Raw genomic sequence first — 114,545 nt, 5'->3', positions numbered from 1 at the left:
AATTTATTTTTGCAGATTCTTACAACATTATAAAAATAGAAAACACTGCACCGATTTTAAATACTTTTTGCAATGGCTATCCATTAGAGGAAAGAGATTTCAAAGAAGTTTTAACCTCTATAGCATTCTTCTTGACGAATTGACAAATCACTTTTATAATCGAAGTCACAAATTTTATTCAGCTGACATACTAAGTATCTATATTTTCTAATTTTATTTGTAGTTATTGTCATATTTACTTTTTATTGTTTCAAAAAACGATGTAATGATGAATAATACGAAATTATAATGACTTACAAAATGGTACAGATGTGCCTCCGTGGCATAACCTTCATAATGATGGTATTCGGTTTCTTCTGTAATACAGAGAGTCAAGAGTTAAATTCAGCAAATCAATTCATAATGTCTGGAATATATGGCGGATACATTGTGATTACACTAGGATTACTTATAGACGCTGGATTATATATGGATACGGACAGATTCGTAGAATGTTTATTTCTAAGTACCGGTATTGTTTTGAACTTTTTGTGCGCTATCTTGGTCTTTGTTGAATTTTACACTGAAACTTCATACATAAATCAAGCAATGAATAAAGGTTTGGTCTCTATTTTAAGCGCAATTCTTTATTTCATCGACATGGTTCTTACTAATTTTTAAAATTTAATTATAATATTTTTTTTATATAATTAAACATGAGGAACTGTCTGAACTTGAATATTATTTAAAATCAGAAATCATCAAATCGAAATCATAAAAACAATCTAGTCTAATTCATATTTTAATAGGCTTTCTACCTTTTGCAAAATTCAGTAATTAATAACGTATGTCAAACGTGCACCAAGTACGTAGGTGCCTATCCAAGAAGTACTCGAACTGATAATATAAATAAACAAATTATTCTATCACTCCTGTCAACTTCAAGTTTCCTAGTTTGAATTGGTATTAGTTACATATCATCATCATATCAGCCATTAAGTACCCACTGCTAAACATAGAACAATGCTCTAGTGGCGGCTACTACTATTATACACTCGACTGCTAGTTGTCAAGTGCAACTATCAGCTCACTTGTGCGATAAACTGTCGCACAAGAGCGAACCCCGGTGCATATGGGCCCGCACCCGCTATCCGCGGGTTAAACGTGAGCTCAACTGCCTAACTACAGAACGGTCGGGATGCTCGACTAACGAAATTCCTCCTGGGAAGGCATCATCTCAGGCGTCGGAGAAAACAACGTCATTTTATATATTTTTTTATTCATTTTTATATATACTTTATAACGGAATACTCCGGATCGGCCACTTCCCCGACGAGTGGAAGTTAGGTTAGGTTATATATTAGGATCATAGCCCTCCTGAATCCCAGGAAAGACATAAGACTTCCAGCTAATTATCGGTCGATAACACTGCTCCCGCACGTAGCCAAGGCCTTCGGACCGCGGGCTTCTCCGCCGACTCTACCCGCATCTCACACCGCGATTAGAAAAATCTAGATTCTGGAGCGGCCATTATACTACGCTCCAGCTTATACACGTGTTGCACCGCTTGGCCGTCGACATAACCGCGATCAATACGCAATCGATGTATTTCTCGATATTGAGAAAGCGTTCAACCACGTATACAAACTACGGCCTAGTATACAAACTATTGGTGCATACTAATATGCATTTCAGGCAGACTTTCTTGTTAATTTATACTTATTATATTTATTTATACTTTCATATTAATTTTTATTTAAATATTGTAGGAAATTTAAAAAAGATTATATTTGTCTTTAACAGTTTTTTTTTATCTCTAATAGTATTCATAGAAAAATAAAAAATCGTGTTTATGAACACGTTAAAGGACGAAGTGAGGAGACGGAGGAGATAGTATCGAGCAGAATTATATTCAACAGGGTAAAATTACCTTAGAAACTACTGGTGGCAAAGTTTAACAAAATGCGTTAGAAGCCCATTTATCCGAATTTGCCACTAGTCGAATGCGTACCAGTACGCCATCTATGGTGTTAAAATAATACCTGCATATATTTGTTCTCTGTGGAAATATGACAACAACGACAGTGACACTGACAATACCAAATTGACAAATAATTGTGACAGACGACGTATATGAAGTCAATATAAAAACAATAAGTGAATGTTCAGTGTATCTGCCATTCCTTTTTTATAATTTAGTTTCGTTGATTGTTCTAATATTTAAGACTTGCACTTATTTCTGATGACAAATAACACGGAACTGTAACATAGAAAAAAATATGAGTTTACATAAAGCAAGGTAATTTATTTTAAATATAAGACTCCCAAATTTAATGTATGTTACTTATCCTGCAATAATTTGCATTGTTTTGTACTGTTATATCTGAGCTTGACAACGCCCCATAAGATATTTATTAATATATAATATAATTTTCTGTTGATACATCCAAAATAGGTACTTTTTTGGTAGTTCCTGTATATATCTATCTATGTAAATATATATATGTATATATTTATGCTACTTTCACTCAACTTTGTATTTAAAAACATTAGCTATTTTCTGTAAATCTCTCAACTTTCGGTGTTTTAAAGTAATAAATGCAACCAGCAATTCATTTTGTTTCACAACTATTTCTACTTTAAAGCAAAAAAATATCTCTTAAGTACATCCCACAATAGTTTTCCACATAACTATTTCCAATTAATTGTATCTTGTAGTTTACTTTTTATACAAACTAATTAAATTTTTTGTTGTAGAATCAAAGCATTTGAAGAAATACTTGATCAAGAAGTAATAGACATTGTTCAACTAAGAAAACTTGCATTTAATGGTAAGCATTATATAGAAAGACATAATAATTACATATTTCCAATATACTGTTTTCTTTTTTTGTACTAATTTTCTCTTGTATATTTCATAATAATTGTTTGGTTATGTTGTGAATATTGTATTAAACTTTTTATGTATTTTTTATCTGCATTTGAGTATGTCGGCACATTATTTAAGTATAACATGACATATCAAAATAATAAGGGTCATTGAAGCAGAGGATACTTTTATTCCAGAACGTCCATAGTAAAAACTACAAAATACTATGAATAAAATATTTAGTACTCATAGGATGCATACAGTATGGTTTCAGAAGAGTTTTTTTTTTTTTATATTGTGAAATGATCTCTCTGCCGAAGTTTTTCCTAAAGACTACAGTACAGGGTTTTTTAAAGTGGTGTATTAAAATTTCTTCAGAATCAACAGTACACAAACAAGACACTCCTACCATTTACCATTAGATGAGCTGTATACTTGATTGCATAAAAAAAAATATTTCCTAAAAACAGTGAATAAATTTTATTTATGATACTTAGAATGAGAAAGAATGTGATGGTTGACCTGATGGTAACTGTCACCTTTAGACATAAACAGCGCAGTAGATATCCCAGGATACAGTGTGATATCCATGGTATCTCAAGCATTGCATGTATGAGGACTGTGGTGTTATACCTCTATATCCTATAATTTCACTGCCCTTAAAAAAAAGACATATCCCTACAGACTAAACTGCTTCACAATAGAAACAGGGATGGTACAGAATTAACCATGTAAGCAATGTTGATTCAAAGTCTCTTTGGTGAGATAAAATTGGGTCTTTTTTTATCTAAAACGATTTGCTTATAAATTGGTTGCATAGAAATTATCAAAATTGATTCAGTAGTTTAATTTTTTAATCAAAATAACTGATTTTGCCACAATTGAAGTCAGCTCTTTTTGTAGGACACTATTTTTAATTATTTAGATACATTTCTTAATTACTAATTATTTATAATAGCAAGGAAATTAATTGATGTAAAAATTTGTGCTTCATGTTTTAAAAAGATATTTCACTTGATTTCTGGATAAATAACAATACAATGTAAAATTTTTGTTTACTTAAAACATCAAACTTATGACTTTGATATAATTTCTTCTCAAGGCTTATAATTTGACCTCAACTTTTAAAGCCTCCTATATTATTATATTTATAATTACTTTTAATGAACTACATTAACTTTATACTTCAAACAGGCATCCCGGATGATAAAGGGCTACGTTCTCTTGTGTGGAAAATTTTACTACACTATTTACCACATGAGAAAAGTGCACGAGATGCAACACTTGTCAAGAAGAGGCAACTTTACAAACAATTTATTGGTAACATTATTTTAAAATAAATAAATAAAAATGTTTAAAACCCTTAATAATTTTAATGGTACGCATATTGATTAGCATCTTACATTACACCATACATACAAAAACCAGTTTAATCGCATATCAAATGTAATAGTTACCATTTTTCATCCATGATTATTTTATTTAACATTTCAAATTATATAAAAACATATTTTTTGGTGACTCATATGTCAAATTTAATAATAGGTAACTATTTTTAAGCTAGGTACCTTGGTGAATAGGCAGAGAGAAACGTTTTAATCTATATATAACCTAGTCGGACCAGGTTCACGTGTTTAATAACAAAACCTTTGTTTATTATACAACACTATAATGTTTCATAATATTATGTATTTTGTAATAATATCTTTTCTTACTTTCTTATTAATCATTAAACTATTATAGGGTTTTGATCTTTTAGTTTAACTACTCTCATTGCATTGAATTGTGGTTTAACTGCTTAGTTATTAAACCATTACAAATATATTACATTCTAAAAATGTGTAATTTATTAATCCTATTAAAATAATTTACATGTAAATGTTGTAGAGAATTTAAAGAAATTTATTGACAGTTTTCTACTGTATAACAATGTTTATTGTAAAAAATTTTAAAAATCCAAGTTAGAGACACATTTATAGGTAACGGGTGTAGTAAGGGGCGTAGAAGATGGCACAGAGCAAAATCTTTCGAGTTAATAATCCCAGTTAAATAAAAAATACCAAAATGTTTCACAAAATACCGTTAGAACTTTATTTGTTCCGATCTTTCTAGTGGTCTAAAATCATTGTGCATCTACGGCTAGTGATAATTAAAACCTTTTATTTTTTAGATGAAATTATAGTATCGCCAGGTGGTCCAAGTGACCACCCGCTGAACATCAGTCCCGATAGTTCATGGAGTACTTACTTCAAAGATAATGAGGTGTTGCTGCAAATCGATAAAGATGTCCGGAGATTGTGCCCTGATATATCATTCTTTCAATCTGCTACAGAATTCCCTTGTCCAGAGGTATTGTTTCATTCCACAATCGAGTTATTCACAACTACTAAAAGACACTTAGATTAACGTATTCAGCATAGAAAGCAGAGTTCATAGAATTTTTCTTCTATTTAATTAAAAAGAGCCAGTAGACCAATCTGTCGAGTTACTGAATAGTGAAATGTGTATATTTTGCATAGATGCCTCCATCTCATCGACTTCTGCCATAATCAGAGCAATATATGCATTGTTATGTTTTTGTCTGAAGGATAAAATAGGTAGTTTAATAAAGTAGCCACAAAATGAGACTTCCCTATGGTTGACTGGGAGAGGATGCTTTTAGCATTAAGTCCACCATGTAAACATATATGTACTAATGAATAAATAAATAAAAAAATCACATTAGTGCACGCGTTATAAGAAGTCATACTCCAATCTACATTCAAGATATAACAGATGCGAATGATTTAATTGATGTGACATCAAACGTATATATATATATATATATATATATATATATATATATATATATATATATAGATTAATTAAATTGTTTGACTAGATATTACTGGGAATTGCACCCGGCGCACTAATTCGATATCCTATATCTCAGTACTGTAAATAAACACTGCGGTTTTCCTAAAGTACTTGATATAGTTCTTGACATAGATTTTCTTACAATGTATTGGTGAACTAGATATCTAATATAGAATAATAATTTACAGATCGTTAATAGTAATGGCGTTAAACGATTACATAAGCGGGTTGAACAATCCGTATTGAAATACTCAACTTTGGAGCGAAGGGGACTTGGTGTTGCTAAGGTAATATAATAAACACATATCGACTTACCGAGTGCTGAGTTCAATTAGAACATAACGAGGTCGCGATATAAAATGTCGTTTCACCTACATATAAGTATAGAACATTAGAAGTCATAGCAATAAAACCAACTAAACTACTAAATGACAGATTAAATAATTGCTACAAAATCATAAGAAAAAAAAATTGTCTCCACTTTGTGTATTTATTCATAATAATATAATTATACTGTAGTAGATACCAATACTGAAATAATTACATTCTACTAATATTATAAATATAAAAATTTGTAAAGATGTCTCAATGTCTAGATTTTTTAATGTTTGATACTCATTATACTCCAAATATCGAATGGGCAAACCATGACTTTAGATGCTTTTTAACGTAATTATCTCCAATTTATTGTAGAATATAGAAACAATTCTATTTCAGTTGAGCAACGAAATCAAACGTTCAGACAGCATGTCTAGCGGGGACTACGCGCCGTTGAACGAAGGCTGCGAAGCGCACTGGGAGGTCGTCGAGCGAATGCTGTTCCTGTATGCAAAACTAAACCCCGGCCAGGGTTATGTACAGGGCATGAATGAAATCATCGGGCCGATATATCACACATTCGCCATAGACTCTGATAAAGAATTCCGAAGTATGTAAAAACAACTAATTTTGAGTTACAAATATACTTTTTATACAGCACCTTTATACAGAAAGAACCATAAAAATACTATGTATGGTCTCTTTACTAAATCTCTTGTTTCTTTCATACCTCGTCTCATACATGCAAGTCGGTTCCAAGTAACAAAATTTTTCAAATTATCCTTACTGGCCTATAGAAACAATGAAATGATATTATTAATACATTTTATTTAAAATTAGTCATCTATCTTGATATTTTATAATTACGAAAAACTAATGTAAGAAAAGAAAAACTTGAAATAAAAACCTATACCAGCTGTTTGTCCTATGTGGTCCTCCTCCTGTGGTTAATCCTCCTCTAAGCAGAGATTTTGTAGATATGCTTTAAAAGGCCTAAACTTCTAACCTCCTTAGTCATTAAAACATCAAATTATTTGGCTATGGACCTGCTGTCTCTATTTCTTTTAAACTAAATTCACAATTTGAAAAAAGTGGCAAAACAGTGCAATAGCTTTTTAGGTTTTAATTTTTATGAGTAAGGACGTAAATATATAACGTATGGTTTTATTTCTTTTCTACATAATACTTAAGAGGCTTGCAATAAAGATAAAGATAATAGATTATTTTTATGAAATTTCATATAGTAATAATATTTATTCCCTCATTACATTATTTGGGATCGGTCGGCGCTGTTAAAATATTCATCTAGCTACAATTCAATTTCTTTAAAGTAAACATAATTTCACAGTACACACAACGGCGTCAGTAATCCTAATCTTCGTTTGCAGAGCATGCAGAGGCAGACTGTTTCTTCTGCTTCACAAATTTGATGTCAGAGATTCGTGATTTCTTCATACGCACTTTAGACGAAACTGAAAGCGGTATCAATTATATGATGGGCAAACTGTGTGAATGTGTCAAAAAAAACGATACGGCCGTATGGAATCAGCTGGAAACTCAAGAGTTACGACCCCAATATTATAGTTTCAGGTATATTAAATCTTTTTTTATCGTTGTAATTGTATTAATATTAAATAGACATGATTCACAATTTTTAGTATGAATACATTTTGTGACAATCAAACAAGTTGTTATTGTACTTGTATTTTAAAAAACCAAACATAATGCTCAATTCAAAAACTCAATATCTGTAGACTTAAGCCAATTATGAACAATTTGTCTCTAAACCAACCCCCACCAAAAATCGAAAGCATGATCTTTTTTATGTAATGCAATCCTCTCCACCACAGCGCTATTTATTACGGTAATATACTATTATTATTTTAAACTGATATACTGCCCAAAATCGGTGCCCAAGCCAATATAGTCTCTATACCAGTATCTTTTATTTTAGGTGGCTAACACTGCTGCTCTCTCAAGAATTTTCACTGCCTGATGTCGAGAGAATTTGGGATTCTTTGTTTGCTGATAATCAGCGTTTTAATTTTCTCATATATATATGCTGTGCCATGATTCTGTAAGTATACTTTTTAAGTGCATATAATATATATTTTTATAGGATATTATAACTTCTGTCATCTAGTCATAATAATAACAATGCATTAAAATTTTTATTTTTCTAATATTGACTACGAGAGATTGCTATATAGTAGCATTAAGACCACTTTATACAAAATAAACAACTTGGTACTCCAAATTTCATAATGAAATGAATTTAATATACTGAATTGACATAATTAGGAAACATTGCTGTGATACGTTCATTTAATAAAGTAACTAATTTTATTATTATTACATTACACCACATTTTATCACAATCCATCCAGTCGTTTTTGCGTGATGTGTGCACAGATAAATTAAATTTTAAAAAAATATTATGTATTATAAATTATATATATACATACATACGACTATATATAGTTTTTCTTTTCTGCGCAGATTAGTAAGGGATAACTTGCTGAATGGTGACTTTGCATCAAATGTCAAGTTACTCCAAAATTTTCCACCGATGGACGTGTCATTAATTCTCAATAAAGCCGTAGAGATATCTAACAGATAATCTTACTATACTCTTAAAAGAACACTGGGCAACAAAATTTGAACTTTATCGCGCCACACGAACTTCACTTATATTTTTTACTATGATGGGTGACTGTTAGTGAAAATATGTAATTAAAAAATTATTGGCCAAGAATTTTATTTTATATATATAATTTAAATATTTAAAAAAAAATTGTGATTCTGATACAAAAAAAAAAGCAAAAACGTTCTATTATGAAATTCGAATTTAAGATTTGCTGGCATATTTAGTTTCTGGTTGGTCCCTTTTTATCGTCTAGCGGTATTCGGCCAAACATCCTTGGGTTCCATTTGCCCTTATAACGTTTTTCCATCTCTGAAATGTGCTAATGGAACCTTTTTACTTGCTCATCACTCACAGCACCTAAAATCTCAATAAAAATATCTAGAGCCTAAAGAACTAATCTTGAGTGACATGTTGCAACCTAAGGCTTGATAAGCCAATAACAGCTCACTAACAAACTTTCTGTAGTTGTCACTCTTATGGTTACCTAGAAAAGAATCTACTTTCTTAAAATATATCCATGCTCGCTTTTCCAGGCCATTCATTTTTTCTTCAAACACTGGATCTATTATTAACTCCCTGATTTGAGGTCTAACGAAAATACCCTTTTATTTGATCTTCGCATTACTTATTCTAGGAAATTTTTCTTTTAATTTGCCCTTTAAATATAGCCCTGATCTGAATGAATCTGAAGTCCAAGTAATAGGGCAACAATTTTGAAATTCCCAGATTTTAAAAGAATATGTACTATATTTGAGTTTTTCAAGTAAAAACCTTGTGTTTTTCTTGAAATTATTACCTTTTATATCTATAAGATAGAAATAGCAATCCGAAACGTGATATCTTGATTCGATCTAAATCATGGGTACCGCAAACGGAATATGGCGGCGACCTTTTTTCCAATCGGTTAAATTCTTAACACAAGTTATGCAACAAATATGAGGGGCCCAAGGTTTATCTTATTGAACCACAAAGAAACCAAAACACTGGCAATTACTCTCCAACACAAGTATAGTAAAATTTGGTCTTTGATTTTTGAAAGTTAATATACCACAAATATAAAAAAAATAATTAGGATCATTATTATACTTTCTCGACATATTTACACAATCTCAACAATTACTTATAGATAATGCTTACTAACACATCACAAAAAAATCTGAAGCCAGTCGAAACAAAACTACTGCAATTTATTAATGGATAGATAGATGGCTAAAACAGTATTAGCTATCAGAGTTCGTGTGGCATGATTAGTGTTGACCAGTGAAATACAAATACATTTTGTATTTTTATCTACATTTTGTAATAAGATTTTTATGAATTTGTATAGATTTTATATAGAAATCTTTATGTATTTTAGTATCTTATACAAATATAATCATCTTTTGAAACTTTTATCTCTATGTATAAGTTTATATAAATTATGATTTTACGAATTTAATTAATTTGATATATGTGTAAAGAGCGTTCATATTTTAGCTTACCTACCTAATGTATTATAACGCCAATTTTCAATAACAATTTAACATATTTCAATATTTCTAATTAATTATATTTAAAAAGTGCTATGATAGTAAACTTAAACTATAATCATAGAATACGTGTCAAATAAAACTACGGCCAAATATTACATCTTTATTTCAAAATTTCAAATACTTTATTGCCACCAAAATCCAAATATTCATTGACAGTTTAATAAGAATATTATTGCTTGTTTGACGTGTTAGTTCGTTTTATACTTGAATAAGCTAAAATACAAACGCTCTTAAATAAAATATATGTATATTCTAATTTTAATTAAATATTAACGATAAATTTCTCAATGATTAGACGTTTACGCGATCATTATTAGTTGTATGCCATTATTTAGTTTCGAAATAAATCTGAATGTTAATTTTAAAGTCTCGCATTGTTTACACATATTTTAAATACATTATCAGGACTTAACGCGATAAAACCTTTTCAGGCAAATAGTACTTACATACCGTCTTTATTGCCAACGTTTTTTTACCTGCAAAGGTTTTTCATCGCGTTAAGTCCCGATAGTGTATATAAAAATCTAAATGTGTTCTTTATATTCGAATTTAAAGTCTGACTTTAGGGCATTCCTTTATGATTTTCAAAAATATTGTATAATATAAATGGCCTAGTATATAGAAGTGTTAACTCCCATAATACGCAATTCAATTATTGTTAATTAATCATAAATAAGTGTTGCGTGAAGCAGTATCTAAAATATATAATTAAAATGTACAAACTTGCACATGTATGAAAAGCAGTTATTAAGTTCTTTGTTTAATAATATCTTAGTATATACAAATCCCATGCCACGGTGTATATTCACTCTGAAATCGTTGAACGATTATAATCAAATATTGTAAATGTGTATAATTTTCTTTTTCAGCTTGAGGGATTGTATATTTTTTAACTGAATGTGGCGGTAAAATATTTGCCGGATTAGCTAATATATATGTATTAATTATAGTTATATATATATATATATATATATATATATATATATATATATATATATATATATATATATATATATATATATATATATATATATACATAATCGTTCTATAACTTGTGTAATATGATTACGGAGAAATCTTTATTTTATGGTACAATTATTATGAAAAATGTACAAATCTTTTTACATATATTTAATTTCTTTTCCCTGAATGCTCTGTAATTGTATTATCATAGTTGACTATTAATAAATAGAATTGTAAGAATAATATATAATAAGGCGTTCACAAGACTTAATAACAATTTTAGGCAATTTTTTACGACTTCCAATAATATTATTAAAAATTAATAAATTTTTGATAATATTATGTATGAAAATATCCATAAAACCCATAAAATATAAATATGATATCGCTTACATTTTATGACATTAGCATTTTTTTAATTTTTGTTAATTATGAATAAACAGCACTGGTAAATTAATGTCGCCCACTCTTAGTCTCGTTAATCGAAAAAGAATCTCGTATTTTGTATTTAAAGGTAGTAGACGACTCGTACACATAATATTTAATAAAACTATTTTGTTAATTTTTTTACTAATTAACGAAAGTCAGAATTATATTTTCTTTGTTGTGTCAATATTTGTTACCATACAAATGCACGTTTGTAATATTATGGCTAAATTTTGATAATACAGTTAAAAAAGTTAATGGGTAATAAATGAAGACTTGCTTATTTTTTTACTAAAAATAACAACTGAAATATTAAAATTGAATAGGATACTATTTTTGAGTTACTTAATAACTATTTCTCTGTTTGGGAATTGCCATTTTATTTTATTATTAAAATAGATATATTGTTTAGTGTAAGGAACATTATTGTGTTTATATTTTCTTTGATTGATATGTAGCTATTTTTTATAATGCAATTTATTTCAATTACTAATTCCTGATTGTAATCGTAATGAGATGATATTTATTAGCTACCAGTATGCAGACTGTAGATATTAGAAGGAATACGCAGTACAACAAGGTTACCACAGAAAATTACAATCTGTACTTATTCAGATGTTTCGACTACCGGAGTCAATGGTAATATGTGAAAAAGTTATAGTAAATAAGTTGCAATAAAAAATAATGTAATTTGTCCAAATCAAAGCAATAGATAAATATAAAATAATTATAACTACGATTTCTTTGTAACTTACCCAATAAGTCTGTTATAAATACAATAATTTTCATAATAATATCTATATAATTTGATATTTTAATATATGATTGACTTTTTAATGTTTTTTTTTTTATATTTCCTACTCTAATTCGGAAAGTATGTCCCTATCACACAGTAATGTAATACATACTTAAAAAATATGAGGAATTGTGATAGCTCTAATAATAAAAATTTAGTAATGTACATTCCATTCTATCATGACAGATGAAATTCAGAAATTGTTATTGTTTCAAAAACAGGCAGATGTTTAGAAGGATTATCGTTTATTTAAATACAAATATTGTTCTCCAAAAAATAGCCATTTAAATCATGATAAAACGAACAGGGGACGACCCGCACTAGAGCAAAGCCTGTCAGTGTCAAAAAGACGGTAAGGTTGAAAAAATGGACAAGCAAGGAGACAGATTTTGTTTTCTTTCTTGAATATACGATTATCAAAATGTAACTTCACAAAAATAAAAATACAATTGGAATGATTTCGTTTTAAATACTGATTTCGTATAGCCCTACCCTAACTATTTGGCCATAAGATACTTTATACTCTGCTTGTATAAAATCAGATGCTAACGCATTCTACCGCATAAAAATGAAAACATGTAGCCATTTTGGCTCTCATGATACTCCAGTAACCATAGCTCCAGTAATTATACCATATATTATTATACCTTATAGATTTAGATAATGAGGGAGAGGAAACATTAGAAATGGGGACGTTAATCCTCATTACTGGATACCCTGTCATGTCGACCTCCACGTAGTCCTCCATCCAGGAAACCATCGTCAATAATTCTTGAATTTGTCACAATGGGCCGATCAGTTAGGCCTTGTTTCATACCCACCTATCACCACTCGTTGGTTCCCGCCAGCATATACCGATGTTACCATTTCATTATCATCCATTAAGAACTATTCAGATTATGAGGTCAGTGCGATTGTAAATATGAATAATTTTATATTGGATGTTATTATTAACAGGATCAGTTACGATTATCTTTGTGCCGGTGTTAAATTGTTTATAGATAACAATATAGAGAAAGTGTTAACGAATGTTTTCGCCTTGATGAGTATTTTTTTTTTCTACTTTTATCTACTAAGTGTTGATTAAAATTCCATTAAATATCGGCTGAGTAGTTTTTGTTAACAAGTTCACATCTATACATAAATAAATGTAATCCTTGTCAAACATAAATGAAGATTTTATTTTCTGTACATAGAAGTACCTACCTCGTCTGCGTAAGTCCTTAGTTCCAGTATAAAAGAAATTGTTCTGAAAATGAATATAATGCCGCTCCTACTACGTTGGATTCTAATATACATGGCGAAACGTGGACATGTCGGGTGTTACGTTCGCCACAACAGCAGCAGTCAACAAACGCTTCTGATTATCCCATTAGGAATTAGAATATTTATTTTTTAGGAATAGCAACAACAAGCCGCTCGCCTTTAAAGATTTAATATAAATAATTACATTATAATTGATTTGTACATATTCATTGATTGACAATAATAGAAAGTAAATATTTTATACAAATATAATGTCATTTTAGTTTGTATTACACATACAGCTAACACATTAATATTGGAAATAAGAATTTACGCCACAATTATTTTGTAATATTATATTGTGTCGAAGTATATTTTTCCTATTTTTTTTTTTAATCAAATGAAGCATAATCTTCCACCGACTGGTGGCTACGATTTAAAATATAGAACCTTAATGCCAGTATTTTACTTATAAATAAAAGACTTTATTAAGGAACATACTTTAGCTTCAATATGAATCTTAAAATGGTGTTTACAACTTTCTTTTAATTATTATACATACATAATTATTATAAACTTTACATAATTACATATAACTTTAGGAGCAATAAAAATATGGAATCAATAGTATTACTGCCTCAAGAAATACCAAAAATTGAAGCAGACAAATTATGTATTGACTTAATAATTCTCGCATTATTTTAGCTAGCACCTAATTGTATAGAAAATGATGGACCCGTAATCATGAAAATACCATATTATTATTGCTCTGATTTTATATAATAAATAGGAATTATTATGACCAAAATTTTGTGCCCAAAATCAACACACTAAAAATACTTGATATAATAAAAATAAAATTAGAAAAGTAACGTTAGACATTAACAAGCGCTATGAGTTATAGAAATATAAAAGAATGTATAATGAGATTAAAATTGTTTCATGATGATCGAATAAGAGAGTTAAACCATATCATTTCGAAATAAGAGTATTATAAAGCGAAACTGCGGTTTAACTTTCTCTATACGGATATTGGATGTTTATCTATCTAGACCACTAATTTATATTTAATAGGGATTTTAGTGTTGAACAAATATTGTAAAAGTAAACTTTTATGATGCATTTTTTTTATATTCTTATCAAAAAAGTTATCTAATAGATATATTTTATACAAGCTTAGTATGTCTGAACGAGTTTTATAACTGTTCAAAAAGAAAATTTTTAAACAGATTTATTTGTGATGTTTTCGTAATATTTATCAAATAAAGTTATAATTAACTTTGATCTATATTCTATTAGGATCTTAATATTTGAACAAGTTTCGTGATCCTGATCATTATATTAGATTTTGTAACGGTTTGGAAAATACATTTTAAAAATGTATTTTAATTGTGATGAAATTTTATTATGTGCGTAATTTAATAACCACAAGACGTACATTATCCTTTAAATGTTTTAATAGCTATTAATAATGTAATGTCTGTAACGGAATGGACGCTTCATCATTTATATATTTCATAAAGGCCTAATATCCTAGTGCACGACTATATTGTTTGTTGTTAGTGCTTACACGGAATCAACATAGCCACAAAAAACGCACTAGCAATGACTTGAGACTAAAAGCAGAGATGCAGATTTTGTGAACTTTTTACTCACAGAAATTCTACGGCAAGCCACGCTGTACTTGGACATGTAATTGGAACTACACTAGTAATTAGTATATTTAGCCTTTTTCACACTGTACAATGATAAACATTTAGAAAATCTTTTAAAGACTACTACTATTCCATTCCATCTTCCTGTTCACTAAATCCCTCGTTTAATATGACATTCAAGTCTATAGAATATTTTAAGGTAAATAGTCGTGTCACTCACATAACGCTGTTACAAATATAAAACCTAAATAATTATTCAAAAATAATTTACTTGTTAATAATAACAAAATTTATAAATCGGATATCTAACTACGCTCTGTCTAATTTCCTATCTACCTTATGAATGCTATTCTTCAGAAGGGAACATCTATCTCTTAACACTTTACACATATGACCATTATGATCATTCTGTAATCATAAAATCACTTCTATTATCATTAGCTGCATGCCTTCACAAATATAACATAACCATTATATTATCTGTGAATTATGTATGTAATAGCAGCACAATATATTATCATAATAGTTGAATTCAAGAAATAGTCCATATGTAGGTATTTAAAACAATTTATTTAACTGTATCTCAATATAATATAGAAATAATTTTGTAGACCGCTTAAAATGCTTAGTAGCATTTTAAAGCGCACAAAACTATGGATCTGCTTATTTTTATACAATATCTCATGCTAGTGCCTATTGTTACCAATCAGTTTCACATAATGCGAATTAATTATAACCATACTGCCCTTACTTACAATTTATATCGAACCCAAACAGTCTTATATTTATTTTAATAAAAATCCAGTAGGCGCTATTAAATAAATTTGCCACGTGAACCGACCGGTAACAATATCTAGATGTTGTGTGTATGCACTACCTACTGGACGCAAGCGTGAAATTATGTAGACACTACATGTAAAACTAACAACAGTAGTAACATTTATTTAGTTATAAATCTATTTTATTCTGTGGGACCACTCTCACGACGAAATTGGTCATAACAATAAATTATAAAAACACTCATGCAGTACATGCATATTTTAAAAGTAGCAATCTAGAGAGAATAATATAATTACATTCTAATATGTAATTATCAAAAAAATATTTATCCAATATCATATTCGAAAGCAGTTCCACAGATCATAATAGGTACATGTCTGATATCTCCCATTGGTAGGTTAGCCATTCTCTATGGATTAATATAATACTTTTTTTCATAAATTAAGATATAAAAATATACGTTTAAATTATGCATCATTAAATATTACTCAACATAGACTCAACTCTAAAGTAACAGGTTTCAAATGAATTATTAAGTGATATAAAAATTATGCCATTATTTCGAATGAGCAGAATTATGCTTTGTTTAATTTTAGTCACAATAATTATACATTTTACTTGATATAAAACAGCTTATCTTAACTCTCTCACTTGCTGCCAAGCTCTATGTTGATGCCGGTTCAATCTTCTTGAGATTCTTATAATATGAATTATCAAGAAATATTTTTTTTTTTTTATTTAATCAACATCACATAAAAGTACGCTTCCGCGCTTATCAAGTCCTAGAAAACTTTATAGCCTGAAGTACCATGACGTGCAAAACATATCTCTCTTTCAGACTAGCTAGATAATAAATACTTTAAGTTTGTACCCTATAAAACGTTCAATAAAAACTTAGCACATAAAATTATCAAAAACAATCTTATTATAACAGATAAAATAACTGCCATCTATGTTAATAAGATGCCGGGAAAAGGCTCAAACAGAAATGTATAAATAGGAGTACACAAAATGGTCTAGACGCGAAATGCATAAATGTAGGCATTCCATACCGTCATATAAAGTTAGATTTTGTATACCTACTCGATTCATAAACATAGGACACGTTGAAAATGAAATAGCACCGAGTATACACCATAGTTGGGAGTATGCTGGTTTGATGACAGCGTGTTACCGGTGTAAGCAGAGAGGAGATCCACATGGGGGAGTTACTGGATAACGCAACATTTGCACTTGGGCTTCTTCTTGATGGTGACGTGCTCGGGCTGCTGCGGCTCCTGCGGTGGTGAGCGCTGCACCTCAACTTGTCCCGGGCGCTGGTCCACAACCGCCGCACCGTTTTTAGTGCCGTTCATAGCCTTCGGAGTAGTTTGCTGCGCTGGACTCGCCACTTTGGTCTGAGGCGAACCTGGAGCTGCTGCCTGTACGGTAAATAACATTCAATTGTTTCGAGTACATTTCAAATAACAAGTATTCTCATGTATGTATTACTGTCAACAGAATAACAATTAAAGTACATTCATCATTTAGCAAACGTAATAAACTGAATGTAATAAATTCAATCGTGTATCGATTTTTTACAAGAGATACTATACGTTAACTATGTATGTAATCACTTTTATGTACTATGCTACAAATTTTAAACTTTTCAATAGATAATAATTAGATATTAATTTTAACTTACTTATATACTTTGATATTTCTTTATATATATGTAAGTGTATTTTTTAAACTTATTCTTTTTTTATTTAGTTTGATAAATAGAACCTAATTCAATAGAATGTTTCCTTGTCAATTTTTACTTTATTGCTGACATTTTCTGTTTTTGGCCTTTTTAGTTACTGGCATAGATTATTGTTTACATGTCATTAATCTTAAGTAGTATCATAGAAATAATTCAATTTCATATAACTTTATGCGTTCTCTGATTATTTCAACACAACATCCAAAATTTCAAGACACTTTTACCGCCTTATTTATAAAAACGTCCAACAAGCCTATTTAAGATGTAAGTGTTTTATCTTTTTCTTTTACGTTAAATTGTGAATTTTATAAGACAATTTACAAAATATTCTAATAAATAAAAAAAAATTATAAAATCATCTTATTTCAAATTTATAAATTGAGATCATTTTGTAATACACAATATAACGGATACTAACGTTAACGTTATTCGCATGGGATTTCTCCTCCTTTTCCTCGCATACGGGCAGCTGCGGCACGATAGGCGGTGTCGGTGTGATTGGCTTGCCGCCTTTGATTAGCGACACAATCTCGTCGGCTTCACGGCTCAGATCGCCGTCCGGGCGAAACGGGTTATCCCACCCGCTCTCCGTGCTGTGACAAAATATAAAAAAAAAATCTATTAGCACGTCAACTGCCTGAACATCCCTATTATATTGTCCAAAACTTCAACTAGCACAAATGGTTCATATCAAACAGCATCAGCAGATTTTGCGCTGTGAATCAAAACAGATAACAGATAGATCTCAAATCAAATTTAGGTTTCGCTTAATAATACAGGTATAGCAGTAAAATTACATAATGAGATATCACTTCACGAACGACAACGTATAAGAATACTATTATCATGATAATAGTATTGTTTCCCGTGATTTCCTTGGTCCAACTCCAAATTTTGCATTAAAAATTAAACGTGATCAAAATCGAATAAGAATTTTGTCCTGATTATATTACAAAAAAGGAAAATTTTAATATTTTTACGAGATTTTTATTGTACACACAAATAAAGAAATAATCAATAATTTTATGGCTATATTTGTGACTGATTTATTTGCGTTGCCATTCCTGAGGACTGAGGTGTTATGCCTCTGTACTCTGTAAATTCATTGCCAAATCACTATAAATTTATTTGGAATAAATCAAAAATAAAAGTTTTTCTAAAAAAATTATTCGTCTTCTTTTCATCTTTAAGAACAACAATTGGCCATCAACCTATGATTTGACGACGCGATGGAAAAAATTTGTAACCAATAATTTTTTATTCTTTACAAGCGAGAATTTGCTTGAGAAAAATTGAAGTTAATATCATACCTTCCACGTGCCCAGAACTTTGTTAAAGAGCAATAAAAACAAAAGCCTTAAGTGCTTTTTCCGCTCGTTCCGACTGCCGGGTACCGGGCTATGAAGTACCTTTTCACAAAATATAATTACCATAGCCAACGTTGAATTTACGAAAACTATCATTATATGAGCATACACTTTACCCCTTTGTGCCCCACAACGAACCTGTGGAAAAGCACTTACGGTAATCTATGTTCGCTAAACAAGGATTGCATAACATCATCATCATTTAATACTGACTGGAATGAAGCCAATATTTATCACGCATTAGCTATTACGTATTACTAATATAAAAATTGAGCGATACCATTTATAGGAGGCAGTTTCTAACGGCAAACCATACTAATACCGGATGCCGTCTGGTTGATCATGTTTTCAATCAATACGCTTGTTTGCTTACAGACAGATATAAATACAGTCATTTAATGTCATAATGACTTTTGCTAGTAACTATACAATATGGTTAAAAATCAACGAAATAAAACATGCAAATACTAAATTCCTTTATCTAACAATTACTAATAAAATCTATAGCGATAATTAAAATGATAAAAATCTTAAGAGTTAATCCAATTTTATAACTTCATTACATTCATTAGCTTTTTATTAATTTTAAAATGCCTACAGAATGTACCTTTATTTTTACAAATAGATTTCAAACACCTAAACTATACTTATACATCATATAGACAGGTGTATAAAGTGTTCATTTAGGTATAGTTCTAATATTATAAACTTAGTTTTAGTTAATGATTAGTAGATATAGTAGATTAGTAAATAATTGTTTAGAAAATCAACCAAGTACATGTTTTATTCGAAGAAACTCTAAGTCAGGTCGATAAGAGGTTGAGCATTTATAAAAATCTCTTCATCCATAGATAAAGAATTATACATACGGTCTATTTTGAACAATTTGTTTGGTTCCACTTAATCCATAATTAACAAAACAAATTGTCCACGAAACGTTGTGGAAAGGTCAAACAACTTTTTTCAACAAGAAAGTAACAGACCTACCTAGCACAATAAAACCTATAACACTGTATCAAGGTTTACTTGAAGAAACTTAAATATTGGCGATTTGTGTTTTAAAACAATATAGCGTTAAAGCTTGGGTTTTTTATTAACACGTTATTAAAAAATAAAAAGGTATGCATATTTTTAATGTACACGTAATATTATGTAATATAAATAATAATATGTGCCGCTGGACAATTGACATAGGGCTATTTAATCTCAATTTAAGCAAATCATGCACTATGGCCATAGACAATCGATAGATAACAACTAACTAACTAGACCAACCGATTACAAATTGCATACAGTAACATTTTGATAAGATGTAATAACAGACCTAAATATAGCATGCTAAATATCCACATATAATACCTACCAAAACTGAGTGACAAGATTTTATGACTCTATATGAGATACCTACTTATGACTAATCGCCGAGCAACTATCCTACTGGATTGTTCTGTATATCAGAACGGAAAACACCACAATGTATGCAATGTACTGAATAATCAATGCTCATCATTGTAATTGTACGTTTTGTAAAGATTTTATGGCGGTCTATAAAAGGCCAACGAGATTCGCCCGTTAAGCAATGTCGTCACTACTCTTTGCTCTTTGATTAACTTTACCACAAAAGAAATAAATTTATTTGTTAGATACAAATACAATACACGCATAACAACAAAAATAGATAAACATACACAAAAAAAGGAAAGAGCATAAGAAAAGTAACACAGACTGATATCGTGTGTGTAGCACAGTGACACAAAATGGTCACAATTCATTTAATTGCTTTGCCATCAAAAGGGCAAATCACAAATTTTCTGTTGTTATGTTGTAAGCAAAAGCCGGCCGCGAAATTCCACGGTAAAAATATGTGTGTTAATACAAGTATTTGCAATTAATATTAGGCGCACTAGTACCAAGCTACAACAGGCACACTCAATTTTATCATTATAAGAAGTCAATCGCCTAAACATTATCAAATACATCGGTTGTCGATAGTGATAATTTCAAGTGCATATGAAAGTAATACTTACTTACGCAACGATCAAAATGTATTTCGTCCTTCATTGAAAAAAAATCACTAGTGCGTACATAATCGCTTAGTTTCATACTGCCCAACCGCACTATCTACCTCATACGTTTAAAGGTTACAATGTATTTTACACTGTGAAATATATGTATACTCCACAAAATGGAAAAAAATCTGTTTTAACCGTAGTAATTTATTACCCTGACGTGGAGGTTTCTTAATCAATACCTACATTACACACAAGGTTTGACGCTGTACCGAATGTAAAATAAATATCGTGAGGGATTAATTTACCGGAGCGTAACTGAGTAAGAGCGGAAAAGGATTGTTAATAATAAAGTCTAGCAGCTCCATTGATATACCCTATCAGGCCGACCTAGAAACTTTAAAACTATGATGATTAATTCGTGTCGAATTTTTTACGATGGAACAACTGATCTGCTTTCATCCTCACCTATCACCTCTCACTGCTACTTCGCCAGAGTATACCGATAGCGCAGATGGGGTTATCATTTCATTTTCAGCTATAAAAAATGGTAAATAAATCCCATTCCATCATATTTCCAAAAAAGTTTATGTGGTGGACGAATGCCCTGGTTACAGAATACACACTTATTTCATTTTAAAAAATTATAGAGTTCAAAAAAAAATAATAAATAGCTATATAAAAGAAATAAACGTACAAAATATTTTTTATATTATTTCCTATATCTACATTTATATATCAGAAAACAAATTGCATAACAATAAGACAGTTCGCCCGGTCGGCAGGAAACAATAACCACGTTGACCATACATAGCGTTCGGTGGATAATAGTGAATAACATAATCACGATAGAAAGGGGTAACGGCTTAATACTTCATGAGGAGCGACTTTCTTATTATGGTAGCTATATCTACATTCGGCCAATTCAGTATTGAATGCCAATTGTTAATAACCTATAACCACTAAGACTGTTGTATTTGAAAATTTTGCTATTTTACATATTATAGGTATTGCTATATTTTTAATATTAACTTCAATTTTAACAAAAATATAGGTCTGTACAGTACAAGGATATTTCTGTAGAATAAAGAAAATGACAGAATTGGCGAATATAATGGGTAACATTTGATTATATACGCAAAAAATAGAGTCGAATTTAAAACTTCCTTTTTAAAGCGATTGAAAATAAATGCAAAACTTTAACAAATACGAAGGCCGGGGTGCATGATAGAAATACGATCACAAAACACTAGCCACGCGTATTACGCATATTTATCCACTTGACACGTGAAGGCCAAGTTTTTGATGGAAATAGTCATGTTTATTTAATGGCTAATCCAACAGTTTTTTTATCCGTAGAAACCGAGCGTGCTATTTCTACACATTCTTAATATAAATTTGTAAGTTTACCTGATCTGTCTGTTATACATCGCGTGGTCTGCCATGTCAGCGTTGGCTGCAGCAGAGAGCAAAGCTGCGTAGAGAACGTGGGAGTCCGATAGCGTTCCGGGCGGCGGAGATAAGCACTGCGGCCGCGCTCCTTGGTAGAAAGACACGCGCACTTTTGAACGCTCCGAACTGAAAGTGCAAAATTATAACATACATTTATTTATACGGAATTAAATAAACAAAATCATGTTATCAATAATAGGGTAGTCAAAATCTTTTATCGACTTTGTGATGAAAGTAACATTCGAAATGCCAATATTTCGCTAAGCATATTAAAATATATACGTACTCATTATATTTAATAAGTACTTAAAATATTGGTAAGATTATCTTTAAGTCAATATCGTCCAGCAAAATATTCAATCGCAAGAATTTCTCCAATTGTATACAAAAGTTATGTATGCAATAGTAGTATTTTGTGCCGTAATTAATTACAGTAATAGTAGTACTGACATTAATGTATTATTACTAATTAGACATAATACGAGTACATTAATATCTGTAACAAATTACAGTAAGCAGTATATGACCTAGTAAATAACCACCTACCTATTATAATGGATTCATATCAGTACTTAATTTTTATACCCAGTGGATGTCCAAAATTAACCTAAGTATGTTAGGAAGAAGATTGCCAATATTGGGGTATAATTGCCACATTGCTAGCAAATGCCCTATCAGGTCGACTTCTACGCGGTTCCCCCTGTAAACTATGGTGGTTACTTCTTGTTGAATTCGTCAGGATGTATCAACTGACTTGTTTTTATCCTTACCTATCATCTTTCACTAGAGCCCCGTCAACGTATATCAAGAACACAGACGGGGTTTCTATTCTCTTATCACCCATTAAAAAAAAAAAACATTATTAACAACCCTTCTCTTCCCAAAATACTTCTGTTTTTGTCACGTGGCCTATGGCATGTTCCATAAAAGATATTACAATACATGAAGGGCGAAATAACTTCCTAATGTTATCTCCCATATTAACACGTAATAGTTAATATAAAAAAGATATAGTAACTAGTTAAGATCAAAGAATTTATCATGTAAATCTGAAGTACACCCGTTTACTATCAACGAATGTGTTTCACATTCCACTAACCTCCCTCATAGCATGGCGATCGTGACTATGGAGTGACCATGGAACTATAAATATGGATCAAGGAATACTTTCACCACGAATATCGGAACAAATATTGAGAATGTAAGAAAACTTTTACCGTCAAAAGGGGGCTAAATGGATGTATAAAGTTACCGGATCAGATTTTTTAAATTGAAGATTCCAATAGTCGAGGCCTGTCTACAAATCATGTTGATATGAATAATTAATGTATTTCTTCTCCTGCTCATGAGGATTGTGTTAAATAGTTACTATTAAACAGATCTTGGAATTTATTAATTATATTTAAGAACTATTTAATAATACTGAGTAATTAAGAAATCCAAGTAATAAAGAAATTGTCAAAACCACTGAAATATAAATATTTGAAATATTTTTCTATTGTCCCCACATTTCATAAAATGTCTGTTTTAAAATACCGCTATATTACTATTAGCAGTTATTAATCATAATGACATTTTGATGAAGTAGTTGATAGAGAGAATAGATTTTTATAAAAATACTTTAAGATTATCATTGATCATCCCACATAAATAAAATTTATTTTAAAAATTACATTATCTGATGGCGCTAAGATAAAATTAAAACCAACTTATGACACCGCTGATAAATTGACAGAGGACATAAAAATGATTATTATTAAAAAAGTAATATCTGTATCTTGTTCCAATTACAAAAATGTAAGCAACATCAATAATGTTTATAATTTGAGAATGAAATAGAAAGATTCTTTATTGATTTGACAATTACTCAGATTAGAGACCTTAATGTCGACATTTATTATTAATAATATAGAATTAGCGTTAGCAATGTAATAAGGAGGATTTTGCCAGTAGTTGCCACGCTTGACGGGCGGTTGGCAACCGCAGTTAGGCTTTGGTGATGTTTGACGAGGGACGCTGCTGCCAATCCCTCGACTATTTCTTACTTCCCTCTTCAGGAAAGGAAGAGGTAGCTCATTCTATGCCAGGAGTACTGAGCGACTTTTAATGCTACATACGACATTTCATTGCTGATGAATTAAAAAATTGCAATTAGGCAATTCGCATGCAGGTTAAATGACAACATATGTATAACTTGTAGCGAAATCTCACTTATCGGTAAAACTATTATATTAAAGATAGAATATGAATAATTTATTTCAAAACCTTCCCAAACATCTTTTAATTTCAATTCAGATAAATTTATTAATAAAAGAAATAATAATGCAAAATACTATGAGCATAATAGAAAACAAGGTCAAGCGCAAAGTAATATACGCGATCAGTAAATTCGAGTAATTCATAGTATTTATTAATAGTAAGGAATGTCGTACAATTAAGAATGAATTCAGTCGAAGCATCAGCTGATAATGAAAATAACAAGAAAAAGTTTTCGAAGAATCTGTGTTTTATGAATATTAATTTATTAAACAAGAATATATCCTTGTTTAGACAATATTGTTTAATAGGAGATTCAGGCACATCAATATCAGTATTAAAATACAACTGATTATAGTTTGTCAATTATTAAGGTTTATAAAGGTGTTATAGTAAAATTCTACATATTTAGAAAGAATTATACATATTTAGAAAGAATTCTACATATTAAAATTTCCAAGGATTAAGGTTTCCTAAAGGAATTTAAAGGTACTATTCATAACGAATCGGGTTGCTTGCACAAGCACCACAAACCTATTAGTAGAATTCGTTTAACCTTTGATAGGAAAAAGGAATATGTAAATTATAATACTCTTTGGAATAAAAAGAAAATTGAAGCTATTTAGAAGTATTCTGTGCCTAAGTCAGCAGATGATGTCAAGTAATTTATTGCACCCGTAAATAATTAGCGTAAATATGTATAGAATTTTTCTTCTATTGTTTATCAAATGAGTCGTTTATGTAAAAAGAATGTTGTTTTTAAATAAACAAAGGAGAGTCAGGAGTCAGTCGATTTTTTAAATAATAATTAGGGAGTCTCCCTGTATTAAATTATTTCTCTTTGTACTAATTTTTCAAAAAAAAAAATACTTCTAAGCTCTAGACATAAGTTTTCAGAACCACAATTGGAGGAGTATTATAAAATGGTAATAATAAGCTAAGTAGCTTATACAAACAGACAATTAAGATAGAAAGTTTAAATTTTAACAAATAATTTTTTGTTGTGAATGTTACTGTGATGTTTATTTTAGTAAATATGTTAATACTTTCAGAAAGAGGAGATAAATATACCATAACACTCTACTTTTTCAGGGAGGGAGGGATGTGATATGGAAACGTGACACATGTCAAAATGCATAGAATGTTAAATAACTTCCTATTGTTATATCTCATATTAGCACGAAATGGTTAATATAAATGGATAATGTAACTAGTTAATAGATAGAGTATTAATCTGATATACAATTATCCTACTTTTATTTTCACCTATTATCACCCACCGGTCGCCCCCTCCTGCCCCGCCAGCGTATACCGAAAGCGCAAACGGAATTACCATTCCATTATCATCCATTAGAAAACCCTATACCCTATCACGTCGTCCTCCACGCGGTTCCCCCTGGAAACTATCGTGGTTAATTCTTGTAAAATTCAGCACAAAGAACTAACTGACCTATCCTATATACACCTATCATCTCTCACTGATGCCCCGCCGGCGTATACCAATAGCGCAGGCGGGGTTACACTCTCTCAGATCCCCTCCATACGGCCCCCCTGGAAACCATCATGATTAATTCTAAATGAATTTGTCATGATGGAGAACATGACCTGCTTTTATCCTCTCCTATTATCCTTTACTGGTATTCCAAAAGCATATACAGATAGCGCAAGTGTGGTTACCATTCCATTATAACCCATAAAAAATCCTAGATATATTAGACGTTTAAGAAAAGAACTCCCCTGAATTAATAAAAAGTTTATAAAAGTTTCAATTTAGCATCATTATCATATCAGCCATTTATTGTCCACTGCCAAACATAGGCCTCCATAACAGGGACTTCGCCCGTAGTCGCCACGTTTGTCAGGCAGGTTGGCAACCTTAGTCAGGTTTTGGTAAAGTTTTAAGAGGGACGCTGCTGCCCATCCCTCGACTATTGGTTTCCCTTCGTCGCCTTTTATGACAACCTCAGAGAAGGAAGAGACGACCCTTTAGAAATCAATAACCAATTTAGAATGCAAGAATTTTTTTTTTGTCGTTACTGCTGTACCATTGATCTCTCAAATGGTACTTAATACAATGAGGTAAATTGGAATAATAATTATTTGTACAAATGTTTCAATGTTTTCTTTTTAAATAACAACGATAATAATTAGCGATAATTTACGGGCGTGAAAATGATAATTTTTCCATCTCAAAATCATCATTAGCATATGAAATAAGAGAATATGGAGTCTATTTAGTATACTTAAACAAAGTACCTCATAGGATAAACATTGTATTTTTGTAAATGGAATAACTGAGGGCCCCCTGATGAAAAGTGGTAACCGACACGTCGTCGATCGGCAAGAATAGCATCAAAAAAATATACTGGAATATACAGATGGGCAAAGCACCGGGTTTAAACCCGGTGCTTTGGTAAAAACCCAATAAACACCCATAAACTCCCATAATCACCCAAAAAAATAGGTTTTTACGTATTTTTTTGAAAATATGTAAGTAATACCAATAAATTATTTTTATAAATTGTATTGATCAATTCTACAATATTAAATAAAACGTTAACTAAAAATATTTCAGGAAATTTTAAAAATCTATATATAATAAAATGAAAGTAATTAATTTTCAGTGTTTTCATGTTGCAGTTGATCAACATGTTGGCCTTTTGCTTCCCGTAGATACTTTAAAATTTCTTCATAACACCTCGTTCGCACACATGGCCGTATATATTTAAATTCTTGAGCCACTAACAGTCCGAAATACTCATTTCTTTTATCCTCTTCTCCATAAATTAAGCATTTAGAACAGTTTGTTTCTTCTTTCAGTAAATTTTCTTTTACTTTATCCTCGTTTTTTTTCTTTGTTGCGACGACGCTGGGTAAATCATCTGGACACTGGGTCTCACTATCGCCAAATATATTTGGAGATCGGCTTCGGCTACGGCTTGGCAGACATTTTTTTCTTTCTACAATTTTAAATTAAATTTATTAGAATAAATGCTTCGAACACACGCGATCTAAGTACCTTTTGTGTTTATTATACCTTACCTACCTAGGTATAAAAAGAGTACTTACGTAGATTTTCTTTTATTAACTGTTTTATACGAAGATCTTGATCTCTCAAATTAGCATCCATTTTACTTCCAGTGATTATCAACTAAATTAATAATCCACAAAGTATTAAATAACGTTTTTATGAAATATTTAGCACAAAAACAATACCCTTTAAATATCGATCGTCAGTAACTGTGGCTGACTTACCTATATTCTAGCAAGCAGGACTGCCAGATGTGAAGGGGAAATCCCCAATAAATTGTTGCATGTGACTGATGATGTGAGCATGTTCGTTTCATAATAAAAATGTTGCCAGGTAACCAAAAAGTCGTATGTTTTTGTGCGAATTACGATCATAATCTTTACGATCGTACATTAAAAAATAGACAAATAATAGTATGAGTACGATTTAAATCGTATATCTGTCAACCCTGCTAGCAAGACAGCGACAAAATCACGTTGCATAAAAATGTAGCCCAAGCTTATATCTTATGAAATATACGGAAGAGATACGGACTTAGAAAAAACAGAAATGTTGTTCTTTGTGGAAGTCATTGATGAAATTCTATGTATTTTAGCCCGCAAACTTTCTTCAAACAAAAACAGCGCCATCTAGTATCGAGTTCTGTAATTATCTCTTTGTTTATGGATTTGAAGTAAGACCGCCACGCATGCAATACATTATGACTGGGGATTCCCCTATTCGTCGACGCTGAATATGAGGCGACGACAATCACTGTCAAACGTGTTCACTATTACTCTGACTCTGGTAACGTGACTTCCTGGTAACGTGTTAGGTAGGAAAAGCAGTAAAAAAGTGCATATTAAGGGAGCAGATTTGAAATAATATTTATACTTAACAAGAAATAATTAAAGGTAAGTGGATTTTTGAATGATACAATTATATCATGATCACTTAACAATTTTAACTTAAAATTAGATGTATTATTACAAGCTTTTATTTAGCTTGCGTTATGTAAATAAAAGTATGTAGGTATGTTCGTATGTTGATGCAATTATCCTCAATCCTCAACCGACTGGGATAAAATTTTCCATACACGTTTATTTTGGATGATAGTGCATAGTTAGCTGAGAGTCGTCATTGGATAATAATGGTGGATAGCCTAAGATGTGTACTAGATATTTATTTTTAACATAATATGCGTAAGTACCTAATCGAATTAAAGAAGTTGCTGAGAAAAATACAGAACAATACGATAATAAACTAGCGTCTGCGTTTAATCCTCCGAGGAGATGTAATTTTACAAAGGTTTTTTGTATTTATTTATTTTTTTTAATAAATTTATTGTAAATAACAAGAAATAATCATTGTAAAAAAATAGGCACTCTATTGTTGAATTTTCGTCAGACCAACTAATCATCGTTCATTTTTTTAGGTTCAATGGGGAGACCTAAAGATTTACGCATATGGGAGCACTACCGTACTTTACCAAACAAGTCTGTTTCTTGCAAGCTTTGTAATAAGGTCTACAAATTCAGTAATGCTGCCAAAATGCTTCAACATCTTATCACTTGTCCAAAATCTCCAGAAACATTAAAAGACTCTATGAAACTTATAAAAGATAGCTCGTCCAAAACCAAAATGTCTGGACTGTCAGAGATAGAGACAAATGATTCTTTTATAAGCCCCTCGTCGTCTGCTAACACTACAATAAATGCTGAGTTTCAAGACACCGATGATCATATAAAAACAGAATTAGCGAGAGCTATATTTGTAACAGGGACGCCATTATCGATGGTGCAACATCCTTTATGGATACAATTTTTCGAAAAATTGCAACCAAAATTTAAAATACCTTCACGTAAAGCTTTAGCGACAAAATACTTAGATAAAATATATAGAGAAATGCGTTTTGAGTTAAATGAGGAACTAAATGCTTGTAGTTACTTACACCTTCAGTGCGATGGCTGGTCTAATTTAAGAAATGAAGGAATAATAAACTTTCTTATATCAAAACCTCAACCTGCATACGTTAAAAGTTTGAATACAGAAAGTAATCCTCACACTAGTGAATACCTTAGCCAAGAAGTTGAAAAAGTAATGAAAGTGTATGGAGCAAATAAGTTTCTTGTACTTATTGGCGATAACGCTAGAAATATACAAAAGGCATTCGAATTAACAAAACTCAAATATCCACATGTTGTTCCTCTCGGTTGCTGTGCACATATCCTTAACTTGTTGTGCCAAGATATTGTAAAGATACAAGAAGTAACTGTGTTTATTATGCAAGCCATAAATATAATAAAAACTGTTAAAAGGAGTCAACGATTAAGTTCCTTGTTGATAAAATCAAGGCAGGGTGAAGATTCTACACAAACACTAAAATTGCCTTGTGCTACAAGATGGGGAAGTCATGTTACTTCGTTAAAAAGTTTGAAAGCAAATAAGATAGCTTTGCAAATATTAACAGTTAGAGAAGATGTGGTAATTTCAAGAGATATTAAAGATTTAATTCTAAGTGATGATTTCTGGACGAAGACAGGGGAATGTATAAGTATTTTGGAACCAGTCACTGAAAGCATATTTTACTTAGAGAGCGACCAGAATCGTTTGCATCGCACATACATTACATTTAGAGATGTACAAGCTAAGATACGTTTTGCATTAAATGAGATTTCGACATTGAGCGAAGAAAGCAAACAGCAGATTCTAACATCAGTATCTTCAAGATGCAATATGGCAATGAGGCCAATACATTTTGCAGCATATATTCTAGACCCCAGGACTCTAGGAGTCGAACTTACTCAAGAGGAAGAACTTAAGGGTATGGAGTTTATCTACAATTTAAGCCAACACTTAAGTTTGTCAAATGTAATGGCAGATTTGGCGTGTTATAAAGCTAAAGAAAACTTTTGGGCCAGAGGATTTGTATGGAGCTCATTAGATAGCATTGAGCCCCTAATATGGTGGAAAGGTATTTGTGGTTCCACTGAGTTAAGCAAAGTAGCGATTCGTATTCTATCAGCTCCCTGTACTTCGGCAGCCACTGAGCGTTCCTTTAGTATCCAAGGCTACATACATAATAACAAAAGAAATCGACTTACAACTGAAAGAACTGAAAAAATTTCATTCATTTGTTATAACTGGAATCTTAAACATAAAGCTGAATGCGAGGACATTCAGTTTAATGAAGAAAATACCTTAGAAGCTTTCATTGAGCAAGTAAATGAACATAACAGTTTAGACGAAATAGAGCCTATCGAACCTATACAATTCATCGCTTGTAATAACTCTGAATCTGACAGTGATTGACTGTAGTTTTACATTTTACTTTCATCTCTTTCTTAATAAACTCAAAATCAAATTAAAAGTTTTTTATTCTGTAGGCTGCATAATAATATTGTCTATGTCCAGTATAGTGGACGTCTTGCGGCTGAGATGACGATGATGAAGTACAAAATCATAAACACCCAAAAATTTGGGTGTTTATGGGGTTTAAACCCAATAAACCCAAAACACCCGGTTTTTACCCACCAGACTTTAAACCCACCCAGGTGGATTGCCCATCTCTACTGGAATAGCCGTGGCTTATGAGTTGCCATTCCTAAAAATTATGATCTTATACCTCAGCACCCTGTAATTCCATTGCCGTGTCTCAGTCTTCAAATGGCAGAAATACGAGTCGGACAGAGGTACTAATGATGACTTTTGTAGTCTCCCTCAGGTATTGTACGTAAAAATCAAGATTAAAATGAAAACCAACAAAAAGAAAAAGATCAAAATTAATTAGGAATTGTTAACGATATCGCATAATACATATTGTATTTTTATCTTTTCTATGTGTCTATATATACACAAAAGATAAAAATACAATAGCATAATGAAATCCTAGTTAGTTCAAGCAACCAGACAATGAGTGAGTTCATAAAAACTACTCTAAAATATTATTTGCATACAGATGTAAATCTTAGCGCTCAGCATTACAATAATAGATAGGTGTGTTAGATATCGAAAAATATGATAATTTTAACTAATACGTATGTGCATATTTCGCTCAGCAGTAACATCTAGATCCAAGATACATTTCCAACGTTATTGTCATGTATAACACTTCACCTACATGTGTAACTTGAAGGTGATTCAATGCTAGCTCCTCTTTTATTAGTAGATGACTATATTCATCGCCTACGCGTTGTTTAGTTCTCATCATAAATATCTTGTTAGCATTTTAAATTGATAAATAAGCATAACATATGCAACATAATATAGAAGTACATAATAAAAAAAAAGAAACCTACCAATTTTGATATAATAAAAAGGCATAATATATGTTACCTTTTTATTAATAAATCAAAATAAAATACAAAAAGCTTATTGTATATTGCAAAATGCATATTCACAGTAGTAAGAAATATATTTCAGCATAATTAATTTCAAATGTTGCCATGTGGTCCCCTCATTGAATGAGCCATCCCTTCCTTTCCTGTGGACTAGGAAAAATGGTTGTGGGATGTGCAACAGCTTATGAGCTCTTAAAACATCACCAAAGCCTAACTGCAGTTGCCAACATGTCTGCCAAGCAGGATAACTACTGACTAACTCCCCCTTATTGTGGAGATCCATGTTCAGCAGTAGACAGTTAACAGCTGATATGGTATAGTAATTTTAAACTTGCTCAGTTTCTTTGCATGATAGACCGACAAAAGTGCAAAGTGACCAACAAACGTGCAAAGTGACTGACATAGCCTGAAGGATAAGAAAGCGGATGTGGCAATGGGCTGGTCAAAGCTCCAAGAACTCATCGCTGATGAAAAATAAATATTCTTGAATGGCAACTCTGTACAGGCAAATGCAGTATCAATCTAGAAAGTGACTTCAAATGCTGTGAAAAGTGCAGATGGCTTTGGGATCATTCCTTGTGACAGTCTAAGGGAAAACCTATGTTCAGCAGTGGACATTTAACAACTAATATAATAATAATAATAAAAAATAATAATAATAATATTTATTTATGATGTGCTCAAAAAACATATACCAAATAATATAAAAAATACACAAAAAATAAATTATGAAGTGTATATTTGAGAAAATAGAGCAACACCCACATACCATAAAGACTTATTGTCACCAATCATCGCGAATAACAAACTTAGTAAAAATCTGATGTCAGTGTAGCTCCTTTAACGAGACATGATTCAACAACTGAGCAAAAATAGACAAATAACATCGCATAGCATAATTGACATGGTTCCAAGGTCACAAACATTGTTGGATAGCTTCATAACAGATGTGTTGAGTAAATAATGGTTTCAACAATGGAGTCAGATTGAACAAACATGCACAAATTAATTACTAATACTTTTGTTATAACAGTACTGATACAAGTAATAAATACAATTATCATTAAAAGTATATTTTTAATAATAAAATAGCATGATAATCATAGCATGCTTTCTAAAAGTACTAACTTTAATTATTGTTTTAAATTATACTTTTGATCATTATTTCAAATTATACATACATACATATCTGTCACGCCTGTCTCCCATTAGGGTAGGCAGAAACAATAGAACGCCAAATGCTTCGATTCAAACAAACCTCTTTCGCTTCTTCAAATTATACTTTTAATCATTATTAAAAATGATACTTTTAATGTCTAAAACAAAATAGAATATTATTCTTTACACTTCCTCAATTTTACAGGAATGCAAAAATACAATTGAAAATGAATTTATGACATTGTAATGACCATGATGATATTAAAACAAATAATTACAGATGTGTGCGTAACAATTGAAACAGATTTAATTTATATAAACATGCAATAAATAACAAGGCAGAGCATTTTATACTTGGTGATTGTGAATGTAATTTTTAAGATTTGCTGTGCATGAAAAATATAATTGAAAATTAGAATCAATTGAACACCTTATGTATATCTATTTTATAGGTGGTTAAAGATCAAACACTTTGTTTAATTATGCTCATTGTACCAAATGATCTCAATTCAGATCAGCAAATGGCCATTCTGTCACTTAATTGATTGTCATTACATAGGTTTTGTATTTATTGGGAGCAATGTAGGTCACCTCACTGCAGCCAGTTATGTAATTGGTTAGACAGGTTTCTGCAATACAACAGGGGGACCAATTGAGGTTAAAAGAATGTTTAAAGCACTCATACATAAGCCAAAATCTGTATAACCATTACAGCAGTAACAGTTACACAAACAATATTATATGGAATGTAGTTTGGTAAATATTACTTCATTTTTAACTGTTTTAATAATTAATATATTTATTATTAAATTATAAAAAACTTTTTAATATAAAAAAGTTCTAACTACTTATAATTTGTGTATTTAGTTTTTTTTTTTTTTGCCTTTCATTTTGAATTATTCGAATCAGTTGCCTTGTATCAGTTATATTGAATATACCTATTTTATGAGAGATCTGTAAAACTTATGATTAGAAAAAACAACAGTGCATACATGGTGAATTTTCAATGGAGTGGAAAATAAAGAAATGTAACATACTACACATGTTAGAGATGTTTTAAAAAAACATGTAATATTATAAGAAATATAATTTGTTTTAAAATTAGCTTAAATAATTATTTATTTTTATTCAATTTAGACAAAAAAATTAATCAAAACTATTTAATGCACTTAAACCTACTTATACTCCATGTACTTGTATTTGTAAATACAGGATTTATTCAATATGTAAGTACAGAAATAATATTTATTTATAGGATAGTATCATAATTTTATAAATAAATGTATTGGTTAAATTTATGATTAGCTGTACCATTCATTCACATGAATAATGCCAATATTTTTTTTTCTAATTATGACACTATTTATAATACAGGAAAATTATAAGGATGATCCTCGAATGACCTCGATAAAGATCGCCGGGCGGGCCACAGCACAGGGGCAGGGCGGGTCCTCAATTGGGAAAACCGATCACTGATAGTGACATTATAAATAGAGCTTTTAAAACGTTTGCCAATGTATGTTTACTACATATGCGTGCTGAGTAATGACCTTGTACTCCCGAGTGCTGGATGGAACCGAAAGTCGTTTTATGTTTATAAATCAGACTTCGTGACGTCATGGTGACCGAATTCTCTGCACAATTATTGCAAATTTATTTGACAAACAGCTACTGATAGATGTGTGAATGCTACAATAAAATCGAACTATATACAGTTTCATTGTAAATGCCAAGGATTCGCGGAACAAAACCCGGGAGGAATCCGCGAGAACAACCAATTCGCAACACAACAAGTATGACGTGATTACTGTAAATAACATACGTACCTTATAAATAATCACCGTTTACGTTTATCACTGTACACTGATCAATTATTGGCCTTTCACTATTAAAAATTATTAACAAAAGACTGAAGAAATTAAAAACATCAACGCAGTTCACATAGGGTTTGGCTCATTCGACCGATTCGACGCTACACAACAGTGTTTCCCACTAAAACATCGATCTCGGAAGTCGCGCTCGCCCGTAGCGAATGGAGCACAGCGAAGCACGCAGCGTTATTCGTGCCCGCCTAGTGATGTCACCGCGTTCACGATTGGCGATAACGTACTAACAACAATCTGCGACTATATTCACATCAGTAAATTATACTGGTATCTCTAGACTGCCTCACAAATAACGTTATTTTAATGTTATTGCCTGACATAATCCTTTTTAACGAAAAATTATTAATACGATAAAACAAGAACATAATAGAAATTAATTATAGAAGATAAGAAAAATATTATTATTATGCATATTTTTTATTAATTTAAAGACATAGAAGGAACCAATGGCACTCGATGTATACATGTTACGCCTATTTATTTTCCATTGGGGTAAGCACAAACGATGAAATGCGTTATGCACGAATTTAAAAAAAAAAACCTCTTCACTTCTTTCACATTCAGTAATTCAATCGTACATAATCAAAATTCTTGTATTTAACTTGTTCCTTTTTTAGCACGTCACCTATTTGGTCAATATACAAACATCACAAGCAAGGCTCCTACTGATATCTTTTCTCATTCATGCTCAATATAATATCACTTTCTTAATCTTTTCTTCAACCTATGTTCTTCAAACTATAAGTCCAATCCAAAACTAAATAACAATTCCGTTTTAATATTTTTCTACTACTTTTTCAATATGTAATCAATAACTAGGATTGGGAGTTAATAATTTTTTTTTAAGTAGGTAGCATTCACAGACAGCATTCAAGACTCAATAGCTGAATGTTTGTTAAAAAAATTAATTATTTTTAGAAATTTGTGGTCAATATTTTGAAATCCCAAAAAAATGTAAATACCTAACCATTTATCGATTGAATTACTATTAAAAATAGGGCCGTCTATTGTCGATGTCAACAGAGTAATAACAAAATATACTCAACGTTATTTGATAACGTTGCCGGATAACTGTTATTCATCATATTATAATAACGTTATTTAACTGTTTTTATGTGTTTATAAATATTATTAAAAGTAATATTTTCAAATATTATTTATTATCTTCAGAGCAAAATGAAACAATAATAAAGAAAATGGTATAAAAATAGTAGAATTTCGTGGATTTATCGGATACTTTATAATAGGGTTAAGGATAAATTGAAGACAAGCATCGATCTTCTTGTATGCCGATTTTATTATGAACTGTCTCATTCTCATTACCACAGGCGTCCGTGACCACACCAGAATTGTCTGTCATTTATTGACTTAATTATGTCCGTAGAAAAGTCTATAACTAAAATTTTTTAATTAAATTATTAAATCTATTAAGGAGTAAAGAAAATACTTATTTTAATATCAATATGTACCCCTATACAAGGATATTATATACCTATGACTGTTAGAATTCCTTCTGTGGTGTAACTATGGGACGATTACTGGAACGCAGTCGTCCCAGATAGCTAAAAGGATCAAATCTCGTCAAATCGAGTTAGTATCGGATTTTTTTAACCGGTTAATCCACACTAGATACTAATAATTCAGTTCTTAAAATAAATATTTCAGTGTAATATTAAATTAATATTTTAATTTTAGAGATAGGAATATGATAGAGTCAGATTTCTGCATATTAAAGAAGCGCAAATAGTTAACGATAACCAAAAATTGCGCTGCTTTTTTTTGTTAATCTTTGTTTGTATCATATTCATACTTTGTCCTCGTATTTATAAAAATTAAAACCTACAAACCTATTTTAATTATTAGACTATTTTATCACTTATTATCCAATTGGAAATTTAGCACAAAAGAAAAAGACAAAACGCTGAAATGTTTAGCATTCTTATGAATAAGGGGAGAAAAACTATTAGGGAACAAATGTTTGTGCTGCCTCTGTAGAGTGATTTAGGAACTAAAGTTATTATTATAAATTTCTTTTGCGACTTTATTCTGACCAAACATTGAAGAAATCCAAATTAGCGTATTTAAGATTATTTTCTACAGGAAGCATGGCCTCTTAAAGGAACTTTATGTATTCTCAGACATGTCTATGCATAATTTAAAACTCTGCTCACAGTCTGGGGCGGGCACTAGACATTTCAAGGGTAGGTACGCCACCCTTTAATATAATAATGTAACGCCTATGATTCCAAATCGTGCTTATTAAAAAAGTGCATTTAACTAGCGACTAGGAAGCAATCGTGCTACATAATACCATTTACCTTACAATTATCATATAATTTGCCGTTATAGGAAATTACCCCTGGTGTGTGACATAATTTCAATAGATAAGCACATAAAAAGCATTTCCAAACATTAAATACTTTATCAGCGAGAACCAAACAAATAGAAACTAAATGAAACAATGAAATAAATTAATGTGAGAATATCCAAGTTTAGAAATAATAGATCCCCTACATTGATAACGCAGTACGGAAAGCGTACACATCCAGATAGGTGCCCTATTAACTATTACGTAAAGAAAATAAAGAGGGGAGATACTCTCGCCTCTCTGTGCTATTTATCGATTCCGGAGGTAGAGGGAGGCGTTTAGATTAAGTATGCAATGCATTATAATAATATGTACATAGGCACTTATGTATTCTATGCATTATAAACTTTACAGTCGTTGGCTACGAATTATTTTTATTATATAACTGATTTAAAAAAATAGGCAATGAAGAAATAACACATGTTTTATAGTTACCTAATTATTTCATATGCGTGTTACGCGATTATTCTTTCACATTTACTACATATGATATGTGAGTATTTTTTAAATTGGATCCGGGAATCGAACCGACCAAATAACACCATTAAAAACTAACTAAGTAAAAACTAGCCAACTAATTACAATGATTGAAACGATCAATCGTAGATCAATTAATTTTAAATAACTTGTAAATAGTATGAGTCAGTAACTTAAAAAAAAGAAAACTAAAAATTCCTATAATATACGAGTAAGTTAGGTACTTTGCCATCAATATGTAACTTCATAACCTTTGAGCATGTATGCATTAATAAATGATGCATACTCTGATGTATCTTATATATGTATGTTTCTAAGCTCTATGTAATCAACCTTATTCCTACTACCCGTCCTTTTGAATTCTCTCCAAATCTTTCTATTGAAAGTTCGGCATTAAACAAAGCATTGAAGGAATTCGCATATGAAAGTGGCAATAATGAAAATCAATAATGACATACTCTAAATTAATTAAACGTACTCGTCTTCGACGGGGGTGTAAGGGAACGCTGTCTCCTGCACCTTAGGCGGCGGACTGCTCTCCGGCTCTTCCTGTAGGGGACTCTCGTATATCAGAGTCTCTACCATCGATCCCTTTGAACTGCCAAATGACACCCTGTACAGAAAAAAGAAAACAATTAGTGACAGTCAAACCAAATAGCGTCTCTTTAAACAGGGATGGCTATGTGTGATGACGCAAGTACAATCCCAGAGCATTCAAGTCTGACCCGTATTCGTTCTTACGACTGTCCGTTTGGAATATATTCAATGTGATTTCGATTTGATTCCGATTGCGTAAAAAGTAAACCTGCTGTTTGTAAGCAGTTGCCGTAGCCTGTATTGCCAAATCATAATAGCCTTCTATGTATGACATACCTGCTTAGGTACTGTCCTAACGTTATAGCGTGATGCAGGTGTCAGGATATTAAATCTATAGTAAAATGCAATGTATTTTGATTGTGATATCAGTTACAATTTTTACATTTTGACTTCGATTCGAAAAATATCACTCAATACAATTCTTTCTATAAAACTGCCAAAAATCTTAGCAGTCACTCGTACAATGCTTCAACGCACAGATAGAGTGTTTTTTTAAGTAAAACGGGTAAGAGTGAGTTGAACTCGAGCACAGTGTTCAGTGCTTAAAATAGTTTTTTGTTTGTTATGTTCACTTATTAGTTAGGTGTAGAAAAATTGATTACTATGTTTCTTGTATAAATTTGATATGAATGAAATACCGTTTTAATCTTGTATGTTTTTATACTATTATTTAACAAAACATATTGTATTATTATTACTTTTAAACAATGAGAACTTGATTTTCTTAATATTCCGTTTAGAATATAAATTTGTACCTGCTATGTACATTTCTAATTATTTATCAGTAAAGCAAATAATTGTATACGCTATTAGCTAGCAATCTGCAAAGAAGCTAAAAGGAGGTGCGCCCTGTCACGGACAAAGTGTCTATCGAAACAAATTTAAAAAACAAAGTGACCAAGCGTCTTTAATTTCAAATAGTTAAACATCTGTGCGTTTTTAAAAGACATAGGTTTCGTTTTTGACTTTGAAAAGAGAATCCTAAAACGCAAATAGGTTACACGGTCAGTGCGCAGACCGTTTTTGGAATTTCCACACAATCAATATTTTAATCTAGAATTTCACCGTCCTAATATAAGTTCTAGCATTCTAGAATATTCTCAGTACCTACCTACCAAAACTTATTAACATACTTTTTTATACGTACATATAGTACGAGTATTACCTACACGTGTCTATTATTATTTAACTAGGTATTGGTAAATATACATACACCTAATTTTATCTATAAATAAACTATGTGAATTGCTAATTTATTTTTCATCATAAATAAAATTATAGAGATGTGAATAGAACTTATATACCACTGGTTCAAATTATAATATGACAATGACATTATTATCATTAATTTGTTAATTATCTGTGTTTATTACTTATCTACTATTACTTAGTGACAGCAAAAATGGGATTCTATTTATTTAGAATACCTATTTTTTTAATGTGTTGAACTTTTGAAAAGCGAATCCAATATACAGTGCATAAGATAATATACATAAGTTACATAAGATAACCTTCTCGGTGCAGTAATTGTGAGCAGTTCTGCGTAAATGAGATGGCGGTTCTATTCCCAGTCGAATAATTTAGGTAATTAATGTTTTTTTTTTTTTTACTCCTTATTTTTTAATCGAGAGGACCACTTGCCTGCTATATTTTCTAATCTTCTTTCATTCACTTAAAACATGATGAATCAGGGAGTAAATAAAGACTGTAGAATATAATATATTAATGTAAATTTAATAAATTTACGATTCCACCCTTTTTAACTATTTCATTGCAATTCATATGTTTGTATTGAAAATTTTTTATTTATAGTTATAATGTAAGTTTATTGTATTTATTGTATTGATATAAAGAGACATGCAACCATGCTCACTAAAATACTTCATCAGAGGCTTCATCTATATATATATATATATATATATATATATATATATATATATATATATATATATATATATATATATATATATATATATATATATTAATTTTATTATGTACTCGTAACTTACACCTACTTTTTGTATTTTTATGTAATATCAATATGCAATTACCACAATAAAAAGACAGAATGAAAACATTTATTGTCATAAATAATATACTCGTAATAGGTAGTTACTGCTTCGGAGCAAATCCGAACGAACACAAGCCGACCTTCACATAAGCGTATATAATTTTGTTCTGCAATTGAATTGTTATAATCAGTCATAACATTGAACTTGTAGTTAGATTAGAGGAAAGAGTTTTATTGCATTATCGCAGAATCCGATTATCGGGCGAAATCAAGTGTTGTTACGTAATGACTACCATAGATTTGAAGACAACAGGAAATTATTACAGTACTATCTATATAACCAAGTATATTATATTATGTTACCTACGCGAAATTCAGTATTTCTATTTGCAGGAATTAAAAAAAAATTGAGTGGCTGTCTACACTTCTCAGAATCCTAGAGAATTTCACCTCTTTACCTTCTTACCTTAAACAATTACCAATAAACAAATTAAATTCGATAGATACAAACATATAAAAAAAAATATTACTAGAATGTAGAAGGTCTACTTTATATTTTAGAGGTATGGACCGTATGGATAGCAGTGTCCCTCTTAAATATCAATCAGTAAACTGCGGTTGCTAACACGCCTGCCAAGCGTGGCAACTACTGGCAAACCCCCTTTATATAGTCCTATATTCAGTAATAGACAGTTTACGGCTAATATGATGATGATTTTGACAGCAGATGATGATCCTATATTATTAAATTTTATTTAAAAAACTAATTGGTGCCGAGTTAAAATTAAAACAAATTTATAACACCGTTTATAAATTGACCGACAATATTAATCAATGGTTCTTACTGAAATAGTCAATGTCTGTATCTTATCCCAATTACAAAAATGTAAGCAAGGTAATAAGATCAATTGTATGTGTAGAGTAATTGTGATTTAGCCAAGTAGTTTTATTTTTTAATCGAACTCTTTCAAAATGAGCTGGCAAGATTATGTTGATAAACAGTTAATGGCATCAAGATGTGTTACAAAAGCAGCGATTGCCGGTCACGATGGCAATGTCTGGGCCAAGTCAGAAGGCTTCGAAATATCAAAAGATGAGGTTGGAAAGATAGTGGCCGGATTTGAGAATGAATCACTCCTAACGAGTGGCGGCGTGACGATAGCTGGCACGCGGTACATCTACCTCAGTGGCACAGAACGCATCATACGCGCAAAACTCGGCAAGGTCGGCGTACACTGCATGAAGACACAACAAGCCGTCGTAATTTCGCTTTATGAAGAGCCCATCCAACCCCAGCAAGCCGCATCTGTAGTTGAGAAGTTAGGAGACTATTTAATTACCTGTGGTTATTAGAGATCCAAGCGCGCCGTGATCTAAGAATACTATAAGATAATATTTTTTCCACAGGGAAATAAGTAACTGCATTTTGTATATTCTATAAAGTGATAAGGAACGTTCATTTGTTTTGATAATTGATAAATTATGGCGACATCAGTGTCTGATGCGTTTAGTAACTGTGTGCAGATACAATTACTTTGCGGATTCTGGACTCTTTTTATACGCTCACCGCTTCCACAGAGTAATTGATACTGTAAATGGATTAAAATTGTATTTTAAAAATTTGCTTTTATCGACCAGTAAAGCATAATCCAGCTTTGCAAGCGGGTCCCAAAGCATGATGTATAGAGATTTTTTTTAACTTTCTTTTCAAGCATCCTGATACTGATTACTTCACATTCATCTTGCGTAATGAAAAACTATACAACGTTGTTTTGAAAAATATTTTATAAATCGTCAGTAATATCTATGTAGACGAGTTTGCCCGCGTACAGATGCCTGACAAGAAATTATAATAACCGTGTAATGAAATTACTGTAACAATATTATACAACTTTATATATATATTATATAAATATATATAATTACAAATAAGCATTTGTGTAAGGGCTTGTTATGAATGAAAGACACTGTAACCCAAGTATTACAATTTTAATTTAAAATCTCTAGTCCCACTGGAACCATCGTGTGAGTAATATTCAATGAATACAACAGTGTGAAGCAAGCGGGACGATGTGAGCTCCTGTGACCCCAGTCTGTTTGCCATACTAGCGCGGGCGCGTGGTCCTTGGCCACCAGGGCCACTCGTCCCTCATTGCAAACTTCTGCTAATATGCTTTTTTTTATTGCGTCGCATTTATAATGTTTTGTAGTGAAACAATAAACATTTGCATTCTGTTTTATATCTATTAGCTGCAGAAACTAGAAGCGCTCAATTACCCTGTATCCTCAAACAAGGCTTGCAGTAAACGAAGGGTGCATATTGTTTATATTTTGATATTACTACTATAGCTTTGTACATTGTTTCTGATAAGCGATGGGAACTGTGTCTATCTAATAATAAAATGATTTGTATTATAAAAAAAAAAAAATTTTAGAACTTGGGAATAAAATAGAATAATTTGTATTAATTTAACAATTTATAACGACATTTTATTGCTAATTTTAAAAACAATTGCAACTAGGCAATTCACATACGGGTTAAATAAAAATAGTCTATTTATGTAATTTTGTTTTTTATATAGTTTATCGTGAAATCTCACATATACGAGTACATGAAGCTATTATGTTGAAGGAAGAATTTATTCCGAAGCCTTCTCAGACGTCTTTTAATTTTAATTCAAATAAATTTATTAATAAAAGAAATGATAATACAAAATACTATGACTATAATAGAAAACAAGGTCAAACGCAAAGTAATATGAGCGGTCAACAAAATCGAGTTATGCATAGTAAGTAAAGTCGTACAATTAATAATGAATTACGACGAAGCATCAGCTGATAATAAAAACAACAAGAAAAATCTTTAAAAAATTGGTGTCTTAAAAATACGGATATAAGGATTTTAACCTTCAATAAAATAATATTTTTTAAACTAGAATACATTCTTGTTTTGACAATATAATTTAATAACATATTTAGACATATCAATATTGTTATTGAAATACAATTGGTTGTAGAGTTTTCCAGTTATTCAGATTTATAAATATAATATTATGATAAAAGGATATTTCTTTACTCAAATCTTCAATTTAATTATGTGCATTTTCGACAAAAATTCTATGAATTTAAAGAGAATGCAAATCCCGTGATATATTGGATGAAGATTTCTTAAAAGAATTCAAGGGTATTATTAATTACAGATTGGATTACTTGAGTATTAAGCCGCACAAGCTTATTGGTAGAATACATATACCCTTCGAGAAGGGAAAGGAAAATGTAAATTATATTACTATTTTGAATAAAAATAAAATTGATGCGTTTTATAAATATCCTGAGCCTAAGTCAGCAAATAAAGTCAAGAAGTTTATTTGTACATTTGTAAATAATTATCGTAAATAATATGTAAAGAATTTTTCTTCTATCGTTTATCAAATGAGTCGTTTATATAGAATGTTGTTTTTAAATAAACAAGCGAATGTCCGGAGTCATTGAATTTGTTAAAAAGAATAATTAGCAACCCTCTGTATTAGAATGTGCAAATTTTTAAAAAGATATACTTTTAAACTTTTTAACTTTACACAGTAGTTTTGGAAAAGATAATGAAGTGGTATTGCGGAATAAGCCAGTAACTTATGCAAGTAGATAATTAAATAAAACAGAAATAAAATATCTTACAATTTAGAAAGAGATGCAAACCACCGTGTGGGTTATAAAGAATTTTAGGCCCTATTGTTTTTATAAAAAAATTTATCATTCAAACAGATCCTAAACCGCTAGATTATTTATTTAGTAACATAGAACCGAATAATAGACTGACTTGGATAGTGTTTGTAAGAATACGACTTTGATATTGAACACATAAGTGATTCCGTAATATTCTATAGGGAAGCTATTCTATCCTAGTATAATAATACTTATTACCTATATTACCTAAACATTATCTCACATATCCTTATAAACCAGGATATCCTGCCTTAATTAGTTAGATCCAGTATCAAGATACCGTAACAGAGAAAATCGTGTCATAATCTGTTCATCGACAAGAAGTACATACCTATCGAACTACAGGATTTAGAGTGCCATTGTTCATGAATCCCGCCATCGCCTATCGGTACCCGTCGAGATAAAATCCAACATTATTAGATATTTCATTGAACACAAAGCCAACTACGCGTTCTGACACGCGCCCACTGACATTTCCTTGACAGTGACAATGTCTTGTTTGTTTTGGCGGAGGCGAAATTTGTAAATGGAGGTCGTTCCTCCCAACGACACCACGTATCATTGAGAACAATAAAAATAAATATTATAATTAATTTTGCACTTTTTTTTAAAAAACGAATAGTCTACCTGACCATAGTACTTTAAAATGTTGCAAATAAAATATTGTGCGACTGTTTGATATAACCTTTTCGGAGCAAATAAGTTCCACGCAAATATAAATGTCACTGAATGATTTAACCATTAGTAATGTGTTATTTTTAATTCCTCTTTAAAGTGAGATCACGGTCTGTTTTAGTTTCGTCTACATCCACTCGTTTGTTTATGTTTTCTTAGCAGGTCATCACACATATCTATAGGTTTGTAAATTATCATTATTCAAATTTTATTACTTTTAAATAAGTATTCGTACGTAAGCAATATGCGTGATATAAATTATGAAAGTGGATGATGTGCGTGATATAAGAATAGTAGTAATTTCCACTCCATTCCGTACTCTCTACCTATCTTATAAGTCGGTAATTTCACAAATTATGTCATATAATCACATCAGTCAACAAATCCACAATTAAAGATCCATTATGATATAAGGAAACAAATAATAAATATTTGAGGCCGTAATACAATCTACAGCACTCGATTCCAAATAGATTATTAAATATTCAAATAGATAAAATTAGAAATGTTCATGTTCTACTTATAAACCTAATTAAAAATAGAACTTGGACCTCATTTACATTACCTGAGTGCCAAAAATGATGACAAATAATTTACAAATATCTTGCTAAAAACGGTTTAGCAAGATATTTGTACATTATTTGTCATCATTTTTGTTATTTAACTTAACGAGCCTAATATATTCACTCATTTACTAAAAAGGTATCTTAATTTAAAACCAAATCTGAGTATCTAATTTACGGAATCCGCCTACAAATTTACACAAAACTGTCTTGAACTATTATAATAATATCACATTATTATAATTAATAGAAGGTTTATTATTGAATTTGATACTATCCTTTTTGTAGTAATTTTTATAGGTAACTTACCTGTGACAATATAAACAAACAGATAGCCCTATTATTATTACCATGAAAAATACCCACTTTCAGTCAATTAGTAGGTATTACACCGGATTCCATTTCCGGTGACCACACTCGCTCCTCGCACAACTAGGTCAAGGTTTCTTGATCCATTTAGTTTAATAATTTAAGCTGTGTCAAACAATAATGTCGCATTTTGATAAGTCCCATAGTTATACACATATATCGCTTAATATCTAATGCAGGGGTTCCCAAACTTAATTTTGTCTACTGACCACTTTGAGAATAAATTATTTTTTAGCGCCCCCATTTTTTCGCCTACTTAAAAACCACTGTTACTTAAAATTAAATTAATCAATTATTGTGTAAATTGTGTAAATTAATAATTTTTTTCTGGGTCTCTTACCGCCCCCCTTTAGGCCAGCAGCGCTCACAAGGTGGCGTTATCGCCCACTTCGGAAAAGGCTGATCTAATCCATAACGTTTTACAAATCTCATTATAGTGATAGCTGATAATAAAAAATAATCGTCAGTCTGTAATTGATTTTTCATTGATTTATTTGTTCATTTACTTCTTTAATTATAGACCGTAATCATTGTGGTTATATTTATTTGATATTGAACTTTTATAATTTAACAAAATTACGGAAAAACCAAAATTTTTCCGTAATTTTGTTGTGTTCACTTGATATTTATTAATAGACGTTATGATATTTTATTATAAACTAGCTTTTGCCCGCTACTTAAACGCAAGTATTTTAAAAAGAGGAAAACCCATAAAATATGCCAATTTTAGCTAAGATGTAAATCATACACCAGATTTTTATTTATAACTTCAGGAACATAACTGTGAAAACTGCATCTAATTTGGTGCAGTAGCTTTTTACCTGAACAAACAGAGACAGACAGACAAAATTTCTAAAACATTGCTTTGACTTCTATTGCACCCTTTGCGGGCGAAAGGGCTACAGTCCTGGTGCTAATATGGAAACACGATGTCTTTAGAAAGGTATTATATAAAAAACTTTTTAATAAAATGCGATAAAAAAACTAAAAGGTGCACCGAGCTCTCTTCACATGAAGTTTTCTTAAATATCTCCCATTTACAGATATCGTAGTACAATTTTATGACATTGGTAAGATTTATGACCACAACTAGCAATCCGCCCCATTTTCACTTGAGAGCAAATTATGATATCTGAACATACAAAGATTCTTAAAAAAATGTGTAAATAACAGTGAAACTCGTATCAAAATCTGTTACGTGGTTCAGAAGAAGTAAGCGGAGAAACAGACAGAGGCGTACAGTGACTTCGTTTTATACTATTTATAGATTACTTACTATCTCGAGTATACCTACCATAATAAATGTCAAGGTTTAATGGTTTAAAACAGAACATTATACTTACGAGGTCACACTTTTACGGATATAACTAAAAGATCAAGTGAAAGTACGTCATGTTAAGTATAATGTAACTATTTAGGTATATTTTTAATTCATAATATTTTTCTTTCCCTACTCTTAATTACATACTTTAAAATTTTATTGAAAAAATTGAGGTGAGATAGTATTTTAAAATTTAATTTAACGCCACGAAATTGTAATAATAGAATCGTTTGCAATTTGTTGGTTTTATTTGTAGATAATAGGTAATATACGAGGTCTGTCCGGAAAGTTCGTATAAAAGTGTTCTGGAATGCGAGAAAGAGGAGTGGGGAGGCCAGGTAAGCGCAGGACCCCTTCCTTATGTCCCTAACAATGCTTCAGTTCTGGTCTGACCGCCGTGCGGTGCGAACTGGCTTGTCACGCCATCTGTGAAGTTACCTCTTAACGAAACCCCGTCGGCACGGAGCCCGCTTCCGTTGAAGAGCAGCGCGTCGTAATCAAGTTTCTCTCGAAACTCGGCAAGAATGGCCGTGAAAGCAAAGAGTGGAAGACATCCGGGGAACCACGAACAAAAAAATCAAGAAAATCCCGCTCAAATGTCAAGACAATGTTGATTGTTTTTTTCGATGTTCGGGGGATTGTCCATCAAGAATTCGTCCCTCCAGGCCAGACAGTTGATGGAAAATTCTACGTCGATGTGCTCAGACGCCTCAAAGCTCGTGTGGCACGAGTTCGTCCAGAATTGGCGCGAGAGGGGCGTTGGATTCTTCACCACGACAATGCCCCTGCCCACACCTCTCTTGTTGTCCGTGAGTTTTTGAGTAAAAATTCCATTACGGTGACCGAACACCCCCCCTATTCGCCGGATTTGGCCCCGTGTGACTTCTTCTTGTTCCCAAAAACCAAATTGGTACTTCGGGGGCGGCATTTGGGGGACATAAATGAGATAAAAAAAGCTACGACGGGGCAGCTGAGAAACCTACAACCAGAGGACTTTCAAGGAGCCTTCTCACAGTGGAAACGGCGTTGGCACAAGTGCATTATGTCACAGGGGGAGTACTTTGAAGGGGATAAAATTGATTTACCTGAATATTTGTAAAATAAAATTTTTAAAAAACTTTTATACGTACTTTCCGGACAAACCTCGTAGATTAGGTACAGAAAAACACATGATCAAGTCTTCTATAATTTACCAACACCACAAAAAAAATCACAGCAGGATTTCCCTGTTATAAAAGCGAATACGAAAATCATGTTGGAAAGACCGTTAAAAATATACTTATATAAATCTTTTAAATTGGAAAGTGGTTACCTTTACCCATAGACATCAATAGTGTCATCGGTATCACAGAATGTATTTTACTCAGTATCATGGTGCCGCTTGGACGTCACAACACTTATTTGATTCATGTGTTGTCATTCCTAACAACTAATATATCTCCATATCTTGTAATTTTACTACCATATTCCAGCCCTTAAATCAGAACACATATAATGTAAACATAGCTGTTTAACCCCAGAAATGCGAATGTAGAGTTACCGAGGCAGGCAACTTTTATACAATGTCTCCTTCTAAAATTTAATGAAAAGAACAATGGAAATTAAATCAGTTATTTTCAAAATTCCTTAAGAACGGCAACACTGTGGAGTACAGTAAATATCCGTGTATCCAGTGTTGTTTACGCCTATAGGTGAAGGTTACCATTTTCCTTTAAGTGAGGAGTAAGCTTGTTTACCTTTCCAAGTTCGATAAATACATGGATCGTTTTCAGTTATTAATCTATCATTCGGACTGTACGGGCATAGCCATGGGTTATCTTAGTATCTGTATATAAATGTCAAACGATATCTTCGTCTATATCTGTTGTTAGATACGATACAATTTGATTGATATTTTGAATGAATCAGCAGATTCGACTTGTATGACAAACGCGAGGTCGTTCGTCGTTTCCTATTTTCATAATACTCGTAACATCACATTCGTTATTATATAACACATTTATTAATGGCAGTTGTTCATGCAAAACATATTTAAACCTGTACAATATTTTATACGTACGCATAAAGAATGAAATGAAAATTTCGTTCATGGATGAAAATATTATAAAATGTTTACTTTTTTGCTTACATAAAAATACAAATACAATACGCTATTCCGAAATTAGTTATTTTTTTTTTAATATAAGGCTCAAGTTATATTCGTATATTTATAGACAAAAAATGTTTCTTATATTTATACATATTTTTAATAAAAATATGTTTTTTTTATATTTAAAAACATGTAAAAGCAATATGATGCTAAAGTAGCGTAGATTAAAGAGATAAAAAGCTTAAATTAAAGCATAATGTAAGAATGAATGAATAAAAGTCTCAGACATAGGTATATGTCCATGACTTAAGGACCTGATAGAATAAATACTGCAACTGACTAAGCCGAGTCAGGGACCCATACTAATTCCGGATTCTGTACTTATGTTTATAATCTAATTATAGGCTTGTAGTTTTTGTTTCTATTTATTTACTTTGTTTATAGGTATATATTCAATATTCTTTGTGTATGTTCTTATTAATGATTTCGCCTCATATAAAAATGCCTAACAATGGGGTCGACTCTTAGGTGTAATTTCTCTAAACCAACCTTTAAAGTTAAATTTTCAATTTGATATCACAGCTAAATCTTTATTGTAAGGACCAATATGAACTACCTAAAGTCAGAGCTATTATAATTTTAGTTTGTAAGTCCTAAAAATAGTAATCGTAAAATTATCATATTAAAATACTAGGTTAAGAGATAAATTTACAGAAATGACACCTCAGAATCAGCCCTAATATCGTAAAATACGTAAGAGTACCTACGGCTATTTTTAAAAACCCTGCAGTTACACAGGTGTCGTACAGATCCTGTGTGTAATCTGTTAGAAATAATTGACACGCGACCGGCACCGTGTCACGTTGCGATACCAACGTGCCTACAGCGAGTACACAGGAGAGAACTCGTGTTAACAACTAGTGATAACATTTCAGATTAAAAAATAAAATTCTACCAATTTCCATAAAACCATTTGGTATTTTTTTTAATGGACTACCAGAAAGTGTCGTACTAATCCTTAGTAGTCGGATTCGATTGAGCTAATTATTCGGATTATTCGAATGATTTTCAAATCATTTAACTATTAATTAAGGTGCATCTTCAATTTTACTACGTACCCTTCAATTTCAAATATGCATATTTTTGGTACCTATATATAGGCGTGTTACATACCCGTTGTCATATTGGATTCAATAAAAACCAGTCAAGTGATAAAAAAATATTAAGCAAAATTTTTTCGTGATGTAACAAATTTACAGTTTTTAGATTTTTCCTTTTACTTGTGCTGTACGAGATTATGTCTTGTCTTTCATGATTTACGGGAAGTAAAATAAGATCTACGGAAAGTATCCTAAAGGTTTCGATTTCCCTACAAATGTCAAAGTATATGCAATATACATTGCTGCAATGACTTAAAAATTTATTTTTTCTGCGCTTTAATATTTGATATTAATATTTGTTATTTGATATTAATTTCAGCTCGATACGTTCTTTAAAAAAAGGGTCTTGACAAACAAATAACAAAGTGATCCTATAAGAGTTCTTTATTTTCTTTGATTTCCATATTTTTTTATATTGAGTTAAAGAACCCTAAAAAGTGCAATAAAGAATATATATAAAAAATGGGATCAACAAAATATGATCAAACCAAACAGTCAATTACGTAGCTATGTTAAATTCACCACAACTTCACTAATAGTTAACTACATATATCCCCTCTGAAACTATCCCATCTGAGATTGCAATGGTAATTATGTTTTTTCTATATTTCTGAACTGTTCGTACTAAATCGATCATGCGTCGTGGCTGAGCGATTTGTGTGAAGGATCATTTCTTTTTGTATTCCGATCTTTGACCTTCAATTGGAGAAAGTTGTTCAGTTTGATGAAGACTGTCGCTGGATTTCGGATTGTTATAGACCTTTCTATCAGTCTCTACAAATTTTTACCTGCGTCTTCGTTCGCGTAATTAAGATATGTTCACTGATGGGGATAAAAATAGCATTATGTCTTTATCCATCCCATATAGTACATGTATATCAAATTTCATAGTAATTAAGCCGTTATGGCGCCAAGAGGAAAACAACTAAACAAACTCACTTTCATATTTATAATATTAGTAAGATATGCCTAGTTGTTAGGGGTGTAACAAATAGGTCTTATAATTCATTGAAAATTAACATTAATATGATAAATATTGTTTTTCTACAGAAAACAAGGCAGTTAAAATCGTCACAAGATTAAAACGGATTCATACGAGAGTAAACTCTATCAATTTTAAAAATAATTATAAAAGTCGGTTTATAATTGATAACGCAAGAAATCAGTCGAATATAGAATCTTTTTGAAGTCATTTATAAATAGAAACAAAATTATAATATTATGACCCAAGGTTATTAACAGAATTAACCCAACCAAGAACCGAACCCGAGGCCTCTAAACTACGTACATAATGGAGTATCACACATCTGTGCTGGTGACTCAGTGAACCGTGATCCTCAATAGAGCCGTAATACAACTATTAGTGCTATAATTGGTAGACACTGTAATTGGTAGCGTCAGCTACTTCACTTTTTCAACCGACTTCAAAAAGGAGGAGGCTCTCAATTTGGTTTTATTTTTTATATTTATTAAATTTAAATGAAATGACTTGGAAAATTCTCTCTTTTTATCTGAAAGGATAAGTCGGTCTCATAGAAATTTTATTAAAATTGGTTCATGAGATTAATTTTTTAATTAAAATAACTGCTCTTGCCACAATTGAAGTCTTTTTTTATTATGGAATACTATCTTAAAAAATATTATCTTCGTTACATTAAGATTAGTCAATTTTAAACTACTAAACCCTCTCGCATATTGAATTATCTAGTTAAATTTAATTGGCAATATAAGCATGTCACAATTTGTGACCATTACAAAGTACCTATGCCTATTTAAATACACTCCAAGTTGACAATAGAAATGGAAATAAAAATATTGAAATTTTATTGTTAATTATAAAATTATTTTATTAGTTAAACTAAATATGTTTCTGAAAAACAACCCATACCTATTAACTCAACCGGTGGGCCCAGTGTGTCATGAGATACAGTAATATTTTGACAATGGATAAGAATTTCGTGTTAACCGATGTTTCTTTGAGAAAAATGATCAATTTAATTTCTAGAAGACTTCCTTAAATGTATAAAGCACTATTTTTCTGTTTGTACACTAACTGTGTCTGTATTTAGATAATAGTCAACATCACTTAAGTACATGTCGTGATGTTTTATTTCATAAAGGTCTAATCTATCCATTGGTTTATACATTCGCTACTCACGATTCAGGCGTTGGTAATCAATCCGAAAATGTTCTAGCTGTATTATTAAAGCACTGATAGACTTTCTAATTGACCTACTTTTGATTTTCTAAGGTGGTAGGTAGTTAGTATAGTCACGTAAAGTTCTACTGAACCATACCGTAGCTGGTAGGGAACTACTTAGCATTCGTGATAAGGTCTGCCCTAGTTTAACTATAACTGACACTAGCGTCTCTGAACGTTGCCTTACCCATGTCATAAATGACATTATAGCCGTACAACCATATTGCGGCATTTAGCTGCACTATACAGCATTTTTTAATACCAGCCCTAAATACTGCATACAATAACTGTTTCTTACTATATAGTTAATAATTGGTAACTTATTACCTTACTAATACTATGTTAAGTAAGATCTAGATAATCTAAATAAACTGGCTAAGAGCATGTCGGACACGCACGAATAAAGTTCACATCGAAATGTGTCTTCCCAGGCCATCCAGTCCCACAGAAAAAAATATCAAGAATCTGTGAACCTAAGAAATAGATCCTAATAAAATTGGCATTTCATTCCATCCTAATAATATTAAAAATATGAAAGTTAGTAAAGATGTTTGACGTTTATATGTTTGTTACTCAAACACGTTTAAGCGTAACTGAATAAAAAACTGTTGAGCTAACCAAATTTAGATAAAATTGTATGCACGGATAGACTGAATCCTAAATTAACATATAAGATCCTTTAATTACTAATTCAAGTGAAAGAAGTCACGAGAAATAACCAGCTTCACATAATTTGCTATCCATTCGTTATCCGAAACTGTTACCGATACCACAAGTAACATAATACAATACTAGTGCTAATACCAAATAAATTTAATTAGTAAATAGTAACTGATCAATTTGATTTCAGAACGACATAAAAATGGCAAAGGAATGTGTTCCGAAGTTTGATCCGAACACAGAAGCATTTCAAATGCGCGCACAATGGAAAAAAGTGGACATATGCCGGAAACAGTGGTTTGAGCAGTGGAGTTGGCTTCTGGATGAGAGAAAGTAATTTAAAACAACCTGATTCTAGAATTTTATGTCTAATAATAATTAAATATGAAATAATAATAATATATCAGAATTGAATAAGTAAGAATCAGAGGAATTTTGCATTTCGTACATGCTAGCTTTAGATAGAACCATGCATGGTATAAAAAATTAAAAAGACCCAATCGAACAAACTTACTGAAATTCCCTTGGACAATAATCCAATGATTATGACCGTTAACAAACCTATTTTAATATTTCTATATTTTAATATAAAATAAATCCATAATTGTTGACCTTTCCTATGAAAAATTTCTAATTCTTGAGATTCTATAAACTCCTGTGGAAAATATACTCAGGTAAATTTATGATACTTAGATATTCTTTCTGTTTTCATAGAAAAATCGTAAATATATTTCTTAAAACTCAAATTACATAAATATCTCAGTGAAAACGCTTCGTCCCATAATGACATGGTTAAAAAAGCAAAATTCTTTTAATGTGTAAATATTAGGCATAAAGAACTAAAAATATTATCATCAATCAACAAACTCTCAATAAAGCGCGATCCTTTCCATCATCCCGATTTGTTTGCCCAAACGAAACTTACGGTATAAACTTTGGAGAAGAGTGCTTGTACCATCAAAAGGCGCCTCATTATTGGACCTAATAATATAACGCCGGATATTGAAAATTTCCGTCACGCATGCTTTCAAAGTCACTCCAATATTTATTTAGATGTCTATTTACTATACATTGCATTAAAAAATGTAGCCAAATACGAGCATAGCATTATAACGTCGTGCTTCCATTCATTTCTCTTATATATTTACAAACATATTGATGTTCTTTTTTATATATCTATAGTGGATTACGATTAGGTACTTTAGCGAGTTCCACCTATAGACTGTCTTTATAAAACCTACTTAATTATTTTTTATATAAAAATAAAGATATTAGTCTTTAAAAATGTAAAATGTCAGCTGTAAAAATGGTAGCAAAATTAGTGGTGAATGATGTTTAAAAGGAAATACAGTAAAATCCCTTTTATTCGAATCGAATTTGTCCGAAATCCACTTTATCCGAACAATTTTTTCGAATTTTTTTCTTAAACCTCTTTATATCTGTATTTTATCAACTACGTCAATTCAGCGGCTCAGGAGTAGGCAATAAAATTAAAACTCCTATTTTTCTCCTGCTTTTTCTGTAAGAACGCAAAATAAACGATCTTTTTATTCAGCATTTAAAATCTTTGAATTTTCTATCATACTTTGGCACCTTTTTAACATATTAAGGTTTTTTTTTGTCAAAAATATGTAAATTTATTTACAACCTTATCCCATATCAATAGAATTCTACGTATGCACGTTTTACGATAAAATTTCACGGTATTGACATAATTCGGGGTACTTCGATTTATCTGAAATTTTCGTTACCCGAACCGGCCGCGGTCTCGATCATTTCGGATAAATTGGACTTTATTATATTTAAAAATTGACACTCAAACCCTGGAAATATGAAATTTTACCCTATAAATAAATATAAATTAAGTAGCTGATTAAAGATTTCACGCACATAATAACTATTACTTTACCTGAAAAACCTATTCGTATAAAGTAGCCATAATTATTACATTTAAATACATATTATTTTCTTTGATGTTTTATTTTGTTGAAATTATCTATTGTAGACGTTGACATAAATAACGTAATGACAAATATAAATACTCATTATTTAATAGTTACGTCGCGTTAACACTTTCGATAAATCTAAGTACTTATCTTGAAAGTGTAGCAATACCTAATTAGTAAGCAAGAATATTACCCAATTATGCAAAAACATTGATATTTGAGGACAAATACAAATACGAGCTTGCATTCAGTAAAAGACCTTCAAATTCTATTGCAATATGAATTTTACTGCCCTATGAACAGCATTATTATATAATAAAATTTCGTGAGCAATTAAGTCATCTTTCCTTCCTCCTATTAAAATATATCTCAACCGCAGTAGCATTCCAGTCTGGTCACAGCATCAAAGTAACCAAAAGCATAAATTCGTCACGCAAATTAAATTTATCGTGAACGCTAACATTTCATGCGAAACAAATGTCAAACACGATCGTTCCTTGTTCACGATCGTCGTCGCATTTGACCGCTAAAATCACCATAGAAAATTGTATGGACTTATACTTTCGTACAAGTATAAAAAATCTTTAATTGGACAAGAGTTATAGAAAGTAGCAGTTATATAAATTGTATCCAAAAATATAAATATATAGCTGTAATTCATTAGTAACGACACAAAATAAATTGTTTATTGCTACCGCGAATAGATGGGTTTCTCTTTAAGTTTACGACAAACCCCATACAATAACGATATCAGCTCGCCTGTTATCGACCGCTCAATTATGTTACCTTGAGAAAGAAAACCATGTTATTACCACTGGCGCTATCCATTTTCAGGCGAACACTTGCCGAGTCGAACGCGATTCGTCAAGAAGTTGCTGATATTCCTCAAGTTATAGGCAAATTGGAAACAACAAAAAGTCTTAAACCGGTGCCTGTGACATCAACAGGAATTATTGGATGGCTCTCTACCAAGTTCGTAAAACTAATTAAGAGTACTTACTATATAATTTCGCTCTGTTTAAAATTAAATACATTCCTATAGCAGTATAGATTTAATTTTAAACATACAAGTAAAAACATGGCAACTCGTATTACATTCCACAAGTAACACAGATGTTCAAAGGGGTTATTCATAAGCACCAACATAAGAGGTTAGTCTCAGTCTCTATGAAAGGTGTGCTATAAAAAGGGCTTTTAAGTTCCTTGAAAACATGTCCCACATCACAGAAAGGATGGTTTTATCTTATTCCTCTCACATTACACGGTCAGTTCTATCATAATACCTACGTCATATCATAAGGTACTCGTGATGATACTGTTTACATATACCTAATACGCAAGCTTTGAACTATTGCCAATTTAAACTGCTATCTTTTACTCATAATAAATACATGCGTCTTCGCCTACATAGAACCCATTATCTCTCGTTCTAATAGATATTTAAAAACATCCATTCATAGTAGATAGATATATTCCATAGAACCTTTGTACAAAATTTCGAACTTCTTACCCAATCTGTCAGTAGACTTTTTTCTCTTATTGTACAATTTTTTATTCCACTGGACATATTATACAGTGTCATCTAGACCTAAATATGGTATAGATACTAGAACAACTGATAAACAGTTTTGTAAATACATACATATATATTATAGTAACATGATCATTACAGTCATAGGAGTACTCATGAATACAAATGTTTGTATTGTACGGAAATAGAACCCGTGACCATCGAAAGGAAAGGCGGTGTGTTAAACCCAGATTGCCATATAATATGTAACTTACTAATTTGTTTTTAAGTCCGTAATCAGTCGAGCAACAAATTATATGCAAATATGTTTACGAACTTGCGCATTTACAATAAATAGGTAGTAATAATACTAAATCATTGTCATAACAGTCATACTCTAAATTTAAATGTCACAGTCACATGATAAGTTATCGTTTGTCTTCTGACATAACTATTGTTGCAAAAACGCCTGTCTAATTTCACACAGAGGTCAACGAGTCCACGTGTAATCAGTAATGAGTACTTAAAGACAATACATAAATAGTAATTATGTATAACTTTGCTCTACAGACCCGACTGTCAACTTGAAATATATACTTCATGGCTCTCAAAAATACCAGTCAGGCTTCCTAATTCCTGGGATAATAAAGACTACGTGAGCACAAAGTGAATTACAATTTTTAAGTCATTTTTATTATCAAATTTTAATTAAACATCTTTAATTCTACTTCTGTTATTTTCTGCTAATTGTATAGTTTATTGACCATTGTATACTTAAAAATATACTTAAAAATAAATGTACCAAAAACGATAATTTTTTTTATTTAAGCTTTGGAAAAATTTCGTGATCTAACTATAAGGAAGTAAATCGTTTCCTAGTTCTTGAAAGTTTTGGTCTTGAAAGTTCAGCACTTTATTTAATATCTGAATAATTATAATTCAAGGTGATCTCATAATCGCCACGTTTATATTTTTTTGCAATTAAAATATAATTAGTAGTAAAATATATGAATCAACACAGCTTCATTGTATGCAAAAAACTTCAGGCGTAAGAATGATTCTGATGAAAAAAAATAAATGAGACACAATCACTCCATTAACCTTGCACTTGTATTATAGCAAAGTAGGCAACGAAAATCTAGGAGCATAACTTATTTTTACTATTGAATGTGATACTGTGAATAATATTTATTAAATATAATGATAGCATATCTCAGAAAACAAAAAAAATTGTAAATGGGCCCCGTAAAAATCTAATTCAGATCTTCATTTACGAAAAACAATATTATTTATTACTTTTGTAGTAATAAACCTATTTATGTAACTACAAACTCTCTGGTTGATAGTTTAAAAATCAAGGTCGGATACGGGGTTGTAATGGTATCATCTAATAGGTATGTCAATTTACTTTAGTGTTGCGAGTGAATCTGAAAATTGCAAACAATTTACAAACCTTTAACTGTGCGTCATTACAAGTAAATTGCTTACACAATTAGCAAACATTGTTACGATTGTTACCCCAGAGAATAATGTTTAGTTCATTTGGTATTGTTGTGTACGCCAGACAAAACATCAGTTCTCCATTATATTCAAAATTTAAATTGCAAATATATTCAGTTTTTGATTGAAATAAATTTAACGAATGCAAAAATGTAATATACAATTCAAGTTAAACATAACGATCCCTATTGTTTTTCATATTAATATTAAATGCTATATCATTATCATAATATCAATAATAAGAGACAACCAGAATATTGCTCCCTTACTAAGAAAAGAAAAGATAGTTCTTTCATTGTAAGATAAAATCCAAAACAAGTAATTTCGATGAAGAATCAATTTGATCGATATTGTCAAAAAAGATTAACAGATTGAAGTGAACTCATAACTTACGGGTTTATTGGAGTTGGAGTAAACATTCTTGAGAATAGATATGGAAAAGGGTGAAAAGAACTGCTATCTGTGATGAAGCAAACCAAAAAACATTTCAGAGAGTGACGACACCTATGTATGGCTTAAAGATTTTTAATGTTAAGCAACCAAATCGAAATTCGAATCCTATCGAAATGAGGTTTTAGAAGTTTAATTTGCAACGTAAATAGTACAAAAATATTTTACGAGCACAGTCTTTTTACAATTTTGTGATTATAACGATAAAACTAAGGAAATATAATGTTGCACATATAAATTATTAAAAAACAATTTTAGTGATTAATCATTGTAAAGAGAGAACTCTCTTTCAATTACAATTATATAGCTCAAGCTGTTTTGGGCGAAAATTTTCTAAAATACAAATAAGTAATTTGGAACCCCAGAATGGACATAGGGTATGCAAAGAAATTACTGCTTCAGTGGAGCAGCGATAAGACACGCTAGATTGCGTAAGTTATGTCCCAATTTGGTGAATTGGCTCGTATTTTGGTGTACTGCGTTATATCCCCGAATGTTCGGTGTCTTATAAGCAGTAAACACGAGAAAAATCTTCAAACATATACTGCTTTTTTAGTTACAAACACTTTTATATCATCACTTAGAAATCTATGGAAATAGCTACCGATCGCTCAAACAGTAAGTTATCCGTAAACATAAAAAAAAATCCTAAGAATAATGTATTATCCTTCGAGCACATTTCTCATCGAAGCCACGACTGAGAAGTAAATGAATATACCTATTGTGAAAAAGATTGCATTATGTATCATATCAGAAGTAAGACCCAGGCGTATCTACCTATATAATAAATTTTTAAACTGGGATTAAGTACAATCGAAAATATACATATACCCATCACACAAAATTACTCATTGATAAGTTTAGGTGAAATAACAAACATTTGTGTAAGGTTATTATTATATCTATAAATGACTTATTAGCAATTATTACTTACGTAAATGGTATAACAGTTTCTACCAAACCACATGTGGTATATGGTATAATAATTACTACACATCGGAGCACAATGCGAAGATAGGAATTTATAAAATATTATATGTTACTTTTATTTAATACGGTCGAACTGGATTAGAAACTGTCATAAATATTAATTTAGAAGCAAAAATTCCGCTATATTTGTGGAAGATTACAACATTTTTTGTTTCTTTTTTTTAATAGCCATAAATTTTCATTTTGCCTGTCACTGATCTTCTTCTATTTTTTTTTTTTCATACGGCAGCTATTCATTGTTATAAGACAATTATTTATTTAATATTCACCGTAAAAACTATGAAATCTATCAAACCCCCTTCCCCTATATACACACACACACTCAAACAATATTTATAGATAAGTCGATAAAGTTCATTAAAACTACCACTTACCTCTTTAAGGTGGTGTGTTTAGTTCCATTGCTGAGTAGCTTATGTTTGGGTTTGTCGAGGGCGCCTGTGGGCGTCGACGAAGATATCGTGAGATCGCTAGCGAAGGAGCTCGTCGATGACTCTTTAGAAATGTTGGTCCGAGCTCTTCTCGCAGCAGATTCTGGACTGCCTGGACTCCCCACTAGTTCCAGGGCGAGCCGGCCCTTTCCCGGGACTGGAGGAGGTTTCTCCTCAACAGGCACCATATAAGACAGCATGGCTGTCTAATATTTATTGTATGTCAACATCAACACTGTCGCAATCGTCGACTTAGTCAGTAGGCACATATATTACTTTATCCATGATAGAGCAGACTTCTAAACTATCCATATATATAGTTCTTTATTCGTTTCACTCACTAAAACGCTCTTGTCGATAGTCTAGTCTCACTTGTGATCGAGATCTGAAAAATAATATTACTCATTATAAATAAGTTAATCAAATATTATACATATGTATACATTACTATCACCATGCCATAACTAGAAACATCAATAATCTTGATTTTCTTAGCATAATATTCTGTTAAAGTTTCTAGTGTATGTGTACACGCTTTCCTGTTTAGACAAATAGATTTTATATTATAATGTTATGCAGACAATATTTAGTAGTAATATTTTAAGGATAATATACTATTGAATTATTGGTATATGGAAAATTAAGACTTAAATAAACATTTTAAAAATAATATAACCACTAATAGTAATGCCTATTAAATATGTATTAACTGATTAATTATAATTATATTCTGAGGTAACATTTATTCTATGAGTCTCAAAATTTCAATATAGCAGTACTATACTGTAGAAAAGTATGTAATCCAATAATATTTTGATAACGGGCGAGTTTTTTTTTTTTTCAACCGACAAAAAGAAGGTAAGTAATAAACTTAATAAACTTATGAGTATATAACTCCGTCATTTGTAAACGAATATGATTTTTTTTTTATTTGAAAGGATATATATAATCTTAGAGATTAGACCCATAGAAATTTTATTAAAAACATTTACTTAACCGATTTTGTTTATAAACTAAAATAACTAGTTTTGTCACAATTGAAATTGGCTTTTTTGTGGGACATAATTTTTTATTATTTTATTTTCCAAATCAATCATATTAGAATGGAGCAAGTAATCACTACGTTATAATACTAGTATATTTATGCAGTCAGATTAGTTGCATGTTATAATGTGATTTATATTTTCTACTCGTGTTTGAAAATATTCTCCTCTGATTGTACAACATTGAAACCTGAACAACTTAAACAATCCAACTCCACAAATAAGTAGTACTGTTTACCACTTTGAACACTAACAAATCCAATAATATTAATCAACTATTGGTGGGAATTGGGTCGTCTATTACTTTCTTAAACAGAATGTTGTGTAGATTTATCTAGACAAAAATAACTATCTACCTAAGGTATTTTTGACGTAACAAATTCGTTTTCCACTGTTAGAATGAATGTTTTAAATCTGCAAAGCAATAAAAATCGCGTCGTGACCTCGACTAAATTCTACTATAAGTTTATTTACTGCATGTAATTTCACTATTAGACCATAAAAACATTTTGTGGAGTTCATATAATACTTCCGTATAAAATAAAAACCTACCAATTAGACTAATCGGTGCATATGTAAAACGGGATATAAAAATTAGTATTAAAAGAACTCTTTCTGTCGTCACGCCAAATCCCATACGGGTTAAGTAGAGAATATCGAATTTCAAAGACCTCCTACCGTTATATACATCTTGTTTCATACACTTTCATAACTCTCCTCGCATAACCCGTTGATTTTCACCAGAAATAACAAAGTATACTTATGAACTTTATAATCGTGGTTAATTAGACCGGGATAGCATATTATGACCTTTTAATTCCTGACATTGTTATAAATGACTAAATTAAAATAAACCAATGCACAAATAACTCGTATTCGATTTATCTCTCGATTGATTTTTATACTTTTAATACTAATTGGTTAAAACTTTACAGCAAATTCTTTGCTGCACAATCAATTTATAACATAAAGTTTTACATAAGACAAGTGATAACACTTTAGTCTTGCTTTTGACCTGCATAGAATCTCCCTTCTTTTCTTTCCTCATATACCTTAACGTGTATGGTCATCCAATAATTAATTTTTTTCTTATATTCGCTTTAGGGTTGTTAGTGGCAGGATCTACGGATACCATCGCTTGCAACATGTTCTATCAGGTCGAGCTCCGTGCGATTTTCTCTTGCATCGTGGTAAATTTCTCGTATTTTTTTCTTATGCAACTTAGAATAGCTAGCAATCTTACAGCTCAACCGACGGAAAGTAGCAACCATCGCCTATAGATATGAACAGAGTCATGGACGTCATAATATATATTGTACTCATGGTACCCTTTATATGAGGTCATTATACTGAAGACGGTGGTGTTATAATTTCGTACCTTGTAATTTTTAAATTTGACTTAAACTCGTTACAATACGGTAACTAGTCTCATTTTATTGACACTTACCTTCGTGCCCCCAGCGTATACCAATTAAAGGCACAGATGAGGTTACCAATTCATTTTCTACATAAAAAAAAATATTTAAAAAACCATGGCATCAGGTATCGTGCCTTATCTCATTTTTACACCGACACTTTCTTACAAACCGACTTCCTCTCACAATATCGTATTACAATAGCGGTTCGCCAGCCGTGCTTCGTAGATTTTTCACAACGCTCCCGTGGGAATCTACATTACCTAATTATATTACCTCGTCCAAACTAATCTCAAAAAGTAGCCATTATATATTCTAAGAAAATATAGGTATATTTCTTGTTATTTCTAACAGAATTCACATTTACAATTCTGCAAAATTCGATTTTTTTATTTTTTTAAATCTATCCAAAATTGGCAAAAATAATTTAGTTGGGTTAAATCTACACTGGCATCTTTGAGAGTATTTTCTTAGGAGGGGCGAGAGGTAGGGGCTGGCCCTTGGCAAAAGATGCATAATGTATTCTCAGACACGTCTTTACATGTAGCTGAAATCTCCGCTTGCATCCTGAGGTAAGCACGAAATAATTCTATGGTAGGCACGACCCACCCGATACTCCCATTAATACGTCTATGATCATTTATTTAGCTTACAGTAACGAAAACTAATCTTTAATTGCGTAGATAATGAAAAATCTGCATCGCGTTAAGTATTTTAGTAATAGTTCTTTTAAATAATAAGAATACTTACCTCTTTTTATTCAGAGCAGCATGCAATGTATGTCCATACAATCTATATACAATTTATCATAATTATGTACGAGTTATCAGTGTAACACGCATTGAACTTCATTTTACATGTTAAATCAGGGTTTCATACTTAACATCTTTAACATTAAGCTATACCTACGAAAAATATAACATCTGACATCGGCATATTTTGAAGTTTTCTATACGTAGGTAACGTATTGTATCGGGGGGAAAGGGATTGTTAGTAATGGAGATTGAGAATCCCAATATACCCAACCAGGTCAACCTCCTCGCGGTTCCCCCTGGAAACTATCATGATTAATTCCTGATGAATTCATCATGATGGGCTAACTGGCCTGTTTTCATCCTCATTGATCACCCTTCACTGGTGCCCCGCCAGCGTATCCCGTTAGCGCAGGCGGGGTTACTATTCCATTTTCTACCAATAAAAAAAACGTATCTCAATTATGTGAATTTTCTAAATTATATAGCATTCCGGACTGATTCATCAACACACAACCGAAACTACTAAAGCTCTAAATATCAAATTTACACCATTGATTTATTTTATAACCTACACAAGTAATAAGGGATAATTTTCGAAACTCGGCCCTTTAATGGTGTATAAACAAAGGTAAAAATTTGTTTCAAAAAGTACATTTTTTAACCGATTAACTTGAAATTAATCATATATATCTTCTTATATAAAAATATTAAAACTTATCTTCGGTATTTCTCAAAATGTATCTCTTAATTGTGTTAAATAAATGTTGATGTTATTTTGCGACCCACGTTCCCTTAATGAGAATATTCAATTTTGATGCTATAACTCTCCCTTCATACTCGTAGGGCGCTAACGATTCAGATTATACAATCGAAATCGTTGAATTAATTAATCGCTAATATAGTAATATAAAAAATCAAAATTACAGTACAATACCTTAAAGAGATTTATTAGATGTTTAAAGTTTTACAAATAAAAGAGTTAAATGGTATTCAACTAACTTCTCATTTCATTCTACTAGTATTACTATTATAAATGCGGAGGATTATGTTGAAGAATGTATCTATGTTATTCAAATGCTTAAATGGCTAAACGAATTTGAATGAAATTTAGCAAACAGGCAGGTTATATCCTTCACGCATAGGGTACTTTATAAATTGATACAAGCGGACAAAACCGCGAGGAATAGTTAATAACTTATAAATACAATCTCGCTATCACATATGTATATAGTCTTTAAGTATTTGAAGACACCCGAGTATAAATTGGTCGTTGTTTATAATTCCGACCTTGATCTTGAATGAGCAAAGAAATTTATTTAGTACATAAGTACTTATATATTATCGGAATACGTAAATAATGGCTAGTTATATATACACCTATGACGTATGCATAGTTAAACGTAATTACGTCAATTGTGTATTACATACTTATTTCTATGTTTAAAATATATATGTATATATATTAAAAAAAATATCTATGACATTGTCTTTCAGGTAAATCAAAGCATGGAATAAATTTCCTGAAAAAAGATGTAGTATGTGAATACGTAAAGGACAGTCTCTTAATCAACATTGGGATCGATTCTGAGTCGCCATTCACTAAATATTTTTCCAAAATTTAAATTTCTGTTACATAGCACAACAAAATATTCATTCCAAGGACTAACATAAAATATAAACTTGTAATAGGTTTAAATAAAATTATAACCTTAGTTTATAATTAATAATATCCATAAAATAGTACTTTCGCGAAATATATGTATATGTATATATCGAGTCTATTGAGATTTACTAAGAGACTACAGCTCTTCAAAAAAGTTCAAAAAAGGAGTTCTTCAAAAAATGGGTAAAGAGGTTTCTTTATGGTCGGCAACGCGCGCGTAATGCCATTGGTACTACAGAAGTATGCATAGGCAACGATGATCGCTTACTATCAGGTTAGCCGTATGCTTGTTTGCCACCTCAGAAGTATAAAAAAATACAGTCAGAAATCATTATAATTCATGAAACTAAACCACTTTCCCCAAGGGAAATGAAAACACTCGTTTAACATTAATATAAACCGCGCAGTCATATATTTTCCACTAAATCCTTTGGAAAAAGTTTTTCAATTTCATGAATACCTATCGATACATACTATGGGTTTTGATATATTTTTATAGTTAGGAGTTTAAGAATATCTTTTCTAACTCTATATATACATATCTGCTGTAGATATATGCTAAAAGACTTTTCCATCAGATAGTACCGAAGTAAAAAGACAATAAAAACGGACTGAAAACTAGAAATTAATTTCTAAATAAAACCGGGTTAAAAAAAATTCAGAACTATGATATAGGTATATAAGTAATAGTGACTGCAAAATGAATAATAAATGAAAAAAAATCTGCCATTTATCAACCTATGTTTAGAAAAAATAACTAATAGAACGCTAATGATTACAATTTTACCCTATCTGTAGTCACGTGCTCATTAATATATAGGTATCCTGTACATCATTTAATATTACAGGTTTTCTGATGACTCAATACATGACGCAACCAATTGGAAGACCCGTTCACCTCTTAATATTATAGGTAAGTATGTTATTTTTTCCTTATATGTAAGAAGTATATATATTTTAAGAGCATCATGACCTACTTGGTCTCTCCACAAATATAAGTATATATTTGAGGAAAGTCTAACACAGAAAAATTATGCCAACTTTAGTTTTCGACCTCCAACGAAAAACATTGAGAAAGCTTCCGTTTTACCGAACCCTTATAATTTCATTTGGTTTGTCTATTTATTCATTTGTAAATTATAGAAGGTTCCTCAGTCGACCGTTTTTTTTTTTTAATATAATATATATTTTAAACTTTATCTTTGCAGTGAAAGCGACAGACTTTTTTTTTCGTTTGTACAGGTCTTACGCTAAATGAGGTGTAATAAAATATTCGGCCAGTTTTAAATAGTTAGAAAATTTTATTTAAAAAATTCAAATTATATATATTTAAAAAATAGGTACAAAATAATAGATAATTATTTTAACCTCTAGATTAATACTTTCGTTCGACGTCAATAAACAAGTCATGATGTTTTAATTAGCACAAATGCAGCGGGCGTGCATCATTGATCTATACCGACTGCTCCACATCTTGCCTTAGCAAGGTTAAAGAGTACATTGATTAGATACCAATGTATATAATTGTTATGCAGGCCATAAAGAATCTAGTTATATATATCATTTGTTAAAAAGTTGACGTAAATTTAAAATGTACATTTAATTGATAATTGTATGTTTATTGTAATAGATGTCTAGACTCATATTTTTATATATTACATATCAGCTGTTTAAGCTCGGCACATTTATTCGTTTATTTATATTTTCATAAAATTTTATAGAAACATAAGTATAGAGAGATTAGAGGTAGAAAAAAAGTTATTTAATCATATTACTCGTATTTTAGTCAGTTTTACTCTGTTGCTTCGTAATATAATCAGTGATCAAATTAATATTAGACTAGTCGAACCAATGGAAATATTCCTGTTTATTTGCAAAGTGGTGTTTCGATAGTAAATAGTTAGATTAAAGACCATATTACACCATCAAACCTGAAATATAGAAGATTCGTTAGGAAAATATTTGAATAGTTAGATGTTTCTTACTCAATAACTCATAAATAGTATTTGAATCCACTTTGGTACACAGATAGATTTTGACCTGATCTAGCACAGTACAGGATAGTTTTTCACCCATTAATATGATACTGTTAAAATATTTACACACACGCATGCGTAATTTCTGGCATTCTCTATTATGATATCGGTATCACAACATTAAACTATTTTTAGTTATGATTGCACGCAACTGTACATGTAGAATTCGAGACGTTTTAGTTGGAAATTATTTGGCAACCCTGCATATGATCCATTATCACCAAAACACCTTTAGGTGGCGCCACTCAGTATTACTAGATACGAAATTTTAATTCTCCCTAAATATCAAAAGTTTTTCTTTTTCTCAATTTATATATGATTTTCATTACTTTTATTCAATTACAAATTATAATCCGTTTTCTCTGTTTTACTTTTACTACGAGCTACGAAAACCACTCATCCTTCTTAACGCTTTACTTGAAGAGGGTCAAGTTGTTTTATTATCATTAGGTAATTGTAGGTGTATTCTACGATTCTATTACATTATTTTAAAATGCCAAAAAAAGTCTCAAATAAATTACCCAAAGTTCTCCAACAATTTAATTTCCCTTAAATTACTCCAAGACAACAATTTGCCTAAAATTATGATAAAATTACCCAATCTGGCAATGCTGGCGCCACACAACGTATAACATGACTCTATCCGTAGACTCCACACCGATGGGCCACAGCGAAATATTCTAAAAATAAACCGCGTTATAAAGAAATTCATCACGAAGTGTTACGGGAATTTTATGAATTTATATTACCGTACTGGCCCTGAAAAAAACTTCCGGATGAAGTTAAAACAATTGTTTGAAATGACATACATATATATTTCCGTTACACATATATATATAGACATCCGTAAAATTGACCATAAGGTTTAAAAATAGAAATGCTAAAATTGGGCAATTCATTCATAAAAAATAATAATTTAATAATTTATGATCACGATAAACTTGCTTATTTTTGTAAGACTTATGGTGCTGACGTACCATAAAGTAATCACTCTTAATATCAATTAGTTCCCACAATCTACGCAGTTAAAATGTCCAGCCATTCATTATTATTAAGTCTTTCCCCAAAATCTTTTTTTAACTGTATTATAATGAATTCAAGGTAAAAAATGTAATCAAAATTTAATGTAATTAAATTAATTTTCCATAAGTACATATTATATTATTAAAATTAAATTAACTTTTACGGTTGTTTTGATAACTATCGATGGTTTTGTAAATAAAGGTTAATATATCAGTTACAGCGTTCCTCGTGGTACTGTTCTAGGACCTACCTTGTTCCTAATTTATATTAATGATCTTTGTAACTTGACTATTCAAAACTGCAAAATAATTACATACACGGACGATACAGTTCTCCTTATCAGTAGACGTAACTAGTTTAGCGCTCAGAAAAAGCTTGATGATGTGTTAAGAGGGATGTTGCTGCTCATCAAAGCTCAGTCGATTGCTAACTGGCTTGCCAAGCGCGGCAACTATTGGCAACATCCTCCCTTATGGGGGAGCTCTATGTTTGGCAGTGGACAGTTACCAGCTATGTAACTGTACATCTTACTTTGTTTGTTTAACCCCCAGTAGTAGAGACAAGTGGAAATGGCCGTTTTGGAATCCTGCAATGAGGAAGAAAGCGTTGGTATTCACAACACAGTTTTGTACTACTGCGGTTATCATCATTTTTTAATAATATTATATTCAATACTTTTATCACAAATAAAGAATTATTAAAGTAAAAAAAAAGTGTATATATATATATATATATATATATATATATATATATATATATATATATATATATATATATATATATATATAATAATAGATGATAATGGAGCGGTAACTTTGCTCGCTCGCCGGCACTAATGGAGGATGATAGTTTAAAACAAAAAAGGAGGCCAGTTAGTTAGCCCATCGTGTATGTTGCTGTTGTCTATGAAAGTGTATATTGCTAGCAATGAGACTGGTAGTCCGCATTTATGGTTGACAATGGAATGGTAACCCTGCATGCGCTATCGATATATGCTGGTGTGGCTCCAGTGAGGAACGACAGGTGAGGATGAAAGCAGGTCAGTTAGCCCACCGTGATGGATACACCAGGAATTCAGCATGATGGTTACCAGGGGGGACCACGTGGAGGTCAATCTGACAGGGTATATTGCTAGCAATAGGACTGGTAGTCCGCATTACTAACAACCTCTCCCCCCTATATTAAGTATTAATTATATTCAAATTCTTTGTTTCTTTACACAAGTAAAGGCAGCAACGCTCATAATCTATATGTCCGTAAAGTGAAAACATTTTTGTAATTAAAATTATGTAATATCAAAAAAAAAAATAAGTAACTTATAAATAATATCTAAACAATTTTATTAAGATCTTAAGCCAGTAAAAATCTAAAACCAAACCAAATACAAAGTATTTAGCTTCTAATACGATCATATTTTAATCATACTCGACCCTGTGGTTAGAACCATGGATTTCTAGTGCACATCATCGTAAAGAAATTGAATAATAAAGGAGTGATAAAATATATACATAATTCTCGACTTGAACAACGTGGGATCTTTCAAGGCTAAAGTGAATAGGCATTAAGTATTTGAAGTAGCGTGTAAAACAGGCCACGTCGTCACAGATTGTTGTGAGACGCACTCAAATATGATGTAAAAAAACAATTTCATCGACTGTTGGTAAATCCCGAGCTAGACCTTCCCTTGTATTCAACACAGTATTACAAAGCAAGCTGATGTTACCTTTTAAACAAGGCAATGCTATTAGCGTTTTAACTGAACCGAACTACTGTTGAAGTACATTTTACAAGCAATAAATTAAATTATTATCTACTATAGTTGCAAATAATTATTGTGTACCTCTTTGTAATTTTATTGTACCTGTTCTAAATCTAATTCAGTTACATTTGTTTAATAATATTTGGTATATCTCCACCTTAATACTTTGTTTTAAAGCTCACTTATACAATTTCGATGTCAGCGGATTCTATATGTGTGGGAATGATAATATAATAGCATTCCTCGATGAGGGAAAGGTCAGTCGCCCGTTGTGAACTCGAAGAGATGGTTTGTGCTCCGACCCAGCTGATTGCAATCACGACCGGTTAATTAGGAACATTTGCAATAATATTTATTTTACGAGCCAACTTTCAATGCACAATAGCACTGACACTGTCTGAAGCTTGTGTCTAATTAAAAGTAGCATTATGTTTTTTATTTAATCTTTTTCCTCTCTATATTAGTAATTTTTATTCGCAAATTCATCTACGTGCCCATATCAATTAACCGAAATAAAACATAGTCTATTTCTTTTTCTGTCCCAAATTCTACGCATCTCCCAAATTTTATGACAATAAGGTAAGCCGTTAAAGCCAGAAGAGGAAAACGACTCACATTCATATTATAATATCAATAAAGATAGTTTTGTGACGCATCGATTGATCTTGTGCTCTAGTGGTTAACTACACGATTCACTAACTCGAAGACGTAAACTCTATACCCGTGTGAGGTAAATGTAATGTTTCCAATCAAAGTTCGAACTTGTTTATAAACAGTAATTCGAACTCTTGTTAAACTAACTCAGTGGGTATTATACTAAAGAATACCTACTTATACAGTCAATCATGAAATAGCTAAACAAATAATATTTTTGTTTTACGTTTATAATGTTTATTTTATTTTTCCTTTACGACTTTATGTCCTTTGCAATGAAATAGCATTTACGATTATATTCTAACTGATAACTAAATGAAAATTATTAAGAATACATGCCTACATAAAATATAGTTCTTACAACTACACAAATTCAAACCTATTTTCTAATTTCTAGCTAGAGTCAGTCCGACCCGCATGGCCATGACTGAGTATGACCTCATTTAATTTTATTTTAGAACATATACCTACTTTTTGCAAAGTATAGAATACTGGCAAAAAATAGAGTACTTTAACCTGTTTTACTTAACTGTATTATTTGAATCTTTATATTAATCCACGTGATAATTATAATTCAATTAAATGTATTGGATTCTGGAAATGCTAGCAACCCACCTGATAAAATGGGATACCTACACATCTCCAGTATAAAAATAGTTTAAGTTCGAATGTCACGTCATATTTTTTCAAAACTTTTAAAGTTGTTAATTTGGTTTTATATAGATTATACTATATTTGAAAACATTAATCATACCACCATAACAAAAACCTTCTAAAAGTTTAGTATAGGTAAAACCTAACCTTCTAAAAATTTAGTACCTGTATGTAGCTATATGTGTATATTTGTCAATATACACTTCTGACTGAAATTACTTTGGTGATTTCAGACGCTGCAACAACGATGCTAACGACTAAAGTTATATTTTCCGCGGAAATAGATCTTAAATTTGTAGGTAAAACTATGTCGTCGGTACAACTAGTTAACTATAATGTAAATTATATTGACGGATCAAAGGGATAAATGTAGCTGTCGCATTAAAATGAGAAACTGTTATTATTCGAATGCAGGCTGCTAGTGTGGTGACACATACACTTCACAGTTTTATGGCCCGAACGTGTCTTTATATGACATCATAATATCCAGATACAAAAGATTCGCTTAGAATACTAAATGTTAATATTCACGGCGTGGGAAATGAACCCGGACTAAAGGATATTTTATATCTAACAGGACTTGCCAACCATAAAAGCGTCTAGCCTGTGTCTATCTACGAATTATTTTGATTTGCCAGAATCTATTATATTTATTTTAATTTAATAACTTTCTTACAATCTAACTAATATAAATAATATTTATCAACATAATTACTATTGCATGTATCAATATCAGCGACTCGCTGATGCTTAGATAAAGCCTACGAGATTTCTAGGTGCTGAACTACATTTACACAACAGGAACATGTGCATTTAGTACTGTATAATAAATAATTATATTGAATTAATAAAAAATCTAAAAAGTATATTAAAGTCTTTAAGCTGATTTTAAATTAAATACTGATATTAAATCATAACTATAGGTAACATTACTCTACAATAGTATTATTGTAGGATAAATAGTGACACTTACTGTAATTATTATTTGTTCTTAAGCTATGATGTAGTAGATATCCATTATTATTAAAATTAAAATGTTATTAAAATGTAAATTGATCTAATTTAAATTAATTGATTTCAAATAATTAATTTTTGTAAAACAAACATTTCTTATTTATGAGGTCCAAAGTAGGGAGAATTTTTAGAAATGGTTATAATAGTATCTATAAAAAAAATCAACTACTTCTATCCTAATAGAAACAACAGAGAACTATATATTGTATTGATTACAAAAACAATTATCAAATTATAATTGGCAAAACCTAAAAAACTTATAAAAACAATATTGTTTTGGCTTCCCTTGCAACTTTTAACTTTGCAGAAATGTTTCTTAGTATTCTAACATTTTATCGGAATCTGTCCAGAATTTGTGGTAGGTACAAAAATGTTTACGAATTATTAAGTTAGCAGTAAATCAACAAACCACGTACCTCCGAATTTACATCTGCCAAATCTACACGACCATGACGAACATGCCTGATATACATTTATGTATATAATATCCATACGGTATACATCTAAAATTATGCACAGAGATATTACTATTTCAAGGTAAACTAGAAAGCTAGGTTTGCCAACTCTAGCTACTCTAAAAGCAATGTCATGCCTTTAGGTAAAAAATAAGAATAATATCTTTAAATAGCAACTAGTAAACGGATTGTCTTTAGGGACTATTAAAATTATCAATTGTAAATTTAAAATAATTCTAAATACTATTTTTACTACAATTGTAGAACTGAGCTTAGGCAATTATTATGTTATTAAATTACTTAAAAATTTATAATCCTGTATATTTGATTATATATCATTCTATATAATAATATAAAATATGTAAATAAGTTAAGGAAAGTAAAAATATCTCAAACAGATACATTTTTAGTAACTTCGAGAGAGAAAACTATCCAATTTGCCTTAATTTCTCATTATAAAATACCGTGATTGTTAAATCTGAATTTGTAGACGTGTATACCAAATATTGTGACAATTGGTAAAACTGCTAAAGCGCGTAAAGACATGAAATAAATAATCGAACAACATCTTGATCTAAATTATAATATTAGTAAGGATGGTCGTACTTGTTGTACGAGTATGTATTATACCAAAAAAGAGTAAGTAGAGAGTAAAAATATAGGTACTTGAAGTATATGTATTTTGATTGTGAAAAACGGTAAATCAAGAGTAAGAAATATTTAAATTATGTTGCAAAATTGCAACGCATTCATTGCAAAAGAATGCACGCTACGGTTTTGCAATATCTTGAATTAACACATTATTGCATTAAAATGTTCAAATATTCGGCCATTATGCAAAAAGATGTTGTCGACTGATTTTTAATGCGGTGTCATGATTGGTTATTGTTGATAAATAAGAAAAGACTTCATTTCTATTGTAATTTAATGGTTTAATATGTCAGTGAGGTTTATATATGTTTATTATTCAGTCATTTCTAAACGGTCGTATTTGAATTCATTTTGACACAGTTTGACCATATTATCTCGTATTTGCGTATGGGACAATTTAATCCTAACTTGCGAGAGTATACGAGTAGATACATAATACTTCTATGTTATTAGTTTAAAAAGTACTTAATGTTAGTAGTAATGACTTAGGATAACCTAACTTTCGACAATTAACAGCTGATATAATTAAATTAGTTAAATGATGATGAATGTCTTTGAATGTTTACACCTCTTAAAATTTCAATTATTTCTCTCTATACATTTAGTTATTCTATTGTCATAAAACGTTACTAGGTATTCTGTATTTCTATAAAGGTGACTATCTTTTGTATTATCATATTTATTAATCGTATGCAAAAAAAACATCTTAAGACATTACCAAAGCTTAACTACATTTGCCAACCCGCCTGTAAAGCATGGTAATTAATGGTAAAACCTTCCAAGTGGTACATATAACGACCGATATAACGATGAACGAATTATTATTTTTTTTTTTAACAGATATTTAAAAAAAAATATTTAAATACAAAATATATGTATTAAAAATACTGTGATATTCTTTATAGTTCATAATCGTTAATTTAACTAGCAACTAATAATTAAGAATGTTTCACAAAGAAACCGACTTTTGATTGAGAAAATAAGGTACTTAATCTATTTTGATTAAATTTCTAAGAGGCCAACATGTATTTCCTTTTAGATAAAGAAATAATTTTCCAAATCATTTTACGACTGACGCAATTATAAGGAAACATACATAAAAAAAACACAACCGAATTGAGAACCTTCTTTTTGATGTCGGTTGAAAATTTTACTAAAAAACAACAGCCAATACGAGTATGAATGTGAAATACGTATACGTCATATTTAGCCAGAAGTAACGATCAGCAATTAGTGTTACACCATTAATGTCTCAAATTCTACAATAAAAGGTAAAGCGACCTTAATGAATGTTTAATGGAAATAAACTATGGACCCACAAATGTAATATCAAATATCTAATTTGTTAGTGACTGCGTGGGGTTCTAATTGCTTCTTAAAATTATCAATAAAATTTTCGACGATATTAAAAAGAATCGAAACGGTTTATGCATTGTAATTAATGTCACAAATTGAAAGTATATAATGAAAACTGTGCCATATACTCTAAAACTATTAGAAGGGAAAACCTCACGATGTACATAATGAAATTCTGAAACTACTGTTGATGATTTTTTTGTTAATCATCGTCATCATCGTATCAGCGATTAACTGTTCACTGCTGAACATAAGCTACATTTGACAGGCGGTTGGGAACCACAGTTAGGCTTTTGATGATGTTTCAAGAGAGACGCTGCTGCCCACCCCTCAACTATTAAGTTCGCTTAGTCGCCTCTTACGACACCCACGGGAAAGAAAGAGATGGCCTATTCAATACCGGTACATACACGGCAATTTTTTGTTAATAATACAGTGTAAAGAACACTTTTCCCTAGGAAAAACACATACTTTGTGAAATTACATATAAACAAAGGAATTGTCTTTACAAATATACTATTAACAGATGCCTATCTATAATTCTTGAGTGTAATCAGTGATACTGAAATTGCGAAAAACAAAGAAGCGATCATTTTAACTGAAGCAAGAGGAAGTACTATCTAAATTATTAGATCCATCCTGTTCTAATCTGATACTAGAGTTGAATAACTTGACTGTTTTAGGCTATTTATTTTATTATCTAATAGTTTGTACTTATGTCTAAGTAAATACCCAGCCGTGTTTAGAAATGCGAGAGCTACTTTTAAGTATCTTTACAGCACAGCATAGGTTTCAGAACCAGAGGGCCTACCATGAAATGTTTTCCGAAATTTCGGAACCGAACGAAACACAATTTTAATGTAAAAATTACATAATACTTACCGTTTAAAAACATTAAAAAATAAAAATATTGTTCCTTTGGACTTTTATGGTACAATTTATGATGAACGAAATGTTAAGCTCCACTTACTGGACCGATTTAGGTATGAACGAAAACACGAAATTGAGTCCGAAACTTCGAAATTTCATTTCATGGTAGGCCCTCTAGCCGCTGTATTCATTTATTAAAGCAATATATGATACATCAGCCGTTAACTGTCCACTACAGAATATAATTTCCCCCATAAGGGTTTTGACGCAGTTTAGCTTTTGGCCATGTTTTAAGAGGGACGCTGCTACTCATCCCTTCGCTATAAGCTCCCTTAGTTTTTTCGACACCCACAGGAAAAAGGGGTGGCTTATTCTATGCCAGGATATAATATAATATATCCTAGGGAAAAAGAGATTCTTAGTAATAATATAAAATATATCAGGTCGACCTCCACGTGGTCCCCCCTGAAAACCATAGTGCTGAATCCCAGGAATATTCGTCACGGTGGGCTAACTGATCTGCCCTTTTATTCTCACCTATCATCCCTCACTGGTGTCATGCCAGCGCATGCCATTAGTGCAAGCTGGGTTACCATTTCATTATCATCCATTAAAAAAAATCCTAGTATAGGCATTGTTAACTACCGCCTCTGTTTACGAGTATAGAGTACATAGTACGAGTTAATATTTAAATAAATTCTACTTATATTATAAATATAAAAATTTGTTTGTAACGTTTATAAAAATGTCTGAATGTTCTAAACATCCAAATATCTTGTTTGTATATTATTTACTCAATTACGCTCTAACGACTGAATGAATTTGAATGAAATTTGGTTAATGAGTAGAGTATATCCCAACTTAACAGAAAAGATATAGCTATTCACGTGTGCAAAGCCATTTCAAGACTTAATAATGAAAATAGTAACAAATGACATTAACTTTATAAGTATCTGTTAAAAGTTACTTTGAATTCTCAGTGATATTATTGATATTGTCACTATCACAAAGTACATACTTAGGTATGTACTTATTAAGATATTACTATCTCATGACTAACCTATGCTATCTACTTTAAAACAATTGTACGTACTTCAAGAAATATATTCGACCTTAAGATTATCACTTCACATACTCGACTGAAACAGTAATTTGTTTCATGTTCAGTTTTCTTTCCGGCCACCGGGTCGTATTTGTTTGTATTTATTCAACTTCCGCGGTTGCCTGACTCCACTGATGAACGATAAAATAACCAGCTGTCTATGTGCCTAATTATATAATTTGGGTACTGTTATATTTGCGTATTTCTTAGTTAAAAGTACTTAATAGATACAATTTTTCAATGTTTCTAGTAGGTATAAAGAAATTAAATTCCGAAAGAAAAACCAGCCGGTTTTGTTAGTTTTTCTGCTTCATTTACCCAGTTCAAGACAAGACATAAACAAAATAAAAATTATTATCACTCCTTTTTACTGTTATTAATTTTTGGTAGTAATATCAAATCAATAATATAATATCAACAGCAACTACCTAAATGTATTTGAAGTATCAACCCGTACTCAAGAGTCATTGGGAAAATTATTTTCTTCAAAAAAAAAGTAACGAGCGAAATTGAAACATCTCTCTAAGCATAACCACTTAGATGACTTTTCTTAGGTCATCAGGTTCATTACAATCCAACGATATAATGTAGGTGGACATAAATTTGGCGCACCCAGATGACGTGGGCAGGGCGCACTATTGTTGGACATCCAATGTTTGTGTTGTTTGTACGTATGACATCAGCCACAAGGACATACTGCAATGCACTCGTAACATTTATCTAAGTACTATTTTTATCTTAATGACCCAGCGAAATGAAATAAAAGCAATTCTTGTAATAGAAATGTCACAGTGCTATATTAAAAGTAATGTACTATCGCCTATTATACCCGATACAAAGCTTATGACACCGCAAACTTGAAGTGTGCATTGTGCGTCTTTCTATTTCCATCCGTATCGAGGTTGACTTTTGTTAAAGATACCTCATTATTATAATTCTATAGCTAGGTACGTTCTAAATAATAGTTGACTCTCGACTGTAGCTAATGTATTTGGGAAACTGTACACGAAAACTTGCAAAAAGTCTGCAAGATTTTTTTGCGAGATTACCTATTGATGAAACAGAAGCAGAACATTTCTGACATTTTTTTTTATTTTTATTCAATAGTTATTTTTTATTTTATTAATCTTTGAAACAGAAACACGGTGAAAAAATGTATAGTCATTGTCCCACGAAGTGCGAAGCAAAAACATTATTGTATGCTTCAATAAATGCAACGGCAGATGATAGTTACTTATCAAAATATTCCATTAGCTATTTTGTATTGCATCATATTTGGTTTATTTTACGTTATTTTTAAGTATCGTGGTTTATTAATTTAACTCACCTAATTCATAAAAATAAGAACGTGATTACAAACCTGACTAGGCATCAATATGTTATTAAAAAATTCTTACAACTTGCTGATGATTGTAAATCTGATAAATTTTTGGCTGAATTTTAATGAATCGAGTGATTCCTGGTGATAAACGCTAAAAAACTTATATATTTAATAACAAATCAATTTTTTTATCTTATTTGTGATGTTTCCAGTTTCTATCAGGTGGGCCGTCAGCTTGTTTGCTGTTCTAAGTTGCATAAAAAAAGCTTAATTTTGTGATGATTACGAATATTATTTTTTATATTAAATGTAATGGCAATGTTATTAATACATGCTAATAATATGTATGTACTAATTACATATGTACTTAAGAGTACTTATTTAAATTCATGTATACAAATAATTAACTATTTAATTTTACGATAAAAGACTCAATCTATGTTTAGACGAAAATAATAGTCCAAAATAAACGGCCTTGTTGCTCCACTTTCATTAATTAGTTTCCGCGATGAGACGCAAGAAACAACAGGATGTCCTACGTTTACAAGTGTCCTAGTCCGATAAACAGTATGAACGTAGAAAATGCAAGCTTCCTGCTGTCATATACCCCACTTGAGGCCTAGAAACCAACTGGCATATGACCTCACCAAATGGGATTGCCAAAACTGGGTCGCACTCAAATATTTGGGGTTACATACGAGTATTAAAGTCATTTAATAAGCTATAGAATAAATACTTATCTCTTTATATTATATACGGACAATATTATGAGCAGTCGCAGCTAAAATTTTTTCGTGACTGAAAGAAATTCACTCGGAAATATATTCAATCTTACACAAAGTTAAACTTTTTTTTATAAAAATAATGAAATATGCTCACGGTCATAATCCTAACAGGGTAGTTAGAAACATTTGTCGACTCTTACATTACTCTTGATATATCCATATAACGCTGAGCATAGTAGAACAAAATGTAGTTAGAGGCGCGTCTACCACTCCAGGTTTGTTTCCTATTATCGGAGAGTTACATAATTGAAAATTTAAATTGGTACACAATATTTTTGGTGCCGGCAAGATTCATACTAACTATTACGGTCAGGGTAGATCGAGTAGGTAACAATGAACAACAATGAACAACAAAAACAATGTAGGTGAAAATACCATACCATAAATACTTTCTGAAAATTAGCATCACTCAACCGAATAAGACCATTTTATTGCTTTACAAATTTATTGATATACTATAAATATTTACCAACTCAAATATATTTCTTTTGTACTTAGTCTTTTTCTATCTTTATCTAGGAACATGCAAATAGATATTATTTCCACAATCCAAGCGTTCCCGGAAGGAAACTCTTCTGAAACGACACAGCCCGCGATCATATGTTTCAAGAAAAGCACAGTGTATAACTAGTTTTCGCCGATATTCCTTATACCCGTTATTATTACATCACAATATCTCTGTTTATGTGCCGTGCCAAATTGTATTAATTTGAATTCTATGATGTAACTAAAATAAATAGGTGAGTATATATGTAAAGTATATAGTAGATTAAATGTACAGCGCAGTATCTAGAGACAAATTTGAATCGAACCTATGTTCCTCCACTTAGGTATACGTATTGCTCCTTTACTGCATTTAGATTCCCTACATTAAAACAGTCCAAACAGTTTCATCATCGTCAGTCTAGAATGTACTAGGAATACATTTATTACATACATATTTAGTTGCGCAGATCTAATTACTAACTGGGTAAAAAAGACAATCAGTATCCCTATTAATTTTAAATACATATATCTATGTACTCAAGCAAAGGTACATTATTTTCATAATGATGCTACAATTAAAATTAACGTCGTCACCAAAATTTATGATTTATTTGGAACGAACTAAAGCCGATCGATTGAGTAACACGCGTGACAGCACAAAATGTTTACAAGTTGTAAGAATAATATAGGAACCTATTTTATTTATAGTCGGAAATAGATCGTAGCTACCTACGTTGAGGTGTCGTCAGCACGGTGCTGCGTAATTGCAATGAAATAGGGATAAACAAGTGCATACATACGTGCACTGAGTCCGGTCGGTGAGAAGCCGGTGCGGGTGCGGACGGTGCATTCAGGATCGACCGCCCGAATCGTTCGTCGTCAGACAAACGTATCAAAAACAAGAGGGACCAAATATATGCGGCCGGCTGTTTATAAACATTGAAACAGTCGGACGGGATGCGATCAATACCGCGCCGGGCGCACTCCGAGCGGTCGGGGCCACGCCGGCCCCAACCAACCTCACCTGCCGCGCAAAATCTGCGGCGTGGGTACACAGTGCACTGGACCGAGATGCGACGAATGCAACACGCCAGGAGCGTACCGTACAGACGTACTGAGCGAGCGGCAGACGACGGCCGTGTGTGCGCCGCCCTAGCGGTTACGTCACGCGGTTTTGACAGCTGGCGCACGAGGGCCGCGACGCCGGCTAAAGCCGCGGCGCGGCGCCACCGGCTATGCGCCGCCGATCAATACGCGGCAACAAGCAGCAGCGCTATTGCACACTGTGGAGGAGCGAATAGATACGCAGCGCACGCATGCAAAAGCACTGCCCTACACCACCTAATACTAGATAGATGTTGCAGGGGCTACCCTTGTGGGGTTCAATTCACTGAACATGCCCTACATCTGGATGATGATCTACAAAATTCGTCTCACGTCAAACCTTGTACGAAGTAGACAGAGAGAACAGTCTCTTTCATAACTAATGTCATAAACATTTACTAATTAGAGTTTTAGAAATTAATTATAGAAAGATAAGCGAGCTGAAATGACAACTGGCTGGTCACATAACTCGAAGAACCGACAACCGATGGGGAAGAAGGGTTCTTGAGTTACAAGGTCCATACGGACAAACCCAGTGTAGGACGACACCCCACCACATGGAATGACGACTTTAAATGCATTGCAGGGAGTTAATGGAAGCAGGTGGCACATGGTTGAGATAATAATGACGACTAGAGTTTTAAACAATACAATAATGATAAAAACAATTATAAACTTTTAATTAATAAACTTGTAATTTAATATAAAATTCCATTCAGCTCTTCCTTATCTCGGTCCCTTTCATCATATGCATTCATCAACATATATGTTCTATGAGTTTTGCTCATACCCATAAAATTCATCATAGTCCACACCCGTCTGGTCTCCGAACGTACCTACACATGTCTATCTGTATCTATTTAAAAAAGATAAACAATTGTTCCAATGAATTCAGAAAACAAAAATAAGAATATTAATAAATTCAACAGTACTATTAGAATTATACTTACTAAGGGGATTACAGTATACCTTCAGTATACTGTAATCCCTTTAGTTCTTGTTATTAAAGTGACCTATATCTGATCAGCAAATTGAAATTACTTAGTTCTTTTCTGTATAAATAATTAATCAAAAAGTAGAAACTATTTTCATAATTAGAAAACTACCCCTTCTTTAACTTACAGAGCAACTAGTTAAACAGAGTTACGCTGCAGAACGCCTACGAAAGTTAGATAAGCAACGTTATTCATCGTATATTTTTACGCTTACTTCGTTAGGTTAGTCACGTCAAACTGTTATTGTGTATATAGGTCACTCTAGGAAGTAACAATCAGTTTGATATGATAAAACATAGTATTATAATTTATAATTTAAGGATATGATAGACACGAAATTTAAAATCAGTTAATACTTAATGTTTGCCTATTACAACTTTTATTTGCCATTTTTATAAAATATAACTTTTTTTATATTTATATTATATATTTTGGTTTGAATATCTATACGTGCTTGAGAAACCAAGTCTCTTTAATTACTTGAGCTGTATATGAAGCAGTCGATACAAAACTATCCTAATTCTGATTCGGAATTCTAACTTCGTCCACATCGCAAACGTACGTTCATCTATAAGCATGAAATAGATAAATCCGTACAGTAGTTTATAATATATATAATAGCCTCACATACATATGTTTGAAAATATGATGTGTTAAAACAACAAATTATGATAACGTTAAAGTAATACTGATCTGCAAAATATCCAACAAAGTGAAGCTGATATACAAAATATTAAGATATTCCAAAATTCGGTACAAAAATGGGACTATGTAATTAAAATAAAAACCCAATCAAGTAGCCATTGTTTTATTATGTAACAACGTCGTACTTGCAGTTTTTATATACAAAGAAACACATGGGCTCGAATCGTAAATCTAATTTTTTTATTACAAAACCAACAACTGCCAAGTCTACTGAGTTGGCAGTAAATTATTGCATTAATAAATCAATATTTTCAAAACGTGTGTATAATACTGATCTGGCTATTGGAAGAACAAGTGAACAGAACAGTACAAGTACAGTTTTGATCTATTGCACTGTTCAAATGCATATATACTTCGAACAGTTCAGTTATTCGCATAACGCATTTTGTTCGAGAAGGTAGAATTGAACCGTTTTTTGCAGTGTTACACACGCACAGTTGTATACACGCAGTGTATAAAGTTTTTGCAAGCTAAACGAAAATATCTGCAGATAAACACTGGCTTTCTATAGGTATAACAAAGTCATCAAAATAATAAATAATAAAGGTATAAAATAGTAATCTATTAAGTTATTATTACAGCAGCCTCAACAAAGGTGATCTAACACTTGGTCATGAAACTGTAACCTTAATCTATAACATGGCAATATATCAGAATCTAACGGCGAGTCCCCAGACACGTGTGAAGATCTTTGCAAATATGCGGAAATACTGTATGGGTGAATTTGTAAATGTTTGCACAAGTTTCCCGTATTTGCATAAATATTGCGTATTTCTGATCACTGTATCGGTTTTTTGGCGTACACCAAAGGACGCAAAAGTGTGTACTTATTTGCATATACATAACTAGAAAGTATGATATTGCGAAGAGGATTTTGAACAATTTTTCTAAAAATATTTGTGGAAACATATCTGTACCCATGTCTGGGATCACGCTAATCGACATCAAAAACAATGTATAATGTAAGCAAGCTTTACACACTGATGATTAAAGAAAGGAGATGTATTCACTGTGAAATTTTAAAACGACCAGCCCACGTATTTCAAAGGAATCTAAAGAGAGAAAATATAATATGAAAATAGTGGAACCATTTCCGACAGTTACAATTAAAATAGCCACGACTGTAGATCTATACAACATCCCATGTTGGATTAGGTTTTATAGGCATTGTAAGGATAAAACTCGCCAGCTAGTTAGGATAAGGACGGCCGAGCCGTTTGGTTATATTTTTGGTTCAGTACACCTTCAGTTGATTCTTGTCGTCGAAACCGGCCGAGTGGCCAGCGTTGCGAACTATAAACGAGTTGCCGTCAAAATGCATCCGCCTCTCGCCGCGTCTGGAGACAACGGACGTGGTTACAATTAACTTGACATTTGAATTGGTATTTGTGCTAATTAAAGTTAATCAATGGTACGCAAGCCGTATGCGCACACAATATCTGTGCACACGTGTATCGATAGCTCGATGCAAATACAGACTTACGTCACAGAACAGCTACATATCCAGATACACCATTTCCGATATTGATGCAGATTTTCAAAGTTTACCATAAAACTAAAATTAATTTAAAAATATACATCTAATATATATCTTTATATAAATATAAAGATATACATCAGATGTAAAATTTGAAATAATCTTAAGTAATTAGAAAGTACTAAAGCAAAAAATTACAGAATATGTTTAGGTACATCACTAAAAATAGTAGTTATGACATTTTCAATTGCTAAAGTAGAAACTAGAAGCTATAAGCAAATTTGGAATCTGTGCATAATCTCATCTACCATTAACTGCCCACTGCTGAACATAGGACTGTGTATCTTTGCATGAAACCAACATATAGATTCACTGTAACCTTACAATATTTATACTGTAAGGTTACAGTATTAAAATCCTTGTAAATCTGAGCAAAGTCCTAAAATGGACTAAAAGGTATCAAGTACAAGCATAATTAGATAGCATCTACACGTTCTTCTGGGTACTCTATTATAATGAGGATGTTTTTTGTATACTAATTGTAAATATTGTTATTGCAGATCAAAGAAATATTACCGAACAAATAGATGCTGCGTCTGTCCCAATGAAGCGGTGCAATGCAAGAACGGACTAGTGATGGACGCGGATCCGTTGCTTGGACTTGTGCGCAACTGATACTTATGGCTGCAGCGGTGGATCCTGTCAGAAAGCAAACATTAATAATAAATTATTTCAATTGTATCTGTTTTAAATACGATATTACACACATAATTATTCTAGCTGAAACCTGCAATATTTCACACGTTAAGTGTGAGTACTATCCAATACTAAAAGTTTTATTAAGTATGATATTCTATTTCTGAAAAAAGTAATTCTGTTTATTATAGAGGTTTACAAAAATGGTCTAGATTGAAAACCGAATAGAGACAAAGAATAGGTAAGGTAAAAAAATCAATATTGTCTAAAGGCAGGACCACAAAATTGACAGCCTATAGAAATGAATTCAATGAACATGTATCAAGTGATGAGACGAGACAGGATTCTGATAACGTAGGCACATATTAATATCCAATGGATATATAATATGTAAATATATGACCTTTCTATATACTAAGAAATCAGAAATACATTTTACTACATTGAAGATGTAATAGTTTTAGTAACAGATCAAAGCTATACATCATCATCTCATCTCAACCATTATTTGTCTACTGCTGAATATAGGCCTCCCCTATAGACTGCCATAAGGAACGATCCTGAGCCACCTGCATCTACTGACTAACTTAAATAAGTCGTATTTGAGATAGCCACTCCATTAAGTGGGGGGTCGTTCTACATTATCTTTAATGTACGAGGTCGCCACTGAGGAACAACTATCCTCCCTTTCTATACATTATATACTTTAAAATTTTATTGCATTTTTGTTATACTATTAATAATGAAGTTCTTCCCAAATTCTTTAGATATTTAGATAAGCTACCTACCTGGAAGTTTTAAGTAGTTTAGTAGAGCCAAAATCGGTAAGGAAATGTAGTGCGATGCCCTGTTGAGATAATGTAAATACCTATTTTGTTGGTAGCTTAATCCTAAATCCATACTATTTGCTTCATCATCATATCAACCGTTAACTATCCGCTGCTGAACCTTTGCTAAACTAGTTGCCACGCTTGACAAGTGAGGTAGTAACTTTAGTTAGGCTTTTAGTGATGTTTTAAGAGGGACGCTGCTGCCCATCCCTCGACCATTAAGTTCCCTTAGTCGTCTTTTACGACATCCAAGGAAAAGGAAAGGGTGATCTATTTTATGCAGAGACCACACGGACTACCTACTTCTACATGGACAATACTGTTAAACACACAGACGTGATGCAGGTATTAGTTATATATGTATTTACTCCTTTATCTATGGAACACCAAAAAGACATACGCTTACAAAATTGTTCGCGATTGCAATCTAGCAACAAAATGATGCTGTAAAACCTAAGACTACTCTTAAAATGGTTTTATCTCGCTCATATAAAAACAACTTTTCACACAGTTTAGTTTAGGGGTGTACATAGGATAACTTTTGAGGGTAAATGAAGGTAGGGGAACTGCCATTAATTCGTGACTACTGATCAATTTCAACATTCGACTAAACACAATCAAACTTAATTAAACATAACTTACTGATTTTATGCTTACTGACTTAATCCACTAAGGGTTCCGTTTTTCTTAAAAATTGAAGCAATTTAGGCTAAAAAGGGAAATATGTAGGTGTTGTAATAATTTTATTAGTATTAAATAATAAATCCCACCTAACCAGACCATCGGCGGTCTGACTGACGCGCACATTGTTGATGATCCAGTTGTCGATCCCGTCATCAGTGAGCCAATACTGAGCAGCTTGTAGCAGTGATAGCGCCTCGTTCACATACGACGGTCCGTGCCTGGACTCGCTGTGGTGCAACATCAACGTTATCAATTTACCAAATACGTGCAATTTGAAGTTATTGTAATAATTTCCGATATAATTTTATGCAACTACTTATATTACAAAGTAAATTAGCTTTAATCGGCACGTAGTTAAGAACTCATGAAACTTAATTAAATGCCGATATCACCAGTTTGAAATTCAATTGTTCCAAATTAATTTTGTAATAATAATACAATTTGAAATACTTTTAACATTTCTTAATTTTATACATATCATCTCTTTGCCATTATTTCAAATCTATTGGAACTTCTAGAGTCGGAATATTGTTTTTTCTCTTCCAGTCATTATATTGTATTTACAACCATCTCAGTATTCACTTTATTTCTGACCAAATCATTTTTCCTATAGTCCATCCATTCGTCATTAGATCTCACTCTCTTTATGCCTTCATACTTTTCTTTATCCCCGCGCATCATATCCGTTCACTGACGCCACTTTCCGAGTTCCTTCATTATATTACGTTAATGAGTGCAGTACAGTAAGAAAATTGTTGTTCAATTGAGTACTAAACGGATCAGGTTTGTCGCTCCCACCCTCTCTATCTTAATGTAAAGAAATAAATAAATATATATATATATATATATATATATATATATATATATATATATATATATATATATTCAAAATATTTATATAATGTAATGTGAAAAAAAAATATGAATGTTCGCCAATTCAGCAAACACAACAGTTATGGACAACGTCGCTACGTTCAATCTAGGTCAAAATCGTGCATCGGTCCCAGTCAAAACATCGCAACAAATTCTACTATTATCATAATTTTAAACATATAAAGAAGGTGTCAACGGCCCTGCTTGTAGAAAAATGTAGGACAGCCGTCGGAAAACTAGACTCGGTACAGATTAAGTTCAATTTTTGTGCTGTTCATTCATCAAACCGCATGACTATCGTCTCAAACAGTGGTTATCAATTTTTGGTGGGTACAGGGGCAAACATTTCAGTCTTAACTAAACCAGCACTATATAAAAGATTCGCTAGCAAATTTAAATATTCACTGTCAACGGTAAAGTACCCTAACATTACTTTTAAATTTAGGGCATCTATAGGGACATCTGTAGGACATACGAGGTTTGTCCGGAAAGTACGTATAAAAGTTTTTTAAAAATTTTATTTTACAATTATTCAGGTAAATCAATTTTATCCCCTTCAAAGTACTCCCCCTGTGACATAATGCACTTGTGCCAACGCCGTTTCCACTGTGAGAAGGCTCCTTGAAAGTCCTCTGGTTGTAGGTTTCTCAGCTGCCCCGTCGTAGCTTTTTTTATCTCATTTATGTCCCCCAAATGCCGCCCCCGAAGTACCAATTTGGTTTTTGGGAACAAGAAGAAGTCACACGGGGCCAAATCCGGCGAATAGGGGGGGTGTTCGGTCACCGTAATGGAATTTTTACTCAAAAACTCACGGACAACAAGAGAGGTGTGGGCAGGGGCATTGTCGTGGTGAAGAATCCAACGCCCCTCTCGCGCCAATTCTGGACGAACTCGTGCCACACGAGCTTTGAGGCGTCTGAGCACATCGACGTAGAATTTTCCATCAACTGTCTGGCCTGGAGGGACGAATTCTTGATGGACAATCCCCCGAACATCGAAAAAAACAATCAACATTGTCTTGACATTTGAGCGGGATTTTCTTGATTTTTTTGTTCGTGGTTCCCCGGATGTCTTATCGAATTATCATGCCAATCAGGCTTGCAACACTTTTTCCACTTTTGCCTTAAGCCGCTAGTTTTCGCTCCCCAAACAAGGTTTGATTCCTCCATAAAATATTTCGTAAATGTGTTTCTAATTATGAGTTCTTGGCTTCAAAATCAAGAATTTAGAATAAAGACTGTATATCTGAATCGTTTATTTTTCTGTAGATAGAATTTAAATTGTTCAACGGGCAATAAATGGGGGAAAAGGGATTGTTAGTAATGGAGACTCAGAATCCTATTGCTAGCAATATACCCAACCAGGTCGACCTCCTCGCGGTTCCCCCTGGAAACTATCATGGTTAATTCCCGATGAATTCATCATGATGGGCTAACAGGCCTGTTTTCATTCTCATCTATCATCTTCACTAGTGCTCCGCCAGCGTATCCCGTTAGCGCAGGCGGGGTTACCATACCATTTTCACCCATCAAAAAAAAAAAAAATTAAATATATCATTAAGTATGTCACTTGTTCGAGCACCTAATTCCAACTACAGAATATACTTCGATATTTTCTCTTAAGTTTTCGTACATATTTGTTACAACAATTCAGAAAAAAGATTATTATATTATTATATTTAATCAAGGTCAAGAATGAATATAAATATATATTCATTCTTGACAATACGATATAAACATGTATCGTGAGTCATGCCTACAATGTCAACAATAAAAAGTGCATAAACACAATTTCGCTGCTTGAAATTTATTAGCGAATATTTTACTCGTGTTCGTATTTTTATTTGTCTGCGAAGGTGTTTTACACATATCAATATTGATATTGTAGAACCATTTACATAGATCAAGATATATTTAATTATTCATATTTAATCACTTATCTGTCATTTTGGATGTCTAGACTAGTCTCACCCAGTGTTTTTTTTTTAATGTGTGGAATAAAAATGGAATGGAAATTCCGCCTACGCTACCGGTATTCTCCGGTAGAATACCAGTGATAGATGATAGTTGAGGATGAAGGCATGTCAGTCGGACCATCGTAAAGAATTCGATAAGAATTAACCACGATGATTCCAGGGTTTTCACGTGGATGTCAATCTGACAAGGTATATTGCTAGCAATGGGGTTGTTAGAACCCGTTACTAATAAACCCTTTTCCCCCCATTGCCCAGTGGTGATGTAGTTTGGACTGGATGATCAGTACCAAAGATAATCTAAGTCTGAAGACGACTCCTAGCATTGACGGGAATAGAAAAAAAACGTACCACATCATATTGAATTGAAAGCCAAAACGATGGAAACATGGTACATGGTACATCGTAGGAAAGATGGTACTAGAATTAATACGACAAATTATACAAAAGAGTTACCATCAGTTCTTTTGAGATTACGCTCCATTTATCAAAAAAACATTGGTTGCTGCACCACAGAACACATTTATATAACGACTATCAAGTTACCACCAATTTTTTTTACGATGTGCCAAATGTCACGTATGCTGATTTTGTACAACTAAAGACTTATCTTTCCTATTAATAATAATTAGTTGACTTTATTCGTCAGATATCAATTCAGAACGTTTTCGTTCATCCTCAGCTGAAGAAAGACTCCTGAGCTGCGATAGATTACATTCTAGTTTAATACTTCCATATTTAGAACTATTTCTGGTTATCAAACGTAAAGGGAAAGTTTATACAATCATGATAAAGAAATAAACGTATCAATAGATCAACTCAAACCAGCATTTGTGTTCCGCGACAAAGAAATTACACGTAGAACAACAATGTCACTCATTAGCATATGATAGTCGATCACCTTACTGTGTATTTTCATGTGATTTTTATCTTTTTTTTTCAAAGAGGGCGTATCTATAGAGTCCTATATTAATGTGTGCAGTTCAATAAGAAAATTGTTTTCAAGAAGTTTAATAATTTCTAACTTAGTATTGCACGTACTGCATTAGTGTATCGCCATAACATCTATCTTAATTTCCTTTGTTTGTTACTTAATATATAAGTTAATATTATCTTGTATTAATAGTCAATTGTTAAGACAATTTTTAATTAGTAAAAATTACATCACTACCAACCCCGTCGTATCAATTCATCCCGCAGCATACTCATTCTGAACTTCATCTTTCTTATTACACCATATCTCTATCTAAGCATTGACAAAATGAAATCAATAACACACTTATCTGTCAGATGGTAGGAATCAATAACGGTTAAAAAATACTAAAAGTGTCTATTGTTGTATATGAAAAACAAGAATAGCTGAAAGCAATATATGTACACACTTATAAAATACGTTGAGGGTGAAATCCTGGCTCATGTCGAGGAAAGTATCGGTGGTGGTACGTGTTCCAGCTGCATCCACCAAGTACACGAGCGCACACTGCTCTGCCGTGAACGACACGCCTTTATACCACATCTTCGCGTACCTGCACAAATAATTATCCATTTACTAAATATACGCAGAAGCAAATGTAACTGCGGGGCTAAGGGATTGTAAGTAATGGGGAGGTTAGTCCCCATCGGTATCAATATACCTTATCAGGTCGACCTCCACGCGGTTCCCCCTGGAAACCATCGTGACTAATTTATTGTTGAATTCGTCACGATGGGCTAACTGACCTGCCTTTTCATCCTCACCAATCATCTCTCACTGGTGCCTCGCTAGTGTATACCGATAGCGCAGGCGGGGTAACCATTTCATTATCATCCATCAAAAAAATATATAATTTCGAACTTGCATCAATATTTTTACTGCTCTAATTCGCTGCTATACTTATACCTACTTTTAGCAAGCAAAGGTACATTTATATATGACTTGTAAACGCAACACCTCTAACGTTACTGAAATGCCCTACCAGTAACTGCTTGTCATCAGTTGGGGCATATGCATGATTTTTGCTATAATTGTACAATAAATTGTATTATCGTTGATACTGCTTACATTAACAAAATATTATTCAAACAAAACTTTCTCTTAATTTTTGTATCAGTTACTATGATTCATTGATTCATAATTGCATTTACACATTTGCTGGAAGTGGCCACCTTGGTAGATGACAAAGTTTATAAAATTACACTTTCTTAGATGCTTTACAAGGTTTATTGATAACAATTGTGACGAAATTTACACTCTCATAATTTTATTTTCGTTATTAATCAATAAGACAAATGTCTCTAATTCAGTTACTGGTTAATAAATAGAGCATCAAAAAAAGAAGACAATCTACTTATGTCTGCACGCATCTTAGTCCTCAGGTATGATATGGTATTGCTCATGTAGCTAGTTAATTCAGGTAGACACTGTCAACTTGTTTGCTGCTCTCAGTTAATAAAAATTTCTGAGTAAAAAAATATATCTAACAAATTCAAATATCAACAATGTTTTCGTAAAGAGCTCTATCAATAAAACCAGAATACAAATAACATTCAAAGTCGAACTTCAATAGCCATTCAGCCGAATTTCGCCGACCATAGTACAAAAAGGACACAATCAGATCTCCCAATGATTCACAACAACACAATTTTATGTAAAAATATAAAGCGTACGAACTTATTGTTGCCCTGCTGGTGGCGGGCCTGTATCTCGACGCGTGAGCCATAGTGGTACACCCGTCCGTTGGGATGGATGAGGGCGGCTGCGGCGCCCGACCGGGATAACGCCAGTATTATATTGTTCTTAGCGTTGGTGACGCGAACCGCCCCGTCGATGGTCATATCCACCCTGAACAAGTATATACAAGGATCCAGTTCACCAGAGAGAGGAGAGAATTTGAACAAAAGCCGTCTGTATTGGACTATCTCTTTGCTACGAAACCCTTATACGACTAAATTTGTTTTTGGATTTTATACACAACCTACTCGTACACAGATACATGTTTGTACAAAGTCCAATACTTTCATTCATAAAACCTTCAAACATATAATACAATTATTGTTATTGTTTTCAAAAAAATACTTCACAGATTACATGTTCGCCAGTATATATGATGCCTTTATGAAAAAGAGGGTGAGAAAAACAAATAGAGCTTATTTGTGTTCGCGTTCTGTCATTTGGATAACAAGCTTCTATACAAGTTGACCCAAATACTAAAATTATCCTCTTTCGAAATTTGTCAACGTCCAGTTGCTTTTACGTGAATAGTGTATAGATATATTATTCTATTATTACAATTTTTAAGAACCAATCTATGCGTTAATCTTGTTTACATACAGTTTGTGAAATGGGTTATCAGATAACAGGTTATAATTCCGTTGTTAACTTTTGCAAGTATAAGGCTTTTTAATGAAACTTACTTTAAATTAAAGATAAATAAAAATGTAAGTTCTTAAATCTTTTATCATGAAAAAGGTTTTTACCTGTGCATGTCAGCAGCGAGATCTTAACCTATATGGAAAAATAGCATTCACTATTTACAAACGCGTATATGTCGGTCATATAGCCTCCTGAACAAGCTTGAAGAAGTTCTACAGTTACTTAGAATATAAATTCACTGGAAAAAAGTTTTTGCAAATTCCACTGAGACAAGAGCGAACAAAAGCTAGGCATTTCCTCGTCTATTGTCCTTGTAGTGTGTAGTTTACATAGAATAAAAGTCGGTATAAGTGTTGATTAAAAATTAAAATGCGATATGTCTCACTTCACTCTATCCCTCAGTCTAAGACAGACAGTGCCATGTGGAGTCACAGAGGCATTATACCCAGCGCCGCCGACAACATCTGTCACCTAAAACAATAATATATAATAATTATTGTTATTATTGACATTAGTACTGAAAATTAACATCCTTTGAGCGTTCTACTAATGAAATAAAACTAAACTTTTTTCCAATAAACATGAATTGAAAAAAGATAAGAAATTAAGGTAAAGTAAATCTTTAACACCGAATTGGCTCTTTTAGACTGAGGAAGACTCAGGAGACAAGAAATTCTTCGAGAAAATGTTAATGTTTCGGTTTTACAGGAACACCTAGATGGTCTTTTATAGCATAGAAAGCTCAAAAAATAAGGTAAAATTCTATTATTCATTTTCACCTAACATCATACCTCCAGGTCGTACCCCTACCTATCTAATAATAATTTCTTTATATGGCAGTAGCAACCCGCCACAGCTTTACACATTTGTTTAAATAAAATATAGCCCATGTTACTCGCAGATAATGTAGCTTTCAATAAATAAAAAAAATTAAAATCGGTTCAGAATTTTGGTAAGTTTATCTATTACAGACAAAAAGTAAAATCTTTAATAATATTACTTATTACCTTTAAAGAAAACAAAAGTGTCTCGACCTTACAAACCCATAACTACCTATTCCCAACACGTGCATATGCTACTTACTTCTAATTCTCGCCAAGTATCAGCATGGTAAATATCATCTCCAGGGTAGAAGGGTGCTTTGCGTTGCAGCGGTGCACGCCAAGGTGGTTGCCAGCCTGCAGCGCCAACCAATTCCGCCTGACCTAATCCACCTTCCAGAAACTTGCTGTAATCTTGGAAAGCAGACAAATTCGACTCCTCCTGTAAATCAAATACACAAAACTCATCTTCCAGTCCCGTGACAATTCCGGGAAATCCTTTCCTACTTCTTTTTTAATGGATGATAATGGAATGTTAAGCCCGCCTGTGCTAACGGTATACACTGGCGAGGCACCTAAGATGAATGATAGGTGAGAATAAAAAGGCAGGTCAGTTAGCCCATCATAATGAATACGACCTGACAAGATATATACCCTGTCAGGTCCCATAGCTAGCAATATTGCTAGCACTGGTAGTCCGCATTACTAACAATCCCCCCCTCCTCCCAATTCTTTTTAGTTGCTTTCTATATATCAAATATTGTGTATAGTAATGTCGGTTGTATGCTAATTAATTTATGTTATTTAAACTCCATGGGGATTATTAAAAAGTTATTTCAGTCAACAGAAATATTAGAAATGTTTGTTGCTGATAACTGTGTGTAATCGTTGCTGATAATTTCATAAACAGTGTGTAAAATAGAATTACAAATAAATTTGAATTAAGCAACAGTAACCGACTTCAAAATGTAGTTACAATCCTATGTGCTAAGTCCTTTGAAGAAAGATTACATAATCGACCGTAGCACACCACGATATCATACTATTTTAAAGTCAAGGTGATATCATCGCAAAAAAAATAATAGCATTTCCATATAACTACAACCTAACGCTTCCTTATTACATCGTAATAAAACAAAAACGCCTAGACAAATATCAAATCCTGAATTTTACCAATAAAAAATAAAAACAGATCTGCTATAATTGAAAGCCCTTTTCATGAGAATTTAGTCTATCCATAAATTTTATGTTCATGTAATTCCTCATCGCCAATAATTAATATACCAGAAATCTTTTTTATTCATTGATTTGATCAATAATGGACCCAAAGTTACCTGATTATAGGAATGCGCAGTGTAGACACTCCTTGGACGGACAGGCATCGGTACATCTTTTCGAAAGTCTGCATTAGCCATTTCAACACTTCTCTAACTTAAAACTGTTAAGGTTAAATCACAATTTAAAAAAAATACATGAACAACAGTGACTAGCAGCACTGAAAAATGCTACATAATATAAATCATAATTCACGGAATCCACGGCTAAAAGTAAGGTCAAATCATTAGTCGTTTATTTAGTTCGATATTCAAATTTTTTTTTTCTTCTATTTGGCGATGCATTCGTCTTAATATTTGCTTATATTTATTATAAAGGTTTGTTATAATTTAATTATAAGTAAATTTGATATTAGTAATTTATAAAATAGTTTGTGTCTCCATTAGGCACACCATAGTAAATGTATAGTAATGTATGGTACTTTAATGCTTGTGTCTAATATAGACACAAGCATTAAAGTATAACGTACTATGGACATACATAGTAAAATCGAACAAATTCTGTCAAAAAGTTAATATATCTATCCGTATAAATTTGTGCTTGATAGTTTATATAATGATAAACAGCAAACTAACATAACGCTATGTTTAGCTGAATTCTGAAATAATAATAATTTATATGCATATTGCCTTATGGTTCCGGTATAAAATGGGCCATCCCTTTCTTTCCCATAGATGTCAGAAGAGATGATTAAGGGAACTTTAATGGTCGTAGCTTGAACATCAGCGTCTCTCTTAAAACATCACCAAAAGCCTAATTGTCGTTGCCAATACACACACACCCCCATTTTATCGGGTACAGTAACAGCTGATATCATGTGCATATTGAAGACTAAAAACGTGGTAATCTACTTCTTTTTAAATATTTAAGAAATATATATATACGATATTAATATTTTCCAAATAAAAAGTTACGAACCAAAATACATATCTGTCATACCTGTCTCCTATTAGGGTAGGTAGAATCAATGGGACGCAAAATGCTTCGATTCTAACAAACCTCTTTCGCTTATTCTACATTCATCAATCTTTTTATACACGCTCGCCGATCACGAGTCAAAATATATAATACTTTTATTAATTTCAATATATGTGTGCCATTTTGAATTGTATATATTTTGGGAGCGTAATTATAACATTCTAAATTTAAAAATATCTATTTTAGTTGTTTCCTCTAATAATTTTTTCCCCCACTATTATATCACAATGAGAGAAAGGTATAGAGTTCTTTATATCGTGATTATAATTTGATCTCGATTCACTACTTTTAAAAACTTCTATTCTCAATTTACAGTAAACATACAATAAAATATTATTATGTTCAATTATCAAATAGGTAGATTGTAAATATGTTTGGTATAACTATTTTCTTTATTTAATGCGTATGTATATAGCGACATTATGAATTTTTCATTAACATTTTTTGTAACGATCTTTTAATATTTCTTTGTATGTATTAATCTAATGTATTTATATACAACGAAAATATTAGTCGCAATCAAATGAACTATTACATAATAAGACATAGAATGTAGAACATATATTTCAAATGTTAGGTCAAACGCAATACGAAAAATACCGGGCCGCAAACTGCAAAGAAAGCACATAGATATTGTCACCTTCATTACTCTTCTAAATAAAGGGTTGCTTTCATTAGAGGTGGACATTTTTTACAAAGTTAATTTAACTTAATAAACAATCATGCCAATCAGGCTTGCAACACTTTTTCCACTTTTGCCTTAAGCCGCTAGTTTTCGCTCCCCAAACAAGGTTTGATTCCTCCATAAAATATTTCGTAAATGTGTTTCTAATTATGAGTTCTTGGCTTCAAAATCAAGAATTTAGAATAAAGACTGTATATCTGAATCGTTTATTTTTCTGTAGATAGAATTTAAATTGTTCAACGGGCAATAAATGGGGGAAAAGGGATTGTTAGTAATGGAGACTCAGAATCCTATTGCTAGCAATATACCCAACCAGGTCGACCTCTTCACGGTTCTCCCTCGAAACTATCATGGTTAATTCCTGATGAATTCATCATGATGGGCTAACTGACCTGTTTTCATTCTCATCTATCACCCTTCACTGGTGCTCCGCCAGCATATCCCGTTAGCGAAGGCGAGGTTACCATACCATTTTCACCCATCAAAAAACAAACGGGCAATAAACTCAACTGTTACTACTCAATTTGACTGTACATCTTCTAGTAATTCGTTCTTACAGACCAACAGACTAACTGACTAGACTTCATCCTCATCGTTTTACTCGTACGCCATTGACATTATCAAAGATACCATTTCATATTAATTCTATTAAATACAACTATTAAATATCGAAAACATGCAAACATCAGCTCCCTTTAAATATTCCCGCCAGTCACATCACAGTCTTTTTCAATTTTGGAAATGGTTAGTGTTGCGCTTTAGGTTGCGCTACAATTTTTATCGTTCTTATCCAGCGTTACCCGTAAACTTCGTAGATGATCTATATCTTAACTTTAGATTTTACTAGATCTATGGTTTACACGCGCATTTTACCATTTGTTAGACTGAGATAGAACTACTCCTGCCTAAAATAAAGTGATCTGTGCGCTCTATCTTTGTCTTAGAAATACAGAACAAGAACAGTTACTCTTTAGAAATCGTTTCCTCCTAGAAGACAAGGTATATCTACTTTATTAACTAAATTAAAGTCATAGAAAGATTATATATACAAACATATATGTTTATAAATGAACCCTATAGGGTTGCGTATTGAATCAATTACTTATTTTGGTCATTTATGAAATAAAAAAGAAAAATAGATTGGATTATAAGAATAACGCAGTAATAATCATAGAGAATATAATCTGTACTAGATATAAGTTGCTAAAATGATTTGCTACTTAGCTTGCTACCCGCTACAAAAATAAAATAAAAAACAGATAGTGAAAGATCAAAAACTTTGGCAAAAGATAATAAATTATAGCGTACGAGAATACCATAGATTAAGGATAGTAATTGTAAAAATATCATTCTGTTGTAAACTAGTGATGACGCGTAACTGGAGAAAGTATTTTATTTTTATCTGTACTCAGTGCTACCAGATTTAGCGGCATTCACTTTTTAGGCTTTTTAGAAAAATATTGTGGCACCTGAAAATAAAATTGGTTAGACTATCTCGTAAAAAACTTAAGCCATTTTAAAGAAATTTAACAGCCAAGTTATAATAAATAATTTGATAATTTATATAACGTACTACATACTGACACACAGGGGCAATTCTGAGGCGATTATTTCTAAACCTCTCTCTAAAATAAAAATTTCTATTTGATATCATAGCAAACTCTTTATTGGAAGTAACTATAAATTAAAATGTTGTGATATCTCTATTATATTATCACAACGATTGTTCTTATACATACAAAACCACCAAAAAAATTATATTCACTTGTAACCAAAAATGAGAGAGGATATTTTATATCCTCTAAATTTTTTCTAATTACCTTAAATTGCTAACCTGAAAAAATTAAGATCAACTAAAGCACATCTCTCATTTATGATTCGCAGAGGATATCGTTACCATGGCTGAATCGCCGTAGGTCATTTATTCTTAATAATAATTAAATAAATTAAAAAAATATTTAATTATTATCAAGAATAAACTCTTATTAGTTTCAGTATATTGGTTTTCGAATGAATTAAACTAGAATCTAACAACAAAACTGGGATTGTGTCGATGGGGTTCAACCGAAACCAATAGTCATAGATCGAGCCGCTCTCGAAGTTATTTCTGAATTTACTTACATAGAATAAATACTCCAATTAGGTAAAAATAATTTCAAAAGAAAACTCAGGAGGTGAATACAGCTGTGCTGTATAGCTTTTGGAAAACTCTGTCTAGATTTTATGATAGAGACTATCACAAAATCTAAATATGAAAATGAAGACGTAATCAATGCGTCCTGCACACATAATGCCAAATAGTGATCATTGACGACAAGACTACAGTTGAAAGTCATTCAGCAAAATCAGCACGGTGTAGAAAGAATTATTATATAAACCCCAACTTTCTTTGAAGCATCGAATACGAAAGGATGTAAACTATCAAAGGATCAAAATTACTGTAAAAAATCAGTAATTTTGCAAGCTAAAGTGACAATGGGCTGGTTATATCTGTTATAGAACCGACATCCATTGAAGCAGACGTATACTGAAATAGAGACCCCATATCGGCAAGCATAAAACCTATAAATGCAAAAAAAATAAACATGGTAGGAAGATTTCTTTTCAAACGTTAAAGCAATTGCTTTTTTATTGTATTTTTGTTTCATCGTTTTATCAATCACTCATTATTATTTACGTACACACGATATATATATATATATAGCGACTTTAGGTTTTATACTAATTGGCACATTTCAGCAGCATGCATCTGGTAACACGCCTATACTATAGAACTTTTGAAATGTGGAAACACCGGCGGCCCGCCACGTTTCGCCAGTCTTGTTAGTTGTTCACTCGTACTCGTCAGTAATTGTTAACTTCTCGGTCTCTTACCACCTTAACAGTGTAAATTAATATTAAAAATGAGTGCTCCAGCACCCACCCCTGCTTATAAAATTGGAATAGTGAAGCAGGTAATACAACAATTTTGTGTTTTTTTTACATTGAGTAAACACTACCAATGATACCTCGTGCCGATTTCTTATAGTTTGCCCTGTTGGCACCACAATGCGACCAAGACTTAAACTCGATAACGACCACATTGTCATGTAATTACTTTGTTTTAACTCCATAAAGTTACCTATTAATATATCCAATGATTTTTCGCAAATAAATTGTGTATGCCAGATGGACTGTTGACTGCTTCATAATAAGGTCGTATCTTGGACCAGCTTATCGGCCTTCAATGCTCTCTGATCCAGATAATACTATTTCAACGTTTTGACCATTTGATATTTACAGGTATTATCAGGAGATACGATTGTTATAAGGAAGCAGCCCCAGGGTGGCCCCCCTCCTGAGAAAGTGATCGCACTATCAGGTATTACTGCACCAAAACTTGCGCGTCAAAGGACTGCCAACAAGTAAGTACCATATTGTATAAAGAGACTTCTAAATTCATGCATACTTTAAGTCATGAAATAACATTTTTAATGACTACTCAGTGCTGAGACAAAAGATTGAGAGTGTCTAAAATCTGTATCTGACTAGCATGTACAGCATGCAATACCACAAGAATCTGATCACTATTGTTTCCATAAATATTTTTAAATGTTATTTTTCGACTATTTTTCAAATTTATCTGTCACCACACCAAATTAAAATTATCTAAAATTAACATTTCTAAATGAAAGTTTATAGTTATTTTATTAAACTAGGTATCTAAATGCGTAACTACATAAAAATAAAAGAATCAAAAAGGTGAAAGTAGTTCTGTGTGGTAAGAACATTTCATTTAGATATGTTATGATTGTTGTGTAATGCATTTGCGAATTGAAGCCATTTTAAAGATTTTTATTGCGTCAAACCATTGTTATTTTCTAAATATTAATAAATAATTTACCTTTTTTTTAATAATTAATATACTACTTTATAAATTCTTTTATAATTTTTAGAAATCCCATATACATGTACCATTATAAAATTAATATATATATAATTGAATAAATATTTTTGTAAAATCATATTTGCATCTTGTATCAGACTCTTGATATTTATTACATATTATACCCATAGGGGGTATATTACTACACCATAACAGTGTTATGAATATCTAACTGTAGTAATGAAGTAATGTGGTAGTTTATTTTATAAAATAAATAGTACAAGTCATTAAAAATATTATATGTAATTTATACAAATTGATAATAGTATGTTTATTCTTCTATTAAATTTTAATTTATATAGTATAGTGATTGAAAATATAATGAAAATTCATCATTATTAAATTGAAATGTGATGATTATCTCTATGGAAATCATAGATTTATCATTAGTTAAAATTAATTTTTAATTAACTATTATATTAAATAATTTAAATTTATGACAATAGATTTTAACTGCTGTTGCAAAAAAATCTTTTTGATTCATCCATGGATTTTGATTTGAAGATTAACAGACTGTAACAAAATTATCTTAAAAATATGTACTAATACATATGATATTTATATAATTGAAAACTAATTCAATTTCCATTCATTTTATTTGAATTCCATACTTATTACTAGTCATTAATGTTATATTACACATCTTAATGACACAAAACTATTTGTTAATTGAAATCCTGCAATAGAACATTTAGAAAATATTATATAATTTTGTTTTTATTAATTCTCTCACCTTTTTCAAAATACATTTTATCTAGGAATTTACCATCTAAAATTCAGCTACAGCAAATTAAGCTCACTTCTGTTTGTTTTAAGGTTTTCAATTTATTTTATTTACCAGAGAGAGACTTTGTAAAAAAGTCAATTGCTTGGGTACCTCTGTCCCATTTGTGTTTCAACCAAAAAGCAGTTGTGTTTGCATGGCTGTGTTTTAAGATTACAGAGGAATAACACCTGAGTCCTCAGGAATTGCAACGCATCATATATATATGTATAGTATCATGAATAAAACAGTATACTCTGTTATATCTATGGTACTGCTCATGTCTATAGGCGATGGTTACCACTTTCCATCAGGTGGGCCATCAGCTTGTTTGCCGTTCTAAGTAGTATAAAAAAATTTGGTTTTTAAGTTTTTTACACATACAACACCCCAAATGAGAGGCTTGATTTAGAAAAAGGGAGCCCAATTTACAAGGTTTACATTTGACACGTAAATTACGAACTTTAAACCATAAGTTCAGTTACTGTCATAGAAATTTAATAATTTAAATAATAATTGTAATCCACGACTTTGCTATGTATCATCATTATCATATCAACTGTTAACTGTCCACTGCTGAACATAGACCTCCTTCATAAGATGCTTTGCAAATGCAGTTAGGTTTTGGTAATATTTAAGAAGGATGCTGGTGTCCATCCCTCTACCATTAAACTCTCTTACGACACCCACGGGAAAGGAAGGGGTGACCCATTCTATGCCATTATCACACAGCAATGCTATGTATATTATAATAAAAATATCGCGTTATAAGTGTAATGTAATAATTTGTAACCAACAACAAAATATTTAAATAACTTATCAATGTGTAATATTTTTAGTTAAATATAATTTTAAAAAATTGTTGATTCTGAATGGGAGTAAATAATTTTAACATGTTTTTATACAAGGCTGGCTATCACATATACTACCTAATAATAAACGATTATTGCGACTCTTGAACACTGAATTAACTTTCCTCAAGACCTACACCAGCACGTAATAATCTTAAGTTAGAGCAATTAATTTCATCACCGATTAGTTAATATGTCAATTCAAACAATCTTTATTAAATTATCCTAACATTAAATAAAGATTAAAAAATGGTTTGTTCAAAACAAAAATTATGTAAGTAAGTATATAATTAAGTAAGCTCAACATTTAATATTTATTGCGAAGTTTATGACATTACCACCTGAAGATAGATGCATAGCGATTTCTACAAATGGGTTTACGTGACACAGTGTGGTTATATATTTGTGATTGTGTAATTATTAATTATATCAGTCTTAAATGTTTTTCTTATGTACCACACACCACAGTGTATTTCTTTTACTTTTATTTCTGGAAATAGATGTACTATTTCCAGAAATGATTGATTAATTAAGAATTGTTAGCTATTGCGAAAAGCAAAAGATTTGTTACTATGCCAAATTTCCCTAAAGTAAGTTTAATTATAATAGTCATTCCAAGATGTAGAAAAAAATATTATATTTTTAACAGTGATGTGGAGACAAAAGATGAGCCTTTCGCGTGGGAGGCTCGGGAATTCCTAAGAAAAAAACTTGTTGGTAAAGAAGTCATATTCACGGCGGAGAAACCACCAAACTCTGCAACAAGAGAATATGGTTCTGTGTGGGCTGGCAAAGACCCCACTAAAGATGAGAATGTAACTGAAGCATTGCTCGCTGAAGGCCTGGTGAAGGTACGAGATGGGGGAAGAAATATACCGCAGCTTAAAAGACTAGTAGAAATTGAAGATGTTGCCAAATCTCAAGGAAAAGGTATTTGGGGATCAGATCTGCAAGTAAGTGTAGACAATATTTTATATTTTTTTCATTGCGTAGTATCGTACGTTTGTATTTAATTTACCTATAATATTATTATTTACTTTGTTTTTAAATTGACGTGAGAGCGTAGCAAGCTACTTTTACTTGACGTTCGTTATGTATACGTACATTGTACGCCTACGTTGTATAAACGATAATGTAAAACTTTTTTTAACTCATATCAGGATGACGGAATACTACTAAAATATAGTTAAAATTATAACAAAGTCTCGATTCATTATATTTAGTACCTATTACAGTTACAAGATATACCTTAGTATTTTACTTTAAACATTGTTTATATTAAAGTTTATATACTTTAGGAACATGTTCGTGACATTAAAACCACTATAGATAATCCAAAACAATTTGTTAACAAACACAACGGACAGCCAATTAAAGCGATAATTGAATATGTACGAGATGGCTCAACTGTCAGGGTTTGTTTATTACCTGACTTCTATCAGATAACATTGATGCTTTCTGGAATCAGAGTAAGTATTTTAAGATATCAATTTAACTACAATTAAATATATATCAATGTAATTACAATTACATATTGTACTTCAAATCGCTGGTCTATCATGAAAGGTAATTCCAAAAGTTTCGTGCCTAAATGTTGGGTGTTCATGTCTATTTCGGTAATAAATAGAGAGTGATGTTTTGTTCAATATAAATCTTACCTTAAAGTGTTTAATGTAATTTAATGTAAATCTTACATTAAATTATATAATTCTAATAGCATTTTTTTGTTTCCTTCGGTTTGTGACTTTAAGGAATATTTTCATGGTAGATACGTTCAGCTTGTTTTTAATAATAATAATGTAAAAACATTATTTTTTTGCTACACATGCCAAATGCATTTAATTCTTAAAATAAAACTGGCTTTGATAATAAAAGAAATAAAAGCCATACATTATACATATTTTTCTATAATAAGACTATGGTGCATCTGTGGTATATCTAATTAACATATTAATAATCTAATATATTTAAAGAATCACTATAGACACTGAGTTGGCAATTACAAAATATTTTTTAAATATGATTACTTATTATAAAATTAAATTACAGTGCCCTATCATCAAACAAGATGGTGAAAGCGAAGCATACGCTGATGAAGCCCGATACTTTGTGGAGTCAAGGCTATTACAGAAAGATATAGAAGTGATACTAGAGTCAGTCAATAATGCAAACTTTGTCGGCACCATCATTCACCCCCAAGGCAATATTGCCGAGGCACTTCTACGACAAGGTTTCGCTAAATGCGTAGACTGGTCTCTTGCCGTCATGAAATCTGGTTAGTTGTTTTCAATTAAAAAACACATATTTGTATAAAACACATAACAAGTTTCCATTCAAATACCTTTGTTTTATAAATATTTCTATTCTTGTATAAGGTTTCACATTATATATTATACTTGTACAACTTTGTATTATATATAGCACTTATATATTGTATTAGGCATTCATATATTGGTGGTAGTAAAATATATGTACTATAAAATATAGGTGCATCACAATTGAGGGCAGCTGAACGTGCTGCAAAAGATGCAAAACTGCGTATTTGGACCAACTATATTAGTAACGCGCCGATAATAGCAGCGAAAGACAAGGAGTTCACTGCCACCGTATTGGAGGTAGTGAATGGTGATGCGCTCGTCGTAAAACTGTCCAATAATGCACACAAGAAAATATTCCTTGCCAGCATTAGGCCGCCGCGTGAGAAGTAAGTACCCGTAAACGATATTTGCATACAAACTTACTAATTAAACTATTATGATAACATTTATTGTCTCAGTTTTTCAGTCTCTCTTTGGCTTAAAAATTCTATTTTTTTAATTATCAAAATTTTTAGGAACAACGCTGATGATGAAGGCAAGCAATCACCAAGACCAAAAGGATTCAAACCTTTATATGATATACCATGGATGTTTGAAGCTCGGGAATTCCTAAGGAAAAAACTTGTTGGCAAAAAAGTAAATGTTACTGTAGATTATATCCAACCGGCCAAGGACAACTTCCTAGAGAAAACTTGCTGTACCGTAATTTCTGGTGGGACGTAAGTATTATCCAATAAAATATCAACATACAAACCAAATAAATCTTTCAAATTTATGTAATGGTAATAATCCTAACTTTTACATTTTCTCAAACTTACACAAAACATTTTACGACTTATTTCTATATTATTATATTAATGAAACATTATGTAATGCAGAAATATTGCAGAGGCCTTAATAGCAAAGGGATATGGAACAGTTGTGAAGTACAGAAACGATAACGACCAGAGAAGCTCGCATTACGACAAGTTATTAGAAGCCGAGCAAAAAGCTCAAAAAGCCGGTATTGGCGTACATGCTAAAAAAGACATTCCTGCTCATCGCATCCAAGACACCAGCGTAGATTCTGCAATGGCGAAAAAGTTCTTCCCATTCTTAAAGCGAGCACAAAAAACAGAAGCGACAGTGGAGTTTGTTGCGAGTGGGTCACGTATGAGATTATACATTCCCAAAGAGTCCGTCCTGGTTACATTTTTGCTTGCTGGTATAAACTGTCCAAGGGGTGCTCGCCCAGCTATAGGCGGAGGCGGCATGCAGGATGCCGAACCCTTCGGCGAAGAAGCTCTTCAGTTTACTAAGGATAAATGCCTACAGCATGATGTAGTTGTAACAATTGAGGAAATGGATAAAGCTGGCAAATTTATTGGCTGGCTTTGGGTAGACAATGAGAATCTGTCAGTGTCACTAGTTGAACATGGTCTCGCATCCGTGCATCATACAGCGGAAACATCCGAATATGCTCGGCCGATCAAAACTGCAGAGGAAAATGCCATCAAGAAGCGTATTGGTATATGGAAAGATTATGTTGAAGTAGAAAAGGAAATTGAAAAAGAAAGAAACGCGCCAGTTCAAGATCGTCAGTTGAAATACGAGAAAGTTATCATTACTGAAGTGACTTCAGACGGCAACTTCTATGCTCAGAGTGTTGATTTAGGAACAAAATTGGAGACATTGATGGAAAAAATTCATCAAGAGTTCAAAACGAATGCTCCTCTGCCTGGTTCTTATGTGCCGAGGAGAGGTAACATCTGTGCAGCACGCTTTACAATAGACGATCAGTGGTACAGAGCGAAGGTCGAGAAGGTTACAGATGACAAGATGGTCCATATCTTGTACATTGACTACGGAAACAGAGAGGTAAGTGTATCTCTTATATTATTCACAATAAATGACATCATAGGTCATTTTGTTTTTATGTTAGTCACTACATTCAATAAAATATTCACTTAAATAAACATTCACATATACATAAACATTGCATAACTGCAAGCCACATAGTAATTATATATTAAAAAAAGGAATCAATCTCAATTTATTAACCTTAAAACTATTATCATTCTTTAAATATAATTTTTATTTCTTCTTTAAACAATAACAATTTTTATCTGAGATAAAGTGTTAAATAATCTTTAACGCGTTACTAAGTCGTTTGGTTGTGATACTGCACGATTTAGCGATACGAAGTCTATACTTATAAGAAGTTCATTAGCTCAATCGCATTACCTACCTCATGAATAGCTAGTGTACTCGCGTACATCAATCGTAAAAGAACATAACAGCATTTATTTTAAATTATACTAGCTGCATCCCGTGGCTAAGGCCATGGTCGATAAATGAATTAAAATGCAAAAATGTTTTTTTAAATGCGTTTAATAGTTCCAGAGATTAGCTCGTTCAAGCAGTGTTATTAGTATAGTCCGCTTTACATATTAGTATAAATTTTCTTATTTTAATTATAAATTAGAAGTCGTCAGTTATCCTTCAACTAAGAATCTACCTATATCAAAGAATATAATAGGATAGAAATTTCATGAATCAAAAAATCAAAATCGACAAATAATTATGCCTTCCGTACTAACTCAGTTCCTGAGTTGTCTCTTTCGTGTCAATGTTCAGTTACATTGGTAAAAGACTCCCTTCAGTGATTGTTAACTATTTCAATTTCACTCGTATGTTCTTAATTTTGAATAAAGTGACAAGTCCACACGTTCTAATTAACATTCACGTGAGTGGGCATCACATAATTTTAGATTAAGTTGTTAGTACACTGGGGATTGGTCATGTTATTAAATGCGATGATATGTTTACTTTGTATGTAATTATAAGTTACATTGATTGCGCGCCCTATATCATATACGTATTTAATCTTGTACGCAGGTCAAAGCAATTACAAACTAGGTCGAGAAATTTTGCTTCCAACAACTCGATCCATTGGGATTCGAATCCCTATATTTTTTTTTTATCTGGTGCCCAACCCAAGAAAAGATATATCTGCGCCTTTTTAAGCGGCCATCCCACTCCTCTCCTGGATAATAATCTTATCAACGCCAATGGAGTTGGTAACGTTATTAAACGTATTGATGCATTGATATTTGAAGTTTGTATGTAATTATAACTTATAGATTATACGCGTTTGATCATGAACGTAGGTAACTAACAATTACAAACTGTTAATAGCTTAAAATATTTTCGTTTCGACAACTCGGTCCGTTAGGACTCAAAGCGACTGTAAACACACAATGTTTAGTTCCTTATTTACATATGTATAGATTTTGCTGCAACGAGATGTTCGTAGATATCCACGACTTTTTTGTTGATGGATACCCTTATGTAAAATAGTTCATCAATGCATTCACAATAGAGGACTATTTTTAGGGAGCAATCTACATTTCTTTGGAAATATTAGGTTCATATGCTAATGATTTTGAATTCATAATGCACAGATGAGAGATATACGAATGTAAATAGAAACATAGAAAGGAAAATTAAAAAAAAAATATTTGATATTCAAGTAAATTTAAATTTTAGCATTTTTGAGTAGTCAGGTTTTTATAATTCTTTTGTTCAAATCAGAATGCATTTCATTCAAGGGAAATGAATAAAAATACATTGCTGTTACATTTTTCAAAGTAATAAATTTTACAAGTTATGAAAGGCGTGTGTTCAAACATGTGTGTGTAAAACATCTACCTTATAATATTATGTAACATAATATAATACATTCTTAGACACTAATTAATTGTAATTTGAGATTCTTGGCATAAATAATAATTAAATTGGTAATAGATACAAATTAATAATCGAAAACAACTACATTCACGAACATAACATTAAATAATTTTACAGTGTACTAATTACCCGCCCTGAATTTATACGTTACATTATTACTAAAAGTTTCATTCGTGCGTACTCGTATTGTGCATAACATTTCGTAAAAATATTTAAATGATAGTGAAACTTGACGTGACATTGGAATTAAAACGGTGAGAGGGACATTTTGTACAAACTTATCTGCTTGGGTCTCGATTTGGAGAATGGAACATGGCAGCGAAATTACAGGATACGGAGACGTCACACCTTAATTCTGGAGGGAAGGAGATTGTTACTAATCGTGTCTAGCAGCCCCATTGCTAGCAATATATCCTGTCAGGTCAGTCGGGTGTGGTTTATTCTTGAATTCGTCACGATGGGCTGACTTGCTTTCATCCTCACTAATAATAATAATAAATAATATAAATAAGTCATATCGATTGCAAAAAGTTATTAAAACTGTTTCGAATTTCACAAAGCTATTGCGTAACATGCAACGAAAAAGAACAGACGAATTTAAAATTGGTTTATCCCTATTTGAAGCCATACATAACATTCTAAAGCTTCGCAGTTACTTCGCGGTTGCTATATCAATTTTCTATAATAATGTCGGTAAAATGTTTTGTATTTGTTATTATTTAGCAGCTAGGCTTGCCTCGCTTCGCACGGGAGTACTATATTTTTCATTTTTGCATGTAACTTTTCAAATATTTTCTTTTATACAAACCTTGTCCTGACAATTACAAACACGACAAAAAAAGCATCTGCCAAATAGGTGTGATCGTTTTAAAGTGCACTTACATTGATTTTTATTTATATACTACCAATCCGCCCCAGTTTTGCACGAATATACAATATATGAAACGGTGTTTATAAGTATAACTATAGAATATCTTTGCATACATTATTGTTTTTCATTACACACAAATGGTTTACATATATCCATATTTGTTTATGTGAAAAACATTCAACGCTTAAAACTAAACCCGCAACGTTGAATGTTTGACCCTGTGATTTATTAATGGTCGCTGAATATGATACGTTTTACTGGAAATTGCAATGTTGTAAATTGTAACAGTAAATCCGTGAGTATTGAGGAAATTCGGCGAATTAAAACAACTTCTCCAATTCCACATCCGGTCAGTATTGTGCCAACTAAATAAATACTCAATAATTTTGCGAACGGGCGCACACACGAACCGATACATTACTCCGGATATGCGCCATCACTCGAACTACACTTAATTTCATCAGCTCGTGAACCTCTCAATATACGGTTTTTTTTTTGATGGATGAAAATGGTATGGTAGCCCCCCCCCCCCCTGCGCTAACGGGATACGCTGGCGGAGCATCAGTGAAGGGTGATAGATGAGAATGAAAACAGGCCAGTTAGCCCATCATGATGAACTCATCAGGAATTAACCATGATAGTTTCCAGGAGAAATCGCGAGGAGGTCGTCCTGGTTGGGTATATTGCTAGCAATGGGATTCTCAGACTCCATTACTAACAATCCCTTTCCCCCCCTCAACATACGGTTAGGTTAACCTATAGGTTATACGACTTAACAAAAATCACCTAAGAACAAAATTGTGCGTCCACGTAATGGCGACGGCCCATGCCAGCCTACCATCTGTTTCGCAGCGAATGATAATTAATTAAAATTTCATTTTAATGATCATAAAAGACGATTTCAATCTACATTGAAGATCAATACTATATTATCTAAAATAGTTTCGTGAATAATCAATTATTTTTTAGTAATATATAAAAAATAAAAATCATTACTATGTGTTATTCCTAGGATATAGACATTTTCCTGTAGACCTTTTAAAGATACACATATTATTATTACTTTATTTAGATCTATCTCGTAAGGTTTAGCCAGCTTTAATAAATGTAAGCGTCCAAAAATGTTTTTACGATATTGTTACAGAGCTTTGAAATTCTCGGTTTACTATAATATACATTTATTATAGAAACATAATACATAGACTTTATAAGAAATTTTCAATATCTGTTGCGTGGTTTAAAGGAAGTAAGTGGGGAAACTGACAAACGAAAAGAGAAATTTTAAACTATATACAATAATTTATATGATGAACGTTCAAATCATAGCACAATGAATTATAAAGGAACGTACATTTAAAAATACAAGAAAAAACAGATTTTAGATAACGTTATATCTGAATTTCATTTTACAATTCCATTTTTGCATAATTATACAAGGTAAATAATTTGCATCTTTTTTTAAGGGACTGCTCTATCTGAGAAACTGTTCTTATTCTAAATCATAGAAATAGTAAAAATCGGATTTTGAAATGTCTAATCACATATAAACCGGATTACACATACACACACAGACACGCACGCACGTTCGCATACACACACAGAGAGACACTAGGAGGCGGCAGTAAGGAAAACGTCAGTCGGGTCAGCTAGTCTTTATGTGAGAAATAAGATAATTTTATTCCACTAAGAAAAAATTGACCTACTAGCCAGCTAGTATGTCTGCCCTCAACCTGAATATAAATAATTACAGAATTATTAGAATATCATATTTACAATTTGCAAATAACAGTTGTCAATAGTTGTCAAGTCTAAATTATAGAATTTATAAACAATCAGTGCAATAATAAAAAAGCAATAATAAAATTTATTATGCATTATCTATAACATAATTGTTCTTTCTTTTTTTGCATATAGGTAGTCAGTAGCAGTAGATTGGCATCTCTTCCTGCTGGAACCGAAACCGACCCGCCATATGCGAGCGAGTATATATTATGCTGCGTTAAGTTCCCGTCGGATCCCGATGACCGTTTAGAAGCTGTCGCGGCCTTCTCTGCAGATACGCTCAACAAGAAGTTGTTACTCAACGTGGAGACACGCGGTTCACCGCCCGGCGTCACGCTAGTGGACCCCAACACCAACCTTGATCTTGGAAAGGTGAGTCTTATTTTTATATGTCACTGAGGTGGCAAACAAGTGTATGCCTAGTCTGATAGTAAACGTTTACCGCCCATTACGTACGTACAATATCACATGCGCTGCGAATGCTTTTATTGTAGAATTTTTCAAAATTTATAATTACTATCTCATTGATAACATTGGGCTTATTTAAAAAACGCTAGGCGACATTCTGCCTTCATCTATGTAACTTAAGAATGCAATCATTTCAATTTATATATCGAAAAGTTTAGGGGTTATTATTTATGTAATGTATTAATGTATGTAATTTGATTTTAAATTAGTATTAACCAAGCTAGAATGGCCATGTGGTCCCAGCATATAATAGCCCACCCCTTCCTTTCCCGCGGGTGTCGTAAAAATCGATTAAGGGACTGCGAGGAATAGGCAGCAGCGTCCCTCTTGAATCATCTCTAAAGCTTGACTGCGGTGTGGGAGGCTTATGTTCAGCAATGGACAGTTAAGGGCTGATATGATGATGATGTAGCGGGAATTGATGCATCCTGCTCTGACAATGTATAGATCTATTCCTGATACAGATATTTTTATTATCACTCGGACTACTCACTGTTCTTTATTATTTTCAATAATGAAAACAATATGTTTCCACAATTTTTCATTCACAGAATGTCGTAAAAACAAAATGTTCTGTATCAAAATGACGAATCGTATAATAAGAGTACTCTAAAATATGCTTTTTCGAGGGGAGAGACCAATGATGAATTTATTTATTTATAGAATCTGATCAAGGAGGGTTTGGTGCTGATGGAAAGTCTCCGCGACAGCAGGCTGTCCGGTTTAGTGGCGGAGTACCGTGCGGCTCAGGAACACGCTAGAAGCTCGCGCCTGAACCTGTGGCGACACGGCGACATCACCGACGACGACGCCGTCGAGTTCGGCGCGCGCCGCTAGCAGCACCGCTGGCACGACGCCACCACATCGCCGTCGCACACGCTCAACTGTGCCACGTGCACAGCACCACACATTGAAACCGTAATATACACAGTCATCTACGAATTTTTGTGAAGGACGCCCCTCATACATTTACCCGACTATTCTTTAAAATTTGCTGTTGTTGTGTTTTGTCTTTTCCTTTTGTTCCATTCTCCATTAAAACGAAATGACAAAATACACTACAGTCAAAATAGATTTGTAGGTTTTTTTATAATATGATTAATTTATAATTACCACTAAATATTAGTTTCGATTACTTCAAATCTATATGAAGTCCGATTAGACAGTTTAAGACAAGCAATGTCTGGATTTTGGTGTATGTGCAATTCTTACGAAACTAATCAAACTAAAACTTACCTCGTTGATATGAGATTCACAATGATTACATACGGATTACAGTTAATGATATCTAATTTCCTTTTCTGAAGTCTTATAATCTTCTTTCTGTCAGCCATCAAATAACTCTGGACAGAAATTCTTTAGAGTGGTACTGGGGTGGGTTTACATTTGTATAGGACTGCATTACGGGGTTTGAGATATTTATTATTAATCAAATTTTCCTAATGGATGTATAAATTTTCCTAATGCATGTTTGTAAAAGTAGTAGTATTCTCAAAGTTAGTTTAATAAAGTAATCGTAACATTTGTGAATGAATTATATATTTCAAGAAGATGGTGACTATTCAAAGAACGGTAGAAAAGGTTAAATGTAAATTAGATCGTCAGAAGTTAGTGAAAGGCTAAAAAAAATGTTAACCTACTCCAACCAACCAACTCTTTACCCCAATACAACAATAATATGGACTAAAGTTTATCATATTGATTATACTTCCGCAATATATGTTGAATCATGAATAATTAGAAAAACATTTCTGTTGATCAAGCTAATTATTATTGTATTTCATCAATTCTAAAGATCTATATGATTTTCTTTTATAATTTAGGAACGCATCATACCACTACTGTGCAGTAAAGATATTATACAATTTGTTGCGAAATACGATTAAAAATATTTTGGTCGGGAGCTTTTACTCTCACTTTTCTTTATAGACATAATATATATTGACAGGTCATAATAATTTAATTTAATAATATAATGATCTATTTTATATTTTTGTGATTACATAAATGATAATTATAATTGTAATAAATTTATAATAAATAAATACAAATTGTTGAACATAATATTTAAAATTTTTACAATTTTGTATATCAGCAAATGAAAATGTAGATTTATGATTCGTTATTACTTTAGTTATTTATTCGTAATCACAATATTTTTAATGAACTATATCAGTTGAAATCATTTGTTGCAGTCTGCAGATTTTTCTTTTTACAAATACATAATTCTTGTTTTTTTTTTTTGTTTATGAATTTTTTTATGATTTATAATGTTTTGTACTATTTCTTCATCTAAGACTGGGCTTAATTAGTTTCTATTGTAAAGTATTTGACGCAAATAGGGTCTACTTCTACTTTAATGCTGCTTAAGTTTATTTTAATATTGTTGGGAATTTAAATAATATCGTTTAAAGAACTCTGCAACTACGGTCGATAGTGTTTAATCCTATAAAAGACAGCCTAGAGGTCTTAATAAGGATTATAAGAGTTAATGATAATAAAACTATACAATTATGGGCTACAGTAATTACCAAGTTTAATGTATAAGTATTTATAAAATATAACATTATGCCCAGCATATTTGTGTCTAAACTAGGCGTAGCCTATATCTTAGACATTAATGCCTTCAATTAGATATCTATTTTTGTGGTACCTTACCATATATATACAATTGTTTATCAAATAATGTTTATATACCAACATAAGCTGTAACTATTCTGTAAGACAAGTCATGCGCTGCATTGTTTGACTGTCATTAGTGCTATGAAAAAATAAGACAAGTGAGACTTTATAATCTACTAGCGGCCCGTCCCAGCTTCGCACGGGTGGACATTTTTACATTTTATCATTATCATTTGCAATAATAAAGAATATTTTTTTTTACTTTTATTTTACTATGATGAATTTAGTGATATTTTTAAATTTATTTGTGTATTTTAAATACACAGATATGTATACACATCCGAACATCACATATCTAAACATCACAAACGCGAACATCATACATACAAACAACAAATGCCAACATCACACATGGAAACATCACAAATGCAAGCATCACTTATGTAAACACCACATATCTAAACATCACACATCACAATTTTAAAATTACTAAATATTACAATAAGCTATTAGTCGATAAAGCTAATAGTCGATTTAAAATAATTTTGCTGTATTTTTATATAAGCTCTGTTAACATAAATTGCTTCCTTTTTTTATTTTTAATGATTGTAGTATTAATAAGTTTGTTATGTCGTTTCAATATTTTCGAATATGAATATTATGAATGGCCCTATTTGTATCTCATACTTTCTCTATTTATAAAACTGATTTTGAATGATTTAAATCTTTAATACAATGTTTCAATGATTCGCTTCGAATTTCGTACTTACGAGTGTATTGTATGAAGGACCTACCTCTCTTCACGAAATGATTTATGGTACATTAAATAAAATTTTGTTTACATACATTAGAGTACCATACGGTGCGTGGATTGTTAAATAAAACTTGGTATATTGAAATAAATATTTTAGGAAATTATTGTTGTTTCTATTAACAATAGTAGTATTGAAAAAATACATACACCTAGTTTAAGAAGTTGATATAATTTTACAGACTTTTTATTCAGTTGTATCAGACTAAATATGTTCATTTTTATTTAGTTAAATAGAATTTTAATATGGATGAGGAATAGACGCTTAGCACCAAAAGACCAGGGGTCGCCCCTTTCGTTCCCTCTCCCTTTCCCATCCGTTAATCAGCCACTAATTCTCAGTATCTGAATTTCTTTAATAAATAAAATTCAACCAGTTTTCAAACAAGTAAAACATATTGAGTGGTTTTCTTAGTTTGATAATAATATATATTAAAATCTATACAATATGTTAAAATAACCCACTCATAAAAAACGTCTGTTAGAATTCATAAAAGCCCAAAAAAATTCTAGAATAAATATAATATC

General features: G+C 31.8%; 8 protein-coding genes across 9 annotated transcripts; 5 read left to right on the top strand and 3 right to left on the bottom strand.

Annotated features, from left to right (window-relative positions):
• Positions 1 to 2,129: 2,129 nt before the first annotated feature.
• On the top strand, positions 2,130 to 11,148 carry LOC113517938 (TBC1 domain family member 13). The gene is made up of 9 exons (XM_026902684.3): positions 2,130 to 2,278; positions 2,737 to 2,810; positions 4,043 to 4,168; positions 5,019 to 5,197; positions 5,893 to 5,991; positions 6,422 to 6,632; positions 7,411 to 7,612; positions 7,977 to 8,099; positions 8,522 to 11,148. The coding sequence occupies exons 1-9, from the start codon at positions 2,259 to 2,261 to the stop codon at positions 8,640 to 8,642; spliced, it is 1,155 nt and encodes a 384-aa protein (XP_026758485.1). The 5' UTR covers positions 2,130 to 2,258; the 3' UTR covers positions 8,643 to 11,148.
• Positions 11,149 to 13,805: 2,657 nt separating this feature from the next.
• On the bottom strand, positions 13,806 to 80,480 carry LOC113521451 (uncharacterized). The gene is made up of 6 exons (XM_026906982.3): positions 80,171 to 80,480; positions 60,272 to 60,713; positions 38,612 to 38,746; positions 22,597 to 22,764; positions 18,229 to 18,403; positions 13,806 to 17,487 (listed from the first exon to the last, which is right to left on the bottom strand). Exons 2-6 carry the CDS (start codon positions 60,526 to 60,528, stop codon positions 17,275 to 17,277), a joined length of 948 nt encoding a protein of 315 aa, XP_026762783.1. The 5' UTR covers positions 60,529 to 60,713; positions 80,171 to 80,480; the 3' UTR covers positions 13,806 to 17,274.
• On the top strand, positions 27,498 to 31,468 carry LOC128201084 (uncharacterized). The gene is made up of 2 exons (XM_052896738.1): positions 27,498 to 28,818; positions 29,340 to 31,468. Exon 2 carries the CDS (start codon positions 29,345 to 29,347, stop codon positions 31,214 to 31,216), a length of 1,872 nt encoding a protein of 623 aa, XP_052752698.1. The 5' UTR covers positions 27,498 to 28,818; positions 29,340 to 29,344; the 3' UTR covers positions 31,217 to 31,468.
• Positions 27,508 to 28,096, bottom strand: LOC128201085 (uncharacterized). The gene is made up of 2 exons (XM_052896739.1): positions 27,964 to 28,096; positions 27,508 to 27,854 (listed from the first exon to the last, which is right to left on the bottom strand). The coding sequence occupies exons 1-2, from the start codon at positions 28,022 to 28,024 to the stop codon at positions 27,508 to 27,510; spliced, it is 408 nt and encodes a 135-aa protein (XP_052752699.1). The 5' UTR covers positions 28,025 to 28,096.
• LOC113521462 (uncharacterized) lies at positions 34,944 to 57,771 on the top strand. The gene is made up of 4 exons (XM_052896743.1): positions 34,944 to 35,195; positions 53,692 to 53,834; positions 56,282 to 56,419; positions 57,528 to 57,771. Exons 2-4 carry the CDS (start codon positions 53,704 to 53,706, stop codon positions 57,625 to 57,627), a joined length of 369 nt encoding a protein of 122 aa, XP_052752703.1. The 5' UTR covers positions 34,944 to 35,195; positions 53,692 to 53,703; the 3' UTR covers positions 57,628 to 57,771.
• On the top strand, positions 41,661 to 43,170 carry LOC128201086 (profilin). The gene has a single exon (XM_052896742.1). The coding sequence runs from the start codon at positions 41,714 to 41,716 to the stop codon at positions 42,092 to 42,094; it is 381 nt and encodes a 126-aa protein (XP_052752702.1). The 5' UTR covers positions 41,661 to 41,713; the 3' UTR covers positions 42,095 to 43,170.
• Positions 80,481 to 82,273: 1,793 nt separating the features above from the next.
• On the bottom strand, positions 82,274 to 94,448 carry LOC113521258 (uncharacterized). 2 transcript variants are annotated; one of them, XM_026906746.3, is made up of 8 exons: positions 94,214 to 94,448; positions 93,142 to 93,321; positions 92,444 to 92,529; positions 91,357 to 91,527; positions 90,089 to 90,232; positions 85,948 to 86,088; positions 84,228 to 84,350; positions 82,275 to 83,511 (listed from the first exon to the last, which is right to left on the bottom strand). In XM_026906746.3, exons 1-8 carry the CDS (start codon positions 94,292 to 94,294, stop codon positions 83,409 to 83,411), a joined length of 1,029 nt encoding a protein of 342 aa, XP_026762547.1. In that variant the 5' UTR covers positions 94,295 to 94,448; the 3' UTR covers positions 82,275 to 83,408. The 2 variants fall into 2 exon arrangements, with proteins under 2 accessions (XP_031767360.1, XP_026762547.1); XM_031911500.2 differs by lacking the exon at positions 85,948 to 86,088 and having other exon boundaries at positions 82,274 to 83,511.
• A 4,218-nt stretch (positions 94,449 to 98,666) lies between these two features.
• Positions 98,667 to 114,122, top strand: LOC113516561 (staphylococcal nuclease domain-containing protein 1). The gene is made up of 10 exons (XM_026900985.3): positions 98,667 to 98,831; positions 99,160 to 99,281; positions 102,066 to 102,369; positions 102,715 to 102,885; positions 103,466 to 103,691; positions 103,904 to 104,120; positions 104,250 to 104,453; positions 104,613 to 105,591; positions 110,249 to 110,488; positions 111,248 to 114,122. The coding sequence occupies exons 1-10, from the start codon at positions 98,781 to 98,783 to the stop codon at positions 111,419 to 111,421; spliced, it is 2,688 nt and encodes an 895-aa protein (XP_026756786.2). The 5' UTR covers positions 98,667 to 98,780; the 3' UTR covers positions 111,422 to 114,122.
• The last annotated feature ends 423 nt before the right edge of the window (positions 114,123 to 114,545 follow it).

This window comes from Galleria mellonella, unplaced genomic scaffold, assembly GCF_026898425.1.
Source record: "Galleria mellonella isolate WM207_F2 unplaced genomic scaffold, CSIRO_AGI_GalMel_v1 utg33, whole genome shotgun sequence".
In the NCBI taxonomy this organism is placed as follows: Eukaryota; Metazoa; Arthropoda; class Insecta; order Lepidoptera; family Pyralidae; genus Galleria; species Galleria mellonella.
The sequence above is the reverse complement of the archived record's forward strand: the minus strand, read 5'-3'. Positions and strand labels throughout refer to the sequence as shown.

Excerpts from the sequence above, each read along its gene's own strand:
- LOC113517938 (XM_026902684.3), top strand. The coding sequence starts at position 2,259 with ATGAGTTTACATAAAGCAAG. Across the intron at positions 2,279-2,736 it reads ATGAGTTTACATAAAGCAAG|AATCAAAGCATTTGAAGAAA; the intron begins GTAATTTATTTT and ends TTTTTGTTGTAG. Across the intron at positions 7,613-7,976 it reads CCCCAATATTATAGTTTCAG|GTGGCTAACACTGCTGCTCT; the intron begins GTATATTAAATC and ends CTTTTATTTTAG.
- LOC113521258 (XM_026906746.3), bottom strand. The coding sequence starts at position 94,294 with ATGGCTAATGCAGACTTTCGAAAAGATGTACCGATGCCTGTCCGTCCA. Across the intron at positions 90,233-91,356 it reads CACCAGCAGGGCAACAATAA|GTACGCGAAGATGTGGTATA; the intron begins GTTCGTACGCTT and ends TTATTTGTGCAG. Across the intron at positions 83,512-84,227 it reads ACGCAGCATCTATTTGTTCG|ACGCGGCGAGAGGCGGATGC; the intron begins GTAATATTTCTT and ends CGTTGTCTCCAG.
- LOC128201084 (XM_052896738.1), top strand. The coding sequence starts at position 29,345 with ATGGGGAGACCTAAAGATTTACGCATATGGGAGCACTACCGTACTTTA.
- LOC113521462 (XM_052896743.1), top strand. The coding sequence starts at position 53,704 with ATGGCAAAGGAATGTGTTCCGAAGTTTGATCCGAACACAGAAGCATTT. Across the intron at positions 53,835-56,281 it reads TGGCTTCTGGATGAGAGAAA|GCGAACACTTGCCGAGTCGA; the intron begins GTAATTTAAAAC and ends ATCCATTTTCAG. Across the intron at positions 56,420-57,527 it reads ATTGGATGGCTCTCTACCAA|ACCCGACTGTCAACTTGAAA; the intron begins GTTCGTAAAACT and ends TTTGCTCTACAG.
- LOC128201086 (XM_052896742.1), top strand. The coding sequence starts at position 41,714 with ATGAGCTGGCAAGATTATGTTGATAAACAGTTAATGGCATCAAGATGT.
- LOC113516561 (XM_026900985.3), top strand. The coding sequence starts at position 98,781 with ATGAGTGCTCCAGCACCCACCCCTGCTTATAAAATTGGAATAGTGAAG. Across the intron at positions 98,832-99,159 it reads AAATTGGAATAGTGAAGCAG|GTATTATCAGGAGATACGAT; the intron begins GTAATACAACAA and ends TGATATTTACAG. Across the intron at positions 110,489-111,247 it reads CCAACCTTGATCTTGGAAAG|AATCTGATCAAGGAGGGTTT; the intron begins GTGAGTCTTATT and ends ATTTATTTATAG.
- LOC113521451 (XM_026906982.3), bottom strand. The coding sequence starts at position 60,528 with ATGCTGTCTTATATGGTGCCTGTTGAGGAGAAACCTCCTCCAGTCCCG. Across the intron at positions 22,765-38,611 it reads TACACCCCCGTCGAAGACGA|TTCGGAGCGTTCAAAAGTGC; the intron begins GTACGTTTAATT and ends TTGCACTTTCAG. Across the intron at positions 18,404-22,596 it reads ATGTATAACAGACAGATCAG|CACGGAGAGCGGGTGGGATA; the intron begins GTAAACTTACAA and ends ATTTTGTCACAG.
- LOC128201085 (XM_052896739.1), bottom strand. The coding sequence starts at position 28,024 with ATGGATGCTAATTTGAGAGATCAAGATCTTCGTATAAAACAGTTAATA. Across the intron at positions 27,855-27,963 it reads GTTAATAAAAGAAAATCTAC|AAAGAAAAAAATGTCTGCCA; the intron begins GTAAGTACTCTT and ends TTAAAATTGTAG.